Raw genomic sequence first — 139,692 nt, 5'->3', positions numbered from 1 at the left:
ATAATCATATTATATATGTGCCTACCTCAAGAGATTTGTAACTTTAAACACTAAAGTTTTATTTGTGGAGACATCACACCTCTAACTTTCACTTATTATGTCATCATGGAGAGCAATTTTACGTACGCAGCAAGAAACACATCATGTAGTCACCATGAATCCATCTTTCACAACCTAACAATGGAAGGTTAGAATTAATGGAAGGTTAGAATCAATAGAAGGTTAGAATTAGTTAGCTTGTCATACGTAATGTTCCGATATTGCACATATAACTATTGTAAGATTTGGGATATGATCAGTGCATATGTATATAGCTTAAAAATTATGCAACCCACCTATAAAGATTCCATTTTTTCTTATTACATAGTTACTTTTCAAATTTTAATATTATATTTCTTCAAATGAACTTTTTTAACCTGGTAGTGCTAAGGGTCCGTTCTTGTCCTCGTAGATTTGTATACCATTTTTTTTGTTTAAATAGCGTTTGAAGTTGATGCATGTCAAACATGGTGGATATATGTCTTGATCACTAGCAAGAATGAAGAATTGAGAATGTACTACTTCGAAAATTTCAAGGACTTTGTAGGAAGAATTGAAAATCTTTTGGTCCTTTGCTCACATAAGCATATGTAGGTACTCATTAGCTTATGCCTCTTTTAAGTCTATAGTAATATTTATATTGCTAAGAAAGAAATATCGAGCATGGTATTATAGCAAATTTAGCATGGTTAACTTTACTACAAGAATAATAGTATGATAGAATACAAAGGAAATTTATGCAAATTCATACCTTTTATTTCCTCTCTCTAGAAATATTTTTATTCTTTAACTGGATATATGATTCAACTGTTGCCTTTAGACCATCCTGACCATATGTTAGAAAAGTGGGTGAGCATTTCAATATAAAGGAGTTACACCAATATAAAAATGAAGTATGAAGGTAGTGGAAAAAGAGTTAAAGTTATAAACCATGATTGTCACGGTAGGTTTGTATCCCAGTTCTTCAATAGCTTTGTTACAACTAAATGTCCTATTGAGTGTCGTATATTTAATCCTTGCCGGTGTAAGAATATGAGGTTGGCACATTCCATAGTGGTAGAAAACCTTGTACCCCCACTCTACCAAATAGCTTATGGGCTTGATGATAAGCAAAGGTATTCTTATCTTGAATAGTCTACAAGAAACATTCAATATATTAGCAATAGAGTTTGCTTATATAATGCGTGCTCTTAACTATGAAAATATATACTCCAAAGAAACAAAATAAATTGAATGAATTATTTACTTATAAATAGATATGAAGAGAACAAATCACAATAGCCTCATCTCTACATTATACAAATAACATGTACTTTAGAGGAAGCGTTGGTTCCAAACGAAGAAGTGATGAATAAAAGGTAAATATCATCAAAATTTGTTCGAACGAATGTGCCACACAAAAAAAATCATTGTATTTTTATCAATGCATCAATATGCAAACAAAAAAACATGAATACTGTTCTAGATAATTACTGTTATAGAACCACCAAATTTTGCTAAAGAAATTGGCATCTATATTCTAATTCTGCAATAGAATAATTGCCACTAGAGGTTAACACTATAAATACTTCAAAGGTGCCATAAAAATACAATGCATGAATTTGAATTCTGATGTAGTAAATATGGGTATCGAATAAGTAATTTTGGACTGAGTGTTGCACAATAAATTCTCCACATAGGAGTACAATAGCACCGCTATAAGTAACACTGTACATGCTAGGCAATCTAAAAATTACTACTCAACACCAAGGCATACAAGGGATTATATAGAGGAGGTGTTATAAAATGAGATGTAACAAACTGGATACTTTCTTTTCATGCATAGTGGAATAGCTTTTTCCAAACAGTAAAATAGGAGACTACTAAGGGATAAGACTAGATCTATTGAAAGGGTACCTTTTGTATCCAAGTTCTTCCTGAACCATATATAAAAAGTCCCACATATTCATTGGCTCCATATTTGTTATAAAGTAGGCCTGACAATTTTGAATAGGTCATGATAGTTCATAGTAGAGATTACAGGTTTCCATTCAGCAGTAAGAACATACTTTCCCTCCACTTCGTTGTGCACCCTTCATAGTAGAAAGAGTCCTATCAGCACATATGTGACCATGGACCACATTTTCAACATACACAAAATCATCATAGTTCTTCCCGTCGCCAATAATAAACTACAACAGTAATATTATGTCGTTAGATCCATGTATATATAGAGATAAATAGTAAAACATTTATAGCTTGATAGGTATGCATGTCAATTTTTTAGTTGATTAGGCTTGATTTGGTATAAGGCGATGCCATAACTCCATAAGAATGCCTTTATAGCTTCATAGCTAGGTATGTCAAATTTTTGAGTTAATTAGGCATGATTTTGTACTAGCTAGGTGGTGTCATAACTTCATAACAATGTCATTTATAGCTTTATAGGCACATCAAATTTTGATTTAATTAGGCTTGCATTATTGGTATTGGCCAGCGACATAATATAACTCCATAACAGTGCCATTTATAGCTTGATAGCTATGTCGAGTTCACAAGCCTGGCTAGCTCAAGCCATTAACCTAAAGGACCAGCCAATTACACTTATTTGGAAATTGGGCCAATTTTCATCAGGATAAATAAGTTCTGCTTTTAGAGTAGATTCAAATAGGACCAGCCAGAATAACCTAAAGTCCAGTAATAAAACTTGGAAGAAAACTACTACTCCCTCCATCCCAAAACGACTTATAATTTGGGACGGAGGGAGTAGAGTATTGAGTAATACTGCTATACTATTATACCACTTAAATAAATTACATTTATTAATTTCAGCATTTATGTGAAAGAGCTTTCCTGCACATTCCTTCAATGATGTGTACAGTATGTGTCACTAAAGATTTAATATGTCAAATAAAAATATGACCATGGGCGATCGATGTCAATTAGTATAACCATCATTTTTTAGTAGTTCCATAATATCGAACATAGCTTCTGCTTCCTTACGAGTGTTTGTCCATATTGATCTAGAGTTGGTAAAATCATGTCACCAGGACCAAAAATGGCGCCAGGACGTATGCAGCAAGTTAGAAGGTCATCAATGCCATTGGCCTTCATGACAAACTTCTCTGCTTCTGCCTTTGTTCGTGCATATGCATCAGGAAACTGCTAACAATAAGAAACATTTGGTTAGAAAACATGTTCACTATACTTTCAAATTTGTGTAGCTGGATAAATATTCAAAAGAAAATAATATGAGCAACAAGCATGTCAAAAGCCTCTCCCTCAGTGGGTCTCTTTCTCATACTGTGAACCATTGCTAGAGGAATGAAAGAGATGCAGTGGATGTAATGTAAAACAGCAAGTGCCAGACCAATTGAGCAGTCAATATCTAAATTTCTAATATGCATAATTTTTTTCATTAGTATCATCGATCATGCAACCTTATCTGGGTATGGCAATGATTCATCTACGTTGAAAAGTCCATGAACTCCGTCAAACACAACAGCACTAGAACTGGTGTGTATAAGCCTTTTCACCTTACAGATCTTACATGCATCAATTACGCTCTTTGTACCTGTGCAGGTAGCATATGAAGCAAAAGCTAAAATTAGTAAATGTAACCCACTTTATAATACTTCTATAAATGATTAAAAGAAACTCACTAATTATTTTAATTAGTTCTATCTGGTATAGAGTTCCTATTTGGTTGTTGTCCAGTTAGCTAGGTTCGAATAATTGAAGCTGAGTACACATTGATAAGGAAGGATACCAATTTATGTTTATACATAATATATGCCTTATTTGCTGTATATTCATATCTTTATGTGATAAACATATAATTAATGATATGGGCTTTAGTGAAGAGCATCATCACCTGCAAATAATAATCAACTTTGTGAAATATCATGTCGATCCTTTGGACTGAACGGAGTACCACATTATTGAAGCCAAAGATTACACATGGAAAACTAACTAGATACGGAATAGCTTGAAATATTATATATTTTATTTATGGTGCCCTTGGCATGATTCTTTTACTAACCCTCCACATTGACCTTGTAATGAAGTTGCAAGTTGTTCTTGCCGGGATCTGCAGCAGCTGTGTGGAATACAACATCTACCCCTTCAAAAGCTGAATAAAAACCGATTAGATATTGACCTTACGCAATTAAAAATATAGATATGCAAACTTCGTCGTGTTGCCCATCAAGAGAAATAGCATGGCACCGGACTGGGGTCGTGTTGTTGCTAGTTAGCCTGTTGAACAATTAATACTGTGTTTTGGTTCCAAGTCTATTCCACATATTAGCTTCTCTTTTGATGGGAAAACTGTGTGGGGGAAGATCTCCCGACAGCAAGTTTATAAAAGAAACCAGTAGAAAACAGGTACAAAAAGAGTTGGAGAGAACAACGAGCAGATGTTAGTTTCTTGGCAATGAGGCTTGCTCTGAATATTGATTTGGTTTAATCATACCATAGTTGCCCTTGCAATCTCTTCCTTTAATTTGTGAACACATGCTAGACCAATTAAATGGAATGACACTTGATGTTACTATGGCCAAGAACTGAATATAAATCTTGCATGCTAAGCATCACGTATCACCTTCTATAAGCTGGTCCAGGTTGCAGACATCCACCGAGGCATAGACGGCGCGGCCGTCACGGAGGGCATCGCCGAGGAGGCCCTCACTCTCGCCGGGGCCGAGCACGATGGTAGGGGCGAGGTCGGTGACCCGCACATTCCACTCGCCGGAACGGACCAGGGCCGCCACGAGGTGCCTCGCCATGAACCCCCGGCCGCCGGTCACCGCGCACCACCTCGCCTTGGCTGGGCGATCAACACTTCCATCACCATCTCGCTGCGACCCCATCTCGAGAGGTGCAGTGGCGGTGTTGCGTGCAGGGTATGGGTTGTCTGTGTTCCAGCGCTTAGCGCCCTGGCACGTTCATTTATAGCCAGGACCCTGATTATTCAGAATTATTTTCTCGCTCGTGCATTAACTGCTTGATCGCAATCGATCAGTCAAGCCGCAGGCCAGTACAGGAAAAATGGTTCAAGCTGCTGGTCAGAAGGTACCGATAGACATGTAGGATCACTAGATGCACGAAATAGCAGGTAATCAACTCGTTCTTTAGATGAAAACAAGTCCATAGATCTAAATAGAGACATCCGAGAGCGAGGGAGAGAGAGAGTGAGAGGATCGCAACCATCGGGCTTGGTTGACGAGCTCGCTATGGTGGTGAAGACGGTGTTGACAACGATGGCGGCGGCGGCAGCGGCAAGGTGGCTGCGGTGCTTCCCGCCGCTTTAGCGCTAGGGTTTAGATCGGGCCTTAGGTGTGTCGGTGGGTCCGGTGGACGCGACAATCTTTGCATTGGTGTTCGTGCCCCCAACCCCCACCTCTTCTTTTTATAGCGTTGCGCGACAAGGACCTGTCAACCATATCCGGTTGGGCGCCCCTGATCAGGGCGCGAGATCGAGGACTCCGACTCAGTTGTTGGACCGAGTCATGAGATCAAACTAACGTTCTCCCCCTTGATCTCATCTCATACTTAAACTTAGTCTCAAACTTTAACTTAGCACCCGTTTCATTACAGATCAGTGTATAGAGCATGTCTCGTCATAATAGTCAGTTACGTACTATCAGATTCAACAGCTACAACACAACTTTCTATTTTGAAATAGATTCTTATTCTAGGCCCTTAGTATCCAAGGATCATAGGCTTTCCCGTAAACCCATGTCGGCTAAGTGTTCTCAGAACACATTGGGCGGTAAGCCTTTCGTGAGCGGATCCGCGAGCATTTCTTTTGTTCTTATATGCTCTAGATTTATGGTATGATCCTAGATTTTCTCTTTCACAACATAAAACTTGATGTCAATGTGTTTGGTAGCACCACTTGACTTATTGTTGTGAGCATAAGATACTGCTGGCTCATTGTTGCAGTACATCTTGAGAGGCTTTTGAATGCTGTCTACCACTCTCAACCCGAGTACAAACTTTTTTAGCCATTTTGCCTGCCCCATGGTCTCATAACATGCTACAAACTTGGCATACATCGTGGACGATGCAGTGACGGTTTGCTTGGAGCTTTTCCACTATATGGCTCCACCTGCGAGAGTGAATACATAACCTAACGTGGACTTTCTATCGTCTACATCTCCCGCAAAATCTGAATCTGAGTACCCTTCTATTTCAAGGGAGTCAGTTCTTCTGTACGTTAACATGAGGCCTTTCATGCCTTGCATATAACGCAATGCCTTCTTTACCATTCTCCAGTGATCTATTCCTGGATTATCTTGATATCTGCCAAGTATCCCGGTTACAAAAGCTAAGTTAGAGCGCGTACACACTTGAGCATACATTAAGCTTCTGACAGCTGAAGCATATCGCTTTCATTTGATCGATCTCATATTGGTTCCCGGGACTCTAAATTTTTCCAAATCTATCACCCTTGACTATGGGAGCAGGCATAGGTTTACTCGCATGCATACCATACTTCTTTAGAATCTTTTCGAAGTATACCTTCTGCGATAATCCTAAAACCCCCTTTCTTCTATTTTGTGAATTTGAATTCCTAAAACGAATGAAGCTTCACCGAGATCTTTCATATTAAAGTTCGAGGACAAGAACTTCTTCATCTCCAATAGCAGACTAACATCACTACTAGCAAGTAGGATGTCATCCACATACAGGATGAGGAAAATGAATTTCCCACTCTTAAACTTTGCATAAACACAATTGTCCTCCTTATTCTCATTGAACCCAAACTTTCTTATTGTCTCATCAAACTTCAAGTACCATTGTCTGGAAGCTTGTTTTAATCCATAAATGGATTTCTTCAGCCGGCATCCTATATGTTCTTTTCCTTCCACGACAAAACCTTTGGGTTGTGCCATGTAGACATTTTTCTTCCAAATCTCTATTGAGAAAAGCCATCTTTACATCCATCTGCTGTGATTCTAAATCATAGTGCACCACTAAAGTCATTATGACTCTAAAAGAATTCTTACACGAGACTGGAGAAAAAATCTCATTATAATCTATTCCTTCTCTTTGTGTGAAGCCTTTTGCTACAAGTCGTGCTTTATATTTTTCAACATTCCCTTTGGAGTCACATTTTGTTTTGTAGACCCATTTACAGCCTACTATCTTAGCTCCTTTAGAAATTTCTACTAAATCCTAGACTTTATTGCTACTCATAGATCTCATTTCATCTTCCATGGCTTCAAGCCATGTGATGAGTTAGCGCTTCTCATGGCTTCTTCAAATGAGGTGGGATCTCCCTCCATTTGAACTTCTTAACTGGCATAGACTTCATAGTCATCAGGAATAGCTGGCTTTCTAACTCTTTGAGACCTTCTGGGGCCCTCAACATTTGGCACATCCTCCATTTGGGGCTGTTGCAGCTCTTCCTCATGTGTGAAAACAGGTTCTATAGGATTCTGAAGGACAGGTTCCTCATACTCATTTGTTGTTTGCCACGGGAGAACAAAAAACAAGTGTTGTCACCACAGTGTCCTGTGCTGTCGGTGCAGCAGCAACAGGTATCGAGAAAAAAAATTCCTGAATCATCGGAGTGGGTACGTATACCCGCTTTTCCTCAAGGCTAATTTCTCGGGGTACATGCTCCCCCTGATCATCTCATCCTCCAAAAATACCGCGTGTCTTGTTTCTACAAACTTAGTATGTCTTTTAGGATAGTAGAAACGATAACCTTTTGACTTATCTGGGTAGCCAATGAAATGGCAACTGACTATCTTAGGATCTAATTTCCCAATATTTAGGTTAAAGACTTTAGCCTCAGCTGGACATGCCCACACACGCAAATAATTAAGTGAGGACTCTGATCTAGTCCACAACTCATACGGTGTTTTAGACACCGACTTACTGGGAACTTGATTAAGAATGTGAATGGCAATTTTTAATGCCTCCATCCACAAACTAATCGGTAAAGTGGAGTAACTTATCATACTTCTCACCATATCCATTAAGGTATAGTTATGTCTTTCAGCTACTCCATTCTGCTGAGGCTCGCCCGGTGTAGAGTACTGGGCAACTATGTCATTTTTCTGTAGAAACCTTGCAAAAGGTCTAGGAACTTTGCCATATGGGGTATGTCGATCGTAGTACTCCCCCATGGTCGGATCTTACTATCTTAATTTTTAAACTATGCTGATTTTCTACTTCAGCCTTAAATATCTTGAATTTATCCAACGCTTCTGAACGTTCCTTAATTGGATAAATATAACCATAATGTGAATAATCATCTTTGAATGTTATAAAAGAATCATAACCATCCACAGATGTCATAGGAAATAGACCACAGATATCTATGTGAATTATTTCTAAAATTCCTGTGCTTCGTTTGGCGTCTTTCTTAAATTTCTTAACAAACTTTCCCTTAATGCAATTGATGCATTGCTCTAAATCTGAAAATTCTGAATGCGGAAGAATTGATTTCTTAATTAACCGTTCAATTCTCCCCCTTGAAATATGACCTAAACGACAGTACCATAATTTCGAAGATATATCATCAATTCTTTTCCACTTATTTCATACATTCATAGATGAGGAGGCATTCACATTCTCAGCGCTTACAACATTCACATTCTCACATAGTGATAGCAAATAAAGCTCATCTTGTCTGAAGGCAAGACCAACACACTTATCATTAAACTTTAGTTTACATTGTCCATCACCAAAATGACAAGCAAACCATCAATGTCCAAGCGCGATACACTTATTAAATTTCTACGCAAAGAGGATACATAGAGAACATCTCTCAGATGAAGTACAAAACCATTTGCTAATTCTAATGGGAGTTCTCCAATGGCTTTGACTTCAGTTTCAACGCCATTTGCTACTTTAATGCTTCTTTCTCCTCTTTGCAGGATCCTCTGTAATGAATTTGCAACATGAACAATTGCACCTGAATCAATCCACCAAGTAGATTTTGCATAACTTAAATACAAGGTCCCATCTACGAATGTAATAAGGTCCTCACCTCTCTTACACAGAAACCTTAGGAATTCTACACAATCCTTCTAATAGTATCCTTCTTCTTGCACCACTTGCAAGTGTCCTTGTCCACCACCTCTTCATGGTTTGATCTCTGATGGTGATCATTTAGTGGAGCCTTTCCATGTGCCTTATAAGAAGAGGTATTATTCCACTAAGGTTTCCCTTGTGGCTTAGAATTGTTGTTATGATAATTCCACTTTTTATTTTGACTCAGGTAGTTGATAGAATCACCATGTTAGCCCTTAGTTCTTTCCTCTTCTTGCACACACATGGCAATCAGCTTCTCGATGCCCCTTCTAGCTGTGAGTTGTAATTAACAACAAAAGCTCAAACTCCTTCAGTAGGGAGACAAAGATCAAATGGACTACAAACTCATCTTTGAGCTCCATGTCCATAGGTTTGAGCTTGGAAGCCGTGTTGCTCATTCTCAATATGTGCTCCCTTATTCCACCACCAGTATACTTCTCAGTAACAAGCCTCTTAATAAGAGTGCTTGCATAAGCCTTTGAAGAGCCAGTAAACTAACTCTCAACCTTTCTTAGGTACTCTTTAGCGGTGGTACACTCTGGGATTGCTCCCCTTATTGCCTCCAAAATGGAGCTCTTAATCACCATCATGCACTTCCTGTTCGACTAGTCCCACTTCGCACGATCAAGGTTGTACTACATTCTAATTGGTGCATGATCACACACCCGAGCGTTGAAATCATCTTCGCTCTCATTCTCATCCCTCACAGGGTCCTCAGGAGCTATGGGACAAGGATCAGTCAGTGCTAGATCAATATCCGATAGTGCAAGCGTTATCTCAATCTTCTCTCACCATGAGCCGTAATTCCCTCCATTGAGGAACTCTATGGACGAGATATAACTCAAAGGATTATCTAAAAATAAAAATTCAGAAAAATTTGAGTTAATTCAACGTTGGTCAAATTAAAACATAAAACTTCTCATTATTAATTTCATGTCACTATTGAGCAGAAATAGAATCAACAATGATAAGACAAAACTTATCAGTACAATAAGTTTATCAACAATGTTGGTCAATAGATAAAATTATTATACTTAGAAAAATTACTTATTTTCTAATTAAATTTTCCGGTTGGTTCCAATTTAATTAGAAAAATAGGCTAAAAACTTCAACTTAATGCATAAATTGATAAAATAATGCCAAAAATTCAACTTAGCTTAAACTTAATATAGCAGAAGCTTAAACTTAATTTGTGAATTTTACCCACAGGAAAAACTCCTCAAAACTAATTTTATTTGAGCCATTAATTCAAATTTCCAGAAAATTGCCAAAATCACTGGAAAAAGAAAAAGACAGGGGCTCAATCTTCTATGCTCTTTCGGCTCGAACGCGAAAAATGGTCCGCCTGCGGCGCAGCGGCCTGGCAAGCAGCCCAGTGCGCACAACACCAAAACACGGCCCAGCTGGCCCCGGCACTCCCTTGGGCCTAAACTATTTTACTCTTTCCAGCCCACCAGACGAAAAGGCCCGGCCTGCTTGCGCGCTCGTCGCGCTACCGCGTCCCAGGCCGCAACCTGGGCCTCGGCCGAGAATTCCTCTTCCCGCCTAGGCCGATTTTGGTCCGATTGCTCTACGCTGTTCGATTAAAATTGACGGCTCTCCGGCGGTTTCGGGCAATCAAAACCAGCAGCGCGGCTGGCTCCCCAAACCCTAACTTCATTTTCCTTCTTCCTCCGCCACAACCGAGCGAGCGAGTGGGGTGGAGCGGCGGAGCGAGGCGCCGGGGTGGAGGAGCGGCAGAGCGCGGTGCCAGGGCGAGGCGAGGCCCGACGGCGCGCGCGGCTCCCCACTCCCCCGGCAGACTCTTGGCCGCCCCCTTCGCCGGTGGCCCGGTGGCCCGAGACGGTGCCGCCGCCGGTCCTCTCGCTGGCGTGGGCGCTCGCCCTAGGGTGAGCACGCCGCCATCGAGCGGACTCGCGTTGGTGCCTTGGGCCTCCCGCTGTCGCCGGTCCTTCTTCTTCTTCCCGGATGGATCTGGTGAGTTTCTTCCTTTTCCTCTTGGATTCTTCCCCTTCTTAGGGTTAGGGTTTCTTCTTGCTACCGGCGGCCATCGGTCCGAGATCCGGTGGTCGTCGTCTTGGGTCTTGTGACGGAGCGTCGCCGGCGGTCGTCGGTGGATCTGGCGGCCGCCACTTTTGAAAAAAAATTCTGAAATTTCTGATTCATCTCCTTCTAAATGCTTTGGTTCAAAACCTTCTTTCTCCGACTCGGTGTACACACTAGAACCGCTCTGATACCATTGATAGATTCATAGGATCACTAGATGCATGAACTAGCGGGTAATCAACTTGTTCTTTAGATGAAAACAAGTCCTTAGATCTAAACATAGACATCTGAGAGGGAGGGAGAGAGAGAGGGTGAGAGGGTCACAACCATCGGGCTTGGTTGACAAGCTCGCCATTGTGGTGAAGACGGTGTTGACGACGATGGCGATGGCGGCGGCGGCGAGGTGGCTACGGTGCTTCCCGACGCTTCAGCGCTAGGGTTTAGATCGAGTCTTAGGTGTGTCAGTGGGTCTGGTGGGTGCTTTGGTGTTCGTGCCCCCAGCCCCCACCTCTTCTTTTTATAGCGCTGCACGATGGGGGTCCGTGAACCATATCCGGTTGGATCGAGTCAGATGAGATCAAACTAACAGGTACAACTTTGTAGTACGACGCAATAGCTGGCTCAAAAAAGAAACAAAAACAAAAGGACAAGGGGCAACAACTCAGAGACGTTGCCTCACTGTGTCAGGTTTTGGGATGATCTCAGGTCAAGCATACAGTACTGCTCCCTCCCTTTAGAAATATATGATGTTTTTAATAAGGTTCCAGTAGTAAAAAGATATTACATTTGACCGTCATTATATACCAAAATCATTTAGAAGTGATGGCTCCTGGAAATAAAGTCTTTCATCGAGGGCAATTCTCCATGGCATACCTAACCTCCTCCATGGACATATTTGGATCGATTAACAGGTACTCTCTTCGTCCCAAGTTATAGGTCGTTTTGACTTTTCTATATGCATAGATATTATTATGCATATAGACATAGGGTATATCTAAGTGTATAACAAAATATATGAATCTAATGAAGTCAAAACGACCTATAATTTAGAACGGATGGTGTAATAGCTAGTTAACTAATAGCTCATACAAGCTAGCTATTCCCTCCGTTCCAAATTGTAGGTTATTTTAACTTTTCTAGGTTCATAGATATTATTATGCATCTAGACAGGTTCATCTAGATATAGTGTATGTCTAGATGCATAATAATATCTATGAACTTAAAAGAGCCAAAAACGACATACAATTTGGAACAGAGGAAGTAGCTAATATATGGTTGGAGAGTGTTTGGATCTGGTGACTAATGGATTAGCTAAATAGGTCCAGAACACCCTTCGCTACATGTACACCCAAATATGAGAAGGATATATGGTTGGAGAGTGTTTGGATCTGGCGACTAATGGATTAGCTAAATAGGTCCAGAACACCCTTCGCTACATGTACACCCAAATATGAGAAGGATAAAGTTACAGAGGCGGATTAGTCATTTGTCATCCCTTAGCTGCTGTTATTAGCTGATTTTAGCTGGGATAGGCTATATTTAATGAGATAAGGGTTAGCTAGTGCTCAACTAATCGTTAGAATATCTAGTAGCTAGTACTATCAGAATGATTAGCTGAGTGTATCCAAATAGGATCTAAGCCCTGCACAAGCTCTAAGAGGTGTGACCGTGCTGAAATATGCCATGTGCGTTATGGTTATGGAACAGGATGGCTGCGTGCCGCATCTTGGTGCTTTAACGTGCTGCATGCAGTGTGGCTACACGCGGCAGGACCACGGCAGTTGTTCGGCTATCATACTTTGGACACAGATTTTATTCTGCTACTATAGAAGTGGATACCAGCTGACAAATCTTTCCACGATTCTTTTAAGTTTTTATTGAGCGTGGACCCAGGAATGGAGCAAAGGGTCGAATTTCCTGAGCAATTGAATCTTTAAGAACTCCATCCCAAATTTTAGTATGTACCTACGAATGTCCCAAATTTTAGTATGTACCTACGAATGAGAGAGCATATCTCCGTTCTCGATCTGAAACCATTTATCTGTAATCTTGTATGGAGAGAGGGTGAATAACATTTTTGTTATCTATGCAACTACTCAAGTTCATCACCATGGCTCATCTTCCTCCTCCTCGACCGCTGCGAGGTACCGCCATCTTTGCCGCTAGCTCTTAAAATCCAAAATCGGCGTGTCTGCATCAGCCATGAATTTCTCATATGCAAACGCTTAATAAGTGTGCAATATTCTAATCGGTTTTTAATCATGTTTTCTAAGTCATAGTTATGCTTGTCATGATGGCTGGTATGTTATTAAAGAATTGCATGCTAGTTTTGTGCTCATTATGTTTATTATTTTAAGAAATTAATATTGCAATTGTCTAATTATTCAATAGTGTTGCCAGTAATTAATAGTTTTCTATAGCCTGTAATTGTCTCTCCGGAATCTTTCGCATTTGTTTTCAACACCGTACCTTGTAATGTCTCTCCGGAATCCTTCACATTTGTGATTGTGATCTTGTACGAGGAGAGGGCAATTAAGGTTGTTCGGATAGAAAGCGCTTCGTGCGACTGACGTCGGCATGGTGGATGAAAGCTACAGCTAACTGCCGTCGGCACATGCTGCACGCCCGCTGCTCCATCAGCACATGCTGGGTGTGGTTGATGAAAGCTACAGCTAATTAACTGCCGTCACCGACGACCCACACCCGTTACGTGTCCAAGCTAAGCTCATAGACAGTACGGAACGAGTACTGAAGTACAGTTAATAGACGGATCGATCGATCTGCTGGTATTTTGCAGCCACGCAAAGCGAGAAAGTGACAGATCAGATGAACCGCCTGTCGTCATCATCCCATGATTACGCCAAAAGGAGTCTTTTTTTACATATATCATGTCGTTGTTGAATTAATTGAAGAATCGGGGACTAGTATTTCCGAACATTTGCAACTTGTTTAGTGAACGTGGAGGCGTAGTACCAGGCTAGCTGACAAGGATTGCCCAGCAGCTATGCATCAATTTAGCGATTAAAAATTCAGATTTGCTGCTCCTCAAACGCTTGAGAATTTGCTTTCTGTCAATCGATTTTTTGGACGTCGGATCGGCAATCAAACGGGTCTGCACGGCAGCTATTTGCGCCCGTTTTGCCCAGCAGCTTTCCCGTTCTCTTTCTTCCCCGTCATTCCCCTTTCTCCTCTTCTCATTTCTCGTGTGCTTGGTGTTAGGTTCCCCCGACGGGTACCGCGGCTTGAATTTTCATACTGTAAACCACCATCTCACCGGTGGAAAAACGGGCATTAGTCCCGGTTGGATAGGCTAGCTCATATATCTCGAAAATCCAACCAGGACTAATCTTTCAAGACTAAAGCCCCCCTAGTCCCGGGTCATTCACCCGGGACCAAAGACCTCCTTTAGTCCCGGCCGGTAGGGACTAAAGGGGCCACTATGCATGCGCATGCAGACGCATGCACGTGGCCCCTTTAGTCCCGGTTGGTGACTTTTTTTTCTTTTTACCCTAAATTCTTTTCCATATTAATGCTAATTGTTGCTTCACCTATATATATACACCTATACGCATACATCCTTAGCGTATACTACTTACACGTATACCCTCATATTGTATGCATGTCGTATATATATTTCATGATAGTATATGCATAATATTAATTTTTACTACTATATATACAATTCTTAGTAGTTTATACACATCAAACTAGTATTTATACAATTACTATACATACAATAATTTGTCCTCGTAGTTCTTAGGATCCTCCCGTTGTGGTGTTGCTCAATGCGGCTATTAAATGTCCATCGTAATAAAATTCTCCATTAAGATTTATCACCTCGTCCGCTAGAAATCCTATGAGAGCTTCTTGGATTGTCAAAAGCCTCTCCTTCTCCAAGGGTTCTTCTCTAATATGCATCATCCGTAATTTGGAAATATGTGAATGTTACACCAATAATTAAATATAAGGAGCTAGAAAATAATTAATTATTAATAGATTTATTTTACGTACAATTATATTGTCCAATATCACCTTGTCCCTCACAAAATGGTACATGTGTTCATAGATGTAGTATCCATATAAATTATTCCCTTATTCCTGTCTCAAGCACCTTAGTGGGAAAAAAAATAAGTTATGAAATATTCGTGTTATAGAATGTACAAAATATGCAAACTTCATACATACCGGGAACGTTGTACTGAATGTAAGTTTTTGTTTGAAATCACCACGGTGATGCTAACAGAATCATTTCCATGCGCTGCGAATGAAAATAATGAATGATACAATGTTAGGTGAAAATTTAGGAATCAAACTTTTGCATAGAGATAAAGGTCCAGAATTATTACAAGTTAAGCATGTCTTGAATGTCTTGGTACTCATCCTTTGATTTCCGCAACGAATCAAACACAATAACGTTGCTTGGATCAATCATAATTGTTGGATTTAGTAGCCCGGCAGTCCACCAGGGGGTTACCCAAGTGGTTGATTTGTAGGGAGAGGGGATTGCAAGACCAAGAACACGAAGGGTTAGACAGGTTTGGGCCTCCGGAGAGTAATACCCTACGTCCTGTATTTTGGAGGTTTGTATTGCTTTGCGCTGGTGCGTGGAATAGTTGGGATGTGATGGGTTTAGATGGGATTGCCCTCAGGAGGTGCCCTTGGCCGCCCTATATAGGCTGACGACCTAGGGTTACAAGTTGGTTTGAATCTAACCTAGTCGGTAGTTACATGGAAAGCAATCTGAGTCAGATTACAATAAGTATCCCAAAATATCTGGGCTGATTTGAATCGCCCAGCCTCCTTGACTTGTGCTCCAAGTATTTTCACGTCCTTGGCCCGCACATTCTGGTTAGGCAGGCCCACTTGTCAGGACTAGCCAGTATCCTGGTCGGTGAGGACCCATGGGGTTCCCATATCCCTCAATAATTATAAGGAGAATCTAATAATTATAAGGAGAATCCAGTGGAAACTGTGTACATAAATGTTCATATTAGAACTAACTAACATTAATTAATTAGGTAAGGAAAAGGAAAATGAAAATTGATGGTACCCACACTTACTTAAAGTTGTAAGGCAGTAGTATATATTGCTTGTAATTCTGTTGCTCCAAGAATTTGTATATTCGGTCCAATGTATCCATTGAGTGATCCCGAATCTGATCTTGGTTAACAAGCACTGGTTCCATGAAGCCAACATTGAAGTATGATTCTCGATGGCACCTCTAAATTTGCATCCTATATAAAATAAAAGACAAAGTTAGTAGGGAGACACACATACAAATAATGATATGAGCTAAAATTAACATCTAATAAACACACACTTACATTACCCAGGCGTTGATGAGAGAGACATCAAGGGCATCTTGATGGTATACTTCATAAATATCCTTGAATTCCAACCACAACAGTTTCTCACTTCATCAAAAAAATCAATCGGTTTAACATGAGCAAACTTTACAAGCGCCAATCGTACATTCTCTGGTAGAATACCCGTTAGTGGAACCGGAAGCAACTGGGTCATCAACATGTGGAAGTCATGACTTTTAGATTTGTGAACTTCTTTTCTTTCATATTTATTATTCCCTTTATATTCGAGGAGTACCCAGATGGAACCTTTATATTATTCATGCAGTCAAACATGCTATCTTTTTCTTCCTTGCTGAGAGTGTAATTGGCAGGACATAAGTAGTGTTGTCCTTTATCTCTCTTTTCCGGATGTAGTCATCTCTTTGCTTCATACGTTTCAGGTCCTGTCATGCTTCCAATGTATCTTTTGAGTTCCCATAACAACCTAGGAAGCCTAGCACGTTAACACAAAGATTATTCGTCAGGTGCATCACGTCTATTGCGTTGCGGATCTCTAGAATTTTCCAATAAGGTAGCTCCCAAAATATAGACTTCTTCTTCCATATGGGTGCACGTCCATTATCCTTGTTCGGAACAGGTTTACTACCAATATCCTTTCCAAGACTACCCTCGCATTCTTTATTATCTCAAATACACGCTTTCTATTACGGTGTGCAGGTTTTTTATGGTGGTCTAGTGCCCCTTTGAAATGCATCACTTTCTTTCTAAACGAACGATTAGCAGAAAGAAATCAACGATGACCCATATACACAACTTTATACAGTATTTCAAATAATGATGTCTATGTCGTCTAAATAGTGGGTGCAGGCCCGATATCCCTTGTTTGTCTGTCTTGAAAGGTTACTTAGCGTAGGTCAATCATTGATGGTTATGAACAACAATGCTCGTAGGTCAAAGCTCTCTTGTTTATCCACATCCCACGCACGTACACCTTCTTCCTTCCAGAGCAGTAAAAGTTCATCAATCAACGGTCTTAGGTACACGTCAATATCGTTGCCGAGTTGTTTTGGACCTTGGATAAGCACCAGCATCATAATGAACTTATGCTTCATGCACAGCTAAGAAGGAAGATTGAACATACATAGGGTCACAGGCCAAGTACTATGACCACTACTCAACTCATCGAATGGATTGAATCCATCAATACTTAAACCAGATCTTATGTTCCTTGCATCACTTTCAAAGTTCAGGAATGCTCTATCAATTGATCTCCACTGGGCCCCATCCGTGGGGTGTCTCAGCATGTCATCTTGCTTACATTCTTCTTTGTGTCATCGCATCAACTTAGCATTCACCTTGTTTCTGAACAAACACTTCAAACGTGGTATTATAAGGAAATACCACATCACCTTCGTGGGAACTCTCTTCTTAGAAGGCAGCCCCTCAACACCACTAGGATCATCTTGCCTGATCTTATACTGCACGCTCCGCATACAGGACAAGCATCCAATTTCTCATATTCATCACCACGATGGAGGATACAGTCATTAGGGCATGCGTGTATCTTCTGAACCTCCAATCCTAGAGGGCAAACAACCTGTTTAGCTTCATATGTTGTGGACTGCAATTCATTATTCTCGGGAAGCATGTTCTTTACAATTTTCAATATCCTCTGTATTGCTTTATCAGACACACCATTTTTTGCCTTCCATTGTAGCATTTCCAGTGTGGTACCTAGTTTTTTATGCCCCTACTTGCAATCTGGGTACAATAATTTTTTGTGATCATCTATCATACGTAGCAACTTTTCTAATTTGTTCTTAGTTTTGCAGTCTTTCTGTGTATCCCATAGCACCTAACCAAGATCATCAATAGGGCCATCTTCTGTAAACTCTTCTTCATCAGCCTTGCCCATTGTAGTATCTGCAAAAGGTTGGCCTACGGTCTAGTCCGGAATGTTGTTATCATCCTCCTCTTCTTTGTCGTCTTCCATTATATCCCCTCTTTCGCCGTGCTTGGTCCAAACTAAATAGTTAGGCATGAAACCGTATCTAAACAAGTGGCTATGAAGAGTCCCTAAGAAGAGTAGTCCTTCTTATTACCGCATTGGAAGCATGGAAAATATATGAATCCCTTCTCTGACTTGTTGGTTTTGGCCACTTCGAGAAAATAATGCAAGCCATCAACAAACTTCTTGGTCCACCTGTCCGTGTTGCACATCCATTACCAGTCCATCAATATCGTATTATGTGAAAAATGGACATAGGTCTTCATATTAGATAAAGAACTTGATCAATATTGATAATTTACACCAATCAACCTTCATAAAGATAAAAACAATTCACATGAAAATTACACCAATTTACCTTCGTATCATTCACTAGGTCGATAAAAAGAAAAATACTAGAATTCTGGAACAAGACAATAAAGATATATATACACACTAAAGGTTACAGATGCTCCATAGTAGACTTTACGTATTCAATAATCCTAAAATAATGGTACAACATAGCAGAATGTTCGCCCTCCAAGCCATCTCTGCACATGACTCAATCTTCTCTGAAATCTATGAAGAGTCACCTCTGCTCCTTCAGTACCAAAAAATAATGGTAGAACAAAATATCTTCGAGTCCACATACTCTGGTTGAATATCTTGAAATAATTGTTCAAACGTCTTTTGGAGTAAGTGCCAGATTTTCATAATAGAAGTATAGTGGCACACAATAGCCTGTCCAGGTAAAAGACCTGGTCACTGAGCAAGGCCCATTTTAGCAAGCCAAAACCAACCAAAAGCCGATGTGTCAAGGTCAGTGAACAAATTTCTGCCTGAACAGGCTATTGGGCCACTATATTTCTATTATGAGAATGTGGCTCCAAAAGGTGTTTGGAAAACTATTTCAAGATTCTTTTATGATATTCAGCTAGAGTTTGTGGACTCGAAGTTCTTTTGTTCTACCATTATTTTTGGATTCTTGACTCCGTGAAGTCCACTATGGAGCGTTTGTAGTCTGTAGTGTATCTTTGTTATCCTGTTCCACAATTCTAGCATTAAGTTGACCATGGGTGGGTTCATGTCACTCTAATTTAATATGCAAACTATTTATTTACCTTAATTTCATATTTACTCTATTTTTTCCCATACCTAATATTGATCAAGTTCTTTATCTAATATGAATCATATATAACAAGCAACCTATCTATCCATCAAATTCTAGCTCAAAAATATATATAAATAAAAAAATTCTCTCCATTCTCCCTCATTCTAAAAAACTCATTTTTCTCTATCTCTAAAGCATAAAATAAAGCATAATAACAATAAATGAAGGGACGATGATATTTTTTTTACCGAAGTCAGCAAGGAAAGCCCCTACCCATTTTTTTATAATTTTTTTATTCCAAACCCGTTTAATTCACTCTCATTAGGAGTCGAACCCAGGTCTGCTGGGTGCTACTCAGGTACTCTAACTATTAGGCTAGAGGCCCTTTCACTTATAGTTCTAATATTGCAGCTTGATGTTTATTTTAGGGGCTATCGACCAGGTGGTTTCATAAATCTCTTAGCAGCAACTGCAAATTCCTGTACTGCCGCCACCGCCTCCAGGAGAAATTTTTTTCCTACTATGTAATCAGTTAACATTTCGATTCTTTACCCAAAAAACCTCAAGTAGTTAAATCAGTGTTTTGTTAGATTCGGTCAATCTGTTGGTCTTGTATTCCACTGAGCTTTATTTCATACTTGACATGCTGATTATTGATTTGATTACTTTTCTTGGTCAAGATGAACGCTCAAAAGTGAGGGGATTGAATACAAAATTAGTTAGTTCAAAAAAAATTACAAAACTAACCATTTGAGTTATATGACAGGGTTTAACTGGGTGGAGCTGCAGAGCAACATATTTCTATTCTAAAATTGAGGAGGCAACTACTTTTCAATTCAAAACGAACTTTGGGATACCGTAGGGTGCCCTTTTGATTCTAATTTCTTGTGGCTACATACTTTTTTCAATTAATCATTTAATTCAGAGCTTCTGTATTCTTCACCCTCAACGTAGCTGTTCGTGACTTCTCACCATCCCTAGTTCTCGACATCATGGTGGCTTACACACGCATCATTTGCAGGCCATAAATGATAATTACGAATCATGTACTACTGACTACTGTTGTGCTGTTTGGTCCTCTTGACGCGTTCAAGCTGGTCACAAGTCACAACTCGCTAGCCGCACCTTTATTGGTTTTCCGCCAGGCCAAACTGTAGCTAGTTTTAGATGATGTAACAAGACCCTAAATCCAAACTGGGCGGCATGGACCAACCGGAATTGACATGCATCTGCCCATCTTTATTGAAAGCCCAACAAGCAGGATTACACATCGATCGAGTAATGGGGTTACCAGTTTACAAATAAGGTGTTTTAAATAGGGATGGCAATACGGTCGGGGTCGGGTGGAGCTTCCGCGGACCCACCTCCGAATCCTGAGAATAAAACCCGTCCCAACCTCATTTCGGGTGACAATAAGCACCCACCCCCAAAACCCGCGGGTACCCAAAACCTGACAGGCCCCCGAAACCTGAGCAAGATAGTGATATGTCACAGTGGGCGGCGCTCGCGGGCGGCGGCGGCGGCAGCCAGTGGCGGGCCCACTTAGATTCAATAGTATTCAATTGAATACCCATTATTTTTGCAAAAAAATTTCATATATATAGTGTATTTTCGGTATATGTATGAAAAAAATAAAAATATAGAAGTAGCACAGATATTTCACTTAAAAAGGCCCACCGGAGGCCAACTTCGCTCTCTCTCGACTGGCCCAACTGGCCAACTGGCCCATCCGGCCCATCCGCCCCACTCGACTGCTTCCCCCCCCCCCACGCCTGAGCACGCACACGCCAGGCAGCCGCCGCCAGGGATTCACGCATCCAGGCGCGCGAACCCTAGCCTGCGGCTGCGGCAGACCGGCGGTGGCAGCCAGGCAGCGGCGCGGCGCCCGGCGGTAAGCGGCGGCTGGGGGGACGGAGGCGTGTCGGCTGCGGGCCGTGGGCGGCTGGCGCAATGCGCGCGGCGCGCCTGGCGCCTGCACGTGCACGGTCCACGGAGCCGAAGCGGCGGGTTGGCGGCTCCGCGGCGGCCGACGAGCAGGCGGTGGCTGGGAGGGCGGAGGCGCGTCGGCGACGGGCCGCGGGCCACCGGTGCGGTGCGCGTGGCGCGCCTGGCGCCTGCACGCGCACGGACCACAGAGCCGGAGCGGCGGGTCGGCGACTCTGCGGCGGCCGACGAGCAGGCGGCGGCAGGCGCGCTACTGGCCGCCGTAGGCGCGCGGCGTGCCATGCTGCGGCTCCGCGCGTCTAACCCAACATCAGCACGTGGCGAGCCGGCGACGCCTCAACAGGCCAACAGTACTGCCCCCCCCCAAGCCCCCAAACCTGTGAATCTGTGATTCTGTGAACTGCTGATTGTTTGTGAAATTGAGGTGAGCATTTTCAATTGTTTGTCAAATCGGAATAGCACATCAACTTGCAAAATGTGGATGCTCATGAATTTAGTTCAATGTGAAATTGTAAATATCTGATAACTTGAAATTATGTAACTTTTAGGTTTGAACCATGAAGAGGAAGGGTAGTGTCGCTCCTGATTTGAGGATTTTCATGGCAAGGGCTGCTGCAAAGGAGAGACAACCTGAACCGGAGAATGTTAATCAATCTTGCAATGAAAGTCAAATGCAAGTAGTGTTATTCCAAGGATAAAGTGGTAGTGAAACAAGCACGGTACCACCTGAACCTGTGAGATCTAATCAGCCACCAGAGCACGGTACAACAAAAAATGGTGAATCCATACCCATGGAAGAAAATGATTCTAGTGATGAAGATAAGAATGATTGTGGCATTGAGTATGATCCTGGATTGAGGGCTCCGATCTCAAGCTATGATGTCAATGACCAAGATTCAGTTAGAAGGGCATATATTGCATTGGGGCCATGTCAACCAAAGATGAAGAGGGATGCTTTTCCGCAACATGATTGTGGAGGTATGCGCCGCTTCCAACATAAGTGGTTTGCTGAATTTAAGTGGATTGAGTATAGTGTGGATAAAGATGTTGCATTTTGCTTTGTTTGCTTTTTGTTCAAAGATAACTGCAAATTTCCTGGTGGAGATGCTTTTGTTGTTGAAGGGTTTAGAAATTGGAATATGAAAAGGAGAATTCATAGGCATGTTGGTGCTATCGATAGTGCTCATAGTGAAGCTAAAGAGAAATATAGATTGTTCACGAGACCTAAGGCATCAATCCGTGAATCTGTTGCATCAAACACTGCACAATTCAAGGCTAAGTATCTAGCTCGCTTGACATGGTCACTTAAATGCATCAGATTTCTGTTGCGTCAAGGGTTGGCTTTTAGGGGTCATGATGAAACAAAGGATTCACTCAACAAGGGGAATTTTCGGGAACTTTTAGCATGGCTAGCAGGAAACTTTGAAGAGGTTAATCTAGTGGTACTAGAGAATGCACCACAAAACTATCAGATGATAGATCACAAGATCCAGAAATAACTCATTGATGCTTGTGCTCATGAAACAACCAAATTTATCTTAAACGAACTTGGTGATGAGTGTTTTGCAATTCTTGCTAATGAGTCAAGTGATGCATACCTACTGGAACAATTGGCTCTTTGTTTGCGTTTTGTCAATAAAAAAGGAGAACCAGTTGAGTGGTTTCTAGGTCTTGTCCAAGTTGAAGATACTACATCATTGACTCTTAAAGAAGCAATTCAGTCCTTGCTTATCAAATATCAATTGCCCCTATCCAAGGTACGTGGTCAAAGGTATGATGGAGCTAGTAATATGAAGGGTCATGTTAATGGTTTGAAGAAACTAATTATGGATGAGTCCCCCTCTGCTTATTATGTTCATTGCTTCGCCCATCAACTTCAACTAACACTTGTAGCGGTTGCTAAGGAGAATACTGATTGTGATTGATTCTTTGGGCAACTTGCTTATTTGTTGAATGTTCTAGGGATGTCTTGTAAAAAGATCCGCATGCTTCGCATTGCTCAAGCTGAATACATGATTGAAGCATTAAAATTGGGTGAAATTGAAACCGGGCAAGGATTGAATCAAGAGATGGGCTTAGCAAGGCCAGGTGATACACGATGGGGATCTCACTAGAGAACTGTAATGCATGTTATGTTCTTGTATCCTTCAATCAAGAAAGTTCTCTTTAGGATTGGGAATGAAAGTAAAGGGGCTGAGGCTAATGGGGCTCAAACTATGCTCTCAGTATTTAAGTCCTTTGAGTTTGTTTTCCTGCTACACTTGATGAATGAAATATTTGGATACACAAATGACTTGTGCAATGCTTTGCAAAAGAGGGAGCAAGATATCGTAAATGCAATGGATCTTCTGGAGTTCACAAAGGTAGAATTGGATGTTTTGAGACAAAATTCTGGATGGCAAGAATTTCTTACCAAGGTCACTTATTTTTGTGAGAAGCACAATGTTAAAGTTGCTGACATGAATGGGAAGTATATTCCTATGCAAAGATCAAGGTAGTTCTACAGAGGTGCCATTAATTATCACCGGTTTCATGCTGATATGTTTTTGGGTGTCATTGATAGACAAGTTCAAGAGCTCAATAATTGGTTTGATGAGGTAAACACAGAGCTACTTAGATGCATGGCATCATTCAGTCCAGCCAATTCCTTTTCTGCTTTTAATGTTGAGAACTTGGTTAAGCTTGCTGGGTTCTATCCACATGACTTTGAATTTCAAGAAATAAACCAGCTTCATTTTCAGTTGCACCACTATATCAATGATGTCAGAAATGATGAAAACTTCAAAAATTTGAGAAGTCTAGCAGAGTTGTCTATGATGCTAGTTAAAGAAGGAAAGGTTTCTCAGTATGACATTGTTTATAAACTTCTCAAATTGGTGCTTGTTCTCCCTGTTGCAACTGCTGGTGTTGAGAGGGTCTTTTCTATAATGAATTTGATAAAGAACAAGAGAAGAAGTAAGATGGGGCAGAAATATTTGAATGGTTGCTTGGTCACATTGATTGAAAGGGAATTCTTCATGCAAGCTAAGGATAAGGACATCATCGCTCATTTTCAAAGCATTGCAGAATGGAAAGTTGTCCTATAGCTTGTAAGTTGTAATCTTTGTTACCATTTTACTGTTTTATCCTCTATTTATTTCACATATTGCCACTTTGATATGTTGATCATTAGTAGCTGGACAATTTCAATTCCTGATAAATTTTATTAATCAATGATGCTGCTACCACTTAATTATGTGTTATAAAACAATAATTTAGTCTGTCATTTTTTTCTTGCCATCTTCAATTTTGAATACCCATAGTCCAGATCCTACGCCCGCCACTGGCGGCGGCGCAGGCGGGCGGTAGCGGTGTCGTGGGTGAGGCGAGGGCAGCGGCGGTGGTGGTGCAGGCGGGTGGCAGTGGTGCCGTGGGCGAGGCGCGGGCGGCCGGCGGTGGCGTGGGCGAGTGGGAGACGGTCGGCCAAACGGTGGACTAGCCAGACAGTGGACTGGGTGGAAAAGGATAGGGTTGGGAGAGTTATATATCTAGGGTTTCCAATTGCTTGTTGGGTTGAGCTACATCTAGTTTTTGGGCTGCAATGTAAACTTCGGGGCCCCTTGGGTCACCCGTGAGGGGATTATAAACCTGTCCCGGTCCCCTCCTAATTTCGGGTCCCCAAACCCGCAAACCCGCGGGGGGAAACAGACCCGTCCTCACCCCATCAGGTCTAAAACCTGCGGGTTTTGGGTCCAAACCCGCCCGACTGCCACTCCTAGTTTAAAACTAAAGCGACCATCTTCTCCAAGGACAAGACATCTACCTCTACTCCAAAAACTAACTCTACCATCCCACCTCAGAAAAACTTGAGAGCAAGGTACCCAACATACAGTTTTTGGAGAGATGCTCTACAACGCAAAAGACAATCACGAACACACAGGAAAGATTTTAAACATCAAGATCATAACAGGCTTCAGTTAGGTTATTGATCACCCCCTCCATCTTCTCCAGATCTTTAGTCTTGAACAGTGGTTTCCATTGCAGCAGGAAAGACACCATTCAGTGAGGCACCACCATGGGCGACGCCGCGACCTTGTTGTTGAAGACCAGATCATCTCTAGTTTTCCACAACGCCCACATGGCCCCTGCACACACAAAAACAAATATTTTTCTAGATTTGGTTCTCATGTCTCTCATTATCTCTTGCTTTAACTCTAAGTAGGAATGTGGTGTTTTGCCCAGACATAGTGTTTCTTTGATAAAGGTCCATATGAAGATTGCAATAGGACACTGAAAGATTATGTGGTCTGTGGATTCCACCTCTTCGCACAATTTACACTTTTCAAGCCCAGGCCACTCTCTCTTCTTAAATTGGACCACCGATTGGATTCTATCATGGAAGACCATCCACATAAAAATTTGGATTTTCATAAGCACTCTACAATTCCAAATATCTATTGCTAAGAGATTTTGTTGTATATTTACTAGATTTCTCAAGAGCCCACCACATATCATCTCTGCCTTTAGCTAGCTCCACATTATTCAACATCTTTATCAGCCTGACCCACTCTAGTAACTCATCTTTATTTAGAGATCTCCTAAACTGAATCTGCCACTCACCCTATCTCTTGGCATCTTTCACTGTGATATATGGTTTTGAGCAACATCTGTACAGAGACTCGAACTCTATTTTCAACGGACATTCCCCCACCCAAACATCCTTCCACAGTCTAGTTTGCTCACCTCCATTCACCTTCATAACTCTTCTCTTCCCCGTTGGAACCATTGTCTTATCTGCATCAACCCTCTCCAATATTGGGAACCGCCCATGGTCTTAAGTTGGAAGATACTTTTCTGCCCCAGATATTTTCGTCTGAGCAAATCTATGCACATGCTGTTGTCTCCTCTTTCCAACCTGTCTATCCATTTGGCTAGCAAACAATCGTTCATAGCTCTAACATCCATAAACCCTAATCCACCGAAGTCTTTTGGTCTACTCATCGCTTCCCATTTTACCATATGATATTTCCTTTTCTTGTCGGTCCCTTGCCAAAAAAATTTGGTTCTAATGGAATCCAATACTTGATAGTTACCTTCATACAAGGAATAGACACTTTGTTGGCGCTAGAAATCGGCTGATCGAATTCCCAGCGTCGGACACACGACCTGGGAGAATCTGCTTAGCTCCTGTTCGGGTGATCGCCCTGGTGCGGTTCGCGCGGCGTGCCAGCCAATCTGACCTGTTGATTGGCAAGGAAAGAAATGAGTCAATTCCCAGGGGTTGCGATCGGCTAAGGTTCCGATCTCGAGAAAGCTTATCAGCGAATTGGCCGATTTGCCGTAATGAAGGAATCGGCTATGATGCAACCGATTACCAGGCAACGTTTATAAAGAAAACTGCTAGAGTAATCTAAACAACGTTACAGTAGCAACGCTAAGAACAGATCTAATCGGCTATGAATGAAATAGGTAGATTAAACAGCAAAATACAAGAAAAGCCGAAATTACTGATTCCTAGCTGGATAACTGGTGATAAAACTAGAACAACAGGTAAAACCTAGAATTCTAGTAAATATCGATAACTGGTGAATAAATCTAAACGAAACGACAGCGATGCGCCCGAAGTTAAAGCTTAGAATTTACTCGATAAACGAAACTTACGAGATCAGCCGAAGGTCAAGTTGATGCAGCCCCGCCAACCCGTACGAACTCGTGAAAAAGGAGAAAAAGTATTGGCGAAGTCGCCTGCTTGAAAGTAAGTACGAGGAAAAAGTAGTTTGTTGTATTGAGTTGATTATCATTACAGATCTACAAGGGTGGCTATTTATAGCCCCGTACAAACGACTTCCTATCCGACTAGAACTCTATCCCTAAATTTAAACAGAAAACGAATATTTACAAGTACGATTCGTACTATTTTCACGCGCTTCATGGGCTGACCCCCTCTTCGTCTTCATAATCCTTTTTAAGCCCACATCGGCCCAACTATTCCAACCTCCTAATCGGCCGATCACCTCTTTGGCAAGGGGGTAACCGATCAGGACCCACATGTCGAGGGCTCAGACTCATTCCGACCCTGGGAACTAAGGTCGGACGAGGCGGAGATCCTCCCTTGGAGGGTCGGGCGCGTCCGATCCCAAACCTCAGGGGTCGGGCGAGGCGGAGATCCTCCCTCGGAGGGTCGGGCGCATCCGATCCCAAACCTCAGGGGTCGGGCGAGGCGGAGATCCTTCCTCGGAGGGTCGGGCGCATCCGATCCCAAACCTCAGGGGTCGGGCGAGGCGGAACTCCAAGGATCAATCGGCCGATCCTCGACTGTAGCATCAATTAACCGATCCTTGACTGTAGCACCAATCGGCCGATTTCCAATCGTCGCCCTTGTATCTCGCCGCATCTCCTAATTTCTTCCACTTTCAACGCCGATTTTACTCGTGTCAAAATCTGGCGTCAACACATGCCCCTCAGTTTCGGAGTAAAACATAGTCTTTACTTCGAAATTCTTTTCAACTTCTCATCCGAAACATACGCCACGAAAACATCCTTCCGTTTCGCGGTCTCCAACTTGATGATTGCAATCTTTTCGAAACGGGCGCCCACGCCAACCACTACTCCCGAAAAACTCGAAACGCCGGACGGTAAAAATTCCACTTTTACCCCTTCTCAGACCTTCTTTAAATATCAGCACATCCCGTACTCCTTACGAGCTCACGTCCTTCTTCTTCAGCGCACCGGCTCTCTTCTTCCTCCAATACTTTCCTTAGTCCTTCGATTCTCTAGCGCCTCATTCCTTTCGCATTCCCTCCTACTTTTCCAATGGCGGCACCTTCAAGCACCTCACCAACGCGTGAAGCCCCTGAACTGGTGCCTTCGGCGGAAATTCCAGTAGCGACAGCGGCGGCTCCATCGACGGAAGAAGGAGCTCCATCGGCCAAAGTTGAAGGCTTATCCGAGATCCCATTGGCGGCTTCATCATCTGCAGCTGCATCGGCGACTCCACCGATTACGAGGAGCTTCATCCCGGAGGTCATTACCGAAACTTTCCCTTATCAGTAATGCATTTACTTTAGATCTATTTCTTACCCTCGCACCCCCTTTTCCTTTTTAGGCAGTTAGGCATCGCATCACCATTCGTCTTACAGAAAACCTCGGCCTTATCTGCCTTGGGCCCATGGGGAATCCAGACCCAACCGACTTAATCAATTTGGAAACTCATAGGATCCCCTTCAAACAATCAACCATGGACCTAGATCACTGGTTGGGTACCTTTAGGTCTTGGCCAAACGAAACTCCCGGTTGGAGGGAATGGTACCAGCGGATAGCCGCCTCCAAGAAGGTCCAATGGGACGAGCTCAAAATTGGCCAATGCATCAATCTATCTTTGTCCCAAATGGAACGGAATGAGCCGTTAGTGATGGCAGCTTCTTACTTCTGGTCCGATGCTCTCAACGCATTCCTGTTTGGACACGGACCCATGACCCCCACATTGGCCGATGTAATCTTGCTGACCGGCCTGGACATTTCTTCCCCGGACACTCCTTTCCGCCTTATAACCGCAACATCACATCGGCTGGACACAAGGGGAATCGGCGGGTGGAAAGGTTTCATCAGATGCAACAAAAGGGCCGGATCTGTCGAGAACAGAGAGTACACGGCCTTCCTGATGATGTGGCTAGAGAAACACTTCTTCTGTGGGAGAGCAGCTGGTCCATCTACCAATACTCAAGCTCTGGCCGAAGCATTATTGATGGGGACTTCTGTTCCTCTTGGAAAACACTTACTGGGAGCAGCCTACCACATGCTTCACCAAATCGGCATCAAGTTATCCCAAGGGGAGCCGATTGGAAACCCAGGTGGACCCTAGTGGTTCATTAACCTATGGCTGAACTTGTACATGAGCGAGATCTCTCAGCAGCGAGTGGAACGCATGACATTCCCCAGCGTCGAATCGGCAGAGAATCTCACTGTCCAACGCCGGTGTATGTCTTTCGGCGAAGCGGCATCAGCCTTCTCTGGTTGCTCGTACTCTGCTACCAAGGTGGCCGAATACTTCCGGTGTTTTTATAACGGCTTCAATGAAGATGCAACCGTCTGGTTCCCTTATCGAAGAGATGACCCAATCTTTGAACTCCCCTCTTGCTTCGACTCAACCACCGGCCGATTCGACGAAGACCTCACAGATGAACTAATTAAACCGGGTATCTTACCGGCCAACTTCTTCTCAGGAAAGGATGCCCCTACATATGAATTCTACAACCCCTCTGTTGCAGCATGGCAATTCGGCATGGGTCAACTGCCGATTCAGGCATACTTCATCGGCCGAGCAAAGTTCAGAGATGAGCTCACCAAGGGTCTAGACTACAGTCGGCTGCGAGATCGGATACCAGACTCCAGTACCATAGACTTGAATGACTGGATAGTAGCCCCCTTTGCTGTCCAACTATTCAAGTTATGGTGGGCCGAATGAAAACAGTACCTGTTCTGCGCCTCTGCATCGACATACTGCAGTATCCTGAATCCCGCCAACATTGATCCGAACGCCGAGGTATTTTTTCCCCTAGCCGATTTTCATTTCTTTATTAATGCAGTTAAATATGTACACTAACATCTTGCTGTTGCTTCAGTCTGAAAACCGCATTCCCCCAACACACAGTCGGAGTGGCCGGCCGATAGAGGACCATCACCCATACACCATCTTCCCCCTTATCGGCTATGATGCCCCTTCCGTGGATGTGATTGCCGGCTGATCGAAGTAGGCGCGGAAGAAGGTTACCAAGAAGACCAGTCGCCGAGTACGAACTCGTATAGAACCGGCCGACCCTCCTATGATCACATCGGCAGAAACTTTGGCCGCATTGCCCCTTCCAGCTGCTGAAGAAGTGGATACTCAAGTCATCACGCAAGCTGGGGCGGCCGCTGCATCATTACTGGTGGAGGCTATGCAGGTAAACTTGTTGTCTCATCCTGCCAATTCCCATCCTCATACTGACTCATCTTATTTTAGACTGTACAAATCACTTCTGTGGACTCACAACAATCGGCAGCAACCTAATCGGTCATCATCACGCCCACACTTCCATCTGCTGAGGTACACTACCCTTCAACCGATTTTCCTAGTATTTGGATAATATTCTTATTTCAATCTTTTGACACAGATCACCGGTACGCTTAGCGCCCCATCTAACCAACCAATGGTCATCTTTCAGGAAGCTGGCCCGAGCAAAGCACCAATCATGGTGGAGTCTTCTACTCATGACGAACCAATGGAACCAGCCCCTCAATCGAGGATAACAGCCTCCCGAACGCAGCTTGAAGAAATTCGTTTTAAGGAGGTAGGAGACTTCTCCCCCTTACTCGGCCGATTTGCTATCATCATCGGCTGACTTGTTCTTCTTCTTGACTTACTATTTTCCAGGAACAGGACTCGCCCAACAACAGCCTTTTCTCGTTTGCGGTCGCACTCTCCGATGACGAGGAAGTCGCCTCTTGCCAGGTCACTTTGAGCTCCGTCCCTGATGACGTCCGTGCCAAACTCGCAAGCATCCGATCCCTTCTTCAAGAGGACATCGGCCGATTGGTAGAAGACGCCTCGCCGATTCGGCAACTTTTTGGTGACGTCAGCAGGCGAGTACCAGAAGAAGCGGAAGAGGCCTTGGCGCCGGCCGTGTATATCGAGTCAATGAGGATTCCAATCTTTAGGGCCCTGCGCCATATGGCCGACCGTGCCAAGTTGACCAAGACTCATGAGGAAGAAGACACGTACAAGCGTCAGGCTCAAGAGGTGCATCAACGGATTCACTTTCTAGAAGACTCTCGCCCGGGGATCGTCGGCACGATAGATCGCCTCAAACGCCGAAGGGCAGAGCTTGCCAAGGAGATGGAGCAGGTGACCAAAGCAATAGACGCTGAAGAAAAGAGGCTTCAGGAACTTCCTTCTGTCATCGCCAATCTGAAACGGGAGAGGCAGCACCTGGCTCACGAAGCCCTCAAACTCCACTGCCATATGTCAGAAGTCCCAGGATCGGCGAAGGACGACCAACGGGTCCTGGATTCTGCCGATCAGATCCGGCGCCGAGCAATCGCGGCTATCGATGCCCTTCTGGGTGACCTGTAAAAGCACTGGCAGTTCTTGTACAAACATTTAATGACCCCTTTGACCGTCCTTCGCGGCGCCCCCTTTTATTTATTACCTTTTTCACTTCCGATGGGACGCGTCTTACCAAACATCCACGCCTTCCTTTCTTATAAACGCCGGCCTAGGTCCCCTTTCTGAGAGTACCTGCCTAGCTCGGCTTCATCTTTCCCAACCTGTTTTCGTCGGTGCGCCTTTCAGTCATGTCTTCTTCATCCTCTACCTCTTCCTCTGTTAATCAGGTAAAAGTTTGGCCTTCATTCTTTTTTTTAGTTTAGACCTTCTGAAGGAAATCACCTTTTCGGTGGCTATATGTATATTGTTGCTTTCCGCAGCCACGGCGCCTTAGCCCTGAACTCGAACGAGCCATCGAACTCGTGCACTCCGACGAACCGTTGTCGCAAGAAGACAAGGATTTAATCAGAGCTCATCGCGACGAACTCCAAGAGCACGTCCCTGCCGACATCCGACGGATCTGGGACTTTCCGGATAGCAACGACCACCGGCGACCTCAAGCCGACCGAAGTCATCCACTTCCCCATCAAATCGCCTTCGAAGATGCAGCAGCAGGAACATCACGCCCGGCCATGGACCGGAGTCACCCTCTCCCCCGTCAAGTCGAAGCGGAGGCTTCGATGAAAGAGATAGAAGAAGAGTACATCCGTCTTCTGATAGAACTGGGTCGGGCTGAGAGAGAGCGTAAGAAAAAGCGTGATTAATTATTTTTTGTTCTAAGGGCGACTTGTACCTTGTCGGCCGTGTAACCCACCGTCCGTACCGAATGAAATCTATCGGCCGATTTGGACGATTACGTTTTTTCTCTAGACGAATCCTTTTGTATCGGCTGTGTGTTGTTCATCGTGGTCGATCCTTATGCTCCGAGACATATACTAGGGTAGTACCTTTTCAAGTATCTTCCGTTCAGAGCCCTAGTAAACTCTTCTCCTTCGATTGTCTCCAGAATATAAGCGTTTCCTGGAGCACATCTGCCGATTTTATACGGCCCTTCCCACGTAGGGGACCACTTACCGAATTTAGGATCTTTCGACCCAATCGGCAACACTAACTTCCATACCAGGTCCCCTGGAGAGAATTGCTTGACTTTGACCTTCTTATCATACCACCTGGCCACTTTCTTCTTGTTTTCTTCGATGCTTATCAAAGCTCTCAATCGTTGGCCAGCCAAGTCATCAAGTTCCCTTTTCATGAGTGAGGAGTAGTCGTCGGTCGTCAACTGGTTCTGGAGCGAAGTGCGTCTCGACCCTACCCTCAATTCCCATGGTAGTACTGCATCGTGACCGTACACCAACTGATAAGGGGACAACTTGGTGGCCCCATGGCAAGCCATCCTGTATGCCCATAGGGCTTCAGTCAGACATAGATGCCACTTTTTCGGCTGCTCCTCTATCTTCCTCTTGATTAACTTTATTATCCCTTTGTTGGAGGATTCGGCCTGGCCGTAGCATAATACGGAGAGGAGTTTAACAATTTGATTCTCATATCGGCCGTGAACTCCTCGAATTCTCCTGACGTAAACATCGTCCCTTGATCGGTTGTGATGGTCTGGGGGATGCCGAAGCGGTAGACGATATGGTCCCTTACGAAGTCAACCATGGCAGTCGATGTTACGGCCCTTAACGGAATTGCCTCCACCCATTTGGTGAAATAATCGGTGGCCACCAGAATGAACTTGTGCCCTTTGCTTGACGGAGGATAAATTTAGCCGATGAGGTCTATTCCCCAACCTCTGAACGGCCATGGCTTGATAATGGGATTCATGGCCGATGCGGGCGCACGCTGGACATTCCCGTATTTCTGACAATCCTGGCATCCTTTATAATATTTGAAGCAATCTTCGAGGATCGTCGGCCAGTAATACCCATTATTCCTAATCATCCATTTCATCTTATGTGCCGATTGGTGGGCTCCACACACTCCTTCATGGATTTCTCCCATCAGAGTCTTAGCCTCCTCCGTTCCTAGACACTTGAGTAGGACGCCATCGATTGTTCGATAGAACAAGTCATCTTCCAGTAACACATATTTGGTAGCATGGAAACGCACCCGCCGATCCACTTTCTTAGATGGATCTTTCAGGTAATCGGCAATCTCTTTTCGCCAGTCATCGGCCGCGAGCTCTAAGGCCATAGCGCCTTGAATCGGCCGATACCCAGATGCGTGTTGGGCGAGCTTGTTGGCATCCTCGTTGTGATTCCTTGGGATGTGCTCAATAACTGCCGATTTGAATTCTTTCAGAAGCTGCAGGCAATCTTCGTAATAAATCCTCAACACATCGTCCTTGCATTCGGACTTCCCTGTTAATTGATACACAATAAGCATGGAATCTCCAAAAACTTCGACAGAATTATCCTTGACTTCTCTTAGCAATTGTAATCCCTTCAGTACAGCTCGGTACTCTGCTTGATTGTTAGTGGCGGATGCTTCTATCGGCAGAGAAAAATCATAGCTTGCCCCCCGAGGCAATATGAGGATGATGCTGATTCCTGATCCGGCCCCACATGATGATCCATCAAAGTATAAGGTCCAAGGTACCGGTTCCACGAAGGTAGTCTCTGGTCCGCAGTGTTGGGCGACGAAATCGGCCATGACCTGACCCTTAACGGCCTTTGCTGATTCATATCGAAGGTCAAACTCCGACAGAGCCAAGATCCATTTTCCGATTCGTCCCTTCAAAATCGGCAGTGACAGCATGTATTTTACCACGTCGTCCATGCATACGACCACACATTCTGCTGACAGCAAATAGTGCCTGAGTTTGGTGCACGAGAAGTGAAGACATAAGCACAACCGTTCCACTGGAGGATACCTTGTTTCGGCGTCCAGAAGTCTTCTACTGACATAATAAATTACACGTTCCTTTCCCTCGAACTCCTGGACCAGAGCTGACCCAATAGCTCGTTCATCGGCTGATAAATATAGTTTAAACGGCGTACCAGTTTGAGGAGGGACCAATACCGGTGGTGAGACCAAGTACTGCTTGATATCTTCCAATGCCTTGCGTTGCTCTTCCCCCCATATGAACTCCTGGTCGGGCTTCAACTTTAATAATGGTGTGAAGGCTTGGATTCGCCCAGACATATTAGATATGAATCTTCTGATGAAATTCACCTTGCCGATTAGAGATTGCAGCTCAGTCTTATTCTGCGGGGCCATGACTTTGTTGATGACCGCTATGGTCTTCCGATTGATCTCTATTCCCTGTTCGTGCACCATGAATCCTAAGAATTGTCCGGCGGATACGCCGAAGGCGCACTTGTTCGGGTTCATCTTCAGCCCATGTTTCTTAGTGCACTCCAATACTTGTCGTAAATCGGCCAAATGCTCCTGGTGTCCTTTTGACTTGACTATGACGTCGTCGATGTAGATCTCTACCAGTATGTCGATAAGTTTGTGAAATATGTAGTTCATGGCTCTCTGATACGTAGCGCCGGCGTTTTTCAAACCGAAAGTCATTACCACCCACTCGAATAAACCAAGGTGACCTGGGCATCTGAAAGCCGATTTGAGTATGTCTTCTTCGGCCATAAGTATCTGATTGTACCCAGCGTTTCCATCCATGAAACTAATAACCTTGTGTCCCGCGGCGGCATCTATCAGCACATCGGCCGTCGGCATGGGGTATCCGTCCATTGGTGTGGCCTGATTGAGGTTCCTGAAATCGACGCATACGCGTAGCTTTCCGTTCTTCTTGTATATTGGTACAATGTTGGATATCCATTCGGCATAACGGCATTGTCAAATAAATTTTGCTTCGATTAGCCACGTTATTTCGGCTTTTATGTCTGGTAGGATTTTAGGATTGCACCGCCGTGCAGGCTGTTGATACGGCCGATACCCTGGCTTTATGGGTAACCGATGCTCAACGATAGATCGGTCTAATCCGGGCATCTCATGATACTCCCAAGCAAAATAATCCTTAAATTCTGTTAACAGACTTGTCAGTTTACATTTGTATTCCGGATCTAAATTTGCACTAATATATGTCGGCCTTGGTTTGGTGCCATCGCCTAAGTCTATCATTTCTAATGAATCGGCCGACGTGAACCCGTGTCCCAGCTTCCCATCTTCTCGGGCGAACTGATCCATCTTAGTCTGAGTCTTCGGAGCCGACTGCTCGGATCGGCTGTAGCCCAAAATCGGACACCTTCAAGAAGTCAGTATCCCATACTCTCCCGGATATGCACTTGATGGTTTCGCAGCTCCACTGCTGCGTGTCGGCTGCCGCGATGCTGTATGCGGAATCGGCGGTGACCACCTCGATGTTGTCACCGACCCATTGCACGAGGCATTGATGCATTGTAGATGGAATACAACAATTTGCATGTATCCAGTCTCGGCCGAGTAGCATGTTGTAGGACCCCTTGCCATTAATGATAAAGAAAGTAGTAGGAAGGGTCTTACTGCCGATGGTGAGGTCGACGCAGAGAGCGCCGCGAGCGGGGGATACGTTGCCCTCGAAGTCCTTGAGCATCATATCTGTCTTGGTCAGGTCGTCATCGCTCTTCCCTAGCTTCTGGAACATGGCGTACGGCATGATGTTGACTGCAACCCCTCCGTCTACTAGTAATCTGGTGATGGGTCGGCCGTTGACATGCCCTTTAAGAAACAACGCTTTCAGGTGTTGCCGTTTGTCTTCTTCGAGCTTCTCAAATGTGGCTGTCATTGGCTCCAAAGCCAATTGCGCCATCTGCTCTTCCATTGCCAACATGTCCTGTCGGTCGGTAGGAGTCATGAATTCCATCGGCAGTATAAAAACCATGTCGATGTCGGCTGCCGATTCGTCGCCTCCTCTGTCATTTCTTTTGGGGCGCCATACCTGAGACCTGCCTTTCTTCTCGTCCGTCATGTACTGTTGCTCTTCTACCTGCTGTTCCCACTGGCAGAGACGTTGGATTCTTCGTTTTTGAGACTTGGTCAATCCATCGGAGCACCACCTGGGGTTCACCGGTTTGGTTCGTGGTCTAGCATGTTCCCATTCCGGTTCGCGTCCTAGAGGGTTTTCATCTGACACCCGAGCATCGGCCGCTTCTTCAAGCCTACTGTGGACGCTGACCTTGTTTTCTGGCCGGTCATGTCGATCAAATCTGCCCCCCGGCCCATCATTGCGCCTGCCTTCCGACCGATCATACCGGTCACTTCTGCCCCCCAGCCGATCACGTACTGGAGGGCGCCGGTCGTCTTGGTCGCGCCAGTTCCTGCTGATCGTCTCTGATCTCCCATCTCTGGAGCGAGACCTGCTGAACGGCCGATTGTTACGATGCGGGCTGTTGCACTCGGGGCAATTATCGGCCGAAGGCAACCTAAGGTTGCTTTCCCAACAGTGGATGAAGAACGAGTATCGCCAGTGATCTTCATGTCGCCGCATTGCTTCTTCCCGGGATCTTGAGCGTTCATGTTGCCGCTGATATTTGTTGAGCAGGAATTGGGAAGTAATGCGTGGTTCGCCTGATCCGTCATCATCGTCCTCCATCCGCCGTTTCCCCTTGACGTCTTTAGGCGCTGCTTGATTTCTGGGGTCTATGGCGCCGCTCTTCTTAGCCGATTCGGATGTCAGCACTTTGGTTTGGAGTGAATTCTTTCCCGTGTCAACCATGTTAGTGGGGAAGGGGTGCTGGTCGATCTTCATCGGCTTGGCTGGTTTTGTTGGCACTTCAAATTTGAGTCTGCCCTGCTCAATGGCCGTCTGTATCTGCTGCCGGAAGATTTTGCACTCATTAGTGTCATGGGAGGTAGCGTTGTGCCACTTGCAATATTTCATCTTCTTCAGCTGTTCGGCAGAAGGAATCGTATGGTATGGCGAGAGCTTGATCTGTCCTTCCTGAAGGAGGAGGTCGAAGATTTTATCGGTCTTTGATGTGTCAAATCCGAATGTCTCCGGCTCCTTTTTGCCGAACGGACATGATATCGGCTTTTTCCCTTTAACCCATTCTGCAAGGCCGATTTCTGTGTCTTCTTCGGTTTCAACCTCTTCTAAGTACGCCACCTTCTTCTGGAAGTTCCTCCGTGGGTCGAAAGAACGTACTTCTTGACCAGACAATCGGTGGACGATTTGGCTCAAGCTCTCAAACTCCTGCGAAGCGTATTTTTCTTTGATGTGAGGTAGGAGACCTTGGAAAGCTATATCGGCCAACTGTGCATCAGTCAGGGCCAGGGAATAGCACTTATTTCTGATTTCCCTGAACCTCTGTACATATGAGGATACCGGCTCGTCGCTTCTCTGCCTGAGGCTGGTCAAATCGGACAGCTTCATCTCATGTACCCCGGCGTAGAAGTATTTATGAAATTGCCTTTCCAGATCGGCCCATGTAATTATCGAGTTGGGTGGTAAGGTTGTGAACCACTGGAAAGCCGACCCAGACAGGGATGACGAGAAAAGTCGCACCCGTAGAGCATCCTGCGCCGCTGCTTCTCCGCATTGGATGATGAATCTGTTCACGTGTTCTACGGTTGAGGTGTCGTCCAGCCCCGAAAACTTGGTGAAATCAGGAACTTTATACTGATGAGGAAATGGCAGTAAATCATATGTAGGCGGGTACGGTGTCCTGTATGTATAGGTCTGCACCTTCGGCTTCAAGCCGAATTGTTCCTGAATCACCTCTGCTATACGTGCCGACCAGTCCGGCTGTTGCTGGTAAACCGTCGGCTGAGGGACTGGTACGTGCTGGTATATTGGCGGCGGGATGACTTGATGCTGAGTGAAAGCATGTGGCATTTGATGTGTCATAGCCGGCTGCGTATTCAGGGTCGGCTGTTTGAATGAGCCGCTTGTTTCATCATATAGTATGAGCGGCGCGACCCCCCGGAGTACTTCCGTTGACTCTGCTGCTCTGCTCATCTCTGGTGCGACAGGCTGGTACTGCGGCATGGTTGGTCGAGTGGCCGCCTGGAAAGACGCCTGAAATTGGGGGCTTTCATGGTTGGCCAGTTGATCCTGGACGGCCGTCACTGATGGTGCCCCCCAAGGCGCTGGATTAACCGGAGGAAACTGCGCAGAGGACAACTGAATGGGACGTGGCTGGAGGTGTTGCGTGCTATTAAACCCCATAGGGATCGATAACGAGGAAGCGCCAGAACCCCCAACTGGAAATTGGATCGGCTGAGAAGCCGAATAAGGTGTATTCTTGTTCGGAGCCGTAATCGGCGGAGCATATGCCGGCCCCTGGTACCCTTGAGATACACCGCTAGCCAAGGAGCTGATGACGGCATTGTATACCGTATTAGAAAGCACCGGGGATTGATCGATGAAAGCTTGATAGACGGATTGCTGAACCATCTCGGACATCTTGTCCGAGTCCTCGGTGATTGTGATCTGGCGGGGAGTTGGAAACGGAGCCTTTTTGATAGTTTCCCCGCTCCTGGTGCGACTGAAGGACTGCAGACATGTCTTCCGGTAGTATGCCGTCTGCCTCTCTAGTTCTTCCTTCTGGTCGTCCCTGAGATCTGCTTCTGTCACTTCGATGACGTTATTTTCGGAGACTTCAGCAGCTTTCGACATGGTGGCGGTTGTATTGGTCCCACCAGGCGTGCCAAAAGTGTGTTGGCGCTAGAAATCGGCTGATCGAATTCCCAGCGTCGGACACACGACCTGGGAGAATCTGCTTAGCTCCTGTTCGGGTGATCGCCCTGGTGCGGTTCGCGCGGCGTGCCAGCCAATCTGACCTGTTGATTGGCAAGGAAAGAAACGAGTCAATTCCCAGGGGTTGCGATCGGCTAAGGTTCCGATCTCGAGAAAGCTTATCAGCGAATTGGCCGATTTGCCGTAATGAAGGAATCGGCTATGATGCAACCGATTACCAGGCAACGTTTATAAAGAAAACTGCTAGAGTAATCTAAACAACGTTACAGTAGCAACGCTAAGAACAGATCTAATCGGCTATGCATGAAATAGGTAGATTAAACAGCAAAATACAAGAAAAGCCGAAATTACTGATTCCTAGCTGGATAACTGGTGATAAAACTAGAACAACAGGTAAAACCTAGAATTCTAGTAAATATCGATAACTGGTGAATAAATCTAAACGAAACGACAGCGATGCGCCCGAAGTTAAAGCTTAGAATTTACTCGATAAACGAAACTTACGAGATCAGCCGAAGGTCAAGTTGATGCAGCCCCGCCAACCCGTACGAACTCGTGAAAAAGGAGAAAAAGTATTGGCGAAGTCGCCTGCTTGAAAGTAAGTACGAGGAAAAAGTAGTTTGTTGTATTGAGTTGATTATCATTACAGATCTACAAGGGTGGCTATTTATAGCCCCGTACAAACGACTTCCTATCCGACTAGAACTCTATCCCTAAATTTAAACAGAAAACGAATATTTACAAGTACGATTCGTACTATTTTCACGCGCTTCATGGGCTGACCCCCTCTTCGTCTTCATAATCCTTTTTAAGCCCACATCGGCCCAACTATTCCAACCTCCTAATCGGCCGATCACCTCTTTGGCAAGGGGGTAACCGATCAGGACCCACATGTCGAGGGCTCAGACTCATTCCGACCCTGGGAACTAAGGTCGGACGAGGCGGAGATCCTCCCTTGGAGGGTCGGACGCGTCCGATCCCAAACCTCAGGGGTCGGGCGAGGCGGAGATCCTCCCTCGGAGGGTCGGGCGCATCCGATCCCAAACCTCAGGGGTCGGGCGAGGCGGAGATCCTTCCTCGGAGGGTCGGGCGCATCCGATCCCAAACCTCAGGGGTCGGGCGAGGCGGAACTCCAAGGATCAATCGACCGATCCTCGACTGTAGCATCAATTAACCGATCCTTGACTGTAGCACCAATCGGCCGATTTCCAATCGTCGCCCTTGTATCTCGCCGCATCTCCTAATTTCTTCCACTTTCAACGCCGATTTTACTCGTGTCAAAATCTGGCGTCAACACACTCATTGTATATATTGGCGTACTAGAAAGATATGAATTTATGAGGACAAATTTTCCACCAGGGTGTCACATTTTCATGTGGCCAGTCTTCTTTTGGCTTTTTCAACCACATAGCTTAACTGTGCTTTGGTTAACTTGATATCACTGACTAGTAGACCAAGATAGACAATTGGCAGGGAGCCCACTTTACACCCAAAGTTGTCAGCTATCCTTTGTTGTTCCTCCACATCCATCCCTATCCAAAAACCGCACTCTTACAGTAATTAATTTTCATCCATGACATGTTTTCATAGCACAATAGGATGAATTTCAAGTTCCGCAGAGATCTATCATCATTTTCCAAGAAGATAACCATGTCTTCCGCGTGCTGTAAATGAGACAGGCCACCCTCTACCAGATGCGGAACCAATCTCTGGATGTCCCCCATTCTAGAGGCAGAACTCAACATTGCCGATAGAGTATCACTCACTAAATTAAATAGTAGTGGAGACAGGGATCCCTTGCCTCAAACCTTTATAGCTTCGGAACAAGCCACCTCTTTCACCATTGATATCAATAGCTACTCTCCCTCCTCTCACCGGCTGCATGATCCAACTAATCCATTTTTCAGAGAAACCCTTTCTATTTAAGACCTCTTCTAGAAATCGCCAGCTTACTCTATCATATGCCTTCTCAAAGTCTAGCTTAAAAATGACACCCTCTTCTTTCCTTGCCTTCAATTCATGGAGAACTTCATGCAGGATAACCGCACCATCCAAAATATTCCTCCCCGGTATAAAGGCAGTTTGGTTTTTGCTGATAATTTTGTACGCAATGCTTGTAAGCTTGGCTGTCAACACTTTTGTAATGATCTTATATATGACATTCAAGAGGATAGGTCTGAACTGCTTGATGCTGTTTGGTAGTTTGAGTTTCTGTATCAGGATGATCACTCCATAGTTTAGTCGCCATAGATCCAGGGTACCGGCGTGCAGTTCATCCAGCATTTCCGTGGAGTAATAGAAAGCTAATTCCAAAAAAAAGAGTGCATCGTACCGCGAGAAACACACTGAGACTAAAGTACTTGTGGTCAACTCCAATTTGTTTTATGTGCGTCGTGAACACAGTGCAAGGAGGCAACATGTGGCGTCACGTACGCCATCGAGATCGCGTATGTACCTGATCTTGGTGAGGTGGCTCGACGTTATTTGCTATTCCTTCTAGAATCCATGACAGCACTCAACGCATTCGCAAACCTAACCAACCATTGTTGATTTCCAGAGTACTTACTAAACTAATCAATGAGATATCTATTTCGGATTTGTCCCTTTTTCTCTGATTATCTCCACGATCTTGCGATTGTGGCCCCGTTTGTTCGTTTAGCAGCTTCTAAAATTCCTATAATATTAAACATAGACTAATTACAATACCAATTGCACAGATGGAGGCTAATTTGCGAGACGAATCTATTAAGCCTAATTAGTCCATGATTTGATAATGTGATGCTATAGTAAATATGTGCTAATGACGGATTAATTAGGCTTAATAGATTCGTCTCGAAAATTAACCTCCATCTATATAATTAATTTTATAATTAGCTTATATTTAGCCCTCCTAATTAGCCTCTAAATATTCGACGTGACATGAATTTTAGTTCGAACTAAAGATGAAACGTCCCTACGCCAATGGCAAGTGCTGTATCATGGTGGATTGGGTGCCGTAGCAACCAGAGGTGAATCTGGACCAGCCATAATCGAACCCCTGATGGCACATGGCGGTGCTATGAAAAAAAAAACTTACAACTTATTTAGTGGCTGCTTCCGCCTAATTAAGAGCGGTCACTTGGTAGGATGACGATTTTAATTATTTATGCTCCTATATGTATTTATAATGTTCATCATTCTACTGTTTGCTGTAGCTTATGAATCTCGTATATGTTTAGACATGAGTGTGACAGTGAGGTGTGCCTTAAACTTTTGCATGGTTATAGACAATTCCTTGCCTATAGTGCAAATAATTAACATACCTATATATAACTGATTTTTCTTGTATCCAGCTTTTGAAGGGGTAGATGTTGTTTTCCACACGGCTTCTGCAGATTACACTAAGAATGACTCACAACTTCATATCAAAGTCAATGTCGAGGGTTAGTACCTTCCTCCTATCACAAATATAAATTCATCTATTCATCTAGGTTTATCTTAAACTTGTTTTTACACTTGACTATTAATATCTCTGAATGTATATTGATTGTGGCATTGCGATATTCATTATAAAAATACTTTCATGGTAATACTCCGAATGTTAAATGCTCTTTAATGCTCGGTAGGTTCATTAACTTGTAGGTGACTCCGAAGTGCATTTTAGTTCAATGAACCTTTTATGCTATGCCATTTAGGTCCACATGTACAACTAAAACTGACAAGGCATGTGAGTGGCCCTCTCCTCTTTCTCATCCCTCTCCATCTACCCCTCTCTCTCTCTTCCCACTAACTCCAAAAGTGTGGCATTTCTTTTCTCATCACCCTCGCCCCTTCCTCTTCATGTTCTTTTGCCGAGGAGTGCCGCCGTGACTTCTCGACACCCTTGCTGCACAAGCCCATGACACCGGCAGCCACAACATGCCGCAAGCCCTCAACTGACACCGACCGATGCAGCAAGCCGGAAGCCCGCGACCCTCATTAGCCACAATCCCCGACGCCACCTAGGCCACGATATTGTCTGCAGCTATGGCGCTAGCACCGCGAGGTCGTCGCGGACCCTTTTCTATGCTGCTCTCATAATATTATTTTTTTTGCGAATGCTAATAATACTAATTATTAGTCAACACACGCATGATGTTTCATAATATTAATTTTTATTTTCTTACAAATATCCTTTATTTACTTCTTAATTGTTTACTACTTTGTTCAAGAAATGAGTACACAAGGATGTGCGCCCTTGGTACACTGTCATTCTTTTATAGCCCTCAAACGACTTAGATAAGGACAATTATTAAGCATGCAAACTAATAAATAAAAATAAGGAGATGCTTATAAAGATTAATTTACTGCATTCTTATTACCACATGATATATGGTAAGGGTACATAAGTATATTTTACCTCTCCTCTCTCCATAGCTAGTAGTGTCATGTATATAGCCAGACATTATAATATTATAATTCAGCTGTGTCATAGAAGAAATGTGCAAGTATTTGATAGTAACTGTATAAAAAGTATACTTGAACTAAAGCCACGATATAGTAGTGTCATGTATATAGCCAGACATGCAAACAACTCTAAAGTATATGCACTACCATGGAATATGTCATGTACATAGCTCATTCGTGTCGATGCGTAATAGAGCTGGCACTTATTGACTCAGAAATTCGAAAATTCGTAACTTTTATGTACAGACTCAGATAGAGATAAACTTTCTATAAAAATTCTAGCTCATCAAGATCTACAACTTTGTAGTTGAAATTTTTAGAAATTATTTGGATGCCAAAAATATAATTTCAGCTCTGTGTTCCCGCTCTTGTTTTCCTGCCCTTGTAATTTGAATTTTAGTTTATATTCGGAAATTTATAACTTTTGCATACAGTCTTAGATGGAGATAAATTTTATATGAAAATAGTATGTTTCGATGATATCTAAAACTTTGTAGTTGAAACATTATTGATTTGAAGTTATTAATTATATGGCCAAATAATAGACATGGGATAGAACTCTCTTGCATGCAGGAACGATATCTAGGTGGGATGGTAAGGAGGGGTCGCACGAGGTGAGAGGTTCTGAGTTCGTAAGCTGGATACCACACATACGTATATTTCACATAAAAAATGCATGAACATGATGGGTAGCTCGGGGGTGGCCTCCACATCTACGATTCGATGTCGGCACGAATAATAATCTGCATTCTCATTGGCTCGGCACAAATGAGATTTTCGAGCTGGCATGTATGAAGTGCTTTGCAGCAGTGATAAAACTAAGTTAATTCATATGGATAAACTTGTTGTTATTATGAAAGTAACAAAATGTTGATTCAACTCACTAACTAGCTTTTGCTTCATATGTCAGGGACAAAGACAGTGATTGATGCTTGTAAGATATGCAAAGTTAAACGGCTTATATATACTAGCTCAGGTGCTGTTGTATTTGACGGGGTTCATGGGCATTTTGACGTAAATGAATCAAAGCCATACCCAGATAAGGTGTGCTAAAAAATAATTGTAACACCTCCTTTTATATATCTTAGATGTTTTCATCTTGGTTATATGAGCCAAAGTATCACACTATAGCTACTGCTATAATAATTATATCCACTTCATCTCTTTTCTTCTAGCAAGGCACACATGATAACAAAAAAATGATTATTTATTTACAACATGATTTTGGCATGTTTTCCTTTACTATTTTCTTTCGGAGACATTGCATGAATCCACAAAATAATTATGATAAAGCCCTTTTTTCTTACTATGGTTTTTCTTAATTTTAGTTTCCTTACGCATACGCACAAACAAAGGCTGAAGCAGAGAAGCTTGTCATAAAAGCCAATAACACAAGTGGGCTTCTAACTTGTTGTATACGTCCTGGTACCATTTTTGGTCCTGGTGACAACATTGTATCATCTGTGGATTACTATGGAAGAACCCAAGTAAGAGAGTATCTATTATGTTTAATATTATTGCACTTACTAAAAGTAAGCACTTCTAATAAACATACTCACCAAATCGTGTACACTCAACCTATAAGAATATTTTTTAGGCCTATAATATACATAATAACACTTATAATATCCCAAATTTATGTTCAATGAAGAGTGAATGATTTCATGACTAGCCGCAAACATGAATGCATGCAACATGACTACAAAGTTAGTATAGCAATATGTAAGATAAGATGATTGTAGCGCATCCTGCAAATTTTATTCTCTTGAGAAAAGGGTGAACTTAATATGAAACTAGTGACATCTCAACCTGGCTAGGATTGAAAATTAGAACTTTCATATCATAACTAAATACCAAATCAGTCTGAGCTAACTCAAATTACCAAACTATATATCAACGCCAATGTCGTCGTATCTTTATCTGACTAAAGTATATATTTGTACAATTGTTAGTGTTTAATTAGAAAGGTCTAGAATCTATATCTATATAACCTACTCTATATTATTTCATGCAGCTGATTATAGGTGATGGGAAGAACTGTGATGATTTTGTATATGTTGAAAATGTGGTGCACTGTCACATCTGTGCTGAAAGGGCTCTTTGTAATAAAGAGGGTGCAGAGATCAGTGGAGGGAAAGTAAAATGACAACTTATTCTATATTTTTATAATGACATATACATTTCAAAATTTTAGGCCTACTTTGTAACAAACATGGAGCAAATTAATCTTTGGGACTTCCTATACGGGATTTATGAAGAATTTGGATGCATAAGGTATTATTTTCCAAGCTAGATACTTTTAAAGATCTAATATTATGTCAATATTATGTTCTACACATATTGTGCCATAGCGGAGGGAGACGGGGTGGAGGGGGTCCCAGGATGGTCACCATCGCGACCAAGGGAGGGTGGGAGATGGCGGGAGAGGGAGGCGGCGACGCGTGGTAATGGCGGCGGGATGCAGATATAGAATAAATTTATCTAAGGGTATTTTTGCATATGTTTATCCATGTGGTGCCATATTCGAAAGGGTATGAAACTAAGTAAAGTTCGGTCGTAAGGTTTCGATTCTGCGAGTTCGTGGATACCAGCGACACGTCATAACAAGTTAAGGGCCGCTGTTGTTTTTTTTCCCCCTCGGTACCCCGTCGAACAGCCGCGCCGCCCGCTACCCCGATCGGTATCGCTCGCAGCGCCCCTTCTCGTCGAGATCCCCCGTCGATCCGTCGCGGCGGGGCAAGGGCGAGGGCCGGCGCGGCGCCCCTGTCGTCCCCGGCACGCCTTCCTTGCTCGGTTTCGGACGCCGGCGCGGCTCCTTTCTCCGCCAGCCCTGCAGATCCCATCTGGACGAACGGCCGCTGGACGAAGGAACGAGCTCGGCCCGCGACCCCCTCTCCAGGCCGTCTCCCTTCTCCGAGCAGCGACGTCCCCTCCGGGCGACCGTCTTCCTCCCATCCGGCGCCCCTGCTCCAGCAGCTCCAGGCCGGCCGCTCCAGAGGTGAGCACTTCTTCCCCTCCTCACAACCAACTCCCAATGGAGATATAGAACAAAGGGATCATGGGTTAGGATTTGGAATTGCTGTTTGGTAGTTGAAATTTTTGTTTACAATCATGAACAAACTCTGCACTAGGAACTCCACTATGTGTGCCACTATGTCTAATAAGTCGATATGAATATCCAGGTGGATCGTATCATTAGCGTTTAGTCACAACTTTAGGAGACAACAGCTCGTTAGTTCCATAATAAAAAGTCAGGGGCTCAGGATGGCTTCACTGATGGCTTCCCCTGGATTATCCTTTTCTCATGCAGTGGTGGAAAATCTGTCAAGTTAGAGGTACTGATCTGATACTCTGATGAGATGTCACTGAAACTTCAACTTCCGCAAGGGCTTTCCTTCTTAAGAAGTGTTGGATGGTTAGAAGATCGGAAGGTTGGTTCAGCTGCCAAGCAGCAATTATCCCCAACATTGAAGCTCCAGACAGATAAGGAGGTGTACAGACCCGGTGATTCAGTCATTGTGACTGTAGAAATCCATAGCCCAGCTAGTTTGAAGGACGAAGCTGGGCAGGCAGTGTCGGGCGAAGATGCCTCCTCACTATTGCTAGATGTGCTTTCCTTCGAACTTAAAGGGATTGAGAAGCTGGACAGTCAATGGTTCTCTGTTCCAAAGCCCTTACCAGGATCTAAACAAAGGAGAGGTACATTTGAGCTTTCATGTTATTGTGTAAATAAAACATTTTCCTGGCAATCTTTACTCCTATACAACAAAGCTTTTCCCATCTGACATAAATAGTTTGTCTATTGATTATATGTTCACTTGTTTTTTCTACTTCATTTGCTAGTTTGGTAGCTAAATGTTGTTCAGTCATCATTTATGTTTGTTCTTTATTCAGTGCATGTTTGCAGAACTTAATTTTTATATTGCTCTTTTTGTTTCATGGCGCATTTGTCCTATCATCCCTTCAAGTTGCCCCCATGTCTCTTTTTTGTTGCATGGAATAAATTGATTTTTGTATCATTTGTTTTTTTTCTGATTTTTCCCTTAATGTGTTGTGATTGAAACCAGGTGAACATATGTTTCTGGATTGTTCAGCACCGTCACTGGTCTCTAAAGTAATAATTGCTTCAGGGCAAACAAAAACGTGTAAGGAATACCTTGTCTTGTAGTGTTCATTCAGCTCAATAATGCACTTTTAATCCTGTAATGTTTTATTTTGTTTTGCTTGAAACATTCACTGGTCGTGCTATATGAGATGCTGCAGCTCCAGTAAATTATTTTTATAGTTCTCTAGTTCTACTAATTATTTCAATAGTTCATGCTGTTCCTCCATTGAAGTGATAAAGGTATTTTATCTTCCACCTGACCTTGATGAAAGCCATCAAAGTATACATGAATCTTTCTTTTCTACTTGTGAAGACAAATACTGTTCTTATCTGCATTTGTGGGGGTAATGTCAGGTGCTGAGAGGGACATGGCTGTCACAAAGGGTCATGTGGGGCATATGACATATGCATGTTTCTCGAACAGTTGTTGATTGTTGGCTAACTTTTGCTCTGGTATCTTAAGTTGATAGAGTATAGTTTTTTTCATCTTACGCATGCTGGCTTATATATAATAATAAAGATTCGAATTACTTTCTTATCTATTTTACATAACTGCTTATTTTGAGGCCTTGGAGTATTTTCTTGTTCAAGCATTTTCTTCAATGGGCATTGAACTGCTGGTGTTATCTGATGTATATAGTTTGCACACATTTTCTGAGTAGTGTGTGGATTCCATTACCCACACTATTTAAAGACTTTTAACTCTGCTTAACAATTTCATGCAGACATTGTACGTGTGGAGCTCCCAAAGATTTTACCACCATCTTATAGGGGTATCAGTATCCGCTATTTTTATTATGTTCGGAGTGCCTTATTTGGAAGGTTGGTGGTACTGGGTAATGGAGACCAAAACAAAAGACCTGTGAATAGTTCAATTCAATTGGTGAGTGGCGAGCTTGTTTTTCTCCTTTCAATTCTGGTGTAAATGGTACTTTTACAATCTGCATGATGCATGCTAAAAATATGGAGTTGCTGACATGTTGGCCAGCATTTAGCAACTCGTATTATTCTTCAATAGACTATAAGCTTGTAACTTGCATTGAAGGACTTGCCAAGTGTAGTTGTTGAACGTCACTGCGGACTTAAAATTCTAGAGATAAGGAATTGCATAAAGCGCAAAATGTGAGGTGTCAAGAACTAAAAGATATTCAATGAAGACAGAATAAACTAATTAAGTGTCGTGCACAACTGTAGGATTATAGTTTTATTATCTCTTTGATTGCCTACTATTTTTTATTGCAATGAAATGCGTGTAAACTAAAAACAATATGTCTTCTTTCTGAAATACTTAACTCTTTGGGGTCAGTGGAAGAGCCATTTTATAAGCTTGTGGGGCTACAAGCCCCTTGGTAAACATCATTAGCAGACATTCAAGAAGAGGGCACTCACTGCACACAAACGCACAGGTGGACGGCATGGGAGTTTACATGGATAGACCTCACATTCCCTTAAAATATGCAATTTATCATTTATAGTAGAGCCATTAAGTATGGCAGCTGAATCCTGCAGTGTTTACCATAAAAAATAAGGTGCGTCCTTGTGGTACTTATGTTAGCCTTAATCTAGCTAACTTGTTTATAAAGCATTGTCACAGCCTAACCACTGTATTGGAACCCACTTGATGCCACCTCAATTCTTGTTTCTAGCTTCATGCAACATTATACTGAATGTGTTATCTGTCTACCCAAGTTCTGTATTACATCCAAGTACCAGTCACAATAACTGACCAAAGTTCACTTGGTTGTAGGAAGCTCGAGTCCCATTACAGATATGTGTTTCCCAGAAAAGCAGCAACCTGCTAAATGAAGAAGGTTAGTCAATCTGCCAATTTAAGCTGCCTTCTCAAGTTCTCATCAAGTAATTAAACTGTTTGGCTATTAAGTATATTGACTTCGTCAGATGTTTCAGGGACTTTGCCATTTGCAATTGATCAACTGGGCATATTTTGGAGGGAAAAAGATGAAGATTCAGAATGGGTGAGTTATATTTTGCCTGTGAGTTGTTCCCATATTTCATCACTCGATTTTATTCTACACATTTTCCTGCATGGGCTGGCAAAATGTTGTTTAATTATTTTATTCGTTACTTGGATGGAACATTCATATGGAACAGTTTTTCCATCAAAAGGTATCTTCCATGTAGATGTAGACAGTAACTTAACTAAATTAAGAATAAAAAACACACTTCTTTTTACTTGATTGCTCTCACTCTTACTGCAGATCAAAGCAAATGATAATGCTGATCTAGAAGAAGGATATGATAGTTCAAAAGATGAAGTTTCATCTGTTTCCTCATACAACCCTTCCAAAGCAAATCCTGAATTCTCCCTCAGGAACTCATTGTCGATGCAATCTCTGTCATCACGCCTCTCCACAAGTGAGCCATTTTATAATCAAGTAGAACGACCCAATTTCCCATCATACAGCCCAATTCCTCGATTGTCAGTGTCAGAGATTTCAGACGACCATGATGGAGGTAAATACCTGAAGCTTATAGTTAGATACTGAGATTTGAGTTGCCTTAGAATTTTGGTACTTATAAGGAGATATCAAGTTCACAATATGATTTCGGTTTTCTCCAAGATTTTCTCTCCCTCTGTGGTGTTTTGGGCCTTCCTGAAAAGTAATGATGTGGAATTTTCTCTCCTAGCTTGAATGCTGTTAGCAGCTATTTTTTATTTAGTAGGCAAGCCTGCAAGGTTTAAAATCTTAGCTTTCGTTGAGTTCTCCTTTTGCAAATTTGAACATGATTCTTTCTGAAGGGATTTTTTTTTCTAATATATTAGCTATGCATCATCCTTTACTGCAAAGCTGGAAGCAGATGTGAGATGTATTACTAATTATAACATCTATAACGTGAAAACATGACCTGTACATGGCTCCTCACAGAAGGAGAGGGCACAACTCTGATAGACGTGTAAATGTTATGTTCTTATACTATCATGGTGGGTGGTTAACTAAATAAATGGCACAAACAGGTTTAGTGTCACCTCAAAGGAAGCTAAACCATTTGCTTCCAGATCATCCATCAAATGGGCAGAGGTTTTCTCCAGATTCGGATGTTGGACTCCCCCTTACACCGAAAAATGTTGATCCGGCTGGGTGTAAGCCATCATGTCCTCGTTCTAGATCTGTTATATTTCACCAGTTTACTTCATTGTGACCTATACCACCTTTTTCTTTCCTTTTTTTTCTTGCAGCTGAAGGTTTTACGAGAGGAAGATCTTATAATATAAGAATTGATGACCAAGTCTTGCTTCGGTTTTCACCTAAGAATTCGGACTCAACTTATTACTTTGGTGATATGGTACTCAAATTTGTTTTATTGCACTTGTTATGTGTTGCCTTTAGAATTGTTTGTCTCAGCTCTTTCATTGCAGATTGGTGGAGCACTTACCTTTTTTCATGGAACTGGAAAGCGGAGGTGCCTTGAGGTAAAAGGCTGAGCAATGTATGTAAATTCGTGTGACTTGGACATTCAAATTTATAATCACTTATAATTTCGCAGGTATCAATAACCCTGGAAACATCAGAAACAATTAATCCCCGTGCATTACATCCTTCAAGAAGGGGCTCGCCGACAATAACCAAGGTGTCTTTTTATTCCTTTATTAGGATTTGGTTTGAATTTGAACTATTACGATATCCTTTTTCTCATATCAGAGAAATTATTTACCTGTTTGGCGTGAGCAATTCTTTAGATGAAAATTCCTTTACCATTGCTAACAGTTTTGCAGAACATTTTGTAAGTTCATGCTTCAGTTGAAAGTTGAAACCTTTGTATTTTAGATACAAAGTTTTTTAATGAAATGCCACTTAAACTCTTCTAGAATCATCATGAGCTCATGAATTTGGTACATGCTTATGATGGATGGTTTTAGTACAAGGATATGTCCATTACATTGCTGCATTTTGTGCATTATACTTGATCTTTTGATTAAAGAAAAACGAAAAAAATGCTGGCGAGTCCATCAAGAAGTAACTTAAGAGAAACATTGCCGCCATTATGCATGGATTTCAGCATATCACTTGTCCTATATGCTCTAGCTTCTATCCAAACATTCATCAATTTTATTTAGTTTGTTTTAATGGTTCACCTTTTTCTTCTTCTTTTTGTACTCCATGGGCAGCTGCATAGTGAACATCATGAGGTTGTTGCTGATCTTCACCAGACAAGCTTTCTCTTTTCCATTCCCATTGATGGTCCTATGTCATTTTCTACCTCAAAGGTCACTGTACAGTGGTCTCTCCGATTTGAGTTCTTCACAACTCCTGAAGGAACAGACCCAGCTAGGTATGCCAGTGTTAAATATTTGTGTGCTGGAACTTTCTCATCATTCATATCTTTGCTAATTTTTTTCATGAAGATTTTGATCTAGTTAGTTTTTGCTGATTGCTCTAAGTTGTGTGAAACGCACCTTTTTAGTTCCATGAGGTCTATTTTACTTGTTTGACTTGAGCGATCTTATTCAGTGTACCATGAATTCATGATATCATCTGGTGCTGGGAAGTGGGAACGTGTGAATACCTTCCTAGTCTCCTGCTGCTAGTTTTGAGTGTGTTATTCTGGCTTCTCTTTTCTAGGTACGAGCACCCACTCCTTGTTGAGAAAAGAGAAAAGGGTGAATGGGTCCTCCCAATAACTGTTTATGCACCTCCATTGCGTAGACGACCAACTCATGGGAGAAATGATAGATCTGTCTTACCTGGAAACATCTTCAACTCTTGAAGTGAGCTGCTGCTAACAACACCTGGATTTTTCATCCTTTGCTTGCCAAAGTATAGTTCCTTTCAGCTGTAAGGAATGCCAAATTATTCTGACTGCTACACTAACATCAAAAGAAAGTTCCTCAGTTGTTCCGAGGATGTGCAATGTGGGGCCTATTTGTACAAAAGCACTTCAGAAACAGAGGACAAACAGAGCAAGGAGATTGATCATAAGTTGCAATGTTTTGCATCAAGAGGGCTGCATTTGTTCATTGATTCCAGTACTTAATTTACTTGGTGCAACATCAATACTGATCATGAATGCCACACAAGCGATGCATGTTTACGTCCAGCGCTGTGTCAGGGATGTGCCTGGTTTGTTAGACCCCAGACTTTGTTCAACAGGTGTTTTTTTTTATTGTCACCGTGTAAAATAAAAAAGTCTCGTAGCCTCAAAGGAAGAAAAAGATGTAATTGACAGATGGACTCATTTGGGGTGCCTATATGCTATTACATTGTTAAATAGTACACGTGAGACATTTGGCCATTAATTCCTTTTATTTTGTGGAAAAAATAATATTATACAGTGGTTCTCACGCTCATTCATATGGAGTATCTGTAGCGTAGCCATTCAATCTGTCACGTTCACTCAAATTGGATGGAAGTCATTGTCATTTAGCATGAGCACCAGACAGCTGCCGTAAGCAATGTTCTTTTTTGGAATGGTAAACCTCTCGGTCACAGTAAATCTTTTTTTTCTCCGAACACGCAAGAAAAGGTTTTAAATAAATCTAAAGATACAGCGCAGGTTTTCTCCTGCGTATCAATATGTTAAGAGAAAAGGTTTTAAATAAATCTAAAGATACAGCACAGGTTTTTAGGGCAAACCTGTGCAGAAACCCCTAACATGAACTGTTATAGGAACCTTCTATATATCACCCAGACCTAAAATCTAGATCGAGGACCTAATCTACTCTCGTGGGGGCACTAGGGCGAGGAGATGTGAAATTCCTCGTGCTCCAACCATACACCACAAGTGCATATCATTTCTTATGGAAGACATATGGAAGACACGATAAAATTCACCTCAGGCGGCAGTTTGTCGAAGACACAACGATTGCGATGATTCCAAACAGACCAGGCCACCATAATTATAGAGTCAAACACCTGACCATCCACTGTACCACTCACCCTTGCCCACTAATCCTCAAAGGAGGCATCTTCCAGCTGGGGAGATAAAACTTGCAAGCCGACACTCTGAAGTATGGTAAACCATACTTGACGGGTGAAGACACAAGAGACCAGCAGGTGATTGATTGTCTTCTCCTCTTGATCACACAAAGAGCAGCGCTCAGGGTGAGGTAAATTCCTCTTGGCAAGACGATCGGCTGTCCAATATCTGTTGTGTGCTACCAATCACATAAAAAATTTACACTTGCCCGATGCCCATCTTTTCCAAATCCTTTCATAAGGTCTGAAATAAGTGGCACCAGTGAATAGAGCTTCATTGGCAGATTTTGCTGAATAACTTCCTGAAGTCGAAAACCGCCATATGTGCAGGTCTTCTACCTCTGGCTACAGTACAACTTCAAATAGCAGATCCCATAGCCTAAGATATTCTAACAGGACCACCACTGTGAGTGCTCCTCGTATATCTGCAATCCACTTCATCTCTGTGAGAGCCTCATGAACTTTTCTTCACTCTTTTGGATACCGTGCCAAAGAGGTGGGGGACAAGTTTATCTACACTTTGACCATGCAACCACCTGTCTGTCCAGAAAAGTGTATTCTTACCATTACCAATTTCTGAAATGGTGGCCACTGAGGAAAAAAGCCTTGACTGAGTGTTGGACTTGGACAGGGAAGATAGCCCACAGCTTGTTAGGTTCTGTTTTCTGCAACCAGAGCCATCTCATTCTGAGAGCCCGACCTAGATGCTACATGTGAGAAATACCAAGTCCGCCTAGTTCCGGTGGGCGTGTGACCTTTGGCCAAGTCACCAGCCAGTGTCCTCTGTTCACCTCTTTTCTTCCTTTACAAAGAAAACTTCTTCTGATCCTATCAATGGCTTTCAGGGCCCAAGGTGGAAGGTCCATAGCCATGATCAAATATATCACCATAGAGGTGAGCACATACTGTACCAAAATTTTCCTCCCTGCTCTTGTTAACAAATCAGCCTTTCAACCAGGAAGTTAGTCTGCTATTCTATCAATAATTGGTTGGATTTGAGCCCTTGTCAATTTGTGCACAGGTATTTGCAGGGAAACTCTAGCAGCTGGCAGGGGAGGTGTTCCTGTATTGTTTCCTTATCTTCATCTCTACATTGAATTGGTAGTACATTACTCTTCTGAATATTGATCTTCAATCCCGAGGCTTCCCCAACCAGATGCAACAGATCCAAAGTGATTCCAATATCATTAGCTGAAGGTTGGAGAAATATCACTACATCATCTGCATAAAGGGAAATTCGATGTTGTATATCCCTTCTAGCTAAGGGTTGTAATTCTTCCTCAGCAGCCTTGTTCACCATGTAGCACAAGACATCCATGACCAAGATGAATAACATTGGGGACAGCGGATCCCCTGGTCTAAGACCCCGTCGATGCAAGATTTTCTCTCTAGGAATACCATTGAGGAGTACCTGTATGGATGATGAGGCTAGAAGTCCACTAATGATGTCACACCATATCGGTCCAAGTCCAATTTTTTCATGACTTCCAGCAAAAAGGGCCATGACACTGAATCAAAGGCCTTTGTTATATCCAGTTTCAGTAAGATCCGGGGTTGTTTCTGTTGATGAAGAAAGCGTGCAATTTATTGGACAAGCATGAAGTTATCCTGTATGAAATGACCTTTAATGAATGCACTCTGATTGGGAGAGACCATCTGGTTCAGCCGACTTGCCAATCTGTTAGTCAAGATTTTTGTGATGAGTTTGGCGAAGGAATAAACCAAGCTTATTGGCCTGAAATCTCTGATGCTTGTGGCCTCTTCTTTCTTAGGCAGAAGGGATATGTAGGCTGAGTTCAACAAGAAAATTACCCAATTTTATGCTCCATATGGCTGAAATTGCTGCCATCACATCCACTTTGATGATAGGCCAACATGCCTTGTAGAAGTTTCTAGTGAATCCATCAGGCACTGGAGCTTTATCAGAAGGTAGCGCCCTGATGGTCCTCCACACCTCCTCTTCAGAGAAGGGAGCCTCTAAATTAGACAGATCAAGGTGTGGCATATTTAGCTCCTCCAAGTTAATAGTGAATTGCCGATCAAAGCTCTCTCCCAAGAGGTTGCTGTAAAAGTCATATATGTTTTTCTCCTTTTCCTCATGTCTTGTGAGTACCAGCCCATCATCAGAGGTGAGTTTACTAATAAAATTCTTCTACTTGCGATGCCTGGCCTGTAAGTGGATCAGGGCTGTATTAGCAACTCCTTCAGACAGCCAATTAATACGAGACCGGCTTCGCACTATAGTGCGCTGCAGGGATGAGAGGGCTAAGGAATGAATCTTGAGCTGATTGCACAACCACAATTCCTGACTAGAGAGGGGGCATGCGTCTTGTGCAATTTCAAGCTGGTGTAGCACCTCCCTGGCAAGACCAAGTTGAGAATTAACACGCCCAACCTTTTTGTGGCTCAAACTTTGCAGGCTTTTGACAGTAGCTCTGAACTTCTTGGATAATGTGTCAAAAGAGCAACCAGATGGTGGAACAGAGGTCTAGGCAGCTTCCCCTGTCGCCTGAAAACCATCCACCTTGGTCCAGGAACCTTCAAAATGGAAGCGAGCCTTCCCGGGCTTAATTTCATTAAGACCAAGGAGGTGCGGACAGTGATCAGAGCCATCAGTCGCAGCACTTTGCAACAGGCTATTTGGAAATGTTTGTTCCCATTCAGTGGAGCATAGCATTCTATCCAACCTAACCAGGGTGGAAGACTCCTGTTGGTTGGACCAGGTGAACTTCCAGCCATGGAGTAGTAAGTCATGCAACCCCATATCATTGATAAGGCATTGGAATCTTCCCATCATTGCTCGGTTCAGGTCTCCATTGTTTTTACCTTCAACTTTAATAATCAAATTGTAGTCACCCAGAACTAGCCAAGGCCCTTGACAGATAACCCTTATGTCCCTTAATTCTTGCAGGAAAGACACCTTGTTCTCATCTCCCTAAGGTCCATACACACACGTGAGCCACCAAGATGGCCCGCTGGCTGGACTGAACTGAACTGAGACACAAAAATTGTCCACCTGAGTAGCAGAAGCAGGGCCAAGAGAATGGCTCCATGCCACTAGAATCCCTCCATTGGCTCCGACTGAAGGAAGCTCCACATGATAAGAGAAATCAGACCCAACCATTAAGGGTTCCACGGGGAATCATATTCATTTTTGTCTCCTGGATACAAACAATGTCAACCTTAGATGCATTAACAAGAGTTCAAACAGAATCATGGTGCGCCCTTGAGTTGAGACCCCAAACATTCCAACATAGGATATTTGACGAATTCATGATCACAAGTAGAAAGAAAAAAATGACCAGAAGATCTAGTGAAGTGTCATGCAACCACCTCTAGTGCCAACTCCTCCTCAACAGGTGTTGCCCAGCCAAACAGGGCTGCAAGTGCCTGAACATGGGAGGCAGTAAGTGAGGAGGACTGGGTGAAAACTTACTGTATTCATCCAGTGCCTGTTGATCAATGCCTTCAGTTTTCCATATGACATCCAGCGCATGCATTACTTTCTTTTTGTTTGTGGAAGAGGCCGTGTTGCCTACTAGTTCGGGCTCCACTCCAGCAATTCGACGACTGCGACGTGGAGGAGCAGCAGGAGTTCGAGCACGGGTTCTGATCCTATTAGTGCATGGGGTGAGGAGGATTCCTATCATCCTCTTTGTTAATCTTGCCATAAAGCTTTTACTTCTCCTTGGGGATGGAGGGTGCACCTTACAGGGGATGCTGGCTCTCTTCTATGCCTTGAATAAGCTCTTGGGAAACTTGGCACTAGAGGTGAGGGGATAGGCAGGCGTCGTTCATCAACAGCTCTGCTAGCAGCTTGTGGAGAGTGCACAGCACACGGAGCCATGGCTCTGTTCTTAGGTGGTGTAATGATAGGGAGATCAGACGACCACACAACTTCCAGGGTGTAGTGGGAGACCAGGTACTGGCCTCGACCATACCAACGGGTTGGGCCATTGAGTTGCATCCAGCAAAGGGGTTCGCCATGCAGACAGGATCATCTTGGACCCTGAGGGGTGAAGGTCCCGCGGGTGCAGCATCAGGCCCCGCCGGAACAAGTTTGAGCCCTTCAGATGCATCCTCATCTTCATGCACTTCACGTGGCAAGATTGTAATTGCTGCTGCCACCTTCTCCCTGATTCTGAGCGAGCCTGGGCTGATTGCTTGGGCCAACGAGCCCCCATTGATTGCGCCTGCGCGCTGTGTGTGATCCGTGAGGAGCGAGTCCGACGCTGGTGCCTCACGCTCTGGACCCAAGGCAGCCGTCATCCACGGGTTAACTGGTGGAGAGGCCCCATCTGGCAAAGTGCAAGCCGCCGCACGCTGTGCGCGATCCGCGAGGGGAGAAGACGTCGTAGACACCTCGCGCTCTGGGTCCAATGAAGCCGTCGTCCGCGGGTTAACTGGAGGAGAGGCCCTTTTGGGCGAAGAGGAAGCCGCCAGGTATTTAATGTCACGTTGAAGGACCCCCGAAGATGCGATGACCCCATCATGCCGCACCACGTGGGCGGTTTCCGCTGGACGTGGCCCCAGCCGCACATGCACCGATGACCGGTTGCCCCGAGAAGGCGTCGCCGGAGCCCCATTCTCCGACGCCGGCGGTGACCTTTGCTGCCGCCGCCTATGACGGCGCCACCCATCTCCATCAGCCGGAGGTGGGGAAGGAGGTTCTCCGGTCCTTGGTAGCAACTTAGGAGCGGTGACGATGGAGACCTTCACTAGGTAAACCAAAGTGCGCTTCTCAGTTTGAGGATCATCGGCCACCATTGTGGGATCCACAATTTCAAGCTCCATGTTCGAGGGGAAGATGGATGGAGTAGAGCACCATGCAGCCACCCAGAAGGAATCTCGACGATCAGCCATATGAGGATGGATGCCACTGATCCAGCAGTACTCGTTGAGGAGGAGCTCTGCTGTTGAAAGTTCCCAGGCATGGGCTAGGATGCCTTGGATGTCAACCTCGACGACGGACGGTAGAGATGCCGCCGTGGACTGTAGAAAACGTGTCCATCACATAACATGTAGCCTGATAGAAAAGGTGATGATTGGTCGGACGCCGTCGTAGACCCTCTGCAACACCTCTGCGGTCGGCAAGATCAAGAGGAACTTAGGCGGCCCAAAACATTATAGGGCCAGCGAGGTTACCTCGATCTCAAACTGTAACAGCTCTACCTTAATTAGGTGTAATTAAAAATAAATAAGTCATTAGTCACTAAGCAAAAGAGGTGAAATGTCCTTTTTGACCCTAAGAAGCTCTTTTTGGAGTTAAATATAAAACTTGAGATTTTATGTGCAAACTTAAATATTTACCCAAATAAGAGTTGTAAAACTTTTAATTTCAAACAACTTTTGTTAAAGACACTTTGGCTAATTCGGAGTGGGAGAAGGTCAAAAATAAGAATCAAAATAGCAATACTATAGAACCCTACAAACACCCTAAGTCCTGGAATTCAAGTTTTTCTTCGACTTGCAACCTGTTATCTCACAAATTCATACCTAACCTCAAGTCAGACCTTTAATAAAAGTTGTAGCCCCTTGAGTGTGTTCCCAACTTTGTTACACTGATCCAGGTCTAAATCGTAACCAAACCTACTCAAAATCTTGGTCAAAGTCAGGTAAAATAGTTAACTCAGCCCTCTGGGCGTTCCAGCTCTAAGTCTGGAAACCGTCCAGAGTGCGCCTCTTGGCGAGGGTGTTCCTCCAAATTTTTGAACTAAACTCGAGAAAAGCCTTTAATAAAAGTTGAAGTCCTAGGACCGAAGAGAAAATCCTTCAATAACACATTGGTCTAATTCAAACCAAAAACTTCCCTAAAGTCGAGTCAAAGACAGCCAAACTCCTAAAATTTCACCAACTCGGCTGAAATGCCCAAGTCCGAAAACTCTGGTTTTTGGCAAACCTTGGCTCAAGTTTTCTCCAAATCCTTTCAAAATTTGAGCAAACACTTTTAATAAAGTTTGAACTACAACCGCAGTACTACAAGTTTGTTTAAGGGTCTTTTGAACGTTTAGTTTGAAAATCGTGAGTGGAGGGTCCCCAAAGCCGGTCAGGTTTTCTGCCCGAGGTTGCCATGACGCCAGCACGTCCGGGCATGTTCGCCCGCCCGCAGCCCGCCGCGTGGCCGCCGTCCACCGGTGAGCTCGCCGTCACCCTACCCGCGCCCACGACAAGACGGGGCGAGCGCTGTGCTGGCCAATCGTCGCCAAGGCTGTCTTCCTTGGCCTGCGCGCGAGCCGCTCCGCCCAACTGGCACCCGCGCTTTCCTCCCCCTCGCACGCCACGCCACCGCCGGGCACCGGCCGTGCCGCCGCCCCCAATCCGGCGCTTGACGCGACCAGACGCACGCCTGGCCTCGCCAATCCTCTCGCCCGGAAAAACCACGCTTGCCCAACGCTATCTCCTTTGCCCAATGCTCGGAGGATCCTGTCCCCAGAACTCTGCTTCTCTGGCCAATGGAGGCGTCGACCAATCACCGCCGTGACAGAGAACTTCCTTCTCCCTCAATCTTATCCTCTCGCCCGCTCGAGCTCGTTTCCTTCCTCCGAATATTTCCGCGCATCTATAAAAAAAGGTACCAAAGCCTCTTACCAGAGTTCCCTTCGCCACCACCACCTTTGCCGCACTACCTGCTCTGTTTTTCTCCACTGCACTCACCGCCGCACTTGGAGCTGCCACTTCGGCCAGCCCCGCGCAGCGACTCCTTCACCGTCAGCTTTGCCTTGGTCGCCTAGAGCTCGCCGACCTGCTCAAGGAGCCTCTGAAACCCCTGTCTCACCGGATCGCCACCGCCAGATTCCGCGACGCCGACCCAAGCCGTCATTGTTCCTCGTTCCGCCCGGCTTGTTTCTTACCGACCCTGAGACCTCGTCAGTAGGACCGGAGGTGAGCTGCCGACCCCTTTCTAGCTCTTCCTGACCCTGAATCGTCCGCAAAAGCGATCAGACCTTGTCCGCCTCGCCCGAGGGCTCGGTTGTGTCTTTTCTCTTGATCGAGGGTATCTGTGTTAAATTTTGGGGACTTCTCTGTGTTAAATCTGAGGATTCCGGTACAGTTTTTCCTTAAGTCTAAAGGTCAGATCATAAGTTTTCCCCGATCCGACTCTTTTAACTCAAATTAAATCGACAGAAACTTGGAAATTACATCTTAAATCAAGGAAAAATCAGAAAAATATCAAATCACTTTTGTTGGAATCCTTGTTCTGTCTAGTTTCTTACAAAAATAAGTTTGCTCATGTTACTAATGTAAATAATATCTTATGATTTTATTCCTTGTTTAGGACTTTTAAATCATAGTAAATAGAAGAAAAATGCTAAATAGGTAAATCCAACTCTGTGGTGAATGTTTCTGTGAGTTGAAGCTCAGAAAAATGTTTAGGACCCTGGAGTAGAACTTAAAGTTACTGTTTTAGCTTTATAATTGAAATCTAGAGTTAAATCTTACTTTTTGTATAAGTATTAATCCAGAGCTGAGAAAAATATGAAACCACTTGGAGTAGCTCAGTTTTTAGTTGTAGTTTTTAGGAAAAATATGGGTTGTGGTCAGAATCTGAAAGAAACCCACCCTCCTTGTTAAGCTTGTTTAAGTAGAAGATAAATAAGTGAAATAGTTGTCCTTCTCCAAAAATCAAGAAAATTTCACCAAAGCTCCTGTAACACACCTTCAACATACTGGTAAATTTTCACCCTTAGAATCACTGCAAGTGTTGATATAGAAATAGTTAAATGCATACTACCTTTAATAATGATATGCGTGTAATTCTTTTTGTGGTGATCCAATGGCTTCCAAAATTTTACAGTAGCTTATTAATGACTTAAGTAAGGTGTTGTAATTTTCTCAGTATCTTTGGCTGCTGTTTGTTTGTGAAACCATTCTTGGGGTGAATAATCAACTTAAAGGAAATAAATAGAAACACAAATCCTAATAAACTAAATAAGAAATTTTGAGAAGAGGTATGTAAAAACATTCACAAGTAAATAACTCTCCTAATGCACTTGAACCACCCCAAACACAACCTCCCTCTCTCTTTGTGCAAACTCTAAGTTGCAAGAATCTAAATGTGTACACAGTCACCATCAAAGTCAACCGCAAGTTTAAACCTGACCTCACCTTCCTTTGCGAAGTTAAGAGAAGTTAAAAACCTTGTTTAGGTGAATGTGGCCTATCAGTAACTTCCTTTCTACCGTAATCCATACCGTGCATCATTCGTGTTCGCACCTGGTTGAAACTAAACTCCTGCATGTGCATGTCGTGTAGAAGCTAATCTCGCCAACGGAACCTACAAGCTCCACCCTGCACCGGAGGAAGAACCCGCTGCGGAGCTTCATCACTTGGAAGGCGAGCCCGAGGTAGATCAAGACCTCGAAGAACCACTAACCCTTCTTGAAGGCAAGCCCCGGAGCATAACCCGGTTTTTCTAAACTTGTGCATGCCTTCTATTGTTAATGGTTGTGCATTTATATTTACAAGAGTTGTTTGGAAACTCTAGTTGCATGATCCTAGGTTCCCTTATTCTGAATACTAGTATGACAGGATCTCGAGTAGCTGCCTTGCTTAAATAAGACTCGGTAAAAGTCGAGTGATTGCCTATCACTCGCGAGTTATAGGAGTTGTTTGTTTACTCATGCTACAACCATAAGGATGACGGACGGGACCGAGAATGGTTCCGATGTGGTGGTTTGCCCCGTCTGTCTAGCAATGAACTTGTTAAGGTCAAAATGTGTCGGCGTTCGTGATCAAGTGTTTGAAAGTACTAATCTCATACCTAGTATGGGATAGGGAAGCCTAGTACCTGATTGAACTGGGGCGTGGCATACCCTCCGGCTGTCCTTAGAACGTCGTTCCCATGGTGCATCATGTGGGTGCAAGTGCGGTCATAGTACGACAGAGGCTGGGATTATGGAGCATTGCATGCCAAAGGAAGTTGGCTCTGACACGTGCCTAAGGATTGATGGGGACGGCTGACAAATGAAGCGACCCTTTGTGATGCGTGGATATCGTGAGATTAGGTTCGCCATGCATGGTTAATAAATCCGAATCGATTCGTCTGCTTCTCACAGTTTGAGACTGCTTGATCGCTATTCTGCACTGAGTAAAGATGGAACATGATGATGATATTAATCTTGATGCTTGTTCTTTAATTGTTTGAAAACTATGATTGTTTAGTATAAGTCGCTAATCTAGACTGGTTAATGAACATAGAACTTGAGCAAAAATATTGAAAGTAAGGACCGACTATAGGTGCTTTTGGCAAAACCAACCCAAAGCCAAAAGGGCCTTGCATGTTTAGAAGTTGGTGACAATATTTATCACCGGACGGGTCAGTCTTGCTGAGTATTAGTTGCTCAGCCTTGTTGTGGCTTAACTTTTCAGGTGATGTCAATAATATGGCTGCTGGCACCACTTGGCCAACCCAGCTCCCTTCGGGCTGGACAGTCGAGTGGGATCCCTCCTCGGACAGCGAGAACAGGGATTATTGATGTCATGATCGGCTTCGTCATGATATCGTGTATCAACGTTTAGCTTCTGCTTGTTTTACTTCGTCCCGTTGAACCTTGCAAACTTGTTTGAATTTCGAAAACTCTGATGTATTAAATGTTGAACTATGTTAATGTGATGGGAATGTTGTAACCTCTATGCTACTCCCCTTCGTGTGAGCAATGCTTCTTGATCCTATGTAAGTGGTTTATCGGATGAAATCCGACGGTCGACCAAGTTGACTTGCTTAAAGTGGATGATCGCGTGTCAGACGACTTAAGTGCATTTTAGTCAAGTTAATTTGGATGGTTCCGCCACACAAACCTACCAGCAACGGTGGTCAATATGGAATCTGCACTGCCCGTTGAGCACCGAGACGACCAGAGCGCGAGCGGTGAGACCGTCCTCCCTTTGTGAAATACTAGCAGATCGATCCAGGATACGTCGTGACTTCAAGACTTGGACTTCGACCAGAGAACTGTCATAACTTGAGGCCGTCGGAGATTGAGCATGCTCCTCCATACCCTCGTCATCCTCACGAACCAGGCTAGCTTCCTGCCCTGAGCTGTGACCACCTTTCTGACGCTTCCTGTGTCACCGCCTCCTTATCTAGGCTCCCTCTGGAGCATCTGGTTGTGCCACCATGATTACAGGAGAGGTAGAGACGGCCGCCGGGGTTGAAACCGGCCGCCAGACCAGTGGACGAGGCTTACACTAGTCTGGAGGAGAAGGTTGATGAAGGCATGTGTACGAGCGATGACCAAGGCCAGGGCAGCGAAAACATCTTGTCCTCGACTGGTAGTTAGCCGCACGGTGACCTAGAGAGAAGCAGTTGTAGCACTTTCTCCTCAGGTCCGCCGGAACCGGCCTTCAGGGACGCTCCGGACGTTTGCTTGTCTGACGATCCCGACACCTCACCTTCGTCCAGCCGCCGGCTTCTTGAATATGCACCACGCGTCTTGTGGTGCGCCCCTCAGCATGCAAGATGATACGAGGTGCCACCCGTGGAGCATCGCCTGAGGCTGCAGCCGAGGCCATCTGGTGTGACGCGACACCAGAAGCCTGCGAGGCCGTCGCAAGGGGTGCGCCCACAAGGAGAATGTCCTTGAATGAGGGGAGGAAGTCGATGCCAGACTCGCCGGACGTTAGGGAGTTGTCAGTCCACCTCTGGGCCTTGGAGCAACCCACAATGACGTAGGTAGGGGTGAGAAGGGACTTTACTGGCGCCGGGGGAGAAGAAGAAGTCGCGCAGGAGGAGAGCACGGCCGTGGGGTTGGTCACCGAGTCCGAAGTAGGCGACAGCGTGAGGCTGGTGGGGGGAGGGCGATGGGAAGTGGGGAAGGGGCAGGGGAGGGGGGGAGAGGACGCGAGCCATCCTCACCGATCCATCAAGCAATGACTATTCTATACTATGTCACCATGCTACACGATGATTTGCCAACAGCCCAACATCATCGTCACTCTCATCCCTAGCACGAGTTGGACATGCGCCGAGAAATATGTATTATCGCTGACACTCGGGGCCCACCAAACTGAAAGGCACGCACGCCGGGATCGCCAGCCATAGATCGGATCGCAGTTCAGACAGCCGCGCAGTGTGTGTGTCTCGTTGTGCCCGCCTCGAATCGGTCGACGGCGACGGCGCCAAGCGAGATGGAGGCGGCGGCGGCGGGCGGAGGCGGCGGGAGGTGGTGCGTGGTGACTGGTGGCCGCGGGTTCGCGGCCAGGCACCTGGTGACGATGCTCCTCCGCTCCGGCGAGTGGCGGGTGCGCGTGGCCGACCTGGCCCCCGCCATCACGCTCGACCGCGACGAAGAGGAAGGGTTCCTGGGCGCCGCGTTCCGCGAGGGCCAGGCCGCCTACGCCTCCGCGGACCTCCGCGACAAGGCCCAGGTCGCCAGAGGTGCGTGTGATCTCCCATTTCCCCTCTTCCCAGATCGTTAGCCAGAGTAGGATCTGAAGGCGATGTGGTTGCGGTGTGATTTCGAATTCCGATTCTCGTGGTTGTGGGAACCGGAGATCCCTCCTATCCGAGAACTATCAGCTCGTGGGGGCTGCTTAAGATATCAGGTGAACTGGGTGGCACGGGGACCGCATGGTTCAGTTCGCAATAGTTCTGTGTGCCCAATACCATCTTCATTTAATGTGATAAGTACTTCCGTATGATTTGAGTAACTTCAGAAAACTGCCTAGGTACATACTTACATTGTTAGATAGAACTAAATGGTGTTGATCCTACGGTTGTGGAATTTTCTGTTAGCTTCAGATTGTATATATCACTAGATATGAGGTCTGATTGGTTGTAGTGGGCTAGTGCTCATTTCTTCTCAGATATTGCCCCCCTACCTACCCACATTGGTCCTGTCAAACTAATCAGTTGTTCCATAGAGGTACACCTTTGTGATGTGGATGTAAGTGGTGACACAAAACCATGAACCAATTTCAAACATTTCAGCTCGAACATGGTATTTCGATCGTTGATTCTGGATCCTAGTTAACCTTATCGGGTGGAATATACTAATGTGAGAAGCATTAAGTTGATTTTATGCAGTGTACCAATGGCACATGTCTTGCTGCTAGTGAGGAAAAGTTTTGAACCAGTTAATTAATGTCCCTCACTAGGTCGATATGATAATGAAGCATCCAAGTAAACCAGTTAGTTAATGTCCCTCATTTTTGTCAGCCTTTTCACTTTCAGATGTCTTGCTGTTAGTTGTTTTTTGTCTTGGCAGTTCTCAAGTTTGTTTATTTTGGCAACATAGTAAACCACATGATGCCATCCTGAGTTGTTCTACTCTAACTACTTGTTGGTTCTGAGCTAGTCTAATTTAAGTATCAGTTGGTTCTAATGTCCAGAAGTTCTGATTTATGTTAATCAATTAGTTATTTTTTGAGTGCAGCCTTTAATTTTTGTGTGCGGACTTTTTTCTTATGTACATCACCTATGTTCTCTGTCTGCAGCTTTTGAAGGGGCCGAAGTAGTTTTCCATATGGCTGCTCCAGATTCATCCATCAACAGCTTCCAGCTTCATTATTCAGTCAACGTCGAGGGTTGGTACTGCTAACTAGCCAGCTTTAGTTACTAGGCTGTGTTTAGTTTGGGACCGAAGTATGCCTAAGCTAGCCACGCCAAAATTTGGCACCTACGACCAAATTTTGTGACCATTTGGCTGGGCTCCAAATTTTGGTTTGATATCCTCTCTTTGGCCACCTTACTTCATTTTGGTGGCTAAAGTCATGGGCTTATGGCCACCAATTTGGTGACCAAATTTTAGCTTGGCTAGTGGGTGGCAATTTAAGTTGTAAACCAAACACACATCCTACTTCATATTTGCTCACAAAGATTAGTTTTGTTAATGAGATGGCACCAAAGCAATCCATGTTTTTTATTGCTGCTATATATCAGTAAGAATGAAAGAATTCTTTTGTAAACTTTGTTTATGTAATGATTTGTATTAAACATTGCACAGGAACAAAGAATGTTATTGATGCTTGTATCCGTTGCAAAGTGAAGAGACTAATCTACACTAGTTCACCAAGTGTCGTATTTGATGGAGTTCATGGAATTTTTAATGCAGATGAATCAATGCCTTACCCAGATAAGGTCTGTTTCATATGGATTTCATTATTTTGATTTGTTGCTGGCTCGTGCTTATTTGCATCATTCCTGACATGATGTTTTCTTACTCCAGTTTAATGATTCATATTCAGAAACGAAGGCAGATGCAGAAAAACTGGTGATGAGGGCTAATGGTAGGGAAGGGCTTCTTACTTGCTGTATACGCCCCAGTAGCATTTTTGGCCCTGGTGATAAGCTACTGGTTCCATCTTTGGTTGCTGCTGCAAGGGCAGGGAAGTCCAAAGTAAGAACAGATACTTATCTGAGTATGCTAAATTCAGCAACTATTGATGACTGCATGTACATATTGACAACTGTCATAGGTAGATTCAGAATATCATTTGTTTAAATAGTTACCCAAAATCATATGAAACAAAATAACTTTATATGTGGTGACCTACATTTTTAACCCTTGTTTATATTTCAGAGAAGCTTCTATGAAACTGTTTTTTTGTTTTTGATATACTTCCTATATAAACATGATCTGCTTCCTGTGCAGTACATTATTGGTGATGGGAACAATTACTATGATTTCACCTATGTGGAAAATGTGGCATATGGCCATGTTTGTGCAGAGAAAACTCTGTCATCTGAAGATGGTGCCAAGATAGCTGCTGGAAAAGTAAAAACACTTAACTTATAACTTCTTGGAAATTAGGATCTTGCAGCATCTTACTTTTAAGATCCATTGATCCTATTTTATATTTCTTTTGCAGACCTATTTTATTACAAACATGGAGCCTATCAAATTCTGGGAGTTTATGTCATTGATTTTGGAAGGTCTTGGATATGAAAGGTATTCATGTTTCCAGTAAATATTATCTTCCATTTGGTTAAATTTATGCTAAATGAAACATTGTGGAACGTCAAGAACGTGTGTTGTTTGAGCAGAATGTATCTTAATATTTAGGTTGTTCCTTCAAAATGGCTTCATGTAGAGTAATTATATTTAGACATTTATTAGTACCAGCCAAATCTATGATAAGTAATTTATTAAAAAAAAATCTATGATAAGTAACTTTCCACATGACTAGAGAGCTCATGTGACCTTATCTCAAAGGCTCAAATTGTGGTGTTTGATAATGATATATCATGTCTCATTTTCACTGAATTGTTCCTGTAGGTTTTGATATGATTATGCTGTAATCTTTATTTGAGTTTCAAGTTAGGCTTATTTGATTGCTAACTTTTGAGTATATCAAGTTGATCGCTTTCATTCCTAGATTAAAATGGAGCATGATTTTTTGAATTCTGGAAAAATTAAGACATGGTGCGATAAACCATTTTGTCTATTCTGTTGCTCATTTTTAGATTGCTTGGTATCCTGATGACATTGCTACTGAAGTCAGCTTAGCTGTTACTGATCTTGGATGTTTACCTGCTACACTTTCTATTACTGTGCCCTTCCATGTTACATATTAAAGATTACAACCTATGAAAAAGATTTTAATGATGATGAGTCCAGAACTCCAGATGTGTTTCATGTCTGTATGAGCAGTTCAGTAATACGTGTACTAATGTGCTAGAACTTTATTGCAGGCCTTCAGTAAAAATACCTGTCTCTGTTATGATGCCAGTGGCTCATGTTGTAGAATGGACTTACAAGAAATTTGCCAAGTATGGAATGAAAGTTCCACAGCTGACCCCTTCAAGGATCAGGCTGCTCTCATGTAACAGGACATTCAGCTGCTCAAGAGCAAAGGACCAGCTTGGTTATGAACCCCTTGTGTCCCTTAAGGTGTTTATCTATATCCTTCAGCTTTATGAGTGGTCTTTCTTGGCATGATGTTTTTTTGTGTTTGATGGGGTTGGACCAATTATTTCATACGGCATATGCTTCCAGTACGTTGCCCACTTCGCAATAACTAATTGATCACTATTTTTAAAATTCAGGATGGACTGAAGAGAACAGTAGAATCATACCCCCATCTACAAGCTCAGAATCAGAGGAGCATATCGAAGGCCTCAATTTTCCTTGGGAATGGAAATCGTATGAATTGCTCTGTCCACCCAACCCCACCCACCCACCCTGTATATTTATAGCAATTTTGTTTGTAGTGCTTACCAATTTATCTATCAATATGCAGTAGCAAAAACAGTACTTTGGGAAGATACGAAGCAAACGGTGACAGTGCTACTACTATTGGCTGTTATCTACTACCACTTATTTACATGTGGTTACACCTTCATCACAGCTATGGCAAAGCTTTTGTCACTGACTGCACTCTTCTTATTCATTCATGGCATGCTACCAACTAATGTGTATGGTCCTTTATTATCCTTTTTCTTTTGTTGAATTACCAGCGATCAAATGGTTAACCACCATTTTGGTTGTTCGCATAGCAATTTATTGACTGCTCCAATTAACTGTATTGGATAAATTACTTTGCAGGTTTGGCCACAAGATTGAGAAACTTGAGGCCTCAAATTTTCACATCACGCAGGTGGAAGCCCATCATGTAGCCCATTCCATCAGCTCGTCATGGAACTCTTTAGTCACTGCGCTAAGATCTCTTTGCAGAGGAAATGACTGGCCACTGTTTTTCAAGGCATGTTAACTGCTGCTTATGTCTGATACTTGTACATTCAAATTAGAGTTCTTCAGTAGATGCTTGACAGTTCACATTCTAAATCTCGCTTGAGGCATAGTGATTCTTTCCATGCTTTTCTGTTAAAATGTCATTGCCGTTCCTTTTGTTTGTGCCAGGTTGCATTATCTCTACTAGTTGTCAGCATCCTTAGTTCCATGTCGTCGCAGGCTGCATTCAAAATAGGTAATGGAAAATCGTCACACTTCCCTTAAGTCCTACAATACAAGCAGCATGAAACGCTACTGATGGCGTTATGATTTTCCCATGTCAACAACAGGTACTGCTCTGGTTTTCACAGGCTTCAAAGCATATGAGAAATGGGAGGACACCATCGACAGCATGGCGGGCGACGCTTGCTCTATTCTTCTGCACTTTGGTTCTACCAAGAAATCTTCTAGCCAGAAACAAATGTAGATGTGGAGCTTGCAGACGATCAGTTGCATCATTTAGTGATATTATCTTCAGTTCAGCTGTTTCTTGCCTTCATACACCCGAAGTCTCTCTCTGTATTCTTTTATTGACCTAGCATAATTGCGTCGCGGCTCATATGGAAGTTTTTAGACTCTTTTCCTTTAGGGAGCTGTCTAGTTGATGTATGGTATGAAATTGTACGCCTTTTGCCCTTCAGAGAGGTTCTCTTCTCATTTTATATTGCTTGACAGTTGAATTCATCTTGCAATAAGTTCACCGAATGGGTGCGCTTGAATAAGTTTACTGGCAGGCTAGTTCTGATGCTATTGAAGCTCGTTGATTCGTTGCAATTCTTGAGGTCCCCAGCAAAAGTTGCGTCTGATAAATGGTAAACCAATCTGGCATCATTCAATCCTGATCTGTCGAAATTCTTCACATTAGTGCCTTAACCCCCAAATTAACAAAATTATTTTTGAATTTTCAAATTAACACACGAGCCCGACGTATTTTTTGAAATTCTCGCTTGCAAGTTTGAACCATCCAGCCATCGTTGCACGTGGTGATTTCGCCATACACGTCGCGCTCGCGCTCAGCGATCCACGTGTTGCCCGAGACGCGCGGTACGTGGCATTTGCGAGGCTTCATCGGCGACCAGATCGCCACCGTCCGCGCCCGCACCCGGCCCATGCCCAACGCACGACGGACGACCCTTGCTTGCTCCTTCCTCGCCCCAGTCAGTCGCACCCCACGCTCCGATTCGAGGCGCCGCCCTCGCCCTTCCGCCAAGCCCAAGCACCTCCCTCCCTCCCCACCGCAATGGCCTCCTCCCTCGCCGCGCGCCGCCTCCTCTCCCGCGCCGCCGCCGCTCGCCGGCTCGCCCTCCCGGTGGCCACCGCCCCCGCGATTGCACACCGCCGTTTCTCAGCCGACGCGGGGCCGCCTCCGCCGACGCAGACGCTGCCGCCGCCTCCGCCGGAGCCCGTCGCCGAGCCGCCCAGGTCGGAGGGCGCGGGCGCCTCCTCCTCCACCACCGCCGGTGCCGGAGGGGCCCACAGGTCGTCGCCGGGAGCCGCGGCTGGGGCGCGGCGCCAGGGCGGTGCGGGCTACGAGGAGGAGCAGGAGAAGGTCCTCCGCGCGTCGCTGCTCCACGTGGTTGCGATTCGAACCCTCCTCCCCAAATCAGCTTCCATTTTCGCACGTCTGTGTTATTTGAGAGAGATTTGTTGGTCTTGTATGCTGTAGCCGCGCATGGGGTGGAGCGAGTCGGCCATGGTCGCAGGGGCCAGGGACGTCGGCATTTCACCGGCCATCGTCGGTGCCTTCCCAAGGAAGGAGGCCGCCCTTGTTGAGGTATCATTGCTTATCAATCAGATGCTTTGCGTTGCGAGCATGTTGATTCTACGAGGTGCCCAATAAATCTCCCTAAGAATAGAATATTTTGGTGGTGCTACATACTTGCATTGAATCAGTGATATAGCTATGGTGCTAAGCACACTTGTTCTGTTGGGTTCGAAGTTAACATGACCATTCTTGTTATTACTGGTAATGAATATTGTTGTGTTTGTGCACTCATGACGAATGATCATCTCAATCATACATGCTACCACACTTGTTCTATGCTTTGTGCTTGCATTTTGTAATACCTGCATCAGTACACATGCACGCTTGACAAAGTTTGTATTTGATTAGCTGCATGTGTGCTCAGTATGGTTATAATCCTTATGTTTCTATAAGATTGTCCAAATTTATTTATTTTGTTATTATGTATCCTGTGCTTGCATAAATATTTTCGTTATTATGTATTTGATTTAGCTGCATGTGTGCTCAGTAAGGCTTCATCAACTGAGAAAGCATGAGTAATGACCCTCCTAGTTAGGGAGGGTAGCACGCTGTCTAGATTTGGTTCCATCTGTTGAAATCATGGATTCATTAGACATTCATGCTACTCTGTTGTGTTAATATTCACACTTGTCCCACGAAATTTAGCATGTTTTGCCCCCCACCTGCCTCCAAACATCTGTAGGCTGTTATTTCCTGTATGCATTAGGATCTGTGACATTATGTTTGAAGAACTCAGTCCTTAGCTGTGCAATCTCTCTGTCAATTGTATGAGCAATTATTTATCTAGATCTTGTAGCCTCAAAAAAGGTGTGATAGATCTTGCTGAAGCTTTATGGAAGCTGTGGACTGATGCTTGTTTTCTTTAACTGCATTGTATTAGTAATTCGTTTTTAGTCATTTGCTAAAAATAGTGCAAATGTTTTATATGGACATGTTGGTGAGTTTTTTAGTCATCTTAGCATTTGGGAAGTTACTTTGAGATGTTAGCTAATGATCATTGAACCATTATCCAATACTCAGTGGTCACATTGAAATGCAGCGACCATGCACAAATATATGCAGATATGCTGTTAGTGGCCGTACTTCTATGTTCCAGCATTCTCTTATTGTCTGGTTGTGCTACTTCCAATATCGCTTCACATACGAAATAGTACATTTGCTGCAACCAGCTAAGATAATATATGGGTGGGTGGGTATTTGGGTTTGTTGTGGGTGGGGGGGGGGGGGGTGTTGATGGTGAGCATCCCTATGGTAGTACGACAAACTGATATAATGGTCGTATATTGTACCTCGATAACACTGCTGCCTGTGTTGTCCGCAATCGTTCCGTCTCAGCTATACAGGGAGCTCACACTTCCTGTCAGTCGTGACAACGTCCTTGATGCTTTATCTGTTGCCAATACTTTTCACACGATTTTTGGTTACTGTATTATACTCAAGTTACCCATAGCTGACAAACACCTTGCAGGTGTTACTTGGTTGATTTCAGTTGTCTTGAAGGGGGAGATAGTAGGAAACAAAGAGAGGGAAGAAAGCCGTAGAGTGAGGAATAAGAAAATATAAATGAGAAGTGAAAACGGAAAAGCTCCATTTAGTTGGATGGCAGATCATGGTGGGATGTGCTAAGTTTACAAGTTCTAAAACTTTGAAGGTTGAATTATTGTAAAAAGTGTTGGCCCAAATGGATCACTTCCTCATTAACCCCTAAGGCAATAGCCCAGTTTTGGTACACATATAGGCTGCCAACCAAGTGGTAGCTTGGTGGCTAAGCAAAGGGGTAAAATAGGAATAAAAACTAATAGAGCTACTAGACTTAACTAACAATCTCCCCCTAAGTCTAGCAGCTTTTACATAGAAAAGAAAGAATAATTGGTGATAAGGTGCACGTAGGCACGAACGACCCACGGATACTAGTGCTCACAGGCACTAAGTGCATACAGGCACTACTAATATATTATTCTATCACCATAAGGACTTAACCCTTGGAACTTGACTCTTCCTAAGTGTTGATGTGGTTGCCTTGATGCTCCCTTCCTCAGCGAACTTGAGCGGACTTGCTTTCCGGCATCCATCTGCCTCATGTCCCTCAGCCTCAGCGAAGGCGCGAGACTCACCGTCGTCGCGCGTCAGGTGAAGCACGGCGCCGGTCCCGTCCCGTCCCAGCACCGGCTGGTCGCCGAGAATGTCCGCCATGGTACGGTACCGTAGTGGCTCGACATGGTCCTCGTCGTGAGAGAGCGGAGTGGCAAAACTCATCGAGCAGTCTAGTGAAGAGCTCGTCGTAGTCGGTGGAAACCCGGGGACTGGGGTAGGCACGCTTGGCGAAGAAGAGCTGCCCGCTCCCCCAGCTCCTTCGAAGTGAACGTAGTAGCAGTACGTCGAAGTCGAGCCACCGTCCTCGGCGGCGTCGATCCCAGATGCGGAGCACTCCGTTGTCAATCTCCACACGCGACCCGTTCTCATCCAGCTGCCCGAGGTTGATGATCAAGTTCCTCAGTGCGGGAATGTAGTAGACACTGGTGAGGAGCCAGTGCTCGCTAGTCTTGGCGACGAGGATGACAGAGCTGACGCCCTTGATCTCCACGGCCAAAGAGTTGTCGAACTTGACGGAGTTGCGCACATCGACGTTCAAGTCGGAGAAGAACTCCCAACGCCCGGTCATGTGGTGTGTGACACCACTATCCAAGAACCAGCCATCAATCTTGTCGTCGCTGGTACCATCACTGAGAAAGATGTGTGCGCGCGGCTCGTCAAGGTGGAGGAGAGCCGTCGCTGCCGGTGCCGCGGAAAGAAGCTCGATGGTCCCGTGAACCAGGAACAGAGCTGGCTCCTCCTCCTCCATAGCCTGCGCAACGTGGGCCTTGCCGCGGCTCGGCTGGCGGCACTCCCTAGCCCAGTGGCCAGTCGTGCCACAGTTGTAGCAGGTGTTGTCTCGAGCGGCCTCGCGCTCACCGGCGGCACCGCCCTAGGCGCCTCCTTACGCCCCGGATGCCTTGCGCTGCTTGCCGCGCTTGCGGCCGCCTGTCGAGGAAGAAGACTCCTTCCGCTCCTTCTGGCGGGTGAGCCACCTCTCCTCGGTGAGGTGGAGCTGACCAGCGAAGATGATCTCCCTGCCAAAAGAAGGCTCGTTGCGGTCGTCAAACGCCTTGAGTCGCCTTGTCAGCTCCTCGATCGACAACGCCGAGAGGTCGAGCAGCGTCTCGATGGAGATAGCTAGCTGCGAGTACTTTGGGACGACGCGCAGGAACTTCGCCACGACTTTCTCTTCGTTGATCTTGTCGTCGCCGTACCTCTCCAGCCGTTGCATCAGGCTGGAGAGGCGGAGGGCGAAGTTGTCGACGTCTTCGCCCGACTTGAAAGCCAGACGATCCCACTCCTGCTGAAGCTTCTGCAGAGTGGACTTGCGGGCAAGGTCGCTGCCAACTCGGGCCGCAGCGATAGCATTCCAAGCGGCCTTGGCAGTCCTTTTCCCCGAGACGTTCGCCACCATCTCCATTAGGACCACGGCGAGCGACGCCTCGAGCGCTCGCCGGTCCTCGTGGCTGTCGACGTCGCCGTACCGGACTGCGTCCCACATCTCCCGCACCTGGAGCTTCACCTTCATCACCGAGGACCACTTCATGTAGTTGGTCTTCGTCAACATCGGCCACTGCGTGCTGCTAACAGACTCCCGGATAATGGTCTTCACGACCCTCGGGGGTCGGTGCTTGGAGTCGAGGTCGTAGTCGGAGTCGAGGTCGAAGTCGTAGTCAAAGTCGAGGCTGGACTCGTGGACAGAGCTCCTCCTGCTCCGAGGACGCCCGTCGTCCGCGCCTCGACGTAGACTCTGTTCCCACCGGTCCACCCCCGCGTTCTGCTGCCGATCCGCCTCCTCCGCCTCCTCAGCTCCATATCGTCACGACGCGCCAGATGGCGCGTCGCCTCCGCCTCCAGACACCGCTGCTGCCTGTGCCTCCTCCATGGCTAGGCGGGCTGCCTCGGCTGCATGCACGGCGGCTATGGAGGCTGCAGCGGCGCGTGCTGCCCAAGCTGCAGCCGCCTCTCTCGCCTTGGCGTCGCGCAACGCCGCCGCGTGTCGCCGGTCCTCTCGCCTCGCGTCCTCACGTGCCGCAACCGCACGCTGTGCCTGGCGCCGCTCCGCTGCTGCCTCCTCCTCAGCCTCAATGCGTCGCTCCTTCTCCCGGCGCGTGGCGCGCCGCACCGCCGCCGCCTCCTCACGCCGCTCCTCCTCCTCGACCGCCGTCCTACGGCACCGCGCACTGCTCGTGGCCGAGCGATGGGAGGAGGTACGGGAGGAGCCCTTGGAGTTGGTCGGGAGTACCGGCACCACGCCGGCCAGCGGTGGCACGCCGACCACTTGAGCCACGGCCGGTGCTCTCTTGGAGCTAGCCAGGGGAAGTTGAAGGAGATCCGGTCGGGTAAGAAGGTTGAGGGAGAAGTCACGAGTTGCTCTGCGCCGCTACTCCTGGCTACCGCGCGCCGCCGCTCCTGGCCGCCCGCGCGCTGCTGCTTCTTGCCGCACGTGCCGTGCCTGCGCGCCACTGCCCTCCAGACCTCGCGCGCCGCCGCCCGCGTCCGCCGAGCCCAGCCGCCGCTGCCGCACGAATCACGCAGCCGCCCGTGGCCTGCCGGCCCGCGCCTGAGCCAAGAAGCACCTCCCGCGCGTAGCCGCCCGTGTGCCTCGCACGCGGCGCCGCCACTACCGCCGCCCGCAGGTCAACGCCCAGCCGCCCGCGGGGCCACCGCTGCTGGATCCGTGCGCGGAGAGGGTGGGGGAGGTCCGCCAGCCGCCGGATCTGGGCCGGGAAGGTGAGCGCTGCTGCTGCTGGGGTGGGCCCACGCCAAGCGTGCTAGGGTTTCGGGTTGAGGCTGGAGCACGGGAGAGGAGAGGGGGATGAGAAAGATGGGGTCCGATACCAATTGTTGGCCCAAATGGATCACTTTCTCATTAACCCCTAAGGCAATAGCCCAGTTTTGGTACATATATAGTCTGCCAACCAAGTGGTAGCTTGGTGGCTAAGCAAAGGGGTAAAATAGGAATAAAAACTAATAGAGCTACTAGACTTAACTAACAATCTATTGTTGGCCCAAATGGATCACTTTCTCATTAACCCCTAAGGCAATAGCCCAGTTTTGGTAGATATATAGGCTGCCAACCAAGTGGTAGCTTGGTGGCTAAGCAAAGGGGTAAAATAGGAATAAAAACTAATAGAGCTACTAGACTTAACTAACAAAAAGAAGGTGTTGCCGTGTTGGTAAACTTTGAGGTCCTCTTGTTTGTGATGGCGGTTAATTTTGAATCACACAAAAAACTCAACCTCCTCTAGTCAGTTCAATCATTACATTTATTCAAAAAGAAAAATCCTTGCTTTTGTGGCTCTCTTTAGATGATTCCTTGCTGTTGCATTATACAGAGTGCCCCATTTTAAGAATTTGAGCGGATGTTATTCCACCATTGTTCTAAACTTCTAATACATCTTCCAAGATTCTGTAACAGCTTGACCTCTAACATGAAACTTTGCTGAATGATCACAGAATTGAAATAACGGTGCCTGATATGATTGCAGGATAAGCTTCAGTTTATTTATAATCTGCCTAAATAATTGGATATTCCAAAGTTCACATGAAGCAATAGCATTGCAGCACATGATCTAACTTTTGTTTTTAGAAAGTTCTGGAAAGCCTGAAGCCACTTTTGTTTTTCTCTGTTAGAATGTGCCTGTGCTGATTATCTTTTCCTATTTCTGTGTAGTTTTTCATGGATGACTGCCTTCAACAACTGATGGATCGCATTGATGCTGGAGAAGGAGAACAGTTGAAGAACTTGATACTGAGTGAGAGGCTCTCAAAACTTGTTCGGATGAGGCTGGAAATGCAGGCACCTTATATATCAAAGTGGCCTCAAGCACTGAGTATCCAGGTGTGCCATAGTCGACTTTGTTTGGGCTTTTGAGTTTAGTTCAGTCGCATTGCTATAATACCAGCTATATCCTGTTTGACAGTCTCAACCAGCAAATGTCTCAACAAGCTTGAAGCAGCGAGCTGTCCTAGTTGATGAGATCTGGCATGCTGCTGGAGATGTTGGATCAGATATTGATTGGTATGTGAAGCGTACTGTGCTTGGTGGTATATACTCAACCTCTGAGGTGTATATGCTGACTGACAATTCTCCAGGTTTGCACTTCTCCAGAACACCATTGGTTTCCAAGCCTCGTTTATTGCTAGTGATTTCAGTAATTTTACCTCTGGCAGCAATTTGACAGCAAGCATGATATGAAAATTTAAAAAAAAATGTTTCTGATACACTAGTTGAACTGCATGCGGTTCAGAATGGAGATATGTAGGGGTTCTTTTTCTAAATATGCCAGGGTGAACTGTGTTTGTTACTTGCAGTTTATAAGCTATAACTTTTCAAACTTCAATTCTTTGGTTACATAGCCTTTTATCTTCCCAAAGTTATTTAGAAATACATGACAGAAGCAGAACACTTACGTGGGATTCCACGGAACCATGTGCCTTCTTTTTTTTTTGCTTTTTTGTTTTTGCTTTCATGGTACAACTAAAACATAGAAAGAAGCAGTCCAAAGAATGCGTTCCACTCAAGTACTGATCTTCCAGCTTTAGTCTTGAGAAAGCACATCATACGATTAATGATAAGGGTCATTGTCTCGTTTTTGTTGGTGTTGAACACATTCAAGTAAATAGCTTCCACAATCTGCTCCATTCTGAATAGAAGTTCTATGGGATTCTGGATTGTCTAAACTGTCCTGGTGTTTGTATGATTAAGTGCTAGTGCTTGCATGATTGATGGATCGTTCCCACTTGTGGCACTTGGCAGAGTTCCGTGATACATGGACGTTTGTGAACCGCCGTATCAAGGATGCTCTTGATCTTCAGAAAACCTTCCAAGAGGTAGGAGACTCTGCACCCAAATTTCATCATCACATGAGCTGCCTGCCATTACCTCCTTGCTATCAAGTATTGACCTGTTGAATTGAAACGATTTCTTCCCAGGCCGCGTACCTTGCTGAAGCCATAGGAGCAGGCATGGGCGGTACCGTGCAGGGCGTCCTGAACCGAGTCTTCCAGAACCGAGGCTCATGAACTAGGACTAGTTCTACAGGCTGCATCGAATACTCTTCATTTCTCAATGTGTCTCCGATCCACCAGCGCCTTTTTTTTTTAGCAGTTGGCATGATGTTTAATAAAGCGAATTGTGCTTTGGTTCCATGATCACGTTAGGGTCTGGTGACATTGTATATAGGTTAGCAGTGTCACATCGGATCCTAATTAGGAGGATTAAACATGAGCTAATTATAAAACTAATTGTAGAATGATGAATTTTTTAAGCCTAATTAATCCGTCATTAGCAAATGATTACTGTAGCACTATATTGATAAATCATGACAAATCATGGACTAATTAGGCTCAATAGATTTGTCTCGCGAATTAGACGTCATTTGTGCAATTAATTTTGTAATTAGTTTATGTTTAATACTCATAATTAGTATCAAACATCCGATGTGACAGATGCTAAACTTTAATCGGGTGTATCCAGACATTCCGTAGTTCGGGAGGTCTATTTTAAATGGACTCTGCCAGGTTGGTAGGCATTATTTTGGTCCACATACATGCGTGCAAAGGCGTGGGATCATTCGGTTTGAGGCTAGCTTCATTGTTAATTAGCGCCGCGTGAGGACACGCTTGACCATGCACGATCTGGCTTCGCTAGAGACGTTTCTGGTCTAGAGGAAAACTGTGCTTGAAGGTTCCAGTATGCTGATGGGGCATAGCATAGATAGGTTCAAGGTTGTTTGCATGACGTTGGTGCGGCTTGCATCAGAAACTCGTGTCAGCACAGACGACAATTTTTATTAGCAGCATAAAACCGTTGGGTGGGCCAATAATTTAGTGACGGGCACGAAATAACGACAAGAACAGGAGCCATGGACGACGACGGCGATGGGATGGATGGATGGGCGTGGCAGAACAAGATGAAGCTGCCCCTGCGATTGGCTTGCTCATGAAGGAAAACAGCCAATGTGAACGCAAAGAAAAGAAATGCTTATGCAGTTGGCGAGTAGGAGAGATGCACGCGTTTGTTTCTTTCGTTGTTTTGTTTATTTTACTACATACGTGCTGATGATAAAGCAGCGAGCGAAGACTTGAGTTGACGCCGATCTGCGATTAATCCAGCAAACTATACTTAATAATAAGTATACATATGTGCAGGGATCTCGATCGCACAATAATAATAGTACTGTCAGCATCGTATCGTCCTCGACCATCAACCAATGACTAATGCTAGCAATAACGAGCTTTCTTCCTCTCAAAAAAGAAATGATAACGAGTTTTCTTGTAAATTTTTCCCTTTTTTAACAATATGACTAGTAAATTTGTCATTTTTTTACCCGCAAAAAAACCATTTTTTACCCAAAAACAGCTCTTTTACAACGGTATAAAAGTACGTACTTATTGGTACTATTTTCTTTGTTTCCACCGTCCGATTTGAAAAAATAATTAAAAAATAAATTTAAGGATTATTTTTTTACTTCCACACCAATTTGGTACTCACTTGGTATCCTTAGGTACTTCTTTTGTTTCCACCATTAGATTTCTCGGGATGTACGGCTCTCATTTTTTCTAACTATTCTAAAATTTCTCAAAAAATATTCCTTTTGAAAAAAAAGGTTAAACATGTTAATAATATCACTAGAGTATGATTGATTCCTCTATGCTTGGAAAGATCTAGATCATACAGCTTTAGGCTTGTTCGCTTCAGCTTATAAGCCGGCTGAAAAGCTGAAACGGCTGATTTGTTGTGAGAGGAAAACACTATTTGGTAGCTGATAAGTCGGCTGAATAAGCTGAAGCAAACGAGCTGTTACATCAAGGCTTTCGCCTTTTCACGAAGGCTTGCTACTTTGCTAGCTTACCTTGGCATTGACTAGCCCTAACTTTTATATATTGGGTCAATATTTAGATTGCGCCTTAGCGATGACACGTGATGTCATTGTCGCTTTTCACGTCAGGCAGACCCATTTGCTCGTACGGTGATGACTAGGACACGCCTAAGCGATTCAGGCCTTTTTTAGTTCCCAATTCGGGAGTGACAAATTTAGTATTTTGCCATAAATGCGCAACTGTAGCGTTTCATTTGTATTTGTGAATTATTGTCCAAATATTGACTAATTAGGCTTAAAAGATTCGTCTCGTAAAGTACAATAAAACTGTGCAATTAGTTTTTGATTTCGTCTACATTTAGTACTCCATGTATGTACCGTAAGTTTGATGTGATGGGAAATCTTCTTTTTGCATAGTGTCAAAGTTGGGAGTTTGGAGGTAACTAAACATGACCTGATCAAAAACTAAACTAGGGTCTTGTTTAGTTGACCAACTTTAGGGTGCCCAAATTACTGTAGCAACACTGTAGCGTTTCGTTTGTATTTGTGAATTATTGTCCAAACATTGACTAATTAGGCTCAAAAGATTCATCTCGCAAAGTACAACAAAACTGTGCAATTAGTTTTTAATTTCGTCTACATTTAGTACTCCATGCATGTACCGCAAGTTTGATGTGATGGGGAATCTTCTTTTTGCATAGTGCCAAAGTTAGAATTTGGGGTGAACTAAACAAGGTCTAGTACAGTATAGTAGTAGAAAACTAGAAATCGGGTGAGATAATCAACATCTAAGTGGGAAGAACCGGAGTCGAGTTTCTTAGCACCGAAGACTTTGCTTAATGGGGGGTTAGTGGTTACCCAAACGTTATTACAATGCCATATGACTGAGCACAGTGAGTAGGAACCCTCCACTAACTTGACTTTTGGAAAAAATAATACTGTCTTCGAAATATATTAGGACCACTATAATATCCTCTCTTTGCTGCAATAGAATTGTAAAAATCTCATAAATCTACGATACAATCAACGTCTGCGTGTATATGAACGTCTGCGTCTGTACTGTGTGATTCAAAAAATAGTATTTAACTTTTTAGATATATATATTTTCTCAAAATAAAGCTTCAAAATTTCCACGGAAAGACACTGTTTCTGTGACAGGAGGGAGTGTGTAGCTAAAAAGTAGTGAAATACAACAGTAAATACAACAGTTTGGTACCAGTATATGGGACGGGAGAAGCAATATTGGTAGGATGTTCACTGTTATTCAATCTAACAAATTGTATGTCCAGTTACTTATCATGCAAGGATATATTGGGCTGCTTTGATTAGATTATCAATTTATCTCCTTTTATTTTTTTAGTGGCAAGTGCATGCGCTGTGCCAGAGTATTTCTTGGAACCAAAATATTCGTCAAAATTGCAATCAGTATATAGATAAATCGGTTCACGTGGCAGGAAAGGAAAGGAAGACGTGACAGCCATTGCCTTACCGAAACTTCCTAGAAAAAACCGCACACGACAGGTATGTCAATGCGACCGGCCATGCCATCACCACTCACCGGTTTGCATTTGTCTCTTCTACCCAAGGTCCATGGATACAAAGTGTACAACTATAGCCAGCATTGTGGCCAGAGGTTAATAGTATTTCTATCCACTTAAAAGGAAATCGAGAAGATGGTGCAGGTAGCAACACTCTTAAAGCAAATATTTATTTCTTTTTAGGAAAATGAAAATAAAAGGCGACGACTCTAAGCAGAAGTAGAATGTGAATATAGGCAGAGCTATATGAAGCCAGCCTACAGGAGCACATGACTGAACTTGTTTCTTGAGTTTCACCTTTGTACAAAGTGATTCATAGTGTACGGTTTCATGTATAAGCATGACAACTAAATCTCATGAACCACGTGAACTCAGTTTAAAAGATGTTCGTTAAATGTTTTTTTCCATACTTTTTAGATCTCATCCATCAGATTTAAATTTAACGGGTCTTCGTACATTCTTCTCTCCATCCTACTCTCCGCTCCCCCCACCCCACCCTGCATCGTCAATTTCTCGCTATGTTCTTCCCGCCATATCCAACACCCGCATCCCTACCATGCTAACTCGGCTACATCAGCACAATCACTACGTCTCCTCCGCTCTAGCACCACCAATGGTGGTCCTCCGCTAACATGCCGAGTACTCGCCATTCCCCGCGCTGCCCCACAGTATTGTCGTCCTTCCGCGCATGACTTTTCCATGAAACCTAAAATTCTTTATAGTCCCATTCAAAGTCTAAATCTATCGACATATTTTTTTAGGATGTTGTACGCCAACTCGCAGCGAAGTTTTAGTCAATCGAAGAATAGTAGTTCGTGAGATTCAAATTATCACAATTCATGAGATTTCTAATGTTTTCATTGCCTACTAAGGGGGCGTTTGGTTTCTCAAGCTAAAGTTTAGTCCGTGTCACATCATATATTCAGAGGCTAATTAGGAGAACTAAATATGAGTTAATTATAAAAACTAATTGCACATATGGAGGCTAAACGGCGAGACGAATCTATTAAGCATAATTAATCCATCATTAGCAAATGGTTACTGTAGCAGCACATTGCTAAATCATGGACTAATTAGGCTTAATAGATTCATTTTGCCGTTTAGCCTCCATCTGTGTAATAGGTTTCGTAAATAGTCTACGTTTAATACTTCTAATTAGTATCTAAATATTCGACGTGATTGGTGCTAAAAAAAATAAGAAGGGAACCACCCCGCTAACCTAACCTTGCAAGCGAAGGAAAGCAAAGCCACCGGCCGGCCAAGTCAGCGGGCGAAGACCAGCCCCCGGGACGGCGCGACCCCCGCGCCGCGCACCTGCCTGCCTATATAAACAGACAGGACGGCGGAGCACGCCACCACATCACCGGCCCACACAACCCCAGTCTCGTGCAGCACGCTCCTCTGCTCCTGCGCCTGCTCATCCGTTTCAAGCGAATCCGAGCGCAAGACCCACCCAGCCATGGCGGAGGCGGCGCCCACCACCAACGGCGGCGGCGGCGGCATCGGGACCATCCTCGCCACTGGCGACCGGGACTTCCTCGTCCGCAACTCCGGCGAGCAGGTCAGACCATCTATCCCCCGTTCTTGGCCTTTTGCTTTTCCCCCCTCCTTCCGCGCGCTAGTCGACTATTCGTGGCGCAGATTTGCGATTTGGCGCTGTTCTTGGCCAGATTGTGCCCATGGATCGTCGCTTCTTGGTCTTTTCTTCCGGTGATTCGTTCGATTGGATGATGATCCGATGATGAGTGGGGTTTTGTGGTCGGTGGGAGAGGGGGTTTGCTTCGTGAACTTTTACTGTAGAGCTAGTATTTTTAGGGGTAAACTTGAATTGTCGCGGTGAGCAGGATTGCCAATTTTTAACAGGCTAGCATGTGAGGATAGGCATGACCTTACTAGAAACAATTGAAACGGCTACGGTACCCCGAATTTTTACTAGCGGGCTTAATTTATTTCTTTCAATTTTCTCTGATTTATTCATTCTCCAGGCTACCAAGTTCAAGGTTCATCCAGGCTAGAAAATTAGTGCTAGTGCTCTGTTCTCGTACCCAGGGGCGAAGCCATGTTAGGCTTGCCGAGTGCACAGGCACCAAGGAAAAAATAATCAGAGATTATCACTTACTTTTCAACACTTGTGCACTCCCTGAACTCCAATGTGTGCATCACCATCCGGCCCAGTAGCCCACGCTTGTTGTGCTTGCATACTTTCTTTGCAGGCAGGGCAATCAAAGCATTGTATCAGAAAAAGCACACACGGACGGCGCAGTGGTCGTCTACTAACAAGCCAAGTGTGTCGCGCGTATGACGAGCAAGAATTGCACTAGTAGAAAAACGACATTCCATCCTCAACAAAAATCTCAGTTGTTTTTGGATCCGGAACTAAAGGAGGTCTTTAGTCCCGGGTGAAAGATCCGGAACTAAAGATGGGGGACCTTTAGTCCCGAGTAATTAGTCCCGGTTGGGAAAACCGAGATATATGAGGTTTCCCAACCGGGACTAATGCTCGTTTTTTCTACCAGTGTTGCGCGATAAAGCTAAACGACACCCGCAAAAGTGCGGTTGCTCAAAACGCAAAAACTTCCTTGTCCAGATTTCAAATCGCAAGCGGCAAAAAATAGGGAGGCATCTCATCGCCGGTCGCTACAGCACGCCTCCTCAGCTGCTCGTAAGCTTCCTTATTTCTCTCTGCGACAGCATCCTTCCGGAATCTTGTTTTGCTCCAAATTTCAATGGTATGCAAATAATTTCCTCACGAATGTTTTGGGTGCAAATCAATTTGTTTGAAGTAATAAGGTAGTGTTTCAATTTATTTGGTCACCAATTTTGATTCATTCATTTTAAATTGCAATGTTAGGGTCTGCATTTAGAGGTTTTGCTTTTGCAAATTGCAACAAATGGGCAACTAAGAAAGGATCCATCGATATTTGAGACTTGAGGAATTGGAGTAATATACAAAATCATGTAATTGGGAATTGGTGTAATAATATTGGAAATATGTATTTTTCATCTCTTAAGTATTTTGGAAGTGTCCCTCATGTTTTAATTGGTGCAAATCGATTTTAATTGGTGCAAATCGATCCTTAATTTATTATATCGGTGTACTAATCATCCCTATCCTAACACTTTTTCCTACAATATTTGGTCGGATACATCATTTTAATAAGTATTTTTACCGTTACCGCTTTGTCATTGTATAGGTTAGACATAGATTTTTTATACATGTACATATTGAACTGTGCACTCAGGTCGGCCATGCTCTAGCTTCGCCCCTGCTCGTACCTCTAATCGAATCGTGATGTTGTTTGGAGATCTTATCTAGGAATCACTAGTCCTTGTGTCACGATCAGTTGTGCAAGATGGGGGTAATATTGTTCTGATATTTATTCTGAAAATATAGTATCAAGATTGGTTGCATGAGTGAAAATAAGGACGAGTTCATAGGTTATGATACCTTCGGTAAGTTCAGGCATGTGAGAAATAGTATTTCTGGAATCATGCATCGTATTCTTCTTCAACATAATTGAAAAGCACAATTGTTTACATTTGGTGAATGAATTCAGCTATCTTGCCATGCCCAACCAGAATGTGGTAACTGAATAGCTCTGTGCATTCTCCTTATCTTATCCAGCAGGTGAAGATCAGCAGCATTGAGGCGAGCCCTGTGGCCCTCTACTTCTCAGCCTCGTGGTGCCCGCCATGCAGGCGGTTCACTCCCAAGCTTATCGAAGCATACAAAGAACTGGCTTCTCAGGGCAAGAGCTTCGAGGTTGTCTTTGTTTCAGGTGATCAGGATGAGGACGCATTCAATGAGTACTTTGCAAAGATGCCATGGTTGGCGGTCCCTTTCTCTGACTCTGAAGGCCGTGAGGCCCTTGATGGCCGGTTTAAGGTCTCTGGTATCCCACACCTTGTCATTCTTGATGCAAAAACTGGTGAAGTTTACACTGAGGATGGTGTTGGATTAGTGAGCGAGTATGGTGTAGAGGCTTACCCTTTCACACCAGAGAGGATCAATGAACTGAAGGAGCAGGAAAAAGCAGCAAAGGAGAATCAAACCATTAAAAGCGTGCTTGGCACATCCACTCGGGACTATCTAATTACAAGCAAGGGAGACAAGGTAACTGGTTCATGCAACTTCTTTATCACCTCTAATTGCTTCATGGTTTTGCAAATGCTTACCTGTTTTATTATTGTTGTCTGTATCCAGGTGCCCATCTCTGAGCTCGAGGGGAAGTATGTTGGTCTGTGCTTTGTGGTGCCTGGCTATGGTCCAGTAGATGAATTCATTTCTGTGCTTGCCAAGATCTATGAGAAACTCAAAGAAGTGGGTGAGAAATTTGAAGTTGTAGCTGTGTCCTTGGACAGCGATGAGTCATCGTTCAATGAGAGTCTTGCAAAGATGCCTTGGCTTGCCATTCCTCAAGGTGACAAGATGTGTGAGAAGCTGGTTCGTTACTTTGAGCTTAGGACTCTTCCTACACTTGTTCTTATTGGTACCGATGGGAAGACACTGAACACCAATGTTGCGGACATAATTGAAGAGCATGGTTTTGAGGCATGGGAGGGCTTCCCCTTTAGTGCTGAGAAGCTGGAAACTCTTGCTGAGAAGGCAAAGGCTAAAGCAGCATCACAGACCTTGGAGTCCCTTCTAATCAGTGGTGATTTGGACTTTGTCATTGGAAAAGGTGGAGCAAAGGTATGCACTACTGTTGCTTGACTTCTTATATGATTTTGTGATTTTGTCATTGAAGAAGACAAATTATCACTGCATTAAGTATTATATTTATTTTAAGATAAAGATAAATGGGGCATTATCTATGCTTGATTTCATAAATAAAGTAGTGTTATCTATGCTTGATTTCATAAATAAAGAACTTTTTTTGTTTTAACAGCATCCTATTTTATAATTAACCACCATGACCTTGAATAGTGGTCCTTATGCTAATTTTAGGCACGGATAGATGATAAAGAGATGTTTATCAAGTAAACAGAGTTTCTGCCAGTTGATGATGGATAGATATTATTTAACGGCATCCTTTTATTTTACTGTCTGCTTAGTAAAGACATACAATCTTTATGCACTTTTTGGTGGTTTTTAATTATATTGGTCTAATTATCATGAGAAGACTGAAATATACTTAATGTATATCACAGGTTCCTGTATCAGAACTTGTCGGGAAGACTGTCCTCCTTTACTTCTCAGCCAAATGGTGTGGACCATGTCGTGCCTTCCTGCCTACGCTTGTCAAGGAATACAACAAGATCAGGGAGAAGCACAGTGATTTTGAGATCGTCTTCATCTCTAGTGACAGGGACCAGAGCTCCTTCGATGAATTTTTCACTGAAATGCCATGGCTTGCTCTTCCCTTGGAAGATGAACGCAAGGCGTTCCTGAAGAAGACCTTCAGAATCCGTGGGATCCCTTCACTTGTCGCCATTGGTCCTAATGGGCAGACTGTCAGTAGGGATGCAAAGGCCCAGCTGATGATCCACGGTGCTGAGGCTTTCCCCTTCACCGAGGAGAGACTTGAGGAGCTGCAGAAGGAGCTGGATGAGATGGCAAAGGGGTGGCCTGAGAAGCTGAAGCATGAGCTGCATGAAGAGCATGAGCTTGTCCTGGAGCGCCGTGGCACTTTCAGCTGTGACGGGTGCGAGGAGATGGGCAATACATGGTCCTACAGTTGCAACAAGTGCGACTTTGATCTGCACCCCAAGTGCGCGCTGGCAGAGGAGGAAAAGAAGGGCGAGGAGGACGGGAAGGCCGCTGAGGAAACCCCGGCTGGGTATGTGTGCGAGGGAGGTGTGTGCAGGAAGGCCTAGAGCTGTTCTCCTGGGTTGCGTTTGCCAGTTGCAGTGCTGTCTGAAATGGTGTGTGGTGTGGTAATAAATAATCATCAGATCAGTTGGTTTGCTTGGAGTTGAGGTGTTTGGTCTGTCGATGTCTGTATTAATCGATCGTAGTTGCACCCTGAACTTTTAGGAGTATATGTGAGTACCTTTTCAGATCAAATAAAAGGTTTTAGCCTCACTTGTTATTTCTGTTCTTAAGCATGTTGCGAGTGTGAGAGATGCGGGTTGGAGTAAGTTGGTGCAGTTTAGTGTTGTTTATTTTCTTGTGTGTGTTTCTGAAAGTTGGATCTTCCATGCTCTTTCTCTCCCGCTGTTGTAACAGCTTCTGCGATCCGGTGGCTTTGGCTTTGTCCGGTTTAACGACGGCACACAGGGTGAGAGTAACGGTGTCCAAAGTGAGAGGCAGGATCATCAACTCCTATCCGATGGTTGATCCAGATTCTTGCACAGCCAGTGTTCAAGTCCAAAATAGACCTTGTTTAGTTCACTCCTTTTTTCCAACTTTGGCGCTATGCAAAAAGAAGATTCCCCAACACATCAAACTTGCGGTATATGCATGGAGTATTAAATGTAGATGAAATCAAAAACTAATTGCACAGTTTTGTTGTACTTTGCGAGACGAATCTTTTGAGCCTAATTAGTCAATGTTTGGACAATAATTCACAAATACAAACGAAATGCTACAGTTGCGCATTTATGGCAAAATGTAAACTTTGCCACTCCCAATTTGAAAACTAAACAAGGCCATACCTGATTTCGCAACTTTTGGCATATGAAAAGTACTCTCGCCAGCAAGAAAGAACCAAAGATTGCTGCGCAGCACCACAAGTACAGCAAAGCTAACACCACCAAGCTAACCAGGTGTGGATCTAAACACCCAGCCAAAATCACCGGGCGGAGCCACTTACTCGATCGCTCCGGCCAACCAATAATCCAACTATCCAAGGGCATGTTCGCTTCAGCTTATAAACCGGCGGAAAAGCTGAAACGGCTGATTTATTGTAAGAGGAAAACACTGTTTGATGGCTGATAAGCCAGCTGAATAAGCTGAAGCGAACAGGCCGCAAGTCCACGAGCTAGGTGAGCTAGAGCGCGGCCGGCGAATGGCGGAGCGGGCCACCACCAAAGGCGGCGGCATTGGGGGGATCGGGACTTCCTCGTCCGCAACTCCGGCGAGCAGGTCAGCCCTGGATGGATCCTCATCATGCATTGGTCGCATGAAAGTGTGTGGTGAGATCGATCAGTAACTTGAGCTACAGCCACCAACAAGGTACGTTGCAAGTAACATGGGCGCCATGGTTGGTTTTGCTTGCTTCTTGGAATTCATCGAGCTCATAGGATCGGGTCAAGATGATTTTTGATACCTGCCTTGGCTTAATGCCCATACCTTTCACCACCCTGGAGCTGCACTACACTACAACACAGCCATCTTCCTGATGAGAACATTGCCACGGTCTCTGGTGCTCCTGTTGCACGGTTGCACATATAAAAAAAATGCATGAAGATCCAAATGAAAATGTGGACGGATGTATAGAACATATTATCATGTGTGTCAATGCAAAGTTTGTGCTTTAACAAAAAAATTGTTGGAGAAAAAAAAAGAGAAATTGACTTATTATGCTAACTTCAAATAGTTCTTTCTCAACATGCTCTCTTTCTAACAAATATATATATATATATATATATATATATATATATATCGAATTTTTTTATTAATTAATTTCAAAGTTCAAAATGCTGAGTATGCAAAACATGAAAAGAGAGTTTTCGTTAATTAGTCAGATATAATTATCCAATCTAGAGCAACTAAATATTAAAAACGGGCACTTGCAGTCTTCTTCTTGGTGCCGTAGATGTGAATTATTTTTTCTATAAACTTGGTCAAACTTGAGATAGTTTGATTTTGGGACAGAGGGGGTAATTAATTCAATAATCAGCAATCTCTTTACCATAATTCAATCTCACAAGACTCCGTAAATGTGCTTCTGATCGTTTCATAATGAACAACAATTTGTTCTCCTCAACCAGAATGTGGCACCTGAATAACTCTCTGCATGCACCTGGTCTTTCTGTTATCCTACAGGTGAAGATCAGCGCCATTGAGGCAAGCACCGTGGCCCTCTACTTCTCAGCCTCATGGTGCCCACCTTGCAGGAGGTTCACACCGACTTTTGTCGAAGTATACGAAGAACTGACCTCACAGGACAACAGTCTTGAGGTCGTCTTTGTTTCCCGCGACAGGGACGAGGAGTCATTCAACGCATACTTGGCAAAAATGCCATGGTTGGCAGTCCCATTCGCTGACTCTGAATGCCTTCAGCGCCTCATGAAGGGGTATAAGGTCAATGGTATTCCAAACCTTGTCATCCTTAGTGGAGAAACAGGTTAAATTTATACAAAAGAGGGCGTTAAGTTTATCAGTGAGTATGGTATAGGGGCTTCCCCATTCACATTACAGAGGATCAATGAACTGAAGGAGCAGGAGAAAGCAGCGAAGGATAATCAAACTATTCATAGTGTTCTTGGCACACCCACTCGTGACTATCTAATTTCAAGCGAAGGAGACAAGGTACCTGTCCAATGCACTTGTTCATCTTCATCATCCATTGCCTTTTGTCTTTAACAAACACACGTTCAACAGTTCTATCATCAGGTGCCCATTTCTGAGCTTGAGGGGAAGTATGTCGCTTTGTTCTTCATGGTGAGGCCAATCGATGAGTTCACTGCAGTTCTCACTAAGATATATGAGAAACTCAGAGCAGTGGGAGAGAAATTTGAAGTTGTCACTGTATACTTTGGCAGCAACGAGTCGGTGTTTAATGAGAGTTTTGCAAGCATGCCTTGGCTTGCAATTCCTCATGGTGACAAGATGTGTGATAAACTGGTTCGATACTTTGAGCTTACGACTCTTCCCACACTTGTCCTGATTGGGCCTGACGGTAAGACACTAAACAACAACATTGCGGATGTAATTGAAGAGCATGGTTCGGAGGCATGGGAGGGGTTTCCCTTCAACGCTGAGAAGCTAGAAATTTTTGCTGACAAGTCTAAGACCAAAGCAGCATCACAGAGTTTGGAATCCCTTCTGGTCAAAGATGACTTGAACTTTGTCACGGGAAAAGATGGAGTGAAGGTATGTCTTAAGGTAGTACTCCCTCCGTATCGAAATATTTATCGCTTTTAACTTTTAATCATGTTCAAAAATTATTTAAGTATCATTTTACTTTGTTTGTGATTTACTTTATTATCAAAAGTATTTCATGCATAACTTATCTTTTCCTACATTTGCAATAATTTTTTGAATAAGACGAATGGTCAAACGGTACGGGGAAAAGTCAACAACGTTAAATATTTTGATACGGAGGTAGTAATACTTAATTTCTATACATGCCATGAAAATCCTCTTCTAATAAATGTTGGTGTGCCATTTATAATTTTTAATGTAGTCTAGGCACATGAGTGAACCACAACGAAAGGAGCAGAGCATGATAATTTATGGATCTCAAATTGGTAGGAATCACATATGTGGGAACCTAGATGACAAGATAAAAAATATTGACTGAAAGATGTATATCTAGTCGAGAGCTGCAATTTTCGTACCAAATTTGTCTTCATCCAAATTTGTATCGAAATTTCCCAAGACGAGACGCAAATAGTACTAGTGACAGTTTCAAAGACGAAATGGAAGAAACAACTTATTTTCGCTGCCAGTTCTTATGAAATGACAATAATGATGTAACCCTATCTGTTCCTTATTTGATCACCATCAGTTTTTTATGGATTATACTGCTGGTTCATGTTGAAAACCATATACTGATGGTTTAAACCAACTGACAATGGCAGTTGTTTGGGGACTAAACTATTAAAGTAGGTTAACACTATTTTTATTGGTTGCTGGTGATTATAAGGAGAACATGAACATGGTATACACGTTGCTAGACTACAGAGTTATCTAAGTAGCCGATCCTATCTAGTTAGGATTACAAGAACCGGCAATATCACGCTAAAAGTACGGCTTGTGCAGCAACTTCTGTATACCCCCAACAGATTGTTAGATCACCAACGGTGCCTTGGTTGTGGTCCTTGAGGAGCCCTTACTTAAAAAGAGAAGTTACTGCAAACAGATTGGTTTTACCCCTTTCTACCTCTGTGATTAGCATGACAAGATTGAAATATATGCCTTTATGTCTTAGGTTCCTGTATCAGAACTTGTCGGAAAGACAGTCATCCTTTACTTCTCAACCAAATGGTGTCCACCATGCCGAGACTTTCTGCCCACGCTTGTCAAGGAGTACAAGAAGATGAAGGAGAAGAACAGTGATTTTGAGATCCTTTTCATCTCTATCGACAAGGACCAGGCTCGTACGATGAGTTTTTCTCTGACATGCCATGGCTCGCACTCCCTTTGGGAGACGAAAGGAAGGAACTACTTATCAAGAAGTTCAGAATCCGTGAGATCCCTTCACTCATCGTCATAGGTCCTTCCGGGCTGACACTCACCAAGGATGCCAAATCCCACCTGCTGGCGCACGGTGCCGACGCATTCCCTTTCACCGAAGAGACACTTCAGGAGCTGGAGAAGAAGCTCGATGGAAAGGCCAAGGCGTGGCCTGAGAAGGTGAAGCACGAGCTTGTCCTCAAGCGCAGTGGCACTACTGTCACCTACAGCTGCGACGGATGTGAAGGGTTGGGCAGCTCATGGTCCTAGCGGTGCGATCGGTGCGACTTCGTTCTGTACCCCAACTGTGCACTGGGGAAGAAGGACAGGAAGGGAGAGGCCACCGATGAAGCCCCAGCTGGATATGCATGCGAGGGAGGTGTGTGCAAGAAGGCATAGAGTTGTTTTCCTGAATGCTTGTTCTACCTGAATGGTGTGTGGTGTGATAAGATATTATAATCATTCAATGGTTTTGCTTGCAATTGAAGTGATCGACAATGTGACGTTTGTTTTAAGCAGTTTTTACCCTGAACATTCAGGAGTAGAAATGTGCAGAACCATGTAATACTGTTACCAATAATTAAGGGCAAGGTTTTGCCGTGTGACCCGCGCATTGTTACGAGGCTGATTGTGTATTCAAATATATTTATTAGGATTGTAAATTCGCTTATAGTATTAAGATTTTAGGATAAACCATTTGATTTAATAGCAACAAGTGCATCATATTTTCTCGCAAGAAAATGTGCCCCATAATTTAATTCATTAATTGGAAAGACCATAACTTTGTATATTGTTCTGAACTTTTATTTTGATGATTTAGTGGCCAAGATTATTGATTCCATAGCTGCATATAACAAGTTTGGTTCATAGATTAGCTTTAGTAAGTTCAACTGTTCAAGCATGTGAGACAGGATTTCTGGAGAAATTATGCATTAGGTTCTTCTTGAACATAATAAAACGGATTGTGGCACAATCAGGTTGTGGCACCTGAACTGCTTTGTTGCTTCTCCTTGTATCTTGCAGGTGAGCATCAGCGGTGCCATGAATAGCACTCGTATTCAATATGAGGATTCTAGGCTCGAATATATACATGTGCAAGTATTAGCAAATATACACAAAACTCTTTATACAATAGGGAAAATAATAGGGAAAATAGGAAGAGTACATATACATCTAACAAGCAGCATTGATGATTCTGTGCCCGTTGAGATTTTCCTCATCTTCATGACAGAAACCACTAGGACAACGAAGTTAATTTGCTTAATTCACTTATTGTCCAAAATTATTCATTGTATATCTTATTATCAACAAGCAAATTCATTACTCCCGCCTTTTGTCTTGTAAAGCACATCAATCTTTGATTAACACTTAATTTTAAAATTTGCAAATTATACTATACAGATTTGGTATGATTGTATTCATATCTAAAAACACTTACTTATTATGTCGATTTCATAGTCGTTAACATTATAATGTACAAGATATTGATGGTCAAAATAAGGCACTGCATCGGGTCAAACTGCCTATTATGCCTTAAAAAAGAGGAGGGGTATACTGAATCAAATGAGATGTGCATTCAAAGTAGTTTAGGGAAGGAAAAACTATAACCAACTTTTACAAAAAGGAAATGCCAATTTCGTTTTTTTTTTTTGAAAAAAAGTTTGTAGACATGATGACCCAAAGGCTTTACATATATCAGTTACATGATTGCATACATCACAGACCGTTAATTTTACAAATGGCACAAGCTGCTACATAGAAGCTACTCATAGTTGTGCCTTAAAAATTTTCAACTTGCACTACAAAGTGACAAATGCTGCAATCCAACTGACATGTAGCCTCGGTGTCCGACTGTCCGTACAGTTTAAGCAAAAGATCCCAAATGATGGCCTAGCCTGGAGGAGATTCCGATGGCTCGACTGAAAGATACTCACGATGGCATTTTCTTCTCATCGTCATTTAACTAACTAATTACCTCCATTATGCTATCATGTTTCCTCAAATGTTAAATATTCTAGTTAATCAATGTGCTATAAAAGTGAGCATTTTTGTGACGACTAGAATTGAAGCTATCACAAAAGATTCTTCGGAGCTTCTGATGGAGTGGAGACGTGTGCGGCCGGTGTTGGCAACTGAGAGAACCAATCGGCTTCCAGGGGAACATCATTTTTGCCTAGCCTCGTTGGGTATTGACAACAATTTTGTGATTATAAAACGTATGCATGCGCCAGTGTTCCGCATATGCTTAGGAATAAACTGCCAAGTGCATATTTTGTTCAATAAATTATATGAGACCGACGGCTCTTGAACCTTAAAGATATTAAACTATCCATGGCCATGAAAATGACAAGTGTGAAATTTGAGGGAGAAAAAAACGAGCCCCTCAAATGGACATGTATTCATGGCATAAGATCAAATGAAAAGAATTAAGAGACTAGACAGTACGGAACACTTTTCTTTCCTTAGTGCTCTTGCAAGATTAAATATTCTAAAAATTAGGGACAAGTTTTCATGATGAATCACAAAAATGTGGTGTTAGCGGATATGCCTAGGAATGATCTCTAAGCGGGGAGTTCGCAATAGCCAGCTAATTTCTCAATGGCTATCTTTACATGATAACGAATATTTGCAAGGGAGGAATAAGAGCCAAACTAAGCCTTTTTCTTCAAGAACACAAACTTCTGGAAGAATACTAAATTACATCAACTGTATTCATCAGTTAAACACTTCAAAAGTTCTCCTGTAATTCCATTAAATTCAAACAAAGAGTAACTGGCAAATTTTCAAGTGAGCTTGACTTTAAGAATATCAAAAGGTTCATTCTGCTTATAGTTCTCAAATAGAATTTCAAGCGAAATCATTTGTGAAGAAGATGACGACGATCAATGTAAACTTCTCTCTTGTTTTTCTGTCAGGGAAACTTTTGATACTTATTATAAACATTTCTAAATTAAACTGATTATATATAATAACTCATCATTCATAAAAAAATGAATGTATAAAAAGCTAGCAGGGACAGCTATTGAAGCAAATCAGAGTATTTCACTATAGTAAATTCAAGCAAAATGTAAAGAATAATCTCCTTTTCCTTTTGCAAAATGGTAGACATTTAGTTTTGTTTCTCCTTTTTCACAAAAATGTAAAACATTAGCTTTGTTGCCATAAGGAACTGAAAACCCGCCTTATTCTTGTTCTGAAAAGCACAAAAAGCTGGTAATATCTAACCTACTAGTTGCACTTAGTTTTTATTTCTCTCCCCCTTTTTTATGGGGATGACGTTGTACACGAAAAACTAATTTTTTAAACATGCATGTCAAACAAATCCTATATTTTTGTCGCAATCTGTTTTCCATTCTCAACGGAAAAGTAGGCGAGCAAAGGACGGTGGAAAACTCGCCTTTAGTCTCGGTTGATAGGGAGCAAATCTTCCAAAAATCACAAGTCACACGATTTTTCACACGAAATATATGCGTGCGCGGTGCGTAGAATTCGAACCCACGACCTCAACCCTCACGTGTAGCTTCCTTATCATCCCACCTACATAGCACATCTAACTATATAGGGGATGCAATCCTTTTATATTAACTCGTGGGGAGCTCTTTAGTCTCAGTTTGTGTTACCAACTGGGCTTTAGTCTTTTTCAGCCACCCGTGGGGATCCGGGTGGTAAGACCAATCGGGACTGATCTTTAGTCCCGATTGGTCTTACCACTCGGGACTAAAGGGTCCTCCACGGGTGGCTGATTTTTTCACCCAGGACTAAAGGATTTCCCACGGGTGGCTGATTTTTGACCTAGGACTAAAAGGGAGCCTTTAGTCCCGATTGATATTTGATCCAGGACTAAAGCACATTTTTATCCCGAGCCAACTTTAAACCGGGACCAAAGAGGATGCTGAGTTCTCTAACAGTGACCCTTGCTTACCTAAGAAAGCATCTTACAAGTATAACTCCAAGGAGATCCCTTGGAATCAAACTTTTTCTATCATTTTCTCCACAAACGCAAGCGTAAACAAACACAAAGGTCGAAAAAAGAACCTGCCACTTGCTACAACCCCAAGCACGGTATGATGCTTGGAAGTTGCAAACATCTGTCACCGTCTCCACCCTGCTCGCACATTGGAGCACCCGTTCATTTTTCAACACTGCAGTCTCAAATTACTACGGCCTTGTTTGGATATACAATGCTAAATTTTAGCACAGTGCTAACTTTAGCACCCTCAAATGGAGTGCTAAAGTTTAGCACTTGGGGTTGTTTGGATACAGTGCTAAAGTTTAGCACCTTGAGTGAGAAATGATTACATTGCCCTCATTTATGACTGGCTTGGGGAAAAGTAGAGAGGAGAGAGAGGGGGCAACTAGGGAAAAAGTAGGCTTGGGATCACTTTTAACACCCATTAGCACCTTTAGCACTTCATTTGAGTGTGCTAAAGAAAACAAGGGTGCTAAACTTTAGCACTCACCTTTTAGCACCCCGTTCAAGTGCTAAAAGTGTGCTAAAAGTGAGGCGCTAAAGTTTAGCATCCCTCTCCAAACACCCCCTACATCTACTGGTTGCTGTGGTAAACTCTGCACACTCTCAAAATTCACAGCATTAACCAGGTTAACAAAATTTTGTGCATACATTTTGTGAAGCACTTATTTTGCCGACATGGTATTAGTTGGTCTTTGTTTTGATTGGCTAATGAGGGGGCAAATCCCGGACCCGGTTGGTGTCCCCAGCAGGCAGGCAGGCAGGCAGCACATGAGCGGAAGCACGCATCGGATATGCTCCCACATATTCGCTTCCCCCGTCTTCCTCCCCTGCGCTGCGTGCCTGCTATAGCTGCTGCTCCAACCAACACCCACCTCCCGGCGCCGAGCTCCCTCCCTATATTAAGCTCATCGTCCCTAGTGTTCCTCCCTCCTCATTCTCAATCCAGCACTTAATTACTGACGGATATATCTGTAAGGATAAATAAAATCGGAATCTTGCGATCAGAAGAAAGATGAAGTTCGGCAAGCGGCTCAAGAAGCAGATCGAGGAGAGCCTGCCGGAGTGGCGGAGCCAGTTCCTCAACTACAAGGAGCTCAAGCGCCGCGTCAACGCCGTCTCCTCCCCGGCGCCGACCCCCGCCGCCGAGGCCGACTTCCTCACCCTCCTCAACGCCGAGGTCGACAAGTTCAACGCCTTCTTCCTCGAGCAGGAGGAGGAGTTCGTCATCAGGCAGAGGGTGGGTGCACTTCTCTTTCTCTACCTCCTTCTCGTTTTTCCTTTTTCTTTGAAATGCACGACTGACCGAGGGATTGCCAACGTGGTTTTTTTTGCAGGAGCTGCAGGAGAGGATCCAGCGCGCCGCCGAGGCCAAGCCTTCGCCGGCGGCGGAGGCCGAGATGGCGCGCATCCAGCGGGAGGTCGTCGACTTCCACGGCGAGATGGTGCTGCTCCTCAACTACAGCAGCATCAACTACACGGGGCTCGCCAAGATCCTCAAGAAGTTCGACAAGCGCACCGGCGGCGTGCTCCGGCTCCCCGTCATCGCGGGGGTGCTGCAGCAGCCCTTCTTCACCACCGACCTCATCTCCGAGCTCGTCAGGGACTGCGAGGCCATGATGGAGGCCGTCTTCCCGCCCTCCGCCGTCTCCGCCGCAAGCAGGGACCTCGAGGAGCGCCAGGCGCTCGCCGCCGCCGAGCAGAGCATCTTCCGCAACACCGTCGCCGCGCTGCTCACCATGCAGGAAGTCCGCAGCGGCAGCTCCACCGTCGGCCACTTCTCGCTGCCGCCCATGACGCCGCTGCCGGAGTCCGACTGGCTCGCACAGTCCGTCCAGCCGCCGCCGTCGCCCCTCATCCCCACGCAGTGATCGATGATATCTGGCGATGAACCGCTGCCCCATGTCCATGGATTACACCACAACAAATTGATATAATTGCGGTGCTAAATTAAATTAATTTGAGGCGACCGTTGGGATTTTGTTTTTTTGTCGCGAAATGCGCTGCGGTGTTGTAGATGGGGCTGAAAAGGCAGATTATGTGTAATTATCAACTGTAATAGCTCTCTCTCTGTTTTTCCTTTTCTCTAGGTGTGTGCTCTTGTCTTACTTTTACTGACTAGGAAGAGTAAATAATGTAACAAGATAGCAGGATCAATCAGCATTGCTCTTGCAGTGAAATTTTACTCGGAAATCAGATACGTACTCTATCATTCTTGATGGTTTGCTCAATTAGCAGTTACGTAATGGCAAGTTGTTGGATCATTCTTGGATGTATGGCAAGTTTCAACTGTTCTACTACGCCTGACGAAGTATGCAAATAATGGCCTGTGTGTGCGCTTTAGGCAACAACGACCGCAGCTTTATCTGTGTGGTGTCGGAAACAGAATTTACAGTTAGGCACAAGCAAGAACAAGAAGTTAATTACAAAATTATAATGTGTTTCATTAAGCTTTGTGCATTTTTTTTTAATGAACGGGCACGAGAGTGTGCCTATTCCACTGATCCGCCGGTGCATTTTAGGGAAACTGGAGAACGTTCAACTTGGGCTCCTAACAAGTCAAAAGACCCAGCAACAAGGATCAGAACTCGTCCAGTCGTCGACGGCAGGCATCCCCGATGACGAAACGCCAAACAAAAATAACTCTGAACCCTGCTGTTCAAGTGCTTCACACTATTTCTGATAAGTCAACTCCTCGAGTCTCTGTAACTAATGCCTGATGACATTTCCAAAAGCCAATGAAATTCGCTTCTAGTAGATCGTAAGCGCAGGCAGCACGTCAGACGATCCTCTCGACCGAGCGAATATACCCTCAGCATTCGATCGTGGGGGCTAGCTGCTGAGCTTGAGGAGAAGAACAAGGCAGCATCTGTTCTGTTCCAAGGTCGATGCCGGTCGTCATGCGTTCATAAGCTTTCAGGACTTTTCCGTTCGACATGCAGATATCAGCGCCTCTCTTTTCGCTTTTTTTTTTCTCGCTTTGATTGACTTTTCAATTCGTTTTGGGGATGACAAGCATATTCTTTCGGAAAGGAAGGGTAAGCGGACGTGGACAGACGGATGGGCATGTTGCTGTTCCAATAATGAACACAGGATATTCCTCCCGGAAATGCCGAAACTGAATGCAGAAGCAGCTAGGGTAGCTTTGATCAGATCACACTGCAGGAAAAGGGCAGGAAAAGCATGTGTGGGTTTGTGTGCGCAGAAAAGGACTGGTTGGTGTAAGCAGATGAAACGCAAGACAGCAACATCAGCTTCCAGATCGCTGAAGAGTCGAGGCCGGAACTGAAAATGGGTCATTTCAGAATCCGAAGCTCTCAACATTTTGCCTCTTTCTTTTTTGCATGACATGACTCAGTATTTGAAGCCTAGCCCAACTTGTTGTAATATCTCGCACAACACTGTCTAGATGATCGCACAGGTCGCCATCTGCAACGAAAACTATCTACTTATGCAACCAGTAATCAGGATCCCATCATAAAGGAAGGCACTTCAGCAATCTCATTATTAGCTTCACCAGATGGAAGAAAACAAAGACGCGTTCCGTTGCATGGACAACCAGGTCAGTAGTCAACAAATAAAAGGAAGGCAGGAGCATATGCTCGTGCTTATGCCGAAACGATAACCTTTTTTTGCCTCCTTGGGGCAGATGGACCAGACAGTGTAGGAATGGGTGATGGATGGGCAGGCCAGTGGCGTCGCCTGATTGATTAGTTATTGTTACGAGCTAGTGAGCCCATCTTATCCTGAATTGCCTGCCGCCTTTGTGTAAAGCAGCGAATCACGTCGAGCATATGCGGCCAATTGATCTCGCCCCACTATCCCCTCCCCCCCCCCCCCCCCCCCCCCCCCCCCCCCCCCAGCTGACCAATGCCCACGGTACGGGGCAATTTGGGTGCTGGGTGCAGCTAGTGATCTGAGAAAGACTGAAAATTAAAGCTTATAGAGATTTCAAGCAAGAGTTCTCCCCATGGAAGGAGGGGAAAAAACTCCCGGATGACTTTCTTTAAATAGAAATATTTTCAGTTTTGTTATGGAAGGAAGCGTAATATATAAAAATATACTTCATCTATTTCAGAATTTAGCGACGTTTAGGTTTGTCTTAATTCAAAGAACAACGCATCTAAAAATAATTTTTATTTTAAATAGGAAAATTATATGTTAGGATGGTTTCACGATGAATCTATTAAGCTCATTTTTGTGTTGTTAATTTTATAATATTAATATTCACAGTCAAAGTTAAGAATATTTGATCTAGGATAAATTTAAATGTAACTATATTTTAGAACGGAATGGAGAGAGTAGGATGGACACACATCTATGTTTGAATTAGATCGTGCATGTATTGTCCCAAATTGCTTGAAGGAATTGTGAAAGTCGAAACTCATAATTAACTGGGACGCATTTCCAGTGTACGTAGGGAAGTTTTTTTTTCAAAACAAATCGGGCAGGAGAGTTGCCGATTATATTAAAAAGAAGTCGTACAATAGGGGAGTTGTACCATAGGAAACTAGAAGTGCCTTACTCTCGGTCCATGCTGGAACCAAATTTGATGTCCAAGTTTTCTGGTTAAAAACTCATTCCCTTTTTACAGCACCCAAGCATCTGCGCTGCCGAGATTCGGAAGTGTTTACGTGCCTGATTACAGCTTTATCTCAAACTCTTCATCATCCCTGCACTTTCAGCTTCATCTAATTTACCAAAAAAATAAAATTTGCATCATCGGCAACTGATTCAGTTTCCTGGTCTGGTCTCGAGTCTCGACAAGCGGCCCATTCACCCAAAGTGCGTCGGCCCATCACAGTAATCAGCAGCGGGAGGATCGATCGCACAACCCTTGCCGAACAAAGAAAGAGCTCCCGCCGCCGCAGGTGCATCGTCTGATTCGCTCGGTTCCGTCGTCTCCTCCTCTCCGAGCGGCCGGCGACATCCTCCGCTGCTTCCCGGTAAGACTTGCCCCCGCTTGTTATTGATTGTGATTCGATTGTTGATGTACGATGTTATCCCTTTATTGTTGTGCCTGTGACATGCTTGCTTGTTATCCTCTTCCATACAGCAGTACCTCGTAGGATTTTTCTTGTTAGATATTCTTATTTATTTTCCTTCGTCGTTCCTACTGATGACCTAATAGGAAAGACACGAGATGGCGGTTGTTTTGTCAAATGTCAACTCCTAGGCAGGCCTCCAAAAGCTTAATGACTAACTCCTCACCCGCAGTTACATAACCGGGTATGTAACTGCACTGTATAATGTTTGTTCATGATCGATGCTGGATGTTCATATGGTCACATCGGACCTTAAATCTTTGTCCACTTTAGATACCAAGCTTCAAAGGATGACATGGCTGTCTTCACTGCATTGTCATTAGGTCCAGGTGTGTACTTGAGCTATTGTTGATTTGTTCAGTTTCATTGCATTTGTCATATCATGTCCCTAAGAATACTCTGATTTGATGTGCAGCCGAGTCACCGCCAAAGGTGAAGGTGTCAAGGTTGAGTTATCTGCTTGCTCTGTGGCTTCAACTCCTGGAGTTGCTGACCCAAAGGTTACAAAAACTGCTATATGGCTTTTGTTTTTGTGAAGTTAGCTGTTCAGTGTCAGGCTCAAGACCAAAAATTGTGCTCTGACAAGCAATTCTTTATATACCAACAACAAGCAATTTGATATGGCATCTTTCTGCCGTCAAAGTTTCTAATAACAAGTTTGCACTATGAAAATTTGTATTCTATCTCCTTTTTCTAAAGCAGTTGTGATTCCAGGCATCGGCAGCTGATGAAGATGATGACGATGATGATGTTGACCTATTCGGTGAGGAGACTGAAGAGGAGCGCGCAGCAGCTGAAGCACGTGCGACAGCTGTCAAAGCTTCTGGCAAGAAGAAAGAGTGTATGTATGTCCTTAATTATCTGGTTTCCTGTCCAGTATTCGACTTTGTTAGACAGTGATATTGAGATTAAGTAGAAAAGGAAGGTATGGGCCTGTGGCTTTGAAATCCCTAATCAGTAACTTTAAATCTCATGAAGTGGTATGCAAAATTTAACAAACTTTACCTAAATTTGCACCTTCATATCTTGTAGTGATTTTTTAATTGCATTCAATTGTATATACGCTCATTATGCCCTCAGGCGAAACATTGGAGTTAGGTTATATGATCTTAGAAAATCCATTGCTAACTTAGACCTTATATTACTTCAGCTGGGAAGTCATCAGCTCTTCTAGATGTGAAGCCATGGGACGATGAAACTGACATGCAAAAGCTTGAGCAAGCTGTTAGGAGCGTGAAGATGGAAGGTCTACTCTGGGGTGCATGTATGTGACTCTGCTCTTCCATAGTATTCTACTTATCCAAGCAGGTCTAACAACTTATCATTACCTGTTAAGGTTCACTTTGTTTCTTTTCTAAACTTGATATGTCATCCTTTGCAGCAAAACTTGTTCCAGTTGGATATGGCATCAAGAAGATGCAAATTATGATGACCATTGTGGATGACCTTGTTTCTGTCGACAGTCTGATTGAGGATAATCTGTGCATTGAACCAGCTAATGAGTACATTCAGAGCTGCGATATTGTGGCCTTCAACAAAATCCGTAAGTTGTCTTGGACATTTTATCTGTAGAATGAGGCACCCTGCTTCCATACTGAATTAGCCTTTTGGGAGAGTCCTTATTTAAATACAGATGATTCACAGAACTTGTAGTTTGCTGTGAATATTGTTTGCTGGCCAGTTATATGGCTTTGGACTGACTAAGCTCACATAACCAGTAGTTCAAGAGCATGTTTGGACTAGCTTTAGGTTCAGTTTTGATTCATCTGTGAGGTTTTCGAGAATGTGAGCCCTTTTACACTCTAAACTCTCCACTTAACCGAGAACCTATTTGACAGAGATAAGCTTTGTAAGTGAGCTTCAGTTTGCTAGGTCCAGGAGCCCCATGTCATTGCCTCGTTGGCTTGAAGCTTATTAGGGGTATTCTGCTTTGAATGGGTCTAAAGCTTTCAGTAACAGTGCCACAGAATCTCCCACGTGTGTTTCCTAATCTTGAAGAAGTCCATAAACTGAAGCTAATTCAAACAGTGAAGCCCAATGTAAGATTTGTGGGAATTAGGAGCTGAAGCCACATAAAAGCTGGCTTTTTGTAGAAGCTCTAGTTTGTCCAAAATGACCAATAGACGTGCTGATAGCCAACCTTTGAAGAAAGCTGATTGGTACTGGTGTTATCTGACTGTTGTATTGGGGCCTCCTTGTCATCATTTCGTTTTGCTTTTTTTCCCCCTCAGAAGTACTTGGCTATGCTGTGTGCACATCAGGACATTTTTCCTTGGAATAAATAATGTACTCTGCTGGACCATTCTGGACTCATCTCTTTTGTATGTGGGGACTGGACTGTGTATGTGTTCCTTGGAATAAAACCCTAGAGTAGTCCAGTTGAATCACCAATCTTGCCAACCCTCAATGGTTTAAATAGTTCCTAGCATCTGCCGAGTTTATTAGGTTGACTTGCAGATCATTTGCCCAGCTTTAGTGGATTTACTACAAGGACCTCATCTGTTTTTATTTCTATTTGAATCCTTTGGCTTCTGCTGGAATACTGATTGGCTGATTTTTGTTCCAGAAAACTGGACCGTCAGGGGGCCAAAGTTAAGTGGAGTACCTTGTTAAAGTTCCATTCCCGTCTGGGACGCTCATCATATCAGTCATAATTATCTATGTTTTGCCTTTGGAGTTGTTTGCTGTAAAACTGACTGCATTTGCCAGCTGAAAGAGGATTAGTTTGGATGTTTTTTCTCAGACCTTAGCTGGAGTTTATAAACTTCTAGTGCAACCTTTTTCCTGTTATCTTGTTCTGTTGTTTATGTTTTGAAACCTTCAGTGCATCCACGGTTTTACTTGGCACTTTAGTTTGGAAACCTCCATTACATTTCCGGCGACAATTTGCTCCAGCCTCCAGGTAGTTACCCTTCACACAGACTGTGTTGCCTGATCTTCTGTAAGAAGCATTGTTGTCAGCGGCATATATGTGCTGCTTGTTTCTCGTTGCTCTGTCCTTATACCGCTTGTTGGGCATTTGCATTGCCCATGTACTTGTGCGCGACAGAACAAATCTGGCAATAGTTTGTAGTAAACTGTTCAGTTTTAAACTACCTTTCTGTTTCCTGGTTGCAGTAGATTCATTGACAAAGGACATTTACAAATTACAAAGCTCTGTTCTTGAAGGAGGAGCAGGTATGGAGACTTGGAGGGACTGCATTGAAGTTTTCAACTGGGGTACAATTGCGTAGTAGTACAGTGTGGTCTCAGCCTCTCAGGACAGCCTCTTGATCATAGACTAGCATAGTAAGCTCTTTGGGTTGACTATAATGTAGATTATTATATGCGCCATGATTGGCTCAGTTTTGGCCACGATGCTGGCATGCTGCAGAGCTTAAAATATGGCGAATTCCGCAAGGTTGACAAGCGTTGCTTGGGATGCACTTGTTTGCCCTCCTTTTTGTTAACCTGAAACCTGAAGTGCCGGGCCCCTGCTACCCATTGCCAAACAGCCAAAGCAGCCTGGCTTTCCTTTTTTGGTAATAGAGTTGCTCAAGTACTTTATGCTTCTCATGCCCTGGGCCGTTGCGACGGCTTTTCTATTTCTAGCTGTTGATTATCGAAGCTAAACGACTTTAGCTTAGAACAAATCTAAAACTACTTAGATTTGTGATTGGAGGGAGTGTAACACATTGACGAACTATAGCAAAAGTTCCTTTCTTTTATTCTTTTAGACAAATCTACTCGTACAATCTATAGATGCTAAATCTCAACATGCATAACTTCATTGGTAATGAGAGTTCATGTATTGTATGTTGGCAGCATATGAACCATCTATGTTGACTACAAGTAACCCAAAATGTTACTCCTCTGGAAGGAGCATGACCAAGGCCACATGAAAACTCTATGTACCATAGAAGCTGATTTGGAAAATCCTTCCATCCCAACTATACGTGGAGCAAAATGAATTTACATATCCACATTATGGGGGAAAAGGAGATTGTTACCTCAAAAAATAGAAAAACAAAAAAAAGGGCAACTCAAGGTCTTGGCTTGCGGGGGGTCATTTTTGTTTCTCTGTCGTGGCCATTTACCAGGGACCCCTGATCAACTGTCAACGATGACTCGTTCATCTTCTTGGTTCCGTGCTCTCACGTGTACAGTGTGTACATGTCATGACCATTGTCCTAGCTCCTTTTTGATAACGAGCCATTGTCGTAACTCTTGCCATTTCAAATCTCCAAAACAATGACTGCACAAAGAAAAATGTTATCAGACACAGAACTGAGATAGCATTGCATTTAACTGATGAATGGTGAGTAGCAAGGGAGACTTACATTCAGAATCTGTTCTGTCCCACCTGCAGCTCTCTTCCCTCTCCTCGTCTTCGCAGCCACAACGACGACGACCACCTCGCCTCTTCTCCTTGGTTCCATCCTCCAACAAGTACTTCTTCCTCGAAGATGCAGTGCCATTGCCCGACCCGGCATTCATCTTCTTGCCAAGTATCGTCCGGAAGAACTGCCAATAACAGAGTCCAAGTTCAGAGCCCGTTTACAGATTCCAGAGCACCAGACATATTTGCATAAATATTTCACTACATATGTCTGCCGACATGCAAATGCACACGCCTACCTTCTCCATTCTCGATTCCACAGGGTCCTTCAAGCTCCGAGCCGGCGCAGAGAAGCCGCCATTGCAGACAAGCATCTTCTTGAGCAGGAACTTGAATGACTTCTGCTTGATGCTGCCGCTGCCGCTGCTGTTGTCCAGCAGGTCCCTGGCCCTGGTCAGTATGATCTTGGTGTCCGGCGAGAGGTCGCCGGAGTGGCCGTCGCCGTCGCCGTGCTTCGTCGTCTGAACAACCCTCCTGTCCACCTCCAGGCAGGACGGGCAGTTGAGGAACCTGTCCAGCGGCGGCCTGTCCTCGCCGGCGCCGGAGCCGCGGGCGCTGGACTTGGACCTGGCGCGCCGCAGGATCCTCGCGAGGGCGTCCTGGAGCTTCTTCACCTCCTCCACGGTGAACTCCGGCAGGTCCTCCTCCTGTTGTGCTGGAGGCGGCTCGTCGTTGCCGAGCGTGCCTATGGAGAGGAGGCCGCCCTGAGGCCATTGCTCGGCGTTGAGATGCTTCTCTGACGATTCATAAGTGACTCCTTGGGTTTCGTAGACTCCGGCACCTGTGTGCAGGAAATGCACGCACATTTAGCACAGCAAGAACTCCAGTGCCGATCTGTGATCACACGAGCTGCAAGTGCAATGCAATGAGATAGTTACCGCGAGATGAACTGACGGCGGCTGCGCCATCAAAGCTTCTGTTATCCGTCTTCCCATGGAGCCTGTTCTGCATCCAGTTGATGATCTGAAGCCAACAACCAAAAAAATACAGAACTGTAAACCTTTCCGTGCACTCTGTCATGAGCTAGTTCTCGTTTCCGTACAATGCAGCCGAAGTTTTTACTTACCCCCATTGTTGCCCCGTTCCAAGAATCTGTCAGCTTAGATTCACCTCCTACAACCTAGAGCAACAGTTGCAATGCGATGGCAAGGGTAGGGAGTAGAAAAGAATGCAGTGGGGAACCACTGGGCAATGGCGATATATAGGACTTAGATTCAGGGGCTCTCTGCTTGGTCCCCAAAGCCCTTTTTTAGTATGTTCTTCCCAGGCCAATCAGGAGTTAGAGTTCTTGGTGGGTGGCAGAGCTACCTCTGGTTTGGTCCCCTGCCCAGGGGAGGATTATGCTTAAATAGCTGGAGATTAGCATGCCATCATTAGTCATGCTCGATACCTAATTGGGATTTAATTAGTGGCGATGCTCCTACTCGCAGGCTGAAGCAGTGTACTTACACTGAATTATAGTGGCAAATGGAATAGACAGATTCGCTTCAAGTTTAAGGAAGCACATGTCAGCTATAATTTTTTTTCCTCTTGCGCAAATGCGCATATTTTTGTTACAGAATTGGGCAGCTAAAGGAGTATTCGCATGTGATCTGATAAGAGCTGTGATGCGGCTCCATATTTCTCGGACGGGAGTGTCTATCCCTCGTCCAAGTAAAAATAATCCTTCCCTCACTCAATTTTTTTACCATACGATTCGAGATCGACGGCCGAGATCAAACCGGCCTCCTCCTTTATCTCCTCCACCGGTCACCCCAACTTATCCACTCGCCTCCACCCGATGCCGCCCGCTGCCTCCATCCGATGCCGCCCGCTGCCTCACCACCCTCCCACCGCCTCCCCTCCCTCCTCCCTCCTCCCTCCTCCGCCCCCGCCGTCTGCCGCCACCCTCTCCGTCTCCGGCAGCTGGCGCTGTCAGCGACACCATCGCCGCCCCTGCCACCGCCGCTGTCGGCTACGTCGCCCCTACCCTGCCACTACCCAACCACCCTCCACCACCGCCGGGCTGGCGGCGCCCCCGCCGTCGTGCCTCACCACCCCCGCGACCGCCACCTCCGCCGGGCCAGCCTCCTGTCGCCGGCCCTCCCTCTAAGGCCGCCGGTGAGTTCCCAACCCCGGCAACCCCAAACCCTAACCCTGGAAACCCTAAAATCCTAACCCCCGAACCCGCTAATCTCGTCGGAGCTGCTCGCTGGAGCTCAAATCCCAGTGAGGAAAAAATTGAGTGAGGAAAGGCCATATTTCACTTAAGTAAGATATAGCTTTTACCTTTTCAGACATGTTCATGTGCTGGCCCTCTTCGGGCCAGCCTGGTAAGCCTAATTTGGAAAAGCCAAACCGGAAGCCTTATCCCAAGCCTGATTTCAAGGTCTGACCTCTGCCCGAACAATAGGAGCGAAGCCATCTTGAGCCAAGGTGGCGCGCAAGAATCAGACTAGGGGAAAAAATTAGTAGCAGGCATCTATTGTGACCGCATGAAGCAGTAAAAACTTAAAATTGGTAATGTTGCTTCAAATGGTCCTGAACACCAAGACTATGCAAAATCTTAAATGAATTGCTCTTTTTCTTGCTCTAATTTTGCATAGTATGTTATTCTTCCACCGTTAACGACACAGGGGGCTTCACAGTTCACATGTCATTGACACATCAATGCAAATAGAGGATTGCAAAAAAAAAAGAATGAAAAACAAGGAATTGATCTCGTGCATAAAGGTGTGGAGACATTATCATAAAACATTAAGATATGATGCGTATAGATGCTCTTAGTTTGTCCTTACTTATTAGTGATAATTAGTTGTTGCTGTTGTTAGTGTTTAAAAGCAATGATGGATGATAATGTGTGGTGTGTTTAGCACAATAATGACAATTTCTGATCATAAGGGGAGGTAACTTTGTTTAAATGTTAAACGTCACGCAACCTGATGCATCCATTCAAGTGGGCAATCGAGGAAACAAAACAATCTCTCTCTGATCTGAACCAATTAAACAGATATATTCCAATTTGTCATCATCTAAGGCAAGACAAATGACATGCATACTTAGTAGTATTAGAAAACTAAAATCCAGATCATCTCTCTGGGCCAATTAAACACATACTCATAGTTGGATACATCTAATGCAGGTCCACCATGTTGTTAAAAATAAATGCAAAAAAATATCTTATATGGGTATATTTGACTCATTTTTTATTCTTAAAAACATTCGAATATACTACTTGAAATGTTGAATTAGTTTATTTGAAATGTTGATGATATTTTAAAAAAATATTAAAGCACGTATAAATATATAAAAGCACAATCCAATAACCATGATTAGTTATAGCGACATTGAAAAACGAAAAAGGAGCGAACTGAGCGTAACTTAATTGATAAGATTTCTTACGATGGAACATATCAACGCGGAGGTGCTTGCATTTTTTCTGAATTTATTTCAGGATTTAACATGAGTCGTTTTTATTGGGCAAGTGAGCTAAGAGAGCAATCACGAGTTGCGTAGCAGCTCCTGCGTTTCTATGTGCAGGCGTTGATTAAGTCAGACAAGCTGCCTACTGCCAGATCTATTTCCTAGCTGTGACAGATAGGAGGAAAATGTGTGTGATAGAGAGATCGTTCATTCTACCAGCTTCCGGATCGGCGCTTTTTCCCAAGCGCGAGTGATTAGTTTACGGGTGATATGTTGTTGAAACATCATCTCATCGGTGGGGTGGCCTAGAAGATGTTGCCTCAAGATTCGGGCACAGGACGCCGAGAAGCGGCACATGAAGAGAGAGACATGCATGGTTCTGGTTTCGTTCCCCGGGGCGTTATTGACGCATGCGCTGATGCACGCACGCACAGCCCTTTTGACCTGAACACGCAGCGCCACCGCCACCACACACACCATTACTATGCTATTGTTTACACCATTATTATGCTATTGTTTACGACGAACAGCCTATCGGAATTTAGGGCATGTCAAGTCCTAGACATTCTTAAGAAGCCCCTCGATCGGCCAAATTGGAGCAGGGAAAAAAAACAGCAGACAGCATGCTAATTTGCACCAGATTGCTCTAGAAAATTCTTTGTAATCAGTGTTGAAAATATATATGTGGACTCTATACAATCAAAGCTTCTCCAACCATTATTTTTCATGGAAAAAAAGAGAGAATGCATCTTCTAGTGGGGGAATAATTTTAAACATAAATTTAGTGTGTAGTCAAGAATAAGCTAGCTTAATTGACTAATTTAAATTCGCATGATACCCATTCTATTGGCCTCTAGGTAGAATAAAAGGCCTATACTTGACACCAACGATTTTTTATGGTCTTCGAGGGATAATTTTGACAACTATTTTATATTAGACTATTTTTATTGTATCTAATTAAATATATAAGATCATGAAAGTAATTTTCAGGACAAATCTTGCATATGACTTTTATATTTTTTTCAAACTAAGTATTTGAAAAATATAACGGTTAAAGTTTCAGAAGGTCAACTGAATCTTAATCAAAGTATCAAGTATCTATTACCCCCTCGCAAAAAAAAAATGTATCTACGACCTGAGGTAGTAGAAAAGCATGGTGATAAGAAAAATACAAGAGTTTTCTAGCAATGCAAGTGCAGGAAAGAAAAATTAAGGAAGAATTTGGAGAAATACCCACCAAAAAAGGAATTTGGAGGATGATTTCTTTCAATGACATTATATTAGACCTCATGCAAGAATTCCTCTACTAAAGGGCCATGAGGTTATGCAGAAAGGGAGGGCGCAAAACAAGCACAGCTCGCTCAGTGTTCTCTCATCACATACTTGTAAAAGCAAAATCGCGAAGCTTAAGTACCTTGGAGAGGCAACTTCATTACGATTGGGCACAAACTAAAGCATGGGGTACGTGTGATAATGCCCATCACGGGCATGGACGTTGTTTATTCTACCTCTATGGTACTGTCACTGAAAAGGTATAGTATGTACATAACCTGCAATCACGTCGTTTCATGATCATCGATCTCTTCGATGCATTATACAAATGGAATGCATCGATGAGTGGGCAAGAACTTAACTTTGTCCTAGAATAAGTTGGAGCCCAGACATCTCTGGTAGAATTATCAATCCGCATCATCAGTCTTGGCAACCAATGAGATCGATCGGCGCACTCGAGTGCATTTGATTATGCGGCTGTGACTGTGAGTGCTTAAGCCCTAATGATGAGCAATCAAGGTAACTTGCTGGACTAATGGGAACCTTTCGTTCCATTCCTTAACATATGAAACCAAAGGACTGTCTTAAATTACAACGCAGGTAGTCATCAGCCTTGAAATTTGGCGACGATTCGGTGGTCAGAATTGACCCAGCTGTTCAAGTCAAAAGTCGTGGAGAATGTGCGATTCTTTTTTTATATAATTAGGAATGTGCGATTTTAAAGCCGGATTAGGCCATTCATGCAAAGTTTCATATTTATGTTTCCAAAAGTGCCATATAAGTAAGAATGTATTTAGTTCATATATGAAATAGCTCACACAATACACAGTTTCATCTTTTATTATTTCCAAGGCTACATACAAGACACAAAAATTTTGGAAACAGTGTACACATGGTTTCATCCCCATGAAACCACTTTCTTCTCTCACCTATGTCATCAAAATTGCTTATGTAGCAGCTCATTTAGTATTCATGAAACTTTCATTGAGAATGGCCTTATGCAGTAGCACTTGTGCTGCAAGAGCAACTGACCTGTCAGTTTCAACATGTAGTGGTTGTTTGGACGAGGAGTCTAGAGATCAATTTAGGTAAAAACGTGTTTTATGATGAGGTTCCGGAGAATCAGTTTTGATTTTTTTTAGTTGGTTAAAATTGTGGTTATCAAAAATCACATTTGGTAAAAAGATGAGTATTATTTATTTTGGTGTTCTGTTTTGAGAAAAACAACGCAGAGCCGTTTTCCATAAAACTCACTATTTCGCGTTTATAGGAAATCGGTTGTTGCTATCCTAGTTTTGTGCGCAGGTAAACAAACAAGGTTTTCGGCGGTTGGCAGAAAAGCTAATCTAATGGAAACTGGTTTTCATAAAACTAGCTATCCAAACAACCCCATAGACACGTGTCCACCCCATGCCGGGGCTCAGGAGACACCGCGGCTCCTATCCTTTTCTTCTCTGCGTACGGCTTTCACAGGATTTTCGGGTTTAATTCGATTCTAACTCGTGAACAAGAAATCTCCACGATGACAAGGACAAAATGAACAACCTTAGAATATTTTGGGTGCTTTTAACTTAAAAGGACACGTTTAACAAGTTTGCTTGCCTGAATCTGCACTTTCAAAGTTTGTCACTTGGATGCATCATGCATCACTTTATTTCATATTTTGGTAATAAATTTGATGGGCTTAATAACTAATCCCTTTTCTCTAAAATAAGTGCATAATTGAAAATGTATTTATTATGTTAAGACGTGGCATGACAATTAAAACGTTACGTTATGTTATGTGGATCTTGTTTATTTCATTGTATCTACTTGTCTCATCCATGCTAAAAAAAAATCAAGAAGTTGCATTCCTCTTTTCTGACGATCAATTACAGCATCTACCAAACACTTCTGATGCTGCTTGGTTGCTAGCCATAGTTCGCCACACCACCACCAACGTCTGGTTCTTGTGAGGATTCCAGGCACCAATTTATTTTCTCACTGCAGTTATGGCGTCGAATTCCGACGTCACCGTAGGTGCGATGCGCGACCAAAGGCGGGCATCCACACACTCTAAATGAAAACATATCCATACCAAGTGCTATTTTTCATGAATTTGAGCAATACATATATGTTTTGGTATATACTCCCTCCGTCTTATAATATAAGGCATCCAAGCATTCAAAATTTATCAAAAATAAGGTATTGTAGGTACATTTGAATTATTACCATTTAATTCTTTCTAGAATTAACAGGATAAGCTAATGGGTGAATTATTACTAAAAATAAGTTTATTATTATCCGTAACTATCATTAACTTAAGGGGATATGCGTCTTTTGCTACTCCTGCTAATATGTACTGAAATCTCATGCCTTATATTTCAGGAACCTTGTCTGGTTAATCAATATAATTTTTTGGCTATTGACAGGTAAAGTTAAAAACTTATTTAATTTGGGATAAACTTCGTGCAATTGTATTTAAGATAGCGAGATATAATAGTAGCAGTTTGCAAGATGAGAGATCCATCCGTATCTTCAGCTCCCACGAATAGCGCGGTACGGAGAGTAATAAAATTGCGTTGGCCGAAGAAAAGGACAGAGTGAGAGAGTGAGTTACGATGCGGAATGGTCAGCTCAGCTCGCGACGTATCCGACCGTTTTACCGGCGTGGCCACCGCCCGGCGCGCGGAGCGCTCCACGCGTCCATCCGGAGCCAGGCGTCCTTGCTTCTCCCCGCCGCCGTCCTCGTCCAGCCAGCCGTGCACTGGAGGTGGAGATCTCCGCTCGCCGTCGCCGTCCGGGACCCCGATTGGTTCCTCTTTTTCAGTTGGTATACTTGGTAAGAAACTCAGGATATCCCCTGCTTGCGTGGATGCATCTCTCGTCTCCTGCTGTGGAATCATTTTCCCTGCCGCCGCCACTCAAATCCGAAAATAAATATTCTTTATTTTCTTGCACGGGCTCTCCAATCCTCCAGCTCGTCGCGGATTCGTTTCCCGCGCGGCGGAGTACTGTATGCATCTGATTTTTCCAGGATTTTTTTTTCGCGAAGATCAGGTGCTCCCCTGCTCTCCATTTCAAAAAAAAAGGTGCTCCCTTGCTCTGCATCCAAGAGAAGCGTTTGTTGCAGAGGCTGCTGGATGTGGAATGAAGCGATGGCACCTGATGGAGGATCCTCTACCTTCCGGGGGTTGTACGGCAACATCCACACCCCGGCAGTGGTCACTGGCGCCGCGTTTGCGGTTGTCGCTCTCCTCATCTCGCTCTGGCTCATCCTGCAGCACCTCAGATCGTACAACAATCCAGCCGTAAGTGCTAGGGCTTTACTTCACATCCCAAGAAAGTTGTGACCCCCTCTAGCCTGTCAGTTGTTAGGTGAAATGGCTCAAACGTAACTGACGTTTATGGCTTGCTTGTTGCCCCCGTGGAACAATTACATTTTGCGCTTGCTGAAATTCTGCAGGAGCAGAAGTGGATCATAGCTGTGCTGTTTATGGTGCCTGTATATGCCTCTGAATCTGTAAGTGCAAGCTCCACTTGTTCATATGCCTATTTCAGGCAGAGAAATGCTACTAGTAGTACTAGGTTTGCATGCAACTGCAAACTATTTTGACAAAATGTTAAGTGTACTTCACTGCTTCTCGAACAAAATGTTATGGACTTTTTTTTGCTGTCTTGCTTCTGTTGGTTGACGTATATCCCATTCATCAAGATTAGTCATTCCACATTTATCAGGATGCTTTCATTTTGGATATCCTCTTTTCCTTATACTTCAAGGTACTGACACTGTGACACGAATTGGTATCCCATTCCAGTTTTCGATTCTTTTCAGATAATTTCACTATGGAATTCGAAGTTCTCTCTGGCTTGTGATATATTGCGGAATTGTTACGAAGCCTTTGCTCTGTATGCCTTTGGACGATACTTGGTCGCTTGCCTTGGTAATACTACCTTGCTTCACATAATCTGCAACAATATCTTGTAATCTTCATTGCTTTTTAGAGGAATCATTGTAATCTCGTGATGATCAGCTACATACTTATGCTGCCAACTCTGTCAGTTCTCTGAATTAGTTATACTAATTTGCTGTTACATTACGCTTCAGGTGGGGAACGGCAAGTGTTCCGGTTACTTGAGAACAGAAAAAGGGAAGAGCTAAGTGAACGGTTGCTCGAGAGTCAAGACAAGACACAAGCTCATAACCAAAGTAGAGTGTGGAATTTCTTTTGTGACCCTAATGCTCTGGGAGAAAGCTTGTACACAATTATTAAATTCGGTCTTGTGCAATATGTGAGCTCTTTTATAGTTATGTTCCTCACCCAATACCGATAAATAACGACATCCCTTAGCCTTCTTTAGCAAAATTGCAGATGATTCTGAAGACACTGTGTGCTTTCTTGGCATTGATCTTGGAGCTTTTTGGAGCCTATGGAGATGGTGAATTCAAGTGGAACTATGGGTAACTCTGCTATTTTCTTTTTTATGTTCAGCAAAACATCTAATTTTAGGAAACTAGTGATGGGGTCAGGTAATCCACATAGAACCTTTTTAATGTATCAATTTCAAGTATCAGGAACAAGATTTGACATGGACAAAACCTCCTCTTAACTTTCCTCTAAAATAAATAGAGTAGACTTCTCTTAAATATTTTTTTATTATGTGCAAATATAATATGCTTATTAGCAACTAGTATGTTGTTTACTAACAATGTGATATGCTTTCATATGCAGATATCCTTACATTGCTGTTGTCATAAATTTCAGCCAGACATGGGCGTTGTACTGTCTTGTCAAATTTTACAATGCAACGCATGAAAAGTTACAGGCAATAAGGCCACTAGCTAAGTTCATAAGCTTTAAGGCCATTGTATTTGCCACTTGGTGGCAAGGATTCGGCATTGCAATCATATGCCAAACTGGGCTCCTTCCCAAAGAGGGCAAAGTGCAGAATGCAATACAGGACTTCCTCATTTGCATTGAGGTAATCTTGTCACCTCTTTGTGAACTACCTTTTCCTCTGCTACTTCGGTGAAACTCTATTGTTATTCTCCTAGATGGCTATCGCAGCTATAGCGCATGCCTATGTCTTCACCGTGGAGCCGTACCAGCACATCCCTGTACTTGATCATGGGAAAGTCGCATGTGAGGAAAGTAAAATGGAGGTGAAGGTAGATGTCAACGATGGCAGGAGCAGTACACCAACTATCATTAAACAGGAGGATACCCATGTCGAAGCTCCGGGTACAAGCATCAAAGAGAGCATGCAGGATGTCGTTCTTGTTGGTGGCCACCATGTAAGTGATGACATCTAAACTTTTTTTTATATGTTGGCACCTGAATTCATCATGTGTAGCAGATGACCATCAGCTTGCTGTGTAGGTTGTCAAGGATGTTGCCCTTACTATCTCCCAGGCAATTGGACCTGTGGAGAAAGGTGTCGAGAAAGGTGTTGGGAAGATCCAGGAGAAGTTCCACCACATCTCCCTGAAGCCAGGGGACAAAAAAGGACCTGAAGTTGATGTTGAGGAGCACGTCACTGAGAACGTAGTGGACGGCAAACCTGTCAGGGTTGACGCAGAGGTTGAAGTCGAACAAAAGGTGCAAGATGACAGTGAGGATGGCAAAACTGCTGTGATTGAAACCGAGATGGAAATCCAAAGAACGGGCAAGGATAATGAAGTGTAGCCATCCTTGTTATGTACGGATTACTGCTCACTCGAAAACATCAGAAGTATAGCATAAAGCTTGGTAGGAACTGGAAAGAACATGTACTCTTCCCCATCTGTTCTGGGATTTAATCGTCGTGTGTCTTTTAATACAGTGATTAGAGTTACATCCAACTTGTGGGTTCATTGCTGAAAGATGTACATACGGATAACAAAAGCCTTTCTTGATCAAGCATTCAAGTTAGATAAACACATGATGCCCATCCTATACAGCAATAATACTTTTTACATTAACATACAACACGATCACAGAGCCTTGCAGCTGTGCCCTCAGTTTGCCCCACCGCAGCACAGCTCCGAGCAGCACTCGAAGCATCCAAGGCACGCGATGGCAGCACAGGCCTGCGCCATGACAATGGCGCACTGATCGTTCATCTTGCTGCACGCCTTGATGAAGCACATGCAGCAGAAGCAGTCGGCCATGCGGCTGCAGCAGCCGACGGCCTTATCGAATATCTCAAACCTCTCGTGTACTTCGATGTCTCCGAATCCTGCCGTCAGGTTCTCCCTTGTTGCCACAACATCACCGAATCCGAGTGTCAGGCCACGAAGCGGCATCGCTGACCGCTCATCTGGGCTGCTTTGTTTTGTTGGTTTGTTCTTGGCCTGATAAAATACAGAAATATTAGTCACAGATTCTGGGGCCTGTTTAGTTTAATACAAATTTTGGTTAGCTTAATTGCACATATAGTGAGACATCAGATTGGTTCAAGAAGCAGTGTGCTTCCCAGTCTCAGCATTGAAAGTTTTGATTTACATGAGGTGGATTTGATAAATCCTACAATTCTCAGTTCTTGGGAAAATGTTACCTTCATATAACACAATTGAAGTCCATATTTTCAAATGGGTCAATGAAAATGTTGAAAAAAAAATTGAATGTCCTAAGCTAGGCTATGCTCCTCTCATTTTGTAGTTTGCATTCTTAATTAACTTGGATTGACAATAGCAAAAAAACGTAATCCTTGTACAAAGCATTCTACCTGTTGTGCTGGATCTATTTTGTCCAAGTTGGTTTGAAGTAGGACCATTCGTGTGTACTCAGAAGGAAGACTATTTTGTATGCTTAATTTCACAACCTGTAAATTGAAACAAAAATATATGGTAAAGAAAGACATTATTAAGTGCAAAGAAGAATAAAGAAACAAGGATATATCAAATATTTGTTACAATATCTACAAAAGGTGGCTTATTTCATCCAGCAGCTTGCAACAGGCTGCAGCAACTCTACATGTTGGCAGAAAGTAACAGTGGTGCATGGAACAGTTCCAGTTATAATGCAGTGGTGACCTTATTTCGCTCTTGAGAAGAATGAAAAGAAAAAATCAAAACAGATAAGGAAACAGCTGATCAATACAGTAGTCGCAAGCTTGCAACACCATGAAAGTGATTGCAAGGAACCATATGACTATCTCAAAGGGGATTAGCAGTTCAGAACTATCTCAAAGGCAATGGAAGAAAAGCATTGTATGAAACTACAAGTATAATTTGAGATACTCTTTATCTTTCTTCCTCAGTGTTATATGCAATATTCATGTTTCATAGGTAAATGTGAAGCTTGTCAATACATCACTTCATTAGATAAATTTGTTAATGACTCATAATTTAACACATGGAAATGTTTATCCAATGATTTCGGTTATTCTCTCACAGTTGTAATAATTTATTTTTTTATGGAAGTTAAACACTGCCCTAAACAATCACATCAGTCGTATTAAAAACCTAGTACCCTACTTGCAGAGGTTCATTTAAGGACCTTGAGCTATAGCTGATGTAATTCTAGCATTAGTCTGCAATGGATTCTATTACCTTTCTCTCGAGCTCCTTGTTCTCCAAAAGCCATGCTTTTGCTGTGAGTAGATCCATCTGTTGTTTTGCCAACACCTGAGATTTGAACAGGCAATCCAACAACAACAAAGCTTTTCAGTGCCAAGCAAGCTAGGGTAGAAGATTTTTTAATGCAAGTAGACTGCTTGTTTATTCGAGGGGTAATTTCTTATATGCCACGGGAAAATTTAGTTCAAGGGACAATGAATATGCATAGAACTTTGGTTATATGTCTAAGTGTACCAGAAAAGCTGGAAAGGCAATGGTTCAAACAAATCAAGTCAAATTAAAAAAATACATTTATTGATTTAATGTTTCATTCAGTTACCTTGGTTAATGTCAATATTGTACTAATCCTCAATTGGACACCTCGAATGATGCATAAAATAGATGAGTAAGCCGCTTGCAATACATATGCTTACACAGTGACACTAGCTTTCTTGGGGTCAAGAAGCCGTATCAAATTGATGCAATTAAGTTCAGCCTTAATGTACAGGAAAAAACATTCTTAGTTTTGTACAAAGGTATCTGTATCAGTAATGAAAACAATTGACAATCAAAGTTTCTCCACTCTCTCTATTTGTGTATCTATTTCATTGATTGATGTGCATCAATAGTGTTGGGAATCACTCCATATCCTAAGTGTCTATCAGACACACTCTAGTTTTCCTCTATAGTGGACTCACAGACAAGCACAAGTAGTTTTTGGTGATGCTGGCCACACTGCCTTCATCATTTTCTCACATATATATAGCTGGTACAGGGCTGGAACCTGCCCATGATATCCTCCTAATTAATGCAGTCAATGCCCACATGATCTGCGTACTATTCTCTTTTAACTAGAAGCTGAAATCTAGCTAGCACTAATAGCAATGAACCTAGAAACTAGGTGAACCTGGACACAAACAGGATTATTTGCAACAAATAGCTCAGAGTAATTGTAAAAACAATCAACTGAGTGAAAATAACTAAATGAAGAGAATGGGATATCTTACTTTGTCAAGAGGTATATCCTTTACATGTTGGACTTTCAATTCAATTGATATTTCACTCATATCAGCCAAGTGACCCTTGGCGATAAGGGTCTCCGGAAGCTTGCCATGGTACCTTCCAGAAACACACAGTGGATATTTTGCAGAAATGTCTGGAATATATTCAGAATCCACCTGATTGGAAAAGAAAAGCTTGAATGTAAGAAACATATTTTTTGCAGATAGGGAAACTAATGTCTAAGATATGGGGACAGTTCACTCAACATCAATCAACTGCTTACTGCAATGAAAATGACCTAAAAATACATGCATGTGAAAGGGACTCCTTCCTTCTCAAAATAGCTGCACAATCTACGGGATTCATAGTTTAAATAGTTGATTCGCCTTTTTGCTATCCTCTTTCCTGCCAAATATATCAATTGGTATGGACAGCTCATTCCTAGTTGATCTGTGTGCATGATGTAGTTGAACAGATAATTTTAAAGGAGGCAGTGTCGTATTGCATTGGTCGATGTAATCTTACATCAGGACAGCAGCAAAAAAGTGAAGGACATTATTGCTCTTTCACGGGCACCAACAGAACCGTGAAAGTACACTAAAGTAACTCACCTCAAAATCTTGAATATGCTTTATGGCATCAATGGAAATATTTGATACTACTGTGCTTGAGGCTTTCTGGAACCATTGAACCAATCGACCCTCAATTGATCCTGAGGTGAAAAAAATCGAGAAAGTTCAGTTTTATGAATTTGACAACTTCCTCAAGTCCCTGTTATCTGTATAATGTATTTCAGTCAACATATTTTGCTGAACAAGATTCGTTAATGCCTTTTATTTTGATCCTAGATTTGCTGGATTTAATAGAAACATAAAAATATATCAGAAGGCACAATATGCCAAAAAATCATGGTACTAGTTTTGGCAAATAATTAAATAAAAACATTTCATCAGTAGCAAATCCAAACTTTTGATAATGCAACAACAACAAAGCCTTTTAGTCCTAGCCAATTGGGTTAGGCAAACTTTTGACCATGCGAGAGTAACAAATTTTTTTGATCAATTAATGAAGTTTTGTCTTGAGTTTTGCTCTGGAAGTAACCGAGCTGGTATTTAAAGTTATGCTCATATTGTCTTCCACTGATATCAGATCATCTAGGCAAACTACAGAATGGAATGTCAAAGAAGAAAGAGAACCTAAAAGTTTGCACGCAAAATTAAAGAATAACAAAAATTTTAAATTTTTCATCTATAGAAACTGTGTACTTGTGTAGAACAAGGGGGAGCATTTCGCTTCCAAGGTAAAAGGGAGAAACATGTACATACCTGTATCAAATGCAGCGGCATAGTGACCCTTACCGATTGATGCCAACATCCTCAAGAAATAGTGGTTGCAATATGAACCTTTTGTTTCCAGTGAAATAGAAACAATTAGAAAATATATCTGACAAGTAAATCAGCAATAATATAATGAAATTAAATTTTATGACCAATACATAGAGAACAGGAAACAATATCATTACACTTTAGTTCCTTCACAAGATTTAAGGACTACAGTTAACAAACTTGAGTGATACAAAAACAATCAACTAAAAAGAAAATATTTCCATAGAATGATGTTGGACTGCAGAATAGTAACTCATACATGACTCTAGAAAACCAACAGAAGTTTGCCTACAACGCTAGCCTGACCAGTTGACTGATACATAACCAGATATAGTATGAGAAATTACCTAGTCCAAAAGTAGAAATGCGAGGAGACTTAGATCCTCTATTCATGAGCTGAGTTTTCACAGTATGGCAGATATTCCGTTCATCATCGACTGACCCATCAGTAACAAGATATATTTGTGGAAGAGCATCATGAGAATTCGACAGCAAGGTCATTGCCTTGTACCCAAAGAAGAGGGAAAATATGAGCTACAATATGGTGACATTAATCATATGACAAATGATAACTTGTTATAATCTCCATACCTCACTCAAAGGATGCATAATGTCAGTGCCACCCTGAGCAACAAAGTTTAAGTTCATCCATTCTATAGCACTTTCTATTGTTTTATCATTTACTTGCTCCAAACATGATGAGAATGAGTGAAGCTCATCATTAAATGCTATTATGTTGAAAAAGTCTCCTTGAATAAGATCAGAGAGAGCAGTGGACATGGCATTCTTGACACTCTCAAGTGGCTTTCCTTGCATGCTTCCACTTGTATCAACGAGATAAACAACAGCCTTTCTGAAGACCTATCAGATTACTCAAATGAGATGAATCACACTAAAAGGGATACTTTTAAACATAGAAAGGGGTCACAAAATAAATCTTATTTCATATTGAATAAATATTGTTCACACCACTAGATAGAGTCACGCTGGCCAAGCAACAAAATATTTCAAGGTAAGGTTAAATATATTGACATGTCTGAGAAACAACATAAATCAACAACACCAGAAATTTTAGAGCTATCTGTGATTGAAAACAAGGTAATTTTGCATTCAGCTTGCTACAGCCTTGTACCTACTGACTTTACCTCGAAGAAAATCCCTATTTAACCATCAGATGGTATCCACTAACAAATATTTACAAATGATGCTAAGACAACAAGAAAATAACAAAGGAAGAGCAACTACCTTTCTGTTCTCATTGTTTCCAGGTAAAAGGAAAAGGCAGAACATGTCTCTGTCATCATAGTCACGCAATGTTGAGGGCTGCACAAGAACTCCACCAGACAAATCGCCAGAGTAAACCTATGTTGATGACAAAAAGATAAGTTGGGTAGAACTAAAAGAGTTCAATCTCATCTCCACTGCAAGTATGAAGCAAAATTGGTACAATGAATTCCTCAAAGCATCCATTTCAATAATACGTGGATCATTTTCTTTTCTCGAACTGACAGGAGAGCTGCCAGTCATCATATTAAAGGAAAAAGGTGTCAATACATTGACTTGTCAGACAAGCCAGCAAAGAGCGAATAAAGACACAAAACCCAAGCACAGTACATGAACAAATACAACACAGGAAACCTGTAGACCTAAAGGCCTGATCGTTGATCATTAAACAGAACGAGGATGAAACTTTCTCACTGTATCAAATAACCCTGCAAGTTATCATAAAATAACTGCCAATAATTTAGGGGGTGTTTGGCTCCAGGGGGCTAAACTTTAGCCCTGTCACATCGGATGTTTAGATACTAATTAGGAGTATTAAACATAGGCTAATTACAAAACTAATTACACAGATGGAGGCTAAATCGTGAGATGAATCTATTAAGCCTAATTAGTCCATGATTTGACAATGTGGTGCTACAGTAACCATTTGCTAATGATGGATTAATTAGGCTTAATAGATTCATCTCGCGAATTAGCCCAGGAGTTCTGCAATTAGTTTTATAATTAGCTCATGTTAGTCCTTCTAATTACCATCCGAACATCCGATGTGACAGGGCTAAACTTTAGCCCCTGGTATCCAAACAACCCCTTAATACAGCTGCTCAACTCTAGTGTACTGACAGAAATCATAGCATAGCTTTGGTCACAGTATCGAAGTAAAATTACGTGAAGTGTGCTTGTCATTCACACAGTTGTTTTATTAGGCTCATCATACATGGGAAGTTGGTTCGAAAAGTCAAACTAGAAGTACTTCCAACTTCACATCTGGATAAACAAAACCCATCATGCTTTTGAAATTTGAATGATCTCAGATACAGGACTGACAAAGAGCACAGGCATAAAAAGAAACATCAAACAGGTACAGATAATCCAGAAAAGGTACGGGGTACTTACAGTATATGTGAAGGTAAAATCTTTGGTTGACCAATTCTCAACAGCAGCTTCATGCAGGAAAGACAATTTGTCACCGTGCCGGCCTTTTTCCTGAAATCAAAATAAGAGGTCGTGCTTTAATTATATGTTGCAGAGGTTTTCCTAGTAGCACAAACAAAAGCAGTAAATACTTGATTACCTTCAAGGGGTGGCTTGTCCCCTGCAATATAACCTCTTTACTCACACCACAATTAATAGTCAGCTGTATTTTCTCCTTTTTCATGAAAACCTTTGGCAAAGGATTCACAAACTGCGGAAAACAAAAAGGAACTTCAACAGAAAACTGCCCATTGCTATATAGCAATTTCTGTGACCACCTGATTGTGGCAAAAATATCTTCTCCACCCCCAACCTTGACAAATAAAAGAAACAAATCACCAAAGGCCAATGTGGCTGATAGAAGCTTGAAACTTAACAAGGTAGCAGTTGGCACTGATTGAAGATGACTGTAGAAAATACCTCTGGTATTGTCAAGGAAAACCATTCCTGTTTCAAAAGACCCCCATTCTCGGGCAAGGAAATCTTCACAGCACTGTTATCCTCCGTATCAATGACATGAGTATTGTACGATCTTTTCCCAACAGTAACCTCAGCGCCTAGAATTGAACCCTATTAGTGAAATTATTCTTAGATTGCAGCCAGCAGAAAATCACATTTGAGAACTACTGCCAATAAAAACAAAGTAGCAAAGACATTTTTATTAATTAAATGTTTACAGTCATGGCATGTACATTTCTCGATATTGAAGAATCTGTACTGTATGCACACTAATGGCTACATAAATGAGATTGGCTTTCACTTATTGTTGGTAAATTCAACTCAGAAAGAAAACAGGTTGTTAAATTCAGAAAATTTGAAAGATGAAAAAGGAACAGAACACTAAAAATGGAAGAAAAAGGAGGCATGAACATAGCATGTTTTAGTAAATTTCCTGAAAAAAGTTGAGCTTCTATTCCAAATTAATAGTCCACCGTGTAATTTCAAAGTCTCTAAATCACAGTTGAAGATGCATGTTTCGTTTGGGCCGAATAATGGATTCCAGCAAAGCAATTCTCCAAACCTTGTGCTACAATAAGCGGCACCAAAGAATGCAAGCTGACTTCCTCAAGTGAAGGCATCTATTGGACAAGTGTACAGCGACAGCTAATGTGTCTTTCAATCCAATGTGTCTTTCTTGTTTCTTATCTTCTAGAATGGAAAGCAACTAAGCAAGGAATGTGTCTTGCTTTGTTGCGAAACTATGCTGGAATCCACTGGCAGCAGAAAAGGCCGAGCGATTGGCCCCTCGTCGTACAGCATGCCCAAGTGGCAGCACCAAGGCTCCAACCAAATGCAGCTCAGGAGCAATGACATAATGGCACAGAAGTAGGTCCTGATTTTTTGGAGCACAGTCCAAAGCGCACGATAGTGCACAGCTAATTGAAGGGCCCCATCCACCTAACAGGAATCAAACTCAATGCTAATAATCATCCCAACGCCTAACCATAGCCAAATCTAGCACAGCAGCAAGAGCAATTGAGAAAACCGGATCGATCGAAAACGAAAACAGCAAGCGGAGGGAGGGATAGGCAGACGGCGGATGATGGACCTGGTGTCCCATGGGCACGACGATGCGGCAGTGGCACGCCCGGCTCCGCGTGACGCAGTGCACCCACCACCGCGCGCGGAGGGCGACCTCGGCGGTGGCGCACCCCGCGGCGGCGCAGTCGACGCGGAGTTCGACCTCCCGCATCTGCAGCGGGATGAGCGCGGGCGGGTCGAGGCGGCCGTAGACGTGGGGCTGGTAGCTGGGCACGTCGGGGCTGTCGACGGCGCCCGGGTCGACGACGACGGCGTAAGCCATGGGGGACGCGGGGAGGAGGCGGCGCAGCCACGCGGCTTGCGCGGCCCCGGGGTCGTCGTCCCGGTCCATCCCGTGCGGCGGGCGCGGCGGGGGCAGCCCGCCCCCGCCCGGCATGATGAGGCGCTTGGTGAGCTTGAGGCCGTCGTCGACCGCCCGCGCGAAGGCCTCCTCCATGGCTGGAGCTGGGAGACGGGGGAGGGGAGTGGCAGGGGATCCGTGGAGGAGAGAGGAGAGAGGAGGTGGGAATGGCGGGGGAGGTTGGGGATCAGCGGGAGGCGGAGCGGGCGGAAACGCAAGTTGGTTTTAGGCGTGGTTTAAGGGAGGGAGGTAAACTAATCAGCTGGGGAGAGGAAGACGAGGGAGGCGAGGCTTGCCAGGGGGGCATGGTGGGGAGCCAGCACGTGGGGCGGTGAGCTTACCAGCCGGGCATGGAGATAGGCATGGGCTGATGGAGACCCGTTGTTTTTCTCGTGCCCGGGACGGGGGCCGGATGTTTTCGCGGCTTCTGTAGCCGTTGCTATTCGGAGTGAATACAACGTTGCGCAAGAGATATCCTCCCAGCGTGCAGATTTTTTTGGAGGCAAAGAAAAAACAAAAGGTATATAATCCCATGAACAAAAGGGCGGTGAGGTTACCGGAGGCCCATCATTCGTTTCCCGCGTGTGGACGGAACGGATGAATCGACGACCCGCCCCGGCTGGCATCGGCTTCGCCTCGCTTCGGGCGGGTGGTCTCGTCTCGCCCGGAAAGCGATGCCCCCCGTCCGCGTCCGCCCCGCCGGACCGTCGGCAAGACTCTAGACCGACGAACATGGCGCGTATCGCGCGCACCCACGCGTGTTTCGTTATTGCCCAGGGCCCAGGCCTCCGGCGACCGCGGGCCCGCGCCACGTCACGTCACGATGGACGCGGTGGTGGCCGCGTTACCGGCGCGGCGTGGGCGGTAACGGCTACTTTGGTGGACCGCATGGCGCTCGGGACTCGGCCGCGGCCGCGAGGGCAAGCGAAGCCGTCGAGATCCGCAGCTGCCGTGGCGTCCACGTGCCGGCACGAAGGTGAAGACGAGCACAGGCTGTTTTTTCACAGGAAAAATAGAAGACCGAGTACAGGCTGCTGCCTGCGCGCCCGCTTTGCTACTACTGTCCTTTCGGACTGCGGCGTGTTAACTAAACTGATCCATTCCTGTCCATGTTGCTACAAAAGTTTACGCACACAAATCATGCATAGGCAAGCAAAATAATATCTTAAGCATCAATTATTTGTCTTTGCGCCTCTCTCAGTGGCGCAACCAAACATAATAACATATCCGCAAAAGGCAAACCAAATGATCAAACAGAATAACATATCCGCAAAAGGTGAAATTAGAATCTTTTTCTGATTTGTTTCAGTCACGCCTCAGTCTCTGGTGCACAATTACCCGCCACCCTCTTAGGAGAAATGCTACAGCAAAAAACACACATATGAGCTGCCTGCCTCACGTACCCTTGACTCTCTCTGAATTTTTTACATGTCACGTTAGCTTTATCCTAAATCAAACATGTTCAACTTTGACCAAATTTATAGAAAAATACAACAGCATGTACAATACCTAATTTGTTCGTTGAATGCACCAAGGAATATATTTTGATAGTGTATATATTTGGTAGTATAGTTGTTGTTGCATTTTTCTAATAATTTGGTCAAAGCTGGATAATTTGATTTAGTACAAACCTAATGTGACATGTAAAAAAAATCGGAGGAAGTATTTCAAAAAAAGTCCGGACATCATTTTTTCTTTTGAGAAGAGTAAAAGTTGAATCATCATCATCCGCTATATCATCCGATCCAAATTCATTTTTCTTTTCAAAACTAGATATATGTCCGTCCATGGGAACCAACAATTTCGCAACATGACTAGAGGAGTATGAAAACCAACTGAAATTAGAATCATACACACTAGCCATACAACACATGGACACTTGGTTTAACGAAGAAAGATGCAACTTCAGACACGTACGGAATGTACATAATCCAAGACATTTAAAAGCGCCGTCTTCCTGGTAATGGTAACAGTAGTTCATGTCGTTATGTGGCTTCCTCCAGTAATTCAAGACATAAGACTGCGAAATTTTACTCCCTAAAGCTAAGGTACGCAAAAGTTTCAGCTTAGTGAGCAGCCTTTGAACCATAACGCGTGCAGTACATGTTTGTGACTCCTTTAATCCCATTACAGAGTTTTGGGGGCAATAACACCAGTCTCAATGGGGCCGAACCGAACTGACTTTTTTTTTCTGTTTTCGGGTTGTTCTGGTTTTCCCTAAGTTCGATCTCAAGCACTTGCACCGCAGAAAAAAAGAAAAAGGGTAGAAAAGAAACCCGATCGAAATACCGATGCCTCCTGGCGATCTGCTGACCTGAGACGGCTAAGGCCCATCATGTTCATGGGCTTCGATGCGGCGGCGACGAATCTCCTCCGCTTTTTCTTGTTTCCCCGCCGCAGACCGACGCCAATGGAGCCCAACCTCCTCGCTGCACTGGAAGGGGAGCAGAAGGTTTTTCAGATCAAGACCCTGGAACTGGAAGGGTCTGGAGGCAGGCGCGGAAGGTATCGTGTGACAAGGGCTAGCACCCCTGGTACATTTTACTTCAGTGTGTTGGGTGATGGTGGTGTTCCCAAAGAATTTTGGAAATTGTTGGCGTCGCGGAGGATTTCAGCTGGGGTCTGTTACTCTGTTCCATTATCTCATAGTACACTTGAGGTCTGGAGTGCTGGTTACCTCGGACGGGCCTTTATCCTGATGTGGAAGACCCAATATTGGCCTGCTTTAAAGAATGTGCTATAAAGAATCGATTACTGTTCCTCCATGGGTGCGCCACTGGGGAAGGTTCGAATCTGCATCATCAGAATCCTCAAACCAACTTCGTCTTGAAGGTTGATACAAAAATAGAGCTTAAGCATATTCTTTTTATATTTAACTTCTTTCTATAATTATTTGGAGGAACCAATAATCCATCCTAACTCACTACAAATAGAGAGGGAGCTGAATACAGTGATTGGATTATGGTGAGATTATTTTTTAAAAAAAAACATCTCCCACAGTAACCATAAAAGAGATACTGGGATATTTCTATTAGCTAATTGTTAAAAAGATTTTATTGAGAAAACGATGGAGATGCTCCACCTCACGTTGATTTACTTTATGCTCCACCTCACTTTCTTAAGTGGCTGCGTTTTTATGGTTTAAGGAGTGACGCCAGCTTTCTGCAAAATCAATTAGAAACCGGTATTTTCTCTTCTTCCTATTCAAATATTTTGGAGCTTAGTAAAAAAAAAAAAAACTAGCGTCCCGAACTCCCGATAACTATCCTGGAGACTGTTGTTTGATTTCTGTGAACATAAAGGTCATTTTGAAAAAAATCGCGACCCCGGGCCGAAATAATAAGTTGACTCAATTCGCCAGCACGACCAGGCATTGTCAGACGACACCGCAAACTGCCAACATCCATGCATCAAAGCCATCATCTTCTTCGTTCATCGATCAGGTAGCAGCATCGATCCTAAAGCAGCACGCGCGCATCATACGCAACGCCATCATAGGCACAGGCAGCAGCGCGGGGCGCAGCACGCGTCGCTGCAGGTGGGGCAGCAGGCGCACGACGAGCACCGCGGGCAGGCGCAGCCGCACGAGCAGCGCGGGCACGGCGCGCAGCACCCGGCGTACACCACGCGGCACCTGCAGCAGCAGCAGCAGCAGCACGGGGACGAGCAGAGCTTCCGCAGCCGCGCGCCGCCGCAGGAGCAGCTCGCCGCCGGCGGCCTCATCGTCGTCTTCAGCTGGAACGGCGGGCACCCGCCGCCGCAGCAGCAGATCCACGACAGGTAGCTCAGGCAGCTCTTGGCTCTGGTTCATTGAAATCATCTTGACTGTTAACGACAAGTTCAGGAATTATTGAGCCAATTATGGTAACAATGAGTTGATGTTTCTGAAAAGCATCATTGCTAGATGTGCAGGCAACGACAAGTTCAGCAATTATTGAGGTGATTAGCAATGAGTTGATCGTTCTGTCAGTGTGGCACTGATGAGATGATATTCAAAGCAATAAGAAGGACAAGTTTTGTCGAAGTTTGTACAGTGGAGGGGTTGCAGGTTGCATATGAAAAGCTAGCAGCGATGATCTGATAAAGCTGTTCTAGATTTCTAATGCAATCTTATATTATTAGCTAGCTCTAAAAGAATCAGCTGATGGATACAAGATGCTACAAAACGCTAGCTTGGAATCATATATATACATTTGCAGGTGTCCTGGTCAGAAACTTCACGCAAATTGAACTGAATATATGTGCACTTCCTTTTCAGAAAATGGACAGGTTGTTTTCTTTCCCTAAACAGATAGGTGTGAATTTAGCTGGTGTTAGTTTTGTGTCTTAATTGTGTTTTATGTGTCTTAATGATGCCTATCAACTGAGCGGTACCATGTTTGACAGTATGTAGATTATCTTTTTGGCCATGCAATTTGTCCTTTTTCTTCTGAGCTGACAGTACTCAAGGATAATTAATTAACAAAAAATAACATAATTATATGCCCCAAGAACCAACAATACTAAGAGCTAGGAACTAAGAAAGTACCGGAACTTCTTCAGAAACTGCTGAGACTGCTCATTGCTTCGTTTCTCTGGCTGACTGCTTTTAAAGAGAGATAATAAGAAAATGCAACATTTATGCCAAGCTAAAGACAAATTCTCAACCTGAAAATCCATACATCGTTATGAATGGATCGGGATTTCTTCCCACAAACTCATCAACCCTGCAAAAAATATCAAAGAGGCAATCAACATAGATCCTCTTTCGTTTTCTCCAAATTGTTAGCAACAACAGTTTATTCAAAAAGAAACTTAAAAACTAGTATTTTTATGATTAAAATAAAATTAATGGAAAAATATTTTTGAGGAATTGTATATACAAATTAAATCTCTTTTATGGTACACAATACTAAGCTACACTAGTGTTTGAAAAGGACTAGTATAAAAACATCCGACGATCAAGATTAATTGTATACTACTGGAACCTTCATCTGTGGTATGGATAGTATACATGAGTAGTATATGTAGTATAAGGTTATCACGATAAAAAACACACAAATGGCATCACTATAATTTTATTTTTTTCACACTAGCATAAAGTTTAAAGTTTAAAGACCATTCTATTTGAAATATCACTTTTTACAATGTAATAATTACTAAATTATCCATAATAATGAACAATTAGATCTTACATATACGTATATACTACTAAGTGAAAAGCTATTATTGGCACAAGTTATATACTATTGTGTACAGTAAAACAGCTCACAAATTATTGGCGCAATTCTGAATAATTTTGCTTCCTGTATAATTCCCAGTGAAAAGCTAGTTTGCGATATGAGCTTCTGCTTGTGAATCGCTAATTTGCACCAAATATGGTGATCTAGTATCTAATCCTAAGCATCCACGCATGGACACTTGAATGGAGAATACATGCTTTGAAGTGTAACAAGAAAATTCATTAATTTAGCCTCCAGTAATATTTGTTGTGAAAATACAAGATCCCGTGTACGCAGTAGTAACATTTCTGCAGCTTACTCTTTGCAGCATCTGGAGGCAGCGTGGACCCCGTCAATGGAACTTATTTCACCCTGCAATGAAATTATTAAATTTCAGCGTTCCAGAATAATAGTAATATTATACTGGGCTATTGGCAACAGTAATACTGCACAGCAAGTAAAAGCCATGTTCTCAGGCTGTCAACTTTTCAGGTGCTGTCTGGGATAATTTTATCACGCAGCACATTCAGAGTCGAGTACTGAAGGAGAAAAATCATCAGGGGAGGGCTTTCCAATATTCTAACGAGATGCTGCAATCTAACGGCCGTACGCCAGCATTGGCATCAATGCAAGATCGTCGATGGAAACAGCATTGGTATCAAACAGAAGGCAGGGATGATCTTATGCATCAAAGAAGGCCATTTACTGCTGTCGTTTTTTTTCCTCCTGGATCAATACATTTTTTTTCTCCTGGATCAATACACAGCATGTAGGGCTTGTTTGCTTCAGGTCGTGGAGACCTGCCTGGCTCAGGCAGCAACCCCAGGTGTTGGATTTTGAGTGCCTGAGGTTGGTTTTTCTACCTGGCAGGCAGCAACCAAACAAGCCCATACTATGCGGTTAGTGGAAGAGTATGGATTGCTTGTATAGGAATAAATTTGTCACCTACATTAATTATTTCTGCCGTACCGATGGATGGCACGTAGACATGGCCCCGGCATGCAAGGCTGTGTTTTTTCAGTCTCATCGGGCAGTAAATAGTGTTAATTAACAGATATTTTTGCAGGATTATTTTATACATCCCAGCGAGCAGGCTGGACAGTGCTGGATGAGTAGTTGGAAATCTGGAGCAGTCCCAATACCACCACAAGCAACTCTATGTCGTCCAGTATGCGCTGCTGACTGCTACATTGTATATATAATAATATTATAACAATAGAAAATTAAAGCGAGAATATATAGCTAGCAAAGGCTAGCTTGGAAGTTCATGATGAGGTGAAGCTGAAGAAAGCTTAGTTACAGGCTGGTTAAGCATGTCATTACAGAAGACAAGCCTACGATCATGTATACAGCCCTCTAAATTCCTTCCATAATCCCTTGGAAAAGGGAATTAATCGAATAAGACCTGATAAAGAGCTTCAAATCACCCCAGTTTCCTAGTAATTGAGAAAACAAATGCATGCCTACCAAAGGTTTTAGGTGCTATTATAAAAAAGAGGTTTTGGGTGCCTCATGTACATACTAGTACCTACTCTAGTAGAGTGTATTGGTCAAAGTCAAAAGCGACGCCTACTACATGATGAGTCAAACCGTCCGCCCGGGCGCTCAAGCTTAATTAACAATGCAAGCCATATGATATTGTATTAAGGAAATGCAAGCGGGATGATAATAAGAGGACCCCTTAAACCCTAGCTAGAAGAAGGGTCCAGGAGATGGAGCGGTGGAAATGGTGGGCAAAAGGAATAAGACGAGCAGATGAGTTAGCCTTGACGCGCGCGCAAATCCATGGTACGATCCGCACGTGCCCAGAGGCGGAAGCCCCAAAACCAAAAGCCAGCAGCCAGAGAGATTAATTAAAACTGTCCAGATTGCCTGGATTAAACTAAGCTTTCAAAGCTAACGGTCTTATCAATCGCTACGCTAGCTCCTAGTAACTCCAATCCCAGTTCATCATCAGCTCTCCGTCCCTGGAACAACCTACTAGTAATTTCGTTGACCTGAGACGCTTTGTTTATCCATAGTATGCAATTATCTATACATCTCCATATCTGAAAACAAAAACAAAAGGAAAAGAAAAAAAAATGCGGCGCAGCAAGAGGAGCAGGAAGAACATTGGGTGTGCCAGCCAGGACCATGAGCCGGGCCGGGGAGGACAAAGACATGGCATGCAGATAGGTGGTGCGATGCAAAGACGAAGACGGGCGTTGTGTATGCATCGCAGTTGTGATCAACATCCAAGTGTGTGCAAGTATGGCAGGTAGTAAGCCGGGTACCTCGAGGAAGCCGATCTCCCGGTGGAGCGCGTCGACGGCGAGCTGCAGGCGGTGGCGGCCGCACGGGTCGGGCGAGGCCGGCGGCGACTTGGGCCTGGGTGCCGCCGGCGCAGCAGCCATTATATTATTTTCTTCGCTCCTGCTTTCTGCTGGCGACTGACTGACGGCCGCCGGCCGATATAATCGAGCGGCCGCTAGCTGCCGGACTCTGACGGTGAAGCTGTTCGGTGCTGGAGGTGAATGGCTTGCTTGGCGAGCGGGCGACGAGTGAATAAGAACAAGGAGCTGTGAGGAAGAAAATGATGATGGAGCTAGCGCTACTAGCAAGCTGCCGCCGGCCGGGCTGCTGCCACGCGCAGCCAGCAAGCAGCGAGGCGAGGCGGATTAAATGGCGATGGAGCGAGCTGCAGGCGGGCACATGGAGGAGCGAGGGAGAGAGGGTGGCGGGCGGGTTGCCGTTTCGGGCGGCAATGATGGAGGGGAGATGGGAGACTGCGCCAACGCCAAGCGAGCCTTCGTTTCCGCCTTTCCGGAATACTACTACGCCCTGCTGCCGCCGGGGGCCCTTGGCAGAAAGGAGCTAGACGGATACTACTGAGACTGAGCGAGAGCTAGAATCTAGCACGCGGGAGAGGGAGAGAGAAGCCGGGGTGGTGGCAGAGGAGAGAGAGGATGGGGCTTGAAAGATTGTCGGGGCCGGATCTAGAGAGGGACGGACGGACGGACGGACAGCCGGCCAGGCAGAGGAATCCAGTCCAGGCCGGGTGGGGCCGCCACCCGGACCGGGACGATGCGTGTACTGTTCCACGCTCCCGGCCGCTGCTCGCTGCTGCAACATGTGCTGCTAACCCAGCTACATGCTGCGCCTTCAAGATGGTTTGTCATCACACGGTTCCTTTCGATCGTCATCTCCCGATGCCCGTCTGGCGTCTGCTGCTGAGCCCTTTGGGTCGTTAAGTCGAAACTAGAATCCATGAAATCGAAATTTTTTTCAGATAAATAAAAGGCATTCCGACCTCCATACCCGCACACAGGTAAATATAGCCAATATTACAATCAGGAGTACTTAGAGAGGGACCAAATTAACAAAATAATAGGATAGAGTCGTAGAGGGAGCTAGGCTTCACGCCTATTACTAAACTCCCCGGCCATGATCTTTGAGTAACTCCAGTAGTCTCCAACCTCCTCCATCCCGACTATCACACTGTGTCTCCATATTCCTCTTTAAACATTAGTGACCATGATCTGCATAAAAGAATTAGGAAAAGTTCTTTTCAAAACAATACTATTTCTACTCAATCAAATTGTTTAACATAGAGCCGTTGCACAAAAATAAAATCTGGATTCTAAAATTACAAGATAACCCTTGAGGATTCACTTCACGTGCTCCTATAGTCCTATCCCTATTTCCACTTAGTCACACAGCTCTTGCTGCAATCATCATACATATATGCACACACAGAGCCACACTCGTCCCATATGTGTCAGGTAGCATCACTGCCACCGATCCCTTCACCTTCTTCTAAGCACGATAAACGATGGGCCATTGCAGCAACTGACTTAGGGCATCTTTGTTTGATGTACAGCTTTTTAGCTTTTCTAAAAATCCGGTATTAGCTTTTTGTCTAAAAAGTCAATACTATCTTTTTAGAGGATGTGTTTAATTTTCTGAGCTTAGAAAGCTACAAAAAGCTCATAAAACTAAGCTCTTCAGCTTTCCGTATAAATTCACGAGCTTCTAGCTTTTCGGAAGTTGTACGAGAAGTTCGTTGTTTGTTTGAGCTTCTAACTTTTCATCAGAAACTGTTAGGAAGCTCAAACAAATAGGACCTTGGTGGCCTATAACTCATTCCGATGACTCCAGACCTACATTAGAATATATTTATTACAACATGTTTGTCGTTGCAATACATTTATAAACTTTAGTATGCGTTTCTGAAATGTAGGGTCTTTACCGGCGGAGGGAGTAGGAAGCATTTTATATTTTTAAAACGTGTATATTAGTAGACATTTAGATACAGGCAAATTAAAGCTGATATCCCTCCTGCGTATCGGAGAAAAAAAGAAGGAAAGCTGATTTTCGGAAGGAAAAAAATGCCATAGAAGCAATTAGAATTCAGAAGTGCTTGGACGGACAGCAATGGGACAAGAGACCGAAAGGTTTGGTTTTGTTGAAGTGTGTGCGCGCCGTCTTTTTTGTTTTTTAGTCTTTTTGAAGATTCTCACAAATACGTCCTTAGTAGAATCATTTCAAAATCTGGACCCTTAGCTTGGCGCCATCCACGCTGGCGCCAACTTACACGTCTCGACGGCAGCCATCCTGGCACCAAGGTCCATGCGCAGCTGCTGACGCGGATGCCGATGTGGCGGGGGCTTGGCGCCAGCCTTGGCGCCGTGGATCTTGACGCCAAGCTTGGCGTCATGGATCTTGACACCAAGCTTGGCGCCGAGCAATTTACCCCATGCCTCTGGGCGTTTTGAACGAAACAAGTATAATTATTCCGAGGAGTGTGCAACAAACTACACTACGGTTCAACTGGTTTAAACCCCTGTGTTGAATCTTTTTTTCTACATTTTATTTTTTTCTATATTTTTGTTCCTGAAGACGAAGCATGCTTGGTAATTTTGGTTTTGCATTTTTCGTACATGAATCAAGAAAGCAAAGTGAGGAGAAGGAGAAGCAAGTGAAGGAAGTGGGAGAAAAAAAATGTAGAAAAAAATTCAACATAGGAATTTGAACTCAGGTCCCACATCCTAACCAGTCGAACCACAACGTACACTTCTCGGAATCATTATACTTGTTTCGTTCGAAACGCCAAGAGGTATGGGGTAAATTGCTCGGCGCCAAGACCTACGGCACCAAGATCCACGGCGCCAAGTCCCTGTCACGTCGGCATCTGCGTCAGCAGCTGCGCATGAACCTTGGCGTCAGGATGGCTGGCGCCGAGACGTGTAACCTTGGCGCCAGCGTGGATGACGCCAGGCTAAGGGTCCAGATTTTGAAATGGTCCAAAAACAAAAAAAGACTGTGTGTGGGGGGAAACGGGGGAGTTTGTACGTACGGGCGCGCTTTATTCCCGCGAAACGTTGTACTTTCTTCTTCCGTACGTGTTGTGCGTGCCAAAAGAGTCGTCGAGTCGGACCGCGCCCTGCACCGGAGTACCTTTCTCGCTTTCCTTTTTCGATTGAAGTAAAATCATCCTAGTTTAATTTTCCCCTCTTTTTTTTTTGTCGGATTGACACTCACACACACACTCCATCGGGAGGAACTTTACTACTCCCACAGTCATTTTTAGACGGGAATACAATGCAGTACCTGGTACCCGCCGTGATCAGGTCACCTCTCTCCCGGTGCCGATGACGACGATGATCAGATATGATCACCTCTTTTTCATGAAAGCCTGAAACTAAGGTACCTGTATGGTGATAGTCAGCAGAGGAATCAGGTCAATCTACACTGAAACCAGGCGAGAGTGCGAGATGACGGCACACGGCATGGCAGCGCCCGGGTGGTGCGCATGCGTTCACGCCGAGGGTTCGGGGGTTCCATGCTTCCATCCCATCCACCGGGCCGACTGTTCCACGCACGTGATCGAACCCGTTGTACGATCCCGCACTCCGCAGTGCTAGCTAGGTACTCTTTATTTCCGATTTCCGTGCTGAAATAAAATAAAAGAAAAGGGAAAAATAAACTTATTGACGAACAGGAAAAAGGGGAAGAGAAAAAGTCATGGGAGGGAACAGTAGTAGTAGCCCTAGTCTACGAGTGCTGATGCGCGCAGCTAGTCGAGCCGAGCGTGCCCTTTGGCCGGCTTCCCCCGTCCTTTTCCCTCGCAGTGATGGAACAGTGATACGAGCAGCGGGCAGCCCTAGATGGTAGCCTGGCTAGTGGCTAGTGGCTACTACGCGAGGTCCCTGCAGTAGTACTAGTATAATCCCATATACTGTAGCTGCTGTATAACGTGGCCGCACGTCCAGAGGCGGTTTCCGTTCCGGTCCAACGGCCCTGGGATTGGTTCGCCGTTACGGCACGTAACGTCTGTGGGCTGTGGACCGGCGGGCTGGCTACGCCTCTGCCGTCCCGTGCCGGCCGGCCGGCCGGCAGATCAGCGGATAAATGTACGGGGGCCAGCCGCCCAGCCCACTAAGTCCCTATTTGGTATGGCTCCAGTTTTAGGTGGAGCTGCTCCACTCCAGAACTTCAGGTGGAGCCAGCTCCACTCCAAAACTTCAGAAATAAAATAGAGTGTTTGGCTAGATGGGTGCTCTCAGCTTAAAAAAGATCAATTTCAGTGTAGATTGCCATTGTTGCCCCCCAATTCAAGCCCCACTTGTCATCCTTTCTATCCCATCTTCTCCCTTTTATTTTAGACTTACAAATGAACTGACAATCTCTCACTTATGAGCACAAACATCTCATGTGATCAAAAGCATTTCTTAGTACAACATCTTAATGGCGTCACCTTACTAAATCTACAAGCATCGCATTCACGCCTCACGTAAGCTCAAAGCAAACATGAGGAGCAGAGCCGCGGTCGCCGCCGCCGTCCGCGCCATCACCACCGGCGGCGCCACGGGCACCCCTGACCCGACGAACCCAATGGCATGAGCTCATGCACGTCGTCGCCACTGCACGCCAGCCCGCACTTGTGCATCTTCAAGCCGTCGTCGTCCTCGTCTGCAGCTACCTGCAGTCGTCCGTAGGTTGCCTCCGATGGATACCTCTTGCACACGTACAAGTAGAGCGCGACGACAAACAAAGCCACGGGGGACATGCGTCTCGACGGGATGGAGCGATCGGTGTTAAACGACAGGAAGGTCTTGTGGCCGACGAACAGTTGCGTGCCTGCCTCGAAGATACTGGCAGCGATGATGACGATGAGCTCGAGGTAGCGGACGCGCGGTGCTGGGAACCAGACCGGGGCAAATTCGAATTTGTTTCACAAGTACTCGCACCTGGCATGCACATTGAGCTTCCGCATGTCCTCGCCGTACGCCACGGACGCGCTGCCGCGACCGCCGCTGGCGTCATCGGCCGCGACGAGCTCGACGCGGAGCCGTGCCCCTCCCTTGTCCACCGCGACGCCCCGGAGGAGGGGCAGATCTCCTGTTGACGGTGACGGGGTCGGCCGGCGGGGCTTGGGCGGCAGGGCTGGGTGGCGACGGGGCCGGCCGACGGCGGGCTAGGCGGCCACGGGGCCGGGGGTGGCGACGGGGCAGCCGGCGGCGGGCTGGGCGGCCACGGGGCCGGGGCGGCGACGAGGCGGCCGGCGGCGGGCTGTGCGGCCACGGGGCCGGGGCGGCGACGAGGCGGCCGGCGGCGGGCTGTGCGGCCACGGGGCCGGGGCGGCGATGGGCGGCGGGGCTCGGCGGCGACGGGGGCGGAGCTCGGCGACGGGCGATGGGGCGGGGCGGCGACGGGTGGCGGGAGGCGGCCACGGGGCCGGCGACGACGACGACAGGGGCGGGGCGGCGATGGGCGGCGAGGAGGCGGCCACGGGGGTGGGGCGGCGATGGGCGGCGGGGCGGGGCAGCGACGGGCGGCGGGGCGGGACGGTGAAGGGTGGCGGGGAGACCGCCACGGGGCCGGCGACGGCGGCGACGGGCGGCGGGGAGGCAACGGACGACGGGGAGGCGGTAGGGCACAGGTGACGGGGTAGGGAAATAGGCACAGGTGGGAGCTCGGGAGGAACAGAATGAAACGTTTTTTTGTGTAACCAGTGGCATTGGTGGGTAATTACCCACCAACTCCATGAGGAGGTTCGAAATAGAGAGTTTTGGAGCAGCAAAAGAGGTGCTCCAAAACTCCATCTCTATTTGCACTACAGCTCCATGAAGTTGGCTGCTCCATGGAGTTTTGGAGTTGAGGTGTTTGGCTGGATTTTTTGGTGGAGTTGCTGGAGTTCTGGAGTGGAGCCATGCCAAACAGGCCCTAAGACCCGTTTGGATCCGAGAATTATAAGAATCCGGACGGTGGACAGTGATCATGGGAATCCGGATTCTGAATAGTAATAATATAGTTTGCTTGATTTCAGAATTATGCTCCGGATAGTAGTTACTCCAAAATTCTAACTTTGGCACTATGTAAAAAGAAGATTCCCCATCACATCAAACTTACGGTACATGCATGGAGTACTGAATGTAGACGAAATCAAAAACTAATTGCACAGTTTGGTTGTACTTTGCGAGACGAATCTTTTGAGCCTAATTAGTCAATATTTGGACAATAATTCACAAATACAAACGAAACGCTACAGTATGCTACAGTGCGGGCACAATGATTTTGGTTGTCCAAAATCGGGCAACTAAACAGGGCCGTATATTGGTTGAAAAGCTCAATTGTCTATAATATTCTTAGTTTGTATAGGGAATAAGAATCGGGATAGAAGCACAATCGTTGTTTCCCAACCTATAATCTTCAAATAGCTAGGTTGGAAGAGATAGCGAGATTATTAAAATTTAGGTGGTAGATTTTTATAATCCATGCTAAAAACCAACCCGTTTGGATCCACTATTAGGGGACGTTAGGTTCCCTTTGCTTATTTTTAGCACGTGTCACATCGAATGTTTAGATACTAATTAGGAGTATTAAACCTAGACTATTTACAAAATTCATTACATAAGTGGAGGCTAAATGGCGAGATGAATCTATTAAACCTAATTAATCCATCATTAGCAAATATTTACTGTAGCAACATATTGTGAAATCATGGACTAATTAGGCTTAATAGATTCGTCTCGCCGTTTAGCCTCCACTTATGTAATAGGTTTTATAAATAATCTACGTTTAATACTCCTAATTAGTATCTAAACATTCGATGTGACACATGCTAAAAATAGTCACATGTAACCAAACCAGGCCAGTGATTACTTTTAGCCGGATTCGCCGCGTTATAATCCCCGGGATCCAAACGGTGACGCAAGGCCGACGCGTATAGCGACGACAGTTACCGTACCAGTGCGCGCTGTGACCGTACTGCCAATCTGCCGTCCGTGATGCTGATGCAGGCGCTGCATCATGCTGGCTCTGGCTTCGTGCCGCTGCCGCTGTGCATGCGCATGCGCTCCTCTCCTCTGCTGCTCTGCCTGACCTGGCTCTGTCCCAAACAGTCACGCGTCGCTGACTCGCTACGTGGAGCTACTTGCCGCCGCTCGCCACGACGGCCCCACCTCCAAGGCTCCAAACCATGCATGCATGCTTCTGCACCAGGCTGCAGTGTGCAGGCTCCCTTTTTATTCCGTGAAATTAGGCTCCTTTTTCTGTTTCGCTTCTTCTGCAGGAGTATCTATCTGTATGTCGCGGCGCCGTACGTTAACAGCCGTTGGCCGGCTTCCTGAGTACTACCATTCAAGCCGGCGGCCTATCTTACGGGAGCTACTTAATCCGACGATCTACATGGACGGCGATGACTGACGTGACATGAGGCCTGCTAAGTAATAATCCTGTTGCTAATTTAAACCAAAAGCTTACCTTGTTGAGAGGAGGGAGGCAATTTACTTATACCCTACTTAGATCTGGGACTTGGGGCCGTGCCTAGAAGTAGGCACGTCGTGCCGTGGTAGCAGGCAAATCTCTTACTAAGCCCAAACACGACCCGTCTCATGCCGGCACGTCTTCGTGCCATGCCAGTCCAAGCACGGTCATCACAATACATGTATTTGTATTTTTATCACTGCTCATTTGCTTGCATGTATTTTTACTCTCATACGTAGAAAATAATTTCTAAAATTAATAGAGGAAACAACTCGTATTATATAAACATTGTACGTGAATGTTATGCCATACAAGAATGCAGCATTATTAATGATTCCAGACTTGTGAGGTACATTTTGTGATTTTCTTCCATGTTAGTAGTTATGTTATGCTATATGACATATGAAACGAATGATGTTGGGATGATATAACCTACATATTTGTTAACGAGGCATTTTGTGCCGTGTCGGCACCTAAGATATGTGCCGTGCCGAGCCACCCATCGTGCCGAGATCTTAGACACGGTATGACCCTTGCATTCATGCCGTGCCAAAATTTATCGTGCCGTGCCGTGCTAAAATATCATGCTTCGGACGACCCACAAATAGCACGGCTCAA

At 44.2% G+C, this 139,692-nt stretch overlaps 11 protein-coding genes and 4 pseudogenes across 18 annotated transcripts in view; 10 read left to right on the top strand and 5 right to left on the bottom strand.

The window, feature by feature from the left end:
* The window catches only part of LOC117836994 (3beta-hydroxysteroid-dehydrogenase/decarboxylase), a 5,034-nt gene extending 89 nt beyond the window's left edge, over nucleotides 1-4,945 (bottom strand). Inside the window, exons 1-9 of the mRNA XM_034716528.2 lie at nucleotides 4,622-4,945; nucleotides 4,061-4,150; nucleotides 3,459-3,592; nucleotides 3,022-3,180; nucleotides 2,088-2,210; nucleotides 1,936-2,015; nucleotides 970-1,174; nucleotides 791-865; nucleotides 1-174 (exon numbers count right to left, since the gene is read on the bottom strand). The exon at nucleotides 1-174 is cut by the window's left edge and continues 89 nt beyond it. Of these exons, the coding sequence (XP_034572419.2) occupies nucleotides 794-865; nucleotides 970-1,174; nucleotides 1,936-2,015; nucleotides 2,088-2,210; nucleotides 3,022-3,180; nucleotides 3,459-3,592; nucleotides 4,061-4,150; nucleotides 4,622-4,889 (1,131 nt within the window). The 5' untranslated portion in view covers nucleotides 4,890-4,945 and the 3' untranslated portion in view covers nucleotides 1-174; nucleotides 791-793. The remainder of the gene's footprint in view (nucleotides 175-790; nucleotides 866-969; nucleotides 1,175-1,935; nucleotides 2,016-2,087; nucleotides 2,211-3,021; nucleotides 3,181-3,458; nucleotides 3,593-4,060; nucleotides 4,151-4,621) is intronic.
* A 3,754-nt stretch (nucleotides 4,946-8,699) lies between these two features.
* LOC140221210 (uncharacterized) lies at nucleotides 8,700-11,470 on the bottom strand (annotated as a pseudogene).
* A 10,784-nt stretch (nucleotides 11,471-22,254) lies between these two features.
* On the top strand, nucleotides 22,255-24,549 carry LOC140221209 (uncharacterized; annotated as a pseudogene).
* Nucleotides 24,550-41,187: 16,638 nt separating this feature from the next.
* Nucleotides 41,188-46,940, top strand: LOC117835670 (3beta-hydroxysteroid-dehydrogenase/decarboxylase-like). The gene is made up of 7 exons (XM_072290525.1): nucleotides 41,188-41,284; nucleotides 42,501-42,590; nucleotides 44,504-44,637; nucleotides 44,922-45,080; nucleotides 45,608-45,730; nucleotides 45,788-45,867; nucleotides 46,904-46,940. Exons 1-7 carry the CDS (start codon nucleotides 41,188-41,190, stop codon nucleotides 46,938-46,940), a joined length of 720 nt encoding a protein of 239 aa, XP_072146626.1.
* LOC117838725 (uncharacterized) lies at nucleotides 46,226-53,006 on the top strand. Its single transcript, XM_034718860.2, has 13 exons — nucleotides 46,226-46,591; nucleotides 46,904-47,292; nucleotides 47,661-47,738; nucleotides 48,424-48,581; nucleotides 49,446-49,509; nucleotides 49,607-49,674; nucleotides 49,918-50,173; nucleotides 50,676-50,801; nucleotides 50,898-51,004; nucleotides 51,078-51,131; nucleotides 51,206-51,289; nucleotides 51,828-51,991; nucleotides 52,282-53,006. Exons 2-13 carry the CDS (start codon nucleotides 46,953-46,955, stop codon nucleotides 52,424-52,426), a joined length of 1,644 nt encoding a protein of 547 aa, XP_034574751.1. The 5' UTR covers nucleotides 46,226-46,591; nucleotides 46,904-46,952; the 3' UTR covers nucleotides 52,427-53,006.
* An 11,618-nt stretch (nucleotides 53,007-64,624) lies between these two features.
* On the top strand, nucleotides 64,625-69,989 carry LOC117838718 (3beta-hydroxysteroid-dehydrogenase/decarboxylase). The gene is made up of 12 exons (XM_034718850.2): nucleotides 64,625-65,011; nucleotides 66,070-66,159; nucleotides 66,579-66,712; nucleotides 66,801-66,971; nucleotides 67,227-67,349; nucleotides 67,444-67,523; nucleotides 68,267-68,465; nucleotides 68,621-68,717; nucleotides 68,815-68,989; nucleotides 69,120-69,276; nucleotides 69,435-69,501; nucleotides 69,596-69,989. The coding sequence occupies exons 1-12, from the start codon at nucleotides 64,762-64,764 to the stop codon at nucleotides 69,730-69,732; spliced, it is 1,680 nt and encodes a 559-aa protein (XP_034574741.1). The 5' UTR covers nucleotides 64,625-64,761; the 3' UTR covers nucleotides 69,733-69,989.
* Nucleotides 69,990-70,446: 457 nt separating this feature from the next.
* On the top strand, nucleotides 70,447-78,444 carry LOC117838719 (uncharacterized). The gene is made up of 6 exons (XM_034718852.2): nucleotides 70,447-70,881; nucleotides 70,972-71,079; nucleotides 76,823-76,990; nucleotides 77,073-77,244; nucleotides 77,909-77,982; nucleotides 78,085-78,444. Exons 1-6 carry the CDS (start codon nucleotides 70,546-70,548, stop codon nucleotides 78,172-78,174), a joined length of 948 nt encoding a protein of 315 aa, XP_034574743.1. The 5' UTR covers nucleotides 70,447-70,545; the 3' UTR covers nucleotides 78,175-78,444.
* Nucleotides 78,445-82,859: 4,415 nt separating this feature from the next.
* Nucleotides 82,860-87,543, top strand: LOC117838177 (probable nucleoredoxin 1-1). 4 transcript variants are annotated; one of them, XM_034718094.2, is made up of 5 exons: nucleotides 82,860-83,072; nucleotides 84,099-84,173; nucleotides 85,140-85,625; nucleotides 85,716-86,204; nucleotides 86,663-87,543. In XM_034718094.2, exons 1-5 carry the CDS (start codon nucleotides 82,971-82,973, stop codon nucleotides 87,326-87,328), a joined length of 1,818 nt encoding a protein of 605 aa, XP_034573985.1. In that variant the 5' UTR covers nucleotides 82,860-82,970; the 3' UTR covers nucleotides 87,329-87,543. The 4 variants fall into 4 exon arrangements, with proteins under 4 accessions (XP_034573985.1, XP_034573984.1, XP_034573987.1 ...); XM_034718093.2 differs by having other exon boundaries at nucleotides 85,137-85,625; XM_034718096.2 differs by lacking the exon at nucleotides 84,099-84,173 and having other exon boundaries at nucleotides 82,861-83,072.
* A 587-nt stretch (nucleotides 87,544-88,130) lies between these two features.
* On the top strand, nucleotides 88,131-92,316 carry LOC117835668 (probable nucleoredoxin 1-1; annotated as a pseudogene).
* A 4,279-nt stretch (nucleotides 92,317-96,595) lies between these two features.
* LOC117836290 (SPX domain-containing protein 5) lies at nucleotides 96,596-97,978 on the top strand. Its single transcript, XM_034715686.2, has 2 exons — nucleotides 96,596-97,006; nucleotides 97,104-97,978. The coding sequence occupies exons 1-2, from the start codon at nucleotides 96,782-96,784 to the stop codon at nucleotides 97,635-97,637; spliced, it is 759 nt and encodes a 252-aa protein (XP_034571577.1). The 5' UTR covers nucleotides 96,596-96,781; the 3' UTR covers nucleotides 97,638-97,978.
* A 2,931-nt stretch (nucleotides 97,979-100,909) lies between these two features.
* On the top strand, nucleotides 100,910-103,601 carry LOC117839747 (elongation factor 1-delta 2-like; annotated as a pseudogene).
* A 753-nt stretch (nucleotides 103,602-104,354) lies between these two features.
* On the bottom strand, nucleotides 104,355-106,488 carry LOC117840492 (protein NEGATIVE GRAVITROPIC RESPONSE OF ROOTS). The gene is made up of 4 exons (XM_072291181.1): nucleotides 106,256-106,488; nucleotides 105,429-106,152; nucleotides 105,131-105,314; nucleotides 104,355-105,045 (listed from the first exon to the last, which is right to left on the bottom strand). Exons 2-4 carry the CDS (start codon nucleotides 105,993-105,995, stop codon nucleotides 105,026-105,028), a joined length of 771 nt encoding a protein of 256 aa, XP_072147282.1. The 5' UTR covers nucleotides 105,996-106,152; nucleotides 106,256-106,488; the 3' UTR covers nucleotides 104,355-105,025.
* A 5,953-nt stretch (nucleotides 106,489-112,441) lies between these two features.
* LOC117836632 (protein LAZ1 homolog 2) lies at nucleotides 112,442-115,760 on the top strand. 4 transcript variants are annotated; one of them, XM_034716099.2, is made up of 9 exons: nucleotides 112,442-112,684; nucleotides 112,823-113,153; nucleotides 113,309-113,365; nucleotides 113,678-113,786; nucleotides 113,951-114,135; nucleotides 114,216-114,304; nucleotides 114,576-114,825; nucleotides 114,899-115,138; nucleotides 115,224-115,760. In XM_034716099.2, the coding sequence occupies exons 1-9, from the start codon at nucleotides 112,464-112,466 to the stop codon at nucleotides 115,527-115,529; spliced, it is 1,788 nt and encodes a 595-aa protein (XP_034571990.1). In that variant the 5' UTR covers nucleotides 112,442-112,463; the 3' UTR covers nucleotides 115,530-115,760. The 4 variants fall into 4 exon arrangements, with proteins under 4 accessions (XP_034571990.1, XP_034571991.1, XP_034571993.1 ...); XM_034716100.2 differs by having other exon boundaries at nucleotides 112,443-112,684; nucleotides 112,903-113,153; XM_034716102.2 differs by having other exon boundaries at nucleotides 112,541-112,902; nucleotides 112,976-113,153.
* LOC117836631 (uncharacterized) lies at nucleotides 115,590-124,391 on the bottom strand. Its single transcript, XM_034716097.2, has 13 exons — nucleotides 123,794-124,391; nucleotides 122,665-122,814; nucleotides 122,345-122,557; nucleotides 122,167-122,256; nucleotides 121,015-121,131; nucleotides 120,361-120,630; nucleotides 120,117-120,273; nucleotides 119,710-119,787; nucleotides 118,996-119,096; nucleotides 118,390-118,560; nucleotides 117,377-117,451; nucleotides 116,551-116,646; nucleotides 115,590-116,176 (listed from the first exon to the last, which is right to left on the bottom strand). The coding sequence occupies exons 1-13, from the start codon at nucleotides 124,220-124,222 to the stop codon at nucleotides 115,841-115,843; spliced, it is 2,283 nt and encodes a 760-aa protein (XP_034571988.1). The 5' UTR covers nucleotides 124,223-124,391; the 3' UTR covers nucleotides 115,590-115,840.
* A 2,998-nt stretch (nucleotides 124,392-127,389) lies between these two features.
* On the bottom strand, nucleotides 127,390-132,547 carry LOC117836447 (uncharacterized). 2 transcript variants are annotated; one of them, XM_034715868.2, is made up of 5 exons: nucleotides 131,601-132,547; nucleotides 129,647-129,699; nucleotides 128,788-128,832; nucleotides 128,655-128,711; nucleotides 127,390-127,928 (listed from the first exon to the last, which is right to left on the bottom strand). In XM_034715868.2, exons 1-5 carry the CDS (start codon nucleotides 131,718-131,720, stop codon nucleotides 127,619-127,621), a joined length of 585 nt encoding a protein of 194 aa, XP_034571759.1. In that variant the 5' UTR covers nucleotides 131,721-132,547; the 3' UTR covers nucleotides 127,390-127,618. The 2 variants fall into 2 exon arrangements, with proteins under 2 accessions (XP_034571759.1, XP_034571760.1); XM_034715869.2 differs by having other exon boundaries at nucleotides 128,655-128,708; nucleotides 131,601-132,537.
* Nucleotides 132,548-139,692: the final 7,145 nt, after the last annotated feature.

Source organism: Setaria viridis, chromosome 9, assembly GCF_005286985.2.
Source record: "Setaria viridis chromosome 9, Setaria_viridis_v4.0, whole genome shotgun sequence".
In the NCBI taxonomy this organism is placed as follows: Eukaryota; Viridiplantae; Streptophyta; class Magnoliopsida; order Poales; family Poaceae; genus Setaria; species Setaria viridis.
The sequence above is the reverse complement of the archived record's forward strand: the minus strand, read 5'-3'. Positions and strand labels throughout refer to the sequence as shown.

Excerpts from the sequence above, each read along its gene's own strand:
- LOC117835670 (XM_072290525.1), top strand. The coding sequence starts at position 41,188 with ATGGAGAACTTCATGCAGGATAACCGCACCATCCAAAATATTCCTCCC. Across the intron at positions 42,591-44,503 it reads TATCAAAGTCAATGTCGAGG|GGACAAAGACAGTGATTGAT; the intron begins GTTAGTACCTTC and ends TTCATATGTCAG. Across the intron at positions 45,081-45,607 it reads ATTACTATGGAAGAACCCAA|CTGATTATAGGTGATGGGAA; the intron begins GTAAGAGAGTAT and ends TATTTCATGCAG.
- LOC117838725 (XM_034718860.2), top strand. The coding sequence starts at position 46,953 with ATGTCACTGAAACTTCAACTTCCGCAAGGGCTTTCCTTCTTAAGAAGT. Across the intron at positions 49,510-49,606 it reads CAACCTGCTAAATGAAGAAG|GGACTTTGCCATTTGCAATT; the intron begins GTTAGTCAATCT and ends CAGATGTTTCAG. Across the intron at positions 49,675-49,917 it reads AAGATGAAGATTCAGAATGG|ATCAAAGCAAATGATAATGC; the intron begins GTGAGTTATATT and ends CTCTTACTGCAG.
- LOC117838718 (XM_034718850.2), top strand. The coding sequence starts at position 64,762 with ATGGAGGCGGCGGCGGCGGGCGGAGGCGGCGGGAGGTGGTGCGTGGTG. Across the intron at positions 66,160-66,578 it reads TTATTCAGTCAACGTCGAGG|GAACAAAGAATGTTATTGAT; the intron begins GTTGGTACTGCT and ends AACATTGCACAG. Across the intron at positions 68,990-69,119 it reads GGCATGCTACCAACTAATGT|GTTTGGCCACAAGATTGAGA; the intron begins GTATGGTCCTTT and ends ATTACTTTGCAG.
- LOC117838719 (XM_034718852.2), top strand. The coding sequence starts at position 70,546 with ATGGCCTCCTCCCTCGCCGCGCGCCGCCTCCTCTCCCGCGCCGCCGCC. Across the intron at positions 76,991-77,072 it reads CTCAAGCACTGAGTATCCAG|TCTCAACCAGCAAATGTCTC; the intron begins GTGTGCCATAGT and ends CCTGTTTGACAG. Across the intron at positions 77,245-77,908 it reads GCTGACTGACAATTCTCCAG|AGTTCCGTGATACATGGACG; the intron begins GTTTGCACTTCT and ends GGCACTTGGCAG.
- LOC117838177 (XM_034718093.2), top strand. The coding sequence starts at position 82,971 with ATGGCGGAGGCGGCGCCCACCACCAACGGCGGCGGCGGCGGCATCGGG. Across the intron at positions 84,174-85,136 it reads GCACGCCTCCTCAGCTGCTC|CAGGTGAAGATCAGCAGCAT; the intron begins GTAAGCTTCCTT and ends TATCTTATCCAG. Across the intron at positions 85,626-85,715 it reads TTACAAGCAAGGGAGACAAG|GTGCCCATCTCTGAGCTCGA; the intron begins GTAACTGGTTCA and ends GTCTGTATCCAG.
- LOC117836290 (XM_034715686.2), top strand. The coding sequence starts at position 96,782 with ATGAAGTTCGGCAAGCGGCTCAAGAAGCAGATCGAGGAGAGCCTGCCG. Across the intron at positions 97,007-97,103 it reads AGTTCGTCATCAGGCAGAGG|GAGCTGCAGGAGAGGATCCA; the intron begins GTGGGTGCACTT and ends TTTTTTTTGCAG.
- LOC117840492 (XM_072291181.1), bottom strand. The coding sequence starts at position 105,995 with ATGTGCGTGCATTTCCTGCACACAGGTGCCGGAGTCTACGAAACCCAA. Across the intron at positions 105,315-105,428 it reads TGGAATCGAGAATGGAGAAG|TTCTTCCGGACGATACTTGG; the intron begins GTAGGCGTGTGC and ends TGTTATTGGCAG. Across the intron at positions 105,046-105,130 it reads GGACAGAACAGATTCTGAAT|TCATTGTTTTGGAGATTTGA; the intron begins GTAAGTCTCCCT and ends TTCTTTGTGCAG.
- LOC117836632 (XM_034716099.2), top strand. The coding sequence starts at position 112,464 with ATGCGGAATGGTCAGCTCAGCTCGCGACGTATCCGACCGTTTTACCGG. Across the intron at positions 113,366-113,677 it reads CTGTATATGCCTCTGAATCT|ATAATTTCACTATGGAATTC; the intron begins GTAAGTGCAAGC and ends GATTCTTTTCAG. Across the intron at positions 113,787-113,950 it reads ATACTTGGTCGCTTGCCTTG|GTGGGGAACGGCAAGTGTTC; the intron begins GTAATACTACCT and ends ATTACGCTTCAG.
- LOC117836631 (XM_034716097.2), bottom strand. The coding sequence starts at position 124,222 with ATGGAGGAGGCCTTCGCGCGGGCGGTCGACGACGGCCTCAAGCTCACC. Across the intron at positions 122,815-123,793 it reads TCGTGCCCATGGGACACCAG|GGTTCAATTCTAGGCGCTGA; the intron begins GTCCATCATCCG and ends TTTCACTAATAG. Across the intron at positions 122,257-122,344 it reads GGACAAGCCACCCCTTGAAG|GAAAAAGGCCGGCACGGTGA; the intron begins GTAATCAAGTAT and ends TTTTGATTTCAG.
- LOC117836447 (XM_034715868.2), bottom strand. The coding sequence starts at position 131,720 with ATGGCTGCTGCGCCGGCGGCACCCAGGCCCAAGTCGCCGCCGGCCTCG. Across the intron at positions 129,700-131,600 it reads GGGAGATCGGCTTCCTCGAG|GGTGAAATAAGTTCCATTGA; the intron begins GTACCCGGCTTA and ends ATTTCATTGCAG. Across the intron at positions 127,929-128,654 it reads CAGTTTCTGAAGAAGTTCCG|AGCCAAGAGCTGCCTGAGCT; the intron begins GTACTTTCTTAG and ends TCAATGAACCAG.